Source organism: Oncorhynchus tshawytscha, linkage group LG03 (assembly GCF_018296145.1).
Source record: "Oncorhynchus tshawytscha isolate Ot180627B linkage group LG03, Otsh_v2.0, whole genome shotgun sequence".
Classification (NCBI taxonomy): Eukaryota; Metazoa; Chordata; class Actinopteri; order Salmoniformes; family Salmonidae; genus Oncorhynchus; species Oncorhynchus tshawytscha.
The window spans coordinates 60225955-60347850 of NC_056431.1; the positions used below are offsets into that span (position 1 = coordinate 60225955).

General features: G+C 42.8%; 7 protein-coding genes across 14 annotated transcripts; 5 read left to right on the forward strand and 2 right to left on the reverse strand.

Annotated features, from left to right (window-relative positions):
- Positions 1 to 15683: 15683 nt before the first annotated feature.
- Positions 15684 to 27923, forward strand: steap3 (STEAP family member 3, metalloreductase). The gene is made up of 5 exons (XM_024408600.2): positions 15684 to 15800; positions 22146 to 22652; positions 24389 to 24916; positions 25347 to 25511; positions 25643 to 27923. Exons 2-5 carry the CDS (start codon positions 22161 to 22163, stop codon positions 25934 to 25936), a joined length of 1479 nt encoding a protein of 492 aa, XP_024264368.1. The 5' UTR covers positions 15684 to 15800; positions 22146 to 22160; the 3' UTR covers positions 25937 to 27923.
- lg03h2orf76 (linkage group 03 C2orf76 homolog) lies at positions 27924 to 31535 on the reverse strand. The gene is made up of 5 exons (XM_024408611.2): positions 31165 to 31535; positions 30332 to 30382; positions 29662 to 29699; positions 29450 to 29531; positions 27924 to 28317 (listed from the first exon to the last, which is right to left on the reverse strand). The coding sequence occupies exons 1-5, from the start codon at positions 31292 to 31294 to the stop codon at positions 28238 to 28240; spliced, it is 381 nt and encodes a 126-aa protein (XP_024264379.1). The 5' UTR covers positions 31295 to 31535; the 3' UTR covers positions 27924 to 28237.
- Positions 31536 to 40713: 9178 nt separating this feature from the next.
- LOC112240306 (acyl-CoA-binding protein) lies at positions 40714 to 47114 on the forward strand. Its single transcript, XM_024408618.2, has 4 exons — positions 40714 to 40914; positions 44841 to 44958; positions 45061 to 45123; positions 46578 to 47114. Exons 1-4 carry the CDS (start codon positions 40906 to 40908, stop codon positions 46649 to 46651), a joined length of 264 nt encoding a protein of 87 aa, XP_024264386.1. The 5' UTR covers positions 40714 to 40905; the 3' UTR covers positions 46652 to 47114.
- A 6172-nt stretch (positions 47115 to 53286) lies between these two features.
- On the forward strand, positions 53287 to 55024 carry tmem37 (transmembrane protein 37). Its single transcript, XM_024387985.1, has 2 exons — positions 53287 to 53307; positions 54136 to 55024. The coding sequence occupies exons 1-2, from the start codon at positions 53287 to 53289 to the stop codon at positions 54484 to 54486; spliced, it is 372 nt and encodes a 123-aa protein (XP_024243753.1). The 3' UTR covers positions 54487 to 55024.
- Positions 55025 to 57023: 1999 nt separating this feature from the next.
- Positions 57024 to 64152, reverse strand: LOC112240316 (secretin receptor). Of its 4 annotated transcripts, none has more exons than XM_042319765.1 (14): positions 63766 to 64152; positions 63560 to 63651; positions 63151 to 63259; positions 61718 to 61813; positions 60980 to 61083; positions 59575 to 59684; positions 59205 to 59337; positions 58732 to 58885; positions 58485 to 58545; positions 58319 to 58388; positions 58139 to 58230; positions 57904 to 58030; positions 57515 to 57556; positions 57024 to 57412 (listed from the first exon to the last, which is right to left on the reverse strand). In XM_042319765.1, the coding sequence occupies exons 2-14, from the start codon at positions 63623 to 63625 to the stop codon at positions 57248 to 57250; spliced, it is 1329 nt and encodes a 442-aa protein (XP_042175699.1). In that variant the 5' UTR covers positions 63626 to 63651; positions 63766 to 64152; the 3' UTR covers positions 57024 to 57247. The 4 variants fall into 4 exon arrangements, with proteins under 4 accessions (XP_042175699.1, XP_024264401.1, XP_024264396.1 ...); XM_024408633.2 differs by having other exon boundaries at positions 63151 to 63265; XM_024408628.2 differs by having other exon boundaries at positions 63151 to 63265; positions 63560 to 64152.
- Positions 64153 to 76430: 12278 nt separating this feature from the next.
- On the forward strand, positions 76431 to 96682 carry LOC112240340 (M-phase phosphoprotein 8). Of its 5 annotated transcripts, XM_024408655.2 has the most exons (14): positions 76456 to 76761; positions 81167 to 81328; positions 81486 to 82517; positions 82652 to 82739; positions 83032 to 83280; positions 83488 to 83610; positions 83734 to 83822; positions 94431 to 94571; positions 94707 to 94793; positions 94984 to 95138; positions 95307 to 95464; positions 95550 to 95674; positions 95801 to 95884; positions 96040 to 96682. In XM_024408655.2, the coding sequence occupies exons 1-14, from the start codon at positions 76672 to 76674 to the stop codon at positions 96079 to 96081; spliced, it is 2625 nt and encodes an 874-aa protein (XP_024264423.1). In that variant the 5' UTR covers positions 76456 to 76671; the 3' UTR covers positions 96082 to 96682. The 5 variants fall into 5 exon arrangements, 1 of the variants encoding a protein (XP_024264423.1); XR_002952010.2 differs by lacking the exons at positions 95307 to 95464; positions 95550 to 95674; positions 95801 to 95884; positions 96040 to 96682 and adding exons at positions 86130 to 88431; positions 88657 to 89250 and having other exon boundaries at positions 76431 to 76761; positions 94984 to 95042; XR_002952012.2 differs by lacking the exons at positions 95307 to 95464; positions 95550 to 95674; positions 95801 to 95884; positions 96040 to 96682 and adding exons at positions 86130 to 88431; positions 88657 to 89250 and having other exon boundaries at positions 76435 to 76761; positions 83032 to 83268; positions 94984 to 95042.
- Positions 96683 to 100928: 4246 nt separating this feature from the next.
- LOC112240357 lies at positions 100929 to 117841 on the forward strand. The gene is made up of 3 exons (XM_024408668.2): positions 100929 to 101064; positions 112575 to 114675; positions 114916 to 117841. Exons 2-3 carry the CDS (start codon positions 112599 to 112601, stop codon positions 116079 to 116081), a joined length of 3243 nt encoding a protein of 1080 aa, XP_024264436.2. The 5' UTR covers positions 100929 to 101064; positions 112575 to 112598; the 3' UTR covers positions 116082 to 117841.
- The last annotated feature ends 4055 nt before the right edge of the window (positions 117842 to 121896 follow it).

Here is a 121896-nt window from a genome sequence, read left to right on the forward strand (position 1 = left end):
TTAAAGAGATGGGTGGGGCTGAGGTTTAAGATGGTGTGAATGATGCTGAATGGAGGTAGACAAAGAAGAGCTCTCCAGTAGGTGTACCAAAACATTCAAGGGCCATTTTCTCAAAAGTGGGGTTACAAGTTTATCAACCTTCAAAGCAGAATGACTTTCCCATTGTTCCTCAACTGCAGTGTATGCTATACCTTTTTCTAGCTCTGAGTATCTACTTTTATCCAATATAAAAAAAACACAATTTCAAATTTTGCTACATAAGACCGAATCGAGGTGGTCGGCAACATATGACTATGTCACCACGGTTTACTACCAATCTGATACAAAGAGAGCAATGCTATCTGATAGTGGGGGGTATATCTTTCTTTCTGTTTCTCTTGTCATTTCTACAATCTCTTACAACAGACAAAATGAACTCTCTCCACAACAGACTTCCTGTCAGGTTGAGAGACAGTCAATACTGTTTTGTGCCAATGGGCTAGGGGTTCTGGGGAAAGACAACCTCACAACATGGCGTTAAACAGCTCAAAGTGTTTTTTTTGTCTGAGCCTCTGGAGGAATGTGCGCCGCCTAGCGGGCCACTTTTGGTAAATAGAATTGACGCTGCGGGATGAATCAATGTGAAGGCTGGTTGAGTAACAAACACCCAACAAGGAAAATATACACACATAGAACCTGCAGAGGACAGTTGAAGGTGAAATTAAAGCTTGTGTGACTGACTGGGTTTGGACCTGGGCGGTCTTTGTGCCACAAGATTGTTATCCCACAGAGCTAAAGCCTTGGCATTTGCTTGGGGAGCTAATACAAGTCACGCAAACATACACACATGCAGTGTAAACAGAAATCAGCATTGCTCTAGACTTTACAACAATTCACGTCTGTACCATGACACGCAGTAAAAATATCAGTGGCCAATCCCTAAATGTAAACAGTCTCTCATTCCACTCTTGTGTAAATGTCAGTTTGCCGCTTATAGCACACAACGTGGCACAGTGCAGCACTGGACTCCAGGCAAGGGCCACACTACGGCACTACACCACCAGGCCACTTTGTGACCTCCTTGAATTCAACACACCTCCTAGCCACAAGAGAGCAAGATGCCAGCTCTGTGTGTCACACACATATCACCACACACTGCTGTGGCAGCACCACACAGTCCAGTCAAACTGTCTCCACCTATCACACTGCTCTCTCGAAGCTGCCCTGAGGGGTGATTGGTGGAAGCAGACATGGACTGTGTACTTGATGTACTGGTCAATTATTCAATTGTAGCGTTTGCTAATAAAGTTCATAAGGCTGTTCAGTTTTAGAGGCACAAACCTTTTATAATACTATATAAAAAGGAAAAAACTCCAGCCCACTGGTGATCTACAAGACGCTCTGTATAATTACTGGATCTTACAAACAACGTTTCCATTTTAATTAAATTGTTTGTGAAACATCGGAGATATTAATAAAACAAATGCATGGTCAGCCTTGCATACAGCCAGGACCATGGGGCTCTGCTGTTCTCAAACTGTGTGCTCAGCTGTGACCCTTCCCAGAAAGCCACAGGCCCTCCCCAAACGCTTTCCTAATGCTGCATGGCACAGTCAGCAACTGACAGAGGACCCATTACAGTTACCTCAAAGGCACTCAAGTGTTTTCTCCATAGACAATTCTTATGTAATGAAATATACTGTACATGAACATCTCGAAGGTTGACCAGTGTAAGACCTGATGAAGCGTTGTTTTGATAAACCTTTTATTGAACATATAATTTTATATCCAGTGTCCTCCTTAAAAACACTGGATGTGCTTGTATGTAATACTTTCAAATACATAACACGCACATCCGTCTGGTATGTCGCTCTGTATATCATCACCAGAGGCAGGCATGTTTGGAACTGCCACTGCCCAAGGTTAACACGGAACCTGCTACCAGCCAACATCTCTGCTCCATAGTATTTAGCCTGCAAGTGAACTGTGTCTGTCACTATGCTGAAGAGACTGAGACTGAGAAATGAATGTATTTTATTTCCAAGTCATGTTCAAAGAACTGACTACACACCACCACTTCAACACACCAATATAATGTAGTTTATGAAAGCTCAATAAGTAAGGCTGGTCTGAATGGCTCGTCACTTTATATTCATCTAATAAACTCATAAATTCACATCGCTTCCTATCTCACTCATCAGCATAGCAGGTATTTACACTGAGTGTACAAAACATTAGGAACGCATGCTCATTATCACTCATGCAATAATCAGTTTCCTTTCTTTCCACCCATGGGCATGAATCTAGGGGAGTATTTGTATGTCAACTCAAACCTTGTGTCTCCCACTTGCTGTTTTGCAGCAACAGTCTTCTAACGACCTTCCACCTGCCCACCACCACAAACTGAAGGCTTGTCATCGGATCCCTGTTCTCCCAGCAGGGGGGGGGGGGTTATGGCAGGTGCCCAGCATAGGGCAACCTGTCATCAGCATCTGGGTCTGAGGAGCATTCCTCGGAGATGAGGCCTACCCAAAACTATTCAATAACATTCTCTAATGTATTCTTTCTCTTTGGTCATTCAGTTCAGCTTGAACTTGATTGAACTGCCATTATACATGTGTGCAGAGACACAAGAGGAGAGGGTGAGGGAATGAGCTCAGTTACTGTTGAGTATTAAGACTATAAGACATTGTAGCTGCCATTGGGACATGGTGGAGAACACCAAGCAGTCTGTGAGCTGTGGCTGCCAAATAAACAAGACAAAGGCAAAGACATTTCAAATCAATCCTCCTCAAACACTCTTCTCGGGTTTGGCTCTTGATAGCTTTAGAACTTTGCCTGAGAAAAAGGGATTTGCAATTGTACCCTTTAATCCTGTTCCTCCCCTCACATAGGAGGATAAGATCATGAGCTTGACGGTTGAGAAGTTCAGTTTCGTCAAACATAAAGCATTTTTTGGTTCCTTCATGATAGAAGAGCTTTCAATATCAATGTGAGATGAAGAGTTATTGATATTAGATACAATACTATTATACATTTATTTATGCACTGTATGTTCTTCTCTACCTTGAAAAATAAACAAAAGCTGTAGTTCATCCCTGTCTAATCTCATTTTGGTCGAAACCATCTTCGGGTATCAGGTATATCCTTCGTAAAGTTTGAAGGACAATTTTGTGCATCCTTTCATTGCTTTGAGCCTATGTTTGTCCTGGTACATATTTGTTTTGTTCTGGGTCAGTATTTGCCTTCTCTTCATGCCTGTGGGGTTTACACTAATTGTTCTACAGCATCAGCATGTCATTATTTGGAGCTCTCTTTGTGTCAGCTCTTGTCAGAGTTGTACTCCAGTCATCTTCAGGCGAGGTACAACATTATTCTACTCTGCTCCAGTCTCCCACCCAGCATAGATTTGTCTGTAGTAGTTGTTAACTTTGGAGATAACTCTGAGGAAGGTCGATTGAAAGGAATGTAAATAAAACCCGCCTGAATCATGCCTGTCTCTCCTCTCCTCATATCAGCACTACATCATACTGGGAGCATCTACATCTGTATCTAGACAGGACAGACAAAAAAAAGAGACAGACATGGGTAAGGAGACAGTTTTGAAAGAGAGTGAGAGAAAAGGAGAGTTTGTGTGTAAGAGAGAGAGCGAGGGAGAGAAAAAGAGAGAAAGAGAAAGAGTTTGTATGTGTGAGTGTGTGTGTGTGTGTGTGTGTGTGTGTGTGTGTGTGTGTGTGTGTGTGTGTGTGTGTGTGTGTGTGTGTGTGTGTGTGTGTGTGTGTGAGTGAGAGAGAGAGAGAGAGAGAGAGAGAGACTTGTGTGATTGTAATGTTTACTGTTAATTTTTTATTGTTTATTTCACTTTTGTTTATTATTTATTTCACTTGCTTTGGCAATATTTCCCATGCCAATAAAGCCCTTTAGATTGAAGACCCATGGTTGGCTGGCTGTCTGCTGTGGAAATATGATATGTCTCTGTTGTCTGGCAATAACAAAGTTGTGGCCAGATGACTGACCAATAATCTGTTATTGGTCTGTTTCCTGATTTGGTTGCTCCAGTCTGAGCCCAATATTAACATAAATGCAGTCATGTAATTGTAGAGTTGTCTGTTTCATATGATTGTTGTTCTGTCCAGTTTGACCCACTTACAGAGTGTGTATGACTATAGGTGTGTCACATTATTATGGCTTGATCCATTGTAGGCCAGGGAGCCTGTATTATGATTCTGACCCAGTTTCAGGCTTCTGCTGTAGGTAGAATGAGATGCAGAGCCTGACTCGGATACATGTAGGATAATAATCGCACCCCCAGGTCAGAAAACCCAGTCCAAACCATGATGACCCAGTCACAGGGGTAACACAGAAAGAGACAACACCCTTGTTTGAAAACAAGTCCTTAGATGTAGAGTATGTTACTGTAGCTTTTTACAGTGGGATCATCACTTGAGTAAGTATGCAATATTCTATGCATTGAAATTAATGGCTGCCTTTTAGTCCACTTGAAAATGTCACTTTCTTATTGAATCAACTGAGGCAACAACGTTGATATGTTCAGACTTCGGGTTATGTCACTCATAGTTATGTAACTCAACAGGTGCTCCCCCTGTCACCCCCACCACCCCGGCACATTCCCCCATCTCATCACTGCATCTTGTTGTCTTTAGAGGTAACAGCAGAGTTTCTGCTGTGATATTCATGTTAATCACACAGAATCACACACAAACACACACACTGCCTATATGGGGAGCCGTGGATATTGTGCTGTGACATTCATGGACCCATCGCTCAGGGTCCTACAGACACCAGCTTTATGTAACAAAGAGACTGCAGCCAGTGGAGTCTTTTAAAGAAGTGTTTGACATTTAGCAAAGAGAGGGACACTACTACTCCATTTTACAGATATACAGTGAGTGCACAAAGCATTAGGAACATGTGGTAATACGCTATGGTGATCTGTGTGTCAGGTGCAGCACTTTTGACAGAGAATAACAGTTGACTGCACCTTTAACTCTACTCTCCTATTACTAAGGATGACCAACCTCTATTGTCTTAAAGCATTGTAATTTGGATCATCTACATGTGTTAAACCTGTCTGGGGAAGTGTTTGAACATAGCATAGAGAAGACATACATTGAGTGTTCAAAACATTAGGAACACCTGCTCTTTCCATGACATAGACTGACCAGGTGAATCCAGGTGAAAGATATGATCCCTTATTGATGGCACTTGTTAAATCCACTTCAATCAGCATAGTTGAAGGGGAGGAGACAGGTTAAAGAAGGATTTTTTTTAAAGCCTTGAGACAATTGAGACATGGATTGTGTTAATGTGCCATTCAGAGGGTGAATGGGCACGACAAAATATTTAAGTGCCTTTGAACAGGGTATGGTAGTAGGTGCCAGGCGCACCGGTTTGAGTGTGTCAACAACTGCAATGCTACTGGGTTTTTCACACTCAAATGTTTCCTGTGTGTATCAAGAATGGTCCACCACCCAAAGAACATCCAGCCAACACAACTGTGGGAAACTTTGGTGTCAACATGGGCCAGCGTCCCTGTGGAAAGCTTACGACACCTTGTAGAGTCCATGCCCTGACTAATTGTGGCTGTTCTGAGGGCAAAAGCATTAGGTGTTCCTAATGTTTTGTACACTCAGTGTAGTCTATTTCTTTAAATATTTCACCCAATCCTAAATCAACCCCTTTCCAATGGATCTCCACAAGTGTCTTTCAGGTAGGGGCTAGGTTGACAGCGATTTCAAACAGAGATACATTTGCACTCAAAATAGATTTCACTCTTACACAAAACATGTATCGGGAAATAATATTTAATAATGGTTTAGAAAGATAGCTAATGGCAATCAACCAATCATTATTCGCCATGGTAAAAGGTCTACTCATATTTTTTCAACGACATCAGAACAAAAAAATGGATAATATATCAATATACAGATAAACAGAAATTACATTTGTATGATTTTCTAAGTGCATCTTTAATCAGATCTAGAGACTCACTGTCATCTGTCTCTCTCTCATGTAATATTATTACCATTACCTGCAATGCCATCTACCTTCTTCGAGACTACAGTAGAGTTTAAGTTTTTAAAAATCTCTCTGTCTAATTAGCAGAAGAAGTTGAGCATTTCCTCACAGTCTCTGTTCTCCTAGCATCTTCCCTCCCATGACAGTGGAGGTTCCAGGCTGAACATTGGGGCCTGTCCCTGGAACCAGGCCTCGAACTCCAGGGGGTCAACCAAATCAAATGTTATTGGTCGCATACACATATTTAGCAGATGTTATTGCGGGTTTAGCGAAATGCTTATGTTCCTAGCTCCAAAAGTGCAGTAATATCTAACAAAACACAACAATACACACAAATCTAAAAGTTAAATAATGGAATTAATAAATATATACATATTAGGACGAGCAATGTCAGAGTCCATTCACTCACTGCCAGCTGCCAGCCAGGTACCGCAGGCCCGTATACAAGTGGTCTTCTGGGCCTCTGGCTGTCCTCACAGGCCAGATCCAGCTTAGTCTCAGAGAGCAATATCGTTCTCCTTACAGTACTCCAGAGCCTCCTCCCACGTCTTATTCTCCTTCACCAGACTGAACCAGGTTTTCCTCTAGGATTTTGTCTGTGCTTACATGCAACTCTATTTAGTTTATTTTTTATCAACAACAACAAAAAACTCCCTAGTCCTTGCCGATGAGAAGCATACCCATAACATGACGCAGCCACCACTATGCTTAAAAATATGAAAAGTGGTACATAGTGATGTGTTGTGTTGGATTTGTCCCAAACATAACTCTTTGTATTCAAGACAAAATGTAATTTCTTTGCCACTTTTTTTGCAGTATTACTTTAGTGCCTTATTGCTAACAGCATGTTTGTTTAGGGATATGTTTTATTCTGTACAGGCTTCCTTCTTTTCACTATCATTTAGATTAGTATTGTGGAGTAACTACAATGTTGTTGATCCATCCTCAGTTTTCTCCTATCACAGCCATTAAACTCTGTAACTGTTTAAAATCACCATTGGCCTCAAGGTGGAATCCCCGAGCAGTTTCCTTCTTCTCTGGTAACTGAGTTAGGAAAGACCCCTGTATATTTGTAGTGAGTGACTGGATGTATTACTACACCATCCAAAGCATTTTTAATTACTTCACCATGCTCAAAGGATATTCAATGTCGACTAATAGGTGCCCTTATTTTCGAAGTATTGGAAAACCTCCCTTGTCTTTGTTGTTAAATCTGTGCTTGAAATTCATTGCTTGACTGCAGAGGGACTTTACAGATAATTGTGTGTGGGGCACAGAGATTGGATAGTCATTCAAAAATCATGTTAAACACTTTTATTGCACACATAATCCATGAAAATGTATGTGACTTAAGCAACATCTTACTCCTGAACTTATTTAAGCTTGCCATAACAAAGGGCTTGAATACTTATTGACTCAAGATATTTCAGCTTTTCATTTTTAATTAATTAGTTAAAATTTCTAAAATCATAATTTCACCTTGACATTTTGGGGTATGATGTGTAGGCCAAAATCTAAATGTAATCCATTTGAAATTCAGGCAGTAACACAACAAAATGTGGAAAAAGTAAAGGGGTGTGAATACTATGCTGGCCTTCTAGGCAGAGTTCCTCTGTCTAGTGTTTGTGTTCTTTTGCCCATCTTAATCTTTTCTTTTTATTGGCCAGTCTGAGATATGGACTTTTCTTTGCAACTCTGCCTAGAAGGCCAGCATCCTAAAGTCGACTCTTTTCTGTTGACGTTGAGACTGGTGTTTTGCGGATACTATTTAATGAAGCTGCCAGTCGAGGACTTGTAAGGCGTTGTCACGCCCTGACCATATTAAGCTGTTTATTCTCTGTGTTGGTTGGGGCGTGATAGTGACTAGGGTGGGTCATCTAGGTTTTTTGTATGTCTATTTTGGCCTGATATGGTTCCCAATCAGAGACAGCTGTTTATCGTTGTCTCTGATTGGGGATCATATTTAGGTAGCCATTTCCTCATTTGTGTTTGTGGGATCTTGTCTACATTGAGTTGTCTGAGTGTACACCAGTGGCGTCACATTTCGTCTATGCGTTATTGTTTTGGTGAGTTTCAGTTTATTAAAAATATGTGGAACTCTATTCACGCTGCGCCTTGGTCTACTCATTAAGACGAACTTGACAGGCGTCTTTTTCTTAAACTAGACACTTTAAAGTACTTGTCTTCTGTGAGCAAAATTGCACGATTACGTTATAATACTTTTATTGCATGGTTGTTTTATGCAAAAGAATAGAGGGTTCTTACAACTCTATTGTGTCTGTGTGAACTGAAAGTGGGTGTAACGGTTTTCTAGTGGTGATGAAGGAGAGTCGGACCAAACTGCAGCGTGTCGATTGCGATCCATGTTTAATACAACAAAGAAAACACGAACACTACACAAAACAATAAACGAAACCGAAACAGCCTATCTGGTGCAAACTAACAGAGCGTACACATAGGACACTAAGGACAATCACCCACGACAAACTCAAAGAATATGGCTGCCTAAATATGGTTCCCAATCAGAGACAACGATAAGCACCTGCCTCTGATTGAGAACCACTCCAGACAGCCATAGACCTTGCTAGACAACCCACTAAGCTACAATCCCAATACCACCACCAAAACCCCAAGACAAACACACCACAATTACAAAAACCCCATGCCACACCCTGGCCTGACCAAATACATAAAGATAAACACAAAATACTTTGACCAGGGCGTGACAGAACCCCCCCCCCCTAAGGTGCGGACTCCCGAACGCACCTCAAAACAATAGGAAGGGTCCGGGTGGGCGTCTGTCCATGGTGGCGGCTCCGGCGCTGGACGTGGACCCCACTCCTTTAATGTCTTAGTCCCCTCTCCCTTCGTCCCTGGATAGTCCACCCTCGCTGCCGACCATGGCCTAGTAGTCCTCACCCAGAACCCCACTGGACTGAGGAGCAGATCGGGACTGAAGGACAGCTCGGGACCGAGGCAGCTCGGGACTGAGGGGAAGCTCGGGAGTGAGAGAAAGCTCAGGAGTGAGAGAAAGCTCAGGAGTGAGAGGAAGCTCAGGAGTGAGAGGAAGCTCAGGAGTGAGAGGAAGCTCAGGAGTGAGAGGAAGCTCAGGAGTGAGAGGAAGCTCAGGCAGGTAGATAGATCTACCAGCTCCTGGCTGGCTGGTGGTTTCAGCAGATCCTGGCTGACTGGCAGATCCTGGCTGACTGGCAGATCCTGGCTGACTGGCAGATCTGGAAGAGTCTGGTTGACTGGCAGATCTGGAAGAGTCTGGTTGACTGGCAGATCTGGAAGAGTCAGGTTGACTGGCAGATCTGGAAGAGTCTGGTTGACTGGCAGATCTGGAAGAGTCTGGTTGACTGGCAGATCTGGAAGAGTCTGGCTGACTGGCAGATCTGGAAGAGTCTGGTTGACTGGCAGATCTGGAAGAGTCTGGCTGACTGGCAGATCTGGAAGAGTCTGGCTGACTGGCAGATCTGGAAGAGTCTGGCTGACTGGCAGATCTGGCGGCGCTGGGCAGACTGGCGGCGCTGGGCAGACTGGCGGCGCTGGGCAGACTGGCGGCGCTGGGCAGACTGGCGGTGCTGGGCAGACTGACGACGCTGGGCAGACTGACGACGCTGGGCAGACTGGCGGTGCTGGGCAGACTGGCGGTGCTGGGCCGACTGGCGATGCTGGGCAGACTGGCGACGCTGGGCAGACTGGCGACGCTGGGCAGACTGGCGACGCTGGGCAGACTGGGGGCACTGGCGGCGCTGGGCAGACAGGCGGCACTAGCTGCTCCATATAGGCTGACAGCTCTGGCGGCTTCTTACAGACTGACCGCTCTGGCGGCTCCGTGCTGACTGGCAGCTCCTTGCAGACTGGCAGCTCCTTACAGACTGACAGCTCCGTGCAGACTGACAGCTCCGTGCAGACTGGCAGCTCCTTGCAGACTGGCAGCTCCATGCAGACTGGCAGCTCCATGCAGACTGGCAGCTCCATGCAGACTGGCAGCTCCATGCAGACTGGCTGCTCTATGCAGACTGACAGCTCTGGCTGCTTCATGCAGACTGACAGCTCTGGCTGCTCCATGTAGACTGGCTGCTTCATGCAGACTGGCAGCTCGGGCTGCTTCATGTAGACTGACAGCTCTGGCTGCTCCATGCGGACTGACAGCTCTGGCTGCTCCATGTAGACTGACTGCTTCATGCAGACTGGCAGCTCGGGCTGCTTCATGTAGACTGACAGCTCTGGCTGCTCCATGCAGACTGACAGCTCTGACTGCTCCATGCAGACTGACAGCTCTGGCTGCTTCATGCAGACTGGCAGCTCTGGCTTCTCCATGTAGACTGGCTGCTTCATGCAGACTGGCAGCTCGGGCTGCTTCATGTAGACTGACAGCTCTGGCTGCTCCATGCGGACTGACAGCTCTGGCTGCTCCATGCAGACTGACAGCTCTGGCTGCTCCATGCAGACTGACAGCTCTGGCTGCTCCATGTAGACTGGCTGCTTCATGCAGACTGGCAGCTCGGGCTGCTTTATGTAGACTGACAGCTCTGGCTGCTCCATGCAGACTGACAGCTCTGACTGCTCCATGCAGACTGACAGCTCTGGCTGCTTCATGCAGACTGGCAGCTCTGGCTGCGCTGAACAGGCGGGAGACTCCTGCAGCGCTGTGTCGGAGGAAGGCTCTGGCTGCGCTGAACAGGCGGGAGACTCCGGCAGCGCTGGAGATGAGGAAAGCTCTAACAGCGCTAGATAGGCGGGAGACTCCGGCAGCGCAGGAGAGGAGAAAGGCTCTGGCTGCGCTAAACAGGCGGGAGGCTCCGGCAGCGCTGTAGAGGAGGAAGGCTCTGGCTGCGCTGAACAGGCGGGAGGCTCCGGCAGCGCTGTAGAGGAGAAAGGCTCTGGCTGCGCAAAACAGGCGGGAGACTCCAGCAGCGCAGGAGAGGAGAAAAGCGCTGGCTGCGCTGAACAGGCGAGGCACACTGAAGGCCTGGTGCGTGGTGCTGGAACTGGTGGTACTGGATCGAGGACACGCACAGGAATCCTGGTGCGGGGAGCTGCTACCGGAGGGCTGGGGTGTGGAGGTGGTACTGGATAGACCGGACCGTGCAGGCGCACTGGAGCTCTTGAGCACCGAGCCTGCCCAACCTTACCTGGAGACACCGTGCGCTCCACAGCATAACACGCTGCCTGCCCGGTCTCTCCAGCCCCCCGGTAAGCACAGGGAGTTTGCGCAGGTCTCCTACCTGGCATAGCCATACTCCCTGTGAGCCCCCCCCCCAAGAAATTTTTGGGGCTGACTCTCGGGCTTCCATCCGCTCTGCCGTGCTAGCTCCTCATAATGCCGCCTCTCTGCTTTTGCTGCCTCCAGCTCGGCTTTGGGGCGACAATAATCTCCAGGCTCATTCCAGGGTCCTTTACCGTCCAATTCCTCCTCCCATGTCCATATCTCCAGGTGGTGCAACCTCTCCCACTGTAGCTGCTGCTGCTCCTGCTGCTGCTGCCTCTGTTGCCTCTTCTCCTGTTGCTCCTTTGGGCGGCTACACTCCCCTGGTTTAGCCCAGGGTCCTCTCCCGTCGAAGATCTCCTCCCATGACCAGAAATCCTTGTTGAGCATCTCCTTTTTCGGCTGCTCCTGCCTGTTGACACGCCGCTTGGTCCGTTGGTGGTGGGTGATTCTGTAACGGTTTTCTAGTGGTGATGAAGGAGAGTCGGACCAAACTGCAGCGTGTCGATTGCGATCCATGTTTAATACAACAAAGAAAACACGAACACTACACAAAACAATAAACGAAACCGAAACAGCCTATCTGGTGCAAACTAACAGAGCGTACACATAGGACACTAAGGACAATCACCCACGACAAACTCAAAGAATATGGCTGCCTAAATATGGTTCCCAATCAGAGACAACGATAAGCACCTGCCTCTGATTGAGAACCACTCCAGACAGCCATAGACCTTGCTAGACAACCCACTAAGCTACAATCCCAATACCACCACCAAAACCCCAAGACAAACACACCACAATTACAAAAACCCCATGCCACACCCTGGCCTGACCAAATACATAAAGATAAACACAAAATACTTTGACCAGGGCGTGACAGTGGGCCTCTGGGAGATGACTCTGACAGGAGATTTACGATGTCCTTTGGGTGTTAACCTAAAGAGACCGCATCCCAGAGCATGAGTTAATGTTTTTGTTGTATAAGGTACCAGGGAGAGATGACCCCAGGGCCAGACCTTAGTCTCTACACAAAGAGAACTGTTTTTACAGCAGATACTGTCTGCTGTGAATTATAAGTATCTTTCATACAAATCTTAAGCTTGGGGGGGCCTCCCGGGTGGTTAAGGGCACTGTACTGCAGCGCCAGCTGTGCCACCAGAGACTCTGGGTTCGCGCCCAGGCTCTGTCGAAACCGGCTGCGATCGGGAGGTCTGTAGGGCGACGCACAATTGGCCTAGCGTCGTCCAGGTGTTGCAGGAATTTAATTCCTCTGTTTTAATTCCCAATTAAAATTAAACACTGTCAATTCATAAGAATTTGTATGACCCTTATTTTATAGAGATCGACAGAGCCCGGTCTTAAAGTCAAATAGCAGCCTTTATTCACGAGAGTACTGAATACGATACAGTTAACCACAGGTTATAAACTGAAAATGACGTCATTAGTTTCAGCACCAACCCGTGCCATCTCCGTTCCAGTACAAAGGCAGTATCTCAAGCCTTCCCACATCCATCTCACTACCAATTTAATATAATTTACGAGCCAAGGTCTTCTCGTGTAGATAAGCATTGTAGCCAGTCTGAAGATATCGTTCATTCATTCCTACCAAGGAACAGACAGTCATTGCTCTAACTCTTGACCACATTCACACACATTATATTCAGTACTGGGATCATGAAAGAAAACTCATACATATACAGAATAGTATTCTGATTAGTCAGTCCTGATTGAAATGTATACATAATTAGTCATCATTGATAATAATTCCCTTAACACCGGGTTAGGGAGGGGTTGGCCGGTAGGGATATCCTTGTCTCATCGCGCACCAGCGACTCCTGTGGAGGGCCATGCGCAGTGCGCGCTAACCAAGGTTGCCAGGTGCACAGTGTTTCCTCCGACACATTGGTGCGGCTGGCTTCTGGGTTGGATGTGCGCTGTGTTAAGAAGCAGTGCGGCTTGGTTGGGTTGTGTATCGGAGGACGCGTGACTTTCAACCTTCGTCTCTCCCGAGCCCGTACGGGAGTTGTAGCGTTGAGACAAGAGAGTAGCTACTAAACTATTGGATACCATGAAAATGGGGTCAAATTAAAAAAGATACAAATCTTAACCTTGTGACCCACTCCATACATCTGTTGTTCATCATGTAGACTGAAAGTGGTGTATCTTGGCTATAAAAGACTTTAGTCTCAGGGCTCTCAATGACTCATCTGAGGGTGGTTCGTCGACCAGCCATCATCGTAGAGCACTCAATCGATGTGTGTGTTGTATTGACCTGCTCCTTTATTAGTAAGTGAATAAAGATTTTGTTTAAATATTACTCTGACGTGTGATAAGTTTGTCTCTCCTCATTTGATTGTAAAGAAATTAACCACCACACCTCTTGCTCAGTTGTGCCCTGGGGCATCCCACTCTTTCTGTTCTGGTTGAAGCTAGTTTGAACTGTTCAGTGAAGGGTGTAATACACAGTGTTGTACGAGATCTTCAGTTTCTTGGCAATTTCTCGCATGGAATAGCATTCATTTCTCAGAACAAGAATGGACTGACGAGTTTCAGAAGAAAGTTCTTTGTTTCTGGCCATTTTGAGCCTGTAATCGAACCCACAAATGCTGATGCTCCAGATACTCAACTAGTCTAAATAATTGCTTCTTTTATCAGAACAAAAGTTTCCAGCTGTGCTAACATAATTGCAAAAGGGTTTTCTAATCAATTAGCCTATTAAAATTATAAACTTGGATTAGCTAACAGAACGTGCTATTGGAACACAGGAGTGATGGTTGCTGATAATCGGCCTCTGTATGCCTATATAGATGTTCCATTACAAAATCATCTGTTTCCAGCTACAATAGTCATTTACAACATTTACAATGTCTGCACTGTATTTCTGATCATTTTGATATTTTAATGGACAAAAAAATTGCTTTTCTTTCAAAAACAAGGACATTTCTAAGTGACCCCAAACTTTTGAACGGTAGTATATCTTGGCCAGGTCTCATGTTGATCTTAGGCTTGTGTGCGGCTGCTCAGCCATGGAAACCAATTTCATGAAGCTGGCGAACCGTTCTTGTGCTGATGTTCTGATGTTCTGTGAGCTTGTGTGGCCTACCACTTTGCGGCTGATCCGTTCTTGCTCCTAGAGGTTTCCACTTCACGATGAAAGCATTTACAGTGGACTGGGGCAGCTCTAGCAGGGCAGAAATTTGATGAAGTGATTTGTTGGAAAGGTGGCATCCTATGACAGTGCCCCGTTGAAAGTCACTAAGCTCTTCAGTAAGGCCATTCTGCTGCCAATGTTTGTCATGGAGATTGCATGGCTGTGTGTTCAATGTTATACACCTGTCAGCAACGGGTGTGGCTGAAATAGCCAAATCCACTAATTTGTCCACATACTTTTGTGTATATAGTGTACCATCTGTGCATAATTGGCTATACTCTACATATAAGCATCTTATGGCGATGACTATCTCAGATGACCATGAAAGTCAGAAAGCTCCAATACAGGTAGGTAGGTTGGTGTGTGTGTGTGTGTGTGTATTGGCATGCTTAAACTGCAAAGGGATATTGTAGATGATGCCTAATTAGGTAGTTAGGTGTCAGAGCTGTGACCTGAGTTATGAGAGGGAGACTTCTCTGCCCTCCTCGGGGTGACTTTGGCACCTCTACTCCACAGAGCCCACAATGCTCAGCAGAGTGACAGGTAACCCGCCTAACCCCAACACACACCCCAGGACAGGAACCGATGTCAGCCATGTGGGAGTCTCCTTCCAGTCCCCAACACGTTTTTTTTCTGACCTTAAAGTAATAAGTTGAATTCACATCCCATGTCATTGGTATGGTATTTCTGCCTAAACCTCAAATGAATAGAAAAGATCAGAGCTGAATCAAATCCTGAATTTGCACTGCTTATCTTTACCATTCTCTTTGGATTGAATCATATGGATCTGCATAACAGGTTGCCTGGGACATGGACTTATTTCATAAGTACACTACAGTTTTGATTTAGAAAACATCTCAAAGTGAGCAGCACCTCCAACGTTTGGTAAGGCACCTCAGTCACCTCTCTCTGACTCTGTCCAAGCACAGTTCAACAGTGACACCTGTCGGGAAAAGTCTGTAATCTGTTGCACAGAAATTGTTTTTACTTTCCTGCGTTAGTAAGTGCGCACAATTGTACAAACCGCGTATGTAACAACTTTATGACATAATATTATAAATAGAAATATAATTTTATATACATATTTTTTAAATGACGAATTATGTGACTGAAAGTCCAATAAAGATACAGCAACCTTTCGTATCATATACCAGTGTGTTTTTGCATGGCACATTTTACACAACAGCTAATTTCATAATATACTATGAAACCGCTTAGCTATTATTATATTCTGTGTATATTATCTGTCTAATCGGATCACAAGGAACTGCATGTTGCACGGGTGTTCTGCACGGCCATAGTTATCTTCCGTACACAGACACAGACGGGCGGAGCGATGTGGGCAGCGTCTTGTTGTAACGCAGTTCGGCATCTGCAAGGCATATGACGGATTCTGCTTCATAAACAACACACGTAAGTGCAATGAATATGCGCCTCGAATAACAAACTATTGGCATAAAATACTTATGATATTATTCCCTTGTCGTCAGTGGCGATTTTAGAATGGAAATCTTGGTGGGGCAAAAAACAACATGTGGGATGCAATTCCAGCAAAGCCACTACACATCCCAAAACAACACTAAACAATACATGAATTGCACTATAATGGTGACAAATGTTTCCCACAAACTGTTAGAGCCTACATAAAGCTGTCCCAACAGCAGAGTCCCAAAACCTCACAACTGCTACACCTGGCTATCAACGGAGCCTTGTCTTGCAGCGAAAGAATTCATTCTGTCTCTTTTACGGCCTTTTAAAAAACATAACTGATATGTCTGACTTGGTTAATCCTCCTGTTGTGTTCGTTTCATGTTAATTAATTCTGTGTTCCCGGTCCAAATTGCCGCCCAATTATAGCTGATTATAAATCCATAATAATAAATATATGATCTTTTTATTTTTTATAAACTTAAGTTCGTGTGAACATTACAAGTTTACAAGAACATTACAACTTCTATTGGCTATTTATGGCCTGTAGGCCTCATTGACCTGAGCTCATACAACTCGTTTTTGAGTAAAAGAAACACATAATGTATGGACTATTTTGACTTTAACAAATTCTCAGATGAAACATATTGTGATATTTATCACAGACTACTTTGTGTCCAAGTTTAACAAGGACTCTCCTCTTCTCCAGTGTCATGATCAAAGATATGATCAAGAGCCTCACATACAGTATATCGTTTGGTCATTGTGTTGCCACAGAATGAATTGTGAGCAAGACCCCCAAAAAAGCTTTATATACAATAGCTGCAAGAAAAGTTCTATATATTGTTGAAACAATGTTGTGATTGCTTGTGAGAATGCCATAGGTGTGTTTCCCTGGGGGAAAGATTCTATTGGGAAAAGGTTCCCGTGGGGGTTGCCATGGAAGCCAAGAAGGGTAGTGTGTGTGTGCTCAAACACATCCATGTGGGGGCTGGGAGGAGAAGTGTGTCCATCTGATGAATGGGCATGTGCCAGAACTCAATTTTATACACTAATTGTAGTCTCACCCATCTAATGACTGGGAACACCATAGGTATACAAAGGTTAAATAAAACACCCCAAATTTTATGAAAATCATCCAAATGTGTTTTGTGTGTTCAGATGCCCTGTGTGGACAAAGTCTTGAAACCATATAACAATTAAATTAACTACATTTTTCAGAGAGAGAACTTTAAATCGTCCAATTCGACTGGAACACAGCAGGAGGGTTAAACAAGTGTGGTTTCTACTGACAATTGATGTACAAACTATGGCATAAGTGGACGATAAGCAGAAAAGAGGCAATCTGTCATTTCGATTAAGACATTAATGAGCGAGCTAGGACAGATGTAGTAAATATAACTATTGTTCAGCACTTTTGAAATGTACAACAACAGAATTCAGAACATGGGCCATTCTTACAGTGTTCTCCCTGTACACCAAGTCAGAACCATAGGATAAATAAAGGTAGCATGTAAACAATGAAAGCGCTTACAATTTTCAATGATTACATTTCTCTTAAACAGGTTATAGGCTACATGTGCACCACCAAGTCAGAACAGTAGGCAAAATTAAGAGGGGAAAATAGACCAAATTATTAGGGTGAGGCACATGGGCTACTAAAAGCTTACTACACAACATACACTTAGTATACATATCTCCCTGGCATATTACATCATTTATGCAGCAGCATACAAGACATTATACTCACCTTGTTGTGCTGTGCTCACTTGAACAGGAAGGTTGCTTGGCGGTCCTTCGTGGGCAAATTTGATCATCAAACTTTGTCATCAATGTCTGGCATTCTCTGGATTTATGGTGCTTTCAAGACAACTGGGAACTCAGGGGAAGAAATGGTAGAATCATAATGACGTCAGTAATGTTCAGGTTGTAGCTCTAGAAAGAGGCCGGTTCCGAATGTACAATTCCGAGTTGGATGAAAGTTCAAAACGTTTTTCCCCGAGTTTCCAATTGTCTTGAACTCACAAAAGTCTGATTTTCCAGTTCAGAGTTAAGTTGTTTTGAGCGCGGCACAAATCATGCTTCATTGACAGCATGGCCAATGTTGAATGTTTATCATTTTAAAACTAGGAAAAGAGCCACTCCACCGCACAGCCACTCCACTGAATAGCAGGCTAATGATTGCTTTGTAATAATTGCAGTTAGCCACTGATTCCTTCCAAACTACTCATTGTTGAATTTGAGATTTCCAACATTTCCAATGTTTATGTCCGATGGCCAATGAGCCCCAATACATTTTATCTATAATTTCTCTTCATATGACAAGGATTAAAAAGTATTTGCCAGTAGATTTTCGACTTGATTCATTGATTCATGATGATGACGGCTAGCGTTTAATGCCAAAATAACATGCAAAACAGGAAGGGCCCCCTCCCCCCAAAAACATACAAAAATGCAGGGCTCAAAACAGGTGTGACTCTGCTCTGAATGACAAGTCGCCACTGCTTGTCGTGCTGTTTGGCAGTGTTAAATAAATGCATTTCTTACACATAAGTATGTGGACACCTTCAAATAAGTGGATTCGGCTATTTCAGCCACACCCGTTGCTGACAGGCGTATAAAATCAAGCACACAGCCATGCAATCTCTATAGACAAACATTGGCAGTAGAATGGCCTTACTGAAGAGCTCCATGACTTTCAACGTGGCACCGTTGTAGGATGCCACCTTTCCAACAAGTCACTTCGTTGAATTTCTGCCCTGCAAGAGCTGCCCTGGTCAACTGTAAATGCTGTTATTGTGAAGTGGAAAAGTCTAGGAACAACAATGGCTCAGCCGCGAAGTGGTAGGCCTCACAAGCATGGTGGAGGAGGAATAATGGTCTGAGGCTGATTTTCATGGTTCGGGCGAAGCCCCTTAGTTCCAGTGAAGGGGAATTGTAATGCTACAGCACACAATGACAGTTTGGCGAAGGCCCTTTCCTGTTTCAGCATGACAATGCCCCCGTGCACAAAGCGAGTTCCATACAGAAATGGTTTGTCTAGATCGGTGTGGAAGGACTTGACTGGCCTGTGTAACAGTATAACTTTAGACCGTCCCCTCGCCCATACCCGGGCGCGAACCAGGGACCCTCTGCACACGTCAACAACAGTCACCCACGAAGCATCGTTACCCATCGCTCCACAAAAGCCGCAGCCCTTACAGAGCAAGGGGAAACACTACTTCAAGGTCTCAGAGCAAGTGACGTCACCGACTGAAATGCTATTTAGCGCGCACCACCGCTAACTAGCTAGCTATTTCACAATCGTTACACCTGCACAGAGCCCTGACCTCAACCCCATCAAACACCTTTGGAATTAATTGGAACGCCGACTGAGCCAGAACTAATCGCCCAACATCAGTGCCCAACCTCACTAATGCTCTTGTGGCTGAATGGAATAAAGTCCCCACAGCAGTGTTGCAACATATAATGGAAAGCCTTCCCAGAAGAGTGGAGGCTGTTATAGCAGCAAAGGGGAGACTAACTCCATATTAATGGTCATGATTTTGGAATGAGATGTTCGACAATCAGGTGTCCACATAGTTTTGGCCTCAGTCTATAAAAAAGTGGTCAGATGAAGCAGATGCTAAACTACAGGACTGTTTTGCTAGCACAGACTGGAACATGTTCCGGGACTCTTCCGATGGCATTGAGGAGTACACCACATCAGTTAACCAGAAGCCATGGATTACAGGCAACATTCGCACTGAGCTAAAGGGTAGAGCTGCCGCCTTCAAGGTGCGGGACTCTAACCCGGAAACTTACAAGATATCCTGCGAAGAACCATCAAACAGGCAAAGCGTCAATATGGGACTAAGATTGAATCATACTACACCGGCTCCAACGCTCGTCTTATGTGGCAGGGCTTGCAAACTATTAAAGATTACAAAGAGAAGCACAGCCGCGAGCTGACCAGTGACACGAGCCAAATCACTTCTTTGCTCGCTTCGAGGCAAGCAACACTGAGGCATGCATGAGAGTATCAGCTGTTCCGGACGACGGTGTGATCACACTCTCCGTAGCCGACGTGAGTAAGACCTTTAAACAGGTCAACATACACAAGGCTGAGGGGCCAGATGGATTACCAGGACGTGTGGTCCGGGCATGTTCTGACCAACTGGCAGGTGTCTTCACTGACATTTTCAACATGTCCCTGATTGAGTCTGTAATACCAACATGTTTCAAGCAGACCACCATATTCCCTGTGCCCAAGAACACAAAAGCAACCTGCCTAAATGACTACAGACGCGTAGCACTCACGTCCATAGCCATGAAGTGCTTTGAAAGGTTGGTAATGGCTCACATCAACACCATTATCCCAGAAACCCTAGAACCACTCCCATTTGCACACCGCCCAAACAGATCCACAGATGATACAATCTCTATTGCACTCCAGACTGTCCTTTCCCACCTGGACAAAAGGAACACTTACGTGAGAATGCTATTCATTGATTACAGCTCAGTGTTCAACACCATAGTACCCTCAAAGCTCATCACTAAGCTAAGGATCCTGGGACTAAACACCTCCCTCTGCAACTGGATCCTGGACTTCCTGACAGGCCTCCACCAGGTGGTGAGGGTAGGTAGCAACACATCTGCCACACTGATCCTCAACACTGGAGCTACCCAGGGGTGCGTGCTCAGTCCCCTCCTGTATTCCCTGTTCACCCACAACTGCATGTCCAGGCACGACTCCAACACCATCATTAAGTTTGCAGACGACACAACAGTGGTAGGCCTGATCACCGACAACGACGAGACAGCCTATAGAGAGGAGGTCAGGGACCTGGCCAGGTGGTGCCAGAATAGCAACCTATCCCTCAACGTAACCAAGACTAAGGAGATGATTGTGGACTACAGAAAACGGAGGACCGAGCACGCCCCCATTCTCATCGATGGGGCTGTAGTGGAGCAGGTCGAGAGCTTCAAGTTCCTTGGTGTCCACATCAACAACAAACTAGAATGGTCCAAACAAACCAAGACAGTCATGAAGAGGGCATGACAAAGCCTATTCCCCCTCAGGAAACTAAAAAGATTTGGCATGGGTCCTGAGATCCTCAAAAGGTTCTACAGCTGCAACATCGAGAGCATGGTTGCTGGTTGCATCACTGCCTGGTACGGCAATTGCTCGGCCTCCGACTGCAAGGCACTACAGAGGGTAGTGCGTACGGCCCAGTACATCACTGGGGCTAAGCTGCCTGCCATCCAGGACCTCTACACCAGGCGGTGTCAGAGGAAGGCCCTAAAAATTGTCAAAGAACCCAGCCACCTCAGTCATAGACTGTTCTCTCTTCTACCGCATGGCAAGCGGTACCGAAGTGCCAAGTCTAGGACAAAAAGGCTTCTCAACAGTTATTACCCCCAAGCCATAAGACTCCTGAACAGGTAATCAAATGGCTACCTGGACTATTTGCATTGTGTGCCCCTCCACCCACCCCTCTTTTTACACTGCTGCTACTCTCTGTTTATCATATATGCATAGTCACTTTAACTATATGTTCATGTACATACTACCTCAATTGGGCCGACCAACCAGTGCTCCCGCACATTGGCTAACCGGGCTATCTGCATTGTGTCCTGCCACCCACCAACCCCTCTTTTACGCTACTGCTACTCTGTTCATCATATATGCATAGTCACTTAAACCATATCTACATGTACATACTACCTCAATCAGCCTGACTAACCGGTGTCTGTATGTAGCCTCGCTACATTTATAGCCTCGCTACTGTATATAGCCTGTCTTTTTACTGTTGTTTTATTTCTTTACCTACATACCTATTGTTCACCTAATACCTTTTTTTGCACTATTGGTTAGAGCCTGTAAGTAAGCATTTCACTGTTGCATACACCTGTTGTATTCGGCGCACGTGACAAATAAACTTTGATTTGATGTTGTGTAGTTAGCAGAGGACACTACATCATTTGATATTTGGACAGGGAAAAGGGCATGTGATATTTGAATGGTTGCATGATGAAAATGTAAGGCCATTCCAGAATTTAGTGGTAGTATTACAGCAGAGATGTAGGCTACAAGTAGTACTCATATATTCAATTTGTCAAATCAAATATTATTTGTCACATACACATGGTTAGCAGATGTTAATGTGAGTGTAGCATAATGTGAAATGCTCCAAGAATGATATGGCTATTTCATGTGGATATGGCTGTTGTTTGCATTATAGTGCCATAGTTGAACTTAATATAGTTACTATGAATATATGAAAAAACTATGTAATTACAATGTGTAATATTAATAGTATGTAATAACAGCCTCAACGCCTCTTCCAGCTCTACAGGTCCAACATGCCTCTTGGCGACATGAGGACACCCCTGCTGTCCAACTCATTTGACACCCCAGAGGAATCCCTGCCCTGTGACCCGGGTAACCCCACAGTGGGCATCCTAGGCTCAGGTGATTACTCCCGCTCCCTGGCTGTGCGATTAGTTGCCTGTGGTTATAGGGTAGTGGTCGGCAGCCGTGACCCAAAGCATATAGCCACCGGACAGTTTCCTGATGGGGTTCAGCTTCTCACACAGCGGGAGGCGATGGTTGGCACAGAGAAAGTTGTCTTTGCTGCACTCTACCCTGAACACTACCACACCCTGGTGGGGTTGAGGGATGTGCTGGCTGGGAAGGTGCTGGTGGATGTGAGCAATGCCACCAAGCTTAACAGTGGAGAGCCATCTAACGCTGAGAGGCTGGCAGAGCTGTTCCCAGAGAGCAGAGTGGTGAAGGGCTTCAATGTGGTCTCAGCCTGGGCCCTACAGACTGGAGCTCATGACGGCAGCAGGCAGGTAAGAGAGTAATCATGTATATACTGTACATACAACTCCACACATTGTATAAAGTGGCAAGAAAAAGAATGTGAACCATTTGGAAATACCTGGATTTCTGCATAAATTGGTCATCAAATTTGAACAGATCTTCATCTAGGTAACAATAATAGACGAACACAGTCTGCTTAAACTAATAACACACAAACAATTATACATGTTCATGTCTTTATTGAACCCGCCATGTAAACATTCACAGTGCAGGGTGGGAAAAGTATTTGAACCCTTAATAACTGTTTGACCCTCCTTTGGCAGCAATAATCTCAACCAAACGTTTTCTGTAGTTGCGGATCAGACCTGCAAGGTCAGGAGAAGTTCCTCTTTACAAAACTGTTTCAGTTCAGCAATATTCTTGGGATGTCTGGTGTGAACTGTTCTCTTGAGGTCATGCTACAGCATCTCAATCGGGTTGAGGTCAGGACTCTGACTGGGCCACTCCAGGAGGCGTATTTTCTTCTGTTGAAGCCATTCTGTTGTTGATTTACGTCTGTGTTTTGGGTCGTTGTCCAGTTGCATCACCCAACTTCTGTTAGGCTATCCGTCTGCCAATTGAAGCTCAACATTCTCCTGCAAAATGTCTTGATAAACTTGGGAATTCATTTTTCCGTCGATGATATCAAGCTCTCCAGGCCCTCAGGCAGCAAAGCAGCCCCAAACCATGATGCTCCCTCCACCGTACTTTACAGTTGGTATGAGTTTTGATGTTGGTGTGCTCTGCCTTTTTTTCTCCACACATAGTATTGTGTGTTCCTTCCAAACAACTCAACTGTAGTTTAATCTATCCACAGAATATTTTGCAAGTAGCTCGCTGGAACATCCAGGTGTTCTTTTGCAAACTTCAGATGTGCAGCAATAGGTTTTTTGGACAGCAGTGACTTCTTCCGTAGTGACCTCCCATGAACACCATTCTTGTTTAGTGTTTTACATATTGTAGACTCGTCAACAGAAATGTTAGCATGTTCCAGAGATTTCTGTAAGTCTTTAGCTGACACTCTAGGATTATTTTTAACCTCATTGAGAATTCTGCGCTGTGCTCTTGCAGTCATCTTTGCAGGACGGCCATTCCTAGGGAGAGTAGCTACAGTGCTGAGCTTTCTCCATTTACAGACAATTTGTCCTACCGTGGACTGATGAACATCAAGGCTTTGAGAGATACTTTTGTAACCCTTTCCAGCTTTATGCAAGTCTTCTGAGATCTGTTTTGTTCGAGGCATGGTTCACATCAGGCAATGCTTCTTGTGAATAGCAATCAGGCAATGCTTTTTGTGAGTGTTTTTTTATAGGGCAAGGTAGCTCTAACAACATCTCTAATCTCGTCTCATTGGTTGGACTCCAGGTTAGCTGACCCCCGACTCCAATTAGCTTTTGGAGAAGTCATTAGCTTAGGGGTTCACATACTTTTCCCAACCTACACTGTATGAATGTTTAAAATATGTATTCAATACAGACAAGAAAAATACAATAGTGTGTGTGTTATTGGTTTAAGCACACTATGTTTGTCTATTGTTGTGACTTAGATGAAGGTCAGATCAAATGTGATGACCAATTTATGCAGAAATCCAGGTAATTCCAAAGGGTTCACATACTTCTTATTGCCACTGTATGTAGTTATAGACTTAGCACACTGACAGGCACTCACCCACACAATGTGAGCCTCCATTTCTCCTAATCAGTCCTCTCCCCCCTGCCCCTCCCAGGTCCTGATCAGCAGTGACTGTCCTGAGGCCAAGAGAACTGTGATCCAGCTGGCTCGCTGTATGAGTTTCCTGGCGGTGGACATGGGAGGCCTTGCTAGCTCTAGGCACGTTGAGGACGCCCCCCTGCGCCTCTTCCCATCCTGGGGCGGCCCCCTAATGGTCACCTTCCTCCTCATCCTTTTCTTCTACGGCTACAACTTCCTGCGTGGTGTTCTCATGCCCTATCTGTCCCGGGGGCAAAACAACTTCTACCAGCTACCCCTGGAGACGGTGAACGAGACGCTGCCAGCAGTGGCCCTGGTGATCCTGGCGCTGGTCTACCTCCCGGGACTGTGGGCTGCCGCACTGCAGCTGGTCCGGGGAACAAAGTACAGCCACTTCCCCGGCTGGCTGGACCACTGGATGGGGAGACGCAAACAGCTAGGCCTGCTGAGCTTCCTATGTGCCGGGCTGCATGCGGTCTACAGTATGTGTCTGACCCTGCGCAAGGCTTCCCAATACAGGCTGCTGGATGCAGCGTACAGACAGGTGAGTGGTTGGAGTCAGTTGAACAGGTTGAACTCGTAGTCAGTTCAACATCTATAATCCATCAGTAGGGGACTATCCAAATAAAATGTTACCAACCGTGGTTGGTGATGTCACTGCTGTGGAGCAGTAGGCCAGGGCTGCATTTTGAACTCTCTATGAGTGTGAACTAGACGTGACAGAGTGTGGCTGAGGCCTAATTAACAGACTGACTCCGTTAAGAGCTGCTTCTTGGGGGCAGGATGCTCTCACGCATCCAGCTCACCCATAGAGCGTTGTTCACAAGTGGGAGAAGGCAGTGCACGCTCATTAGTTGATCCACAGATGAAGTGTTCCTCTCACACTTTTCTCACAGTCTCCCAGTGTTTTAATGCTTTTAACTGCATCAGCGAATCATTTGGTTTTCCACTAACCGGTCTTTGTGCCCCTTCAGGTGAAGGCGGGAGTGGAGCATTCCTGGGAGGAGCCTCAGGTGTGGAGATCGGACTTTTATCTGTCCTCTGGCATTCTGGGACTTGGTGTTCTGACTCTTCTGGCCATCACATCTCTACCCTCGGTGGGTAACGCTCTCAGTTGGAGAGAGTTCACTTTTGTACAGGTGAGTAGCTAACAGCACGATACTTGACACTTTTGTACAGGTGAGTAGCTAACAGCACGATACTTGACACTTTTGTATGCACCCGTAGTTTATTGCAACATTTTGAGCGGTTTTCTGTCATCTGTCTCCAGTCAGGATTGGGGTACGCTGCCTTGACTCTCTCCATCATGCACACCCTCTTCTTCAGCTGGGACTTTGCTTTCTTCTCATATGCTTACCCTTACTACATGCCCCCCACATACCTGCTGGCACTGATCCTGCCCTGTCTGGTCCTGGTGGGTCGGCTCTTCCTGGCACTGCCCTGCCTGGCGTTCAGACTGGCAAAGATACGTCGAGGCTGGGAGAGTCCATGCCACCACCCTCCTCAGACCCAAGAGGACACCGCCAATGGCGTGCTGCCCAGGGACTTAAGTGGTGATGTGTGACGGTCCAATCAAGTAGAGACTCATTTTCTAGCTCTGATGAAAGGGATGGTTCGTTGTACGTATTTTGTCTGACACACACTATGGCACTTTTTAATGCAACTTAATTTTTAAATCCAAATAAGAAACAAACTCAAGAAAAGTGTTACTATTTTTCTAGAAACTGAAATACTGAAAGGTTACCTCACAAGTCCAATATACAACTACCTTCTGTTATGATAAATGATGTACGCGCTTTGTTTAACTGGGTTAAGAAACATGAACAGAAATATGTATCACTTTCACTGAGTCTCATAGTAAGACATTTCATATTTGACTAGACCTCTAAGCTTCTCTTGGGTAAAGTGAAGAAGGATGTGACCACTTTCTGGTCAATTTCAGGATGTTCAAATCTCCAAACTCACTATTTGACAAGATTTACCAACCAGAAGTGCCTGAATTGAGCCTCAACTGAGAAGCTGCACTTGACCCTGAAATAGGAAAAAAAATTATAGACAGAAGTCTGTATAAGGATTAGTGTTAGAGACCTAGTTAATACAGTCCGTCTTTGTTGTTCAGCTGTGTGTTACTGCGCTGTCACTTCCAGACAGACAGTCTGTGTGCAGTGTTGTGGAATATCTTGAGTCAAATATTTGCACAGATACCGGAACTTGTGAATTCAATTTAGACTTTATTACAAATGTAACAGAGTTGAGCCTTTCCATGGAAAAGACAATTCTCTAATCACAGAGTTCTGACTTTATAGTTTTTCCCGTCTTCACATTGCACATAGTCACTCCTTGTATGTACATGAACAACTCCTATTGGCCTTATAGTTCTCCCATCTTTGCATTACGTATAGAATCCCCTCCCTCTATACGAAAATAACTCCTCTTGACATTTCTCCACCATTATCTTTCCATCTCAGTTCTTGCTTGTTAACGCCCACATCTGACAGCTGAATAGGTTATAATGGTAGCAGGCCCTGTTCATTTTTGTTCCATTCGTTATATAGCCACTCTGTCTTAGCACTTCAAAGTGGACAGTCTAAACACTGCCTGCTAATATTGGAGTCATGAGTTTTGCTACCACAGCAGCTCCAGTCCTAACAACACCATTATGTAAGGAGACTGGACACATCAGTCACAAAACTACTGTCAACCTGGGAAATGAACAATTAACTGAAAGTGTCTTCAGCGCACACATAAGGTGCGATATACACTCACCACCCAGTTTATGAAAATGGAGACGGCATTGAGCCAGTCAGTTACAGTTCGATTGAATGTTAAAATGGGCAAAACGAGTAACCTAAGCAACTGAGTGTGGTATGATCGTCTGGGCCAGGTGCGCCGGATCCAATATCTCAAAAACAGCCTCACTCCTGGGATTTTCACATATGACAATGTCTAGGGTTTACTGAGAATGATGCGACAAACCAAACATACCCAGTCAGCGGCATTCCTGTGGGCGAAAACAGCTCGTTGATGAGAGGTCGAAGGAAAATGTCAAGAATCGTGCACAGGCGGACCAAAAACAGACAAATAACTGCGCAGTACAAGTGGTGTGCAGAAAGGTATCGTGGAACGCACAATTCATCGATCCTTGTCCATACTGTGTTCCACTCCGATCAGCTAAAAATAAGATGCTCCATTGGGCACGAAATCACCAACACTGGACAATTGAGTGGAAAAACATCACCTGTCCTGACAAATCCCGGTTCCTGTGGAGTCAGAACTTGGCATGAAGCAGCAGGAGTCTATGGACCCATCTTGCCTGGTACAGTGTATAGCTGTGATAAAAGGGCCTTTTTGTGATTCATTTGTGTGTGTGTGTAATGCAGTACCGTATTTACTTGTAAAAACTAGAATGAGCAAAGCCAGTGGTTTCTCCTTGGGTAAGAATACATTTCTTTTTTCTATTGAATATTAAAAGCTTATGTGCCATATTTGGACCCATCTCAGCAAGGGGAAAATACTTCACTGTACTTATGCAATAAAGCTTTTTAAATGAATCATTTCAAACCAGTGATTTAATTTGGAATCATGTTTACAGTAATAAAATAGGTCTTACAGGAAACTAATAAGTACAAAGAAAATCCATGTACAACCATAATCATATTCAACACCACCAAATAAATGGAAAGTGCATTTCAGTGGAGATGTATAAAAGAGGCAAAAACATGTTATATATATATGGCATGTTAAATTAAAAGACTCAAACTTAGGTCTGAAGGCACATGTCACCCCCCAATCTTCCATCCATGTGTATCCTCCATGTCAGATCAGAATCCCCTCTTCCGTGGGGGATGAAGGCCAGTAAACACCCTTACCACCAGGCCGGTTGGGGGTTGGCTTTAAAGAGCTTATAATCCTCTTTCCTGAAGAAGGCCAATTCTGTTTCATTTGCTGAAACAAAAAAACAGGAATAAAATAAGACCCTTCACTTTGACAATATTTAATTACCAGGATGTTGCCTGAATGCAGTTCCAACTCATAAAATACACACAAACGGTCTGAATACTTATGTAAATAAGGTATCTTTTTTATTTTTAAAACACTTGCAAAAAAAATAAGTCAAGGGGTCTGAATACTTTCCGAATACACATACAGTACCAGTCAAAAGTTTGGACACCTACTCATTCCAGGGTTTTTCTTTTTTACTATATTTTGAATAATAGTGAAGACATCAAAACTATGAGATAACACATGGAATCATGTAGTAACCAAAAAAAAAAGTGTTAAACAAATCCAAATATAATTTATATTTGAGATTCTTCAAAGTAGCCACCCTTTGCCTTTGACAGCTTTGCATTCTCTCAACCAGCTTCATGAGGGAAGGGGACTATTCCTAGAGCTCCCCGCCCGGCCAAACTGAGCAATTGGGGGAGAAGGGCCTTGGTTAGAGAGGTGACCAAGAACACGATGGTCACTGACAGAGTTATAGTTCCTCTGTGGATAATCTTGTTTCTCATGGTCTAAGAGTCCTTCAGGTGCCTTTTGGCAAACTCCAAGCAGGCTGTCATGTGCCTTTTACTGAGGAGTGTTTTCCATCTTGCCACTCTACCATAAAGATCTGATTGGTGGAGTGCTGCAGAGATGGTTGTCCTTCTGGAAGGTTCTTATATCTCCACAGAGGAACTCTGGAGCTCAGAGTGACCATGGGGTTCTTGGTCACCTCCCTAACCAAGGCCCTTCTCCCCCGATTGCTCAGTTTGGCCGGGCGGCGAGCTCTAGGAATAGTTTTGGTGGTTCCAAACTGCTGCAGAAATGTTTTGGTACCCTTCCTCAGTTCTGTGCCTCGACACAAACTTGTCTCAGAGCTCTAAGGACAATTGCTTCAACCTCATGGCTCAGATTTTATTTTTATTATTCCATTTTAGAATAAGGCTGTAATATAACAAAATGTGGAAATAGTCAAGGGGTCTGAATAATTTCCAACGGCACTGTATAGTCTCTTTATAATGTAGATGTATAGCGGTTTGCCCCAGGAAGACCCCATCTAACTCTTCCCCTGTGTACAAAAACAAGATGACTATACCAATGCCCGCATCTCTTAGGGTTAGTCCATCTTGCAGAATAAGCTTGTCATCATCCTCCAAACTCATCACCAACTCATTTGTCTGCAAACAGGACATTTATCATTTTGATTGGCTTAGTAAAACACAATTATTTAGAATAGACAATGGGAGAGATTCAACAGGCTTATTGATATAACTACTGAGTGTATATGTCAGGTGTCAAGGAGGATACCTTTGCTCCATGTGCCTGGTGGATGATCTTCATTGTGTCTTCAAATGATACATTATGTAGAAGTTAAGACATATCAATATACTGCATGTATCAAGAATGCATGCCAAATGGGTCCAACAATGTTTAGTGAAGGATAACCTTGAAATGTTGCAGGCATCATTCTCAGAACATAATTGACTCCTAAACCCTACCATCAATATTAAATGTCTATGGCACAGGTGTCAAACTCATTCCACAGAGGGCTGAGTGTCTGCAGGTTTTCACTCCTCCCTTGATTGATGCATTAAGGTCACTGGAACTCTCCACACCTGGTTGTCTCTGGCTTAATTGAAAGGAAAACCTGCAGGACACCAGCCTCTCCATGGAATGAGTTTGACACCCCTGGTCTAGGGGCAGCACCATATGGGGCAATGCCAATGGTAGGGTAGCCGATAACTCAGACGTCACAAAATTAAGTTATAAAAAATGGATTTCAGCACCCAAAGAATAGCCAGCAATTACAAATTACATTGTTCTTTGTAATTGCGTGCTATTCTTTTGATGCTGAAATAAGTCATTTTTTAAATTAAAAACGTAATTGTAACGTCGGAGCTCCAGTCTGCTCACACTAATCATAGCTATTTGGAAGTAAGCAGCAGAAGCCACTACTAAAAATGCAGCCATAACTTACCGTAGCCAAAATTCTTGAATGGGGGTGGTAAACCGGCTCTCATGCTAACTTCTAAAAAGGGACAAATCAACATATATGGAATCAGAAAGGCAGATGATGGAATGTTGAGTAATAGTTTTCATAATGTTGGGCGTTCACTCACGGCAATTCAAGAGGCAATTCCGGGCAATTCAAGAGGGTGGTAGAGGTTGGCTCTCGAAATGAATGTAAACGTAATTCTCTTTGCCCTATGTCATTATAAATGACAACTAATCAGACTTTTCTACAATATTATAACTTTAATATACTTGATAGTGTTGAAATAAGAACGTTAATTTGCTGTAACCATTGCTAGTTTAGACTGCATCGCTCTTGGATGCATCTCATATTTGGTGTTGTGATGTGATCCTTGACTTTCATTGCCTGTAACCGTAATCAATCTACGTTGAGAGGAGCCGCTTCTATGGCATTTTAATTGGAAATAACACACATATACACACACCATTTTAATAGCGGATTTCATTTAGAAAAATGCCATGTTTTCAGTCACTAGCCGGTCAGTTGAGGTTCGAAGTTAGCCGCGGAGCAGCGCCACAGAGTTATATTGAGCAGTTACCACTTTTTGATCATGCATCTAACGACATTCCATTCACTCTAAACATACTAAATTCTCAGAGTAAATCGTCGGTAACTTTTGAACCATATATGGTGGAGACATGGTGTTTGGCCTATTATTTTTCTGACTGAATGTTCTAGTGCATTCACATATTTATATAAACCTTGAATTAATAATGTTATGGGTGAACACCCTACATAATGTTTAGCTAGCTACCAAAAAGATAAATCATACTTACCATTTTTCACAAACTGGATAAATTCCTGGACCGTTTGATCTAAATTCACGCCACTAAATACAACTGGCTTGAAATTTCGGTGCTCAAAAGACCTTACCAAGCGAACAGTTAGGACTGCCTCGCTGGACATACTGTAGCTGGCAAGCTAACGTTAGGTGACTGTTTACTTCTAGCTAGCAAGGCAAATGTCTCTTTACAGTGAAATGTCGACACTGCAGCCCTTTAAGCATATATTGATGCTCATAACAATTTAGAACCCGAGCCGAACCTTTATTGCTAGATACTGGTAAAGATTTGCCTGTTCTTAATAAAGTTTCAACAAATAAACACGCGCTTCCGGGATGACGGCCCTTCCGCAAGAGAAGAGCAAACGAATTTGTGCTCAAAATGCTCAGACTCGATGTGTTGATATGTCTATAATTTCAATATATATATTTATTCACATAACCTCTGATTAAAGCTACGGTTGTGTAAAATACTTAAATATGTTCTTGATAAATATGAATACATATTTTACTTGCCAGTAAATCGTTTGTCTATGTTTTGTGTCATACTATTCAAATAGTTAAAAGATCTGAATATACTTAGTTTTCTTTATGTCCACTCTATTATAGGGTCCCGAAGGACTACTTAAATCGCCTGTAAATTGGATACAATGCTTTTCCGTTAATGCAGTTCATTATATTTTACTTCTTGTGAAAATTTATACAAAAAGTACATCTTCATCTGGTACTTATTAAGAGCAACCACATGGTGTGTACGACATCATCCTAAACCTGCAGCTGCTAGGTTACTTTCCTTGCCAACCTGACAACAACAATTCATCCCTGGTCTATCTAACGTTCCCTCGTGACTGTTATGAGACTCAATAGATAAGGAATGTTCAAATGCTATGGCAGCACCTGCTTGCCAAAAGCACATGATATGGCATATGATATAAGGCTGCCTGAGGGGGAAAGGGAAATAAAGGGGAGGAGTAGATCCAAAAATATATCTGCTTGGCTTTGATAGCGGGTAATACAGGGACAAAGGGCATACCAGTTTGTAATATAGGCCAACGTGGCAGACACCATAGTAGAGATAAATATTTAATTATGTGGCAGACACACACATCCCCATGCCCTACTTTAGTGGGACCACTCGTAACAATGAATTGAGAGCTTTGATTGGTTATCTTTACTCACCCCAACCAACGGAGATGTTGCGTGAAGTGCCAATCATTGAATCTACCAATGGAATTGAGGGGGCGGTATAGCCTCAAGCAGTAACGAAAAGCGAGCATGAACAGTCTACCACAGAGTTTCTAAACCCAGAGGACCAACATCAGGATACTTCCGGGAACGCTTCGCGAACCAGACTCGACAGACCAGACCGGGTTCTGTAAGGTCAATGAGATAAGTGCAACATTCTTCCTTAGTTGTTCATTTTCTCGATTTCTAAAAGGCACAACCTAGATTCTAGCCAATGTCTTAAGTAGCTGAACATGTTATTACTCCAACCTCGTGAATGTGACAATCTGACACGTTTTCTTTTTGTATACAAACAAAAAAGTAAAAAATTAAACACAAATAAACAGAAATGCAACATAACCACCATACTTGATACACAACACAATATGGCCACACCTGTCCACGAACACACAAAAATACACAGTAGCTTCCACTTACAATACACAAACATACTGTACATTAAATTCCCCTCACATAGAAATGTCATCCTCCTCAAGATGGTCAAAATAAGGCTTCCAGACTATCGAACACATCCATTCTCTGCACAACCTTATAAAACACTGAATCTAGTGGAATGTAACTACAACTCAGGAGGCTGCTGAGGGGAGGACATCTCATAATAATGTCTGGATACCATTTCCCCGATTCTACTCCAGCCATTAATTAAGCCTGTCCTCCCCAATTAAGGTGCCACCAACCTCCTGTGAACTACATAGTTCAGCCCTCCAGTTTGTTATTGAAGGTGAGTATGATGCTTTCCAAATTATAGCTATACATTTTGGTGCAGCAATTAGACCTAGGTTACAAAACTTTCTTTGATATTGGTCACCAATATTTACCTTTCTCAACAGACATAGTCATGGAGATTCCTAAACACAATGATGTGCTAGCACAGACATTAACCCAAAATGGTGTCAGTTTGTCACAGGTCCACAGCATATGTAATAGGGTTCCTTTTTGGGTTTTTTTGCATCTCCAACAGAGATATGACATTTCTGGGTGCATTACATGCATTCTGACAGGAATGTAGTAAATACTATGGATTATCTTTAGTTGCAATCATTTATGTCTAAATGTAACAGTGTCACATCCGTCCCTGTCCTCGCCCAACCTGGGCTTGAACCAGGGACCCTCTGAACACATCAACAACTGCCTCCCACTAAACATCATTACCTATCGCTGCACAAAAGCTGCAGCTTTTGCAGAGCAAAGGAAATGGAAGTTATGAATGTAACTATGGTTCTACGAATACCTGGAGGTCATCACTACTTCCCGCCTTGCCAGAATTGATCCGAGAGGGGCATCTGTAGTCAGGTAGGTTCTCTTCCTCCACGGCTGCAGAGTAGAGTAGCACACACTTGTCACCCAGATTTGGGTGTTTCTGTCCCGCTTGGAGTCCAAGCGGAGGTCATTGAACCACACGCGGTGGTCTTAAAGACAGCATAACAGTGTCACCATGGAGGCCGCCGCGTGCATTCCCATTAATTGTTGGAACGTTCGTACCCTCACCAACGCGTTCAACTGGAATTGTTGCAGAAGAAAAATAATGATGTCCACTCATATGCCCTCATAGTGCGGGAGTTCAGAGCCATGCCAATAAAGGTGACCTTTTGGCTTGGTGTGAAGTTACTCTTCGTTGTTCACGGTAAGACCCAGTGCGGTCAGCGCTGTGCTCTCGGCTGCACACTTGCAAGAGGGGGTGCAGATAAGCCCGTCGTCGGGGTAAGGAAGGATCTTGATCCCCTGTAAGTGGAGATAGCTCAGGGCTGCGCTCACGCATCTTGTGAAGACACGAGGAGCCTAGGGAGAGGCCGAAGGGTAATACCATGAACTGGTATGCCTGGCCTTGGAAGGCAAACCGAGGAAAATGCTGCATCCCTGTCTGGGGCTGGCAAGCACCTGAGTTAGGCTGGTGTTAGGGCCAAGGGCGTGTATAGGGCTGGGCCGAATGAGAGCGGCCAGGTTCACCCGTGTCAGGCCTCCCCATGACATGACTCTGTGATGCCTGTTTTTTGGGCTGTGGGATCCATAGCAGTGTAGCCTGACTCAGCTGTGTTCGATGGCCCGTTCATCCACAGGGCCAAAAAGCAGTCCGGGGACCACTGGTAGCTTTCTCAGCATCTGTCTGGAGTCACCGGACATTGGGGCTTTGGCGAGCCAGACCTGATAACGATAACTACGGTGGACATCCGTCTGCCTAGCTCTCTGTGTAACGCAGTTTCTTACGCTCGTAGGCCTCTTCAACAGAGTTTTCCCACGGGACTGTGAGCTCTATGATGTACACAGCCTTTCGTGTAGGGGACCAGGGTACCATGTCTGGCCTAAGGTTGGTAGAAGCAATCTCAGGTAGAAAAATGAGTTGCTGGCCAATATCGACAAGCATCTTCCAGTCCTGGGCCATGGCTAGGTGTCCAGTTTCTGGCTTCGTAGGAGGATGCTTGGGCCTTTTCTGTCCCTACCGGATGAATGTTGTTGTTTTGACGGGATTGCTTGTTTTTGGAGGTAATGAATTGGTTGCACTCCTCTTGGTCTCGAGTGCTGCAGCCAGGCTCTTGAGGACCTGATTGTGCCTCCAGGTGTAGCGGCCTTGTGAGAGGCTGGTCTTGCAACCTGTCATTATATGCCTGAGAGTCGCTGGAGCTGGGCAGAGGGGGCAGGTCGAGTCCTCACCATAATATTGATGTAGGTTTTTTGGTGATGGAAGCACATCATAAACAACTCTTATTATGAAGCTGATGTTGCTTGCCTCCATTTGCCAAAGCTCACTCCAGTTGATCTTTCTCCTCTCCAGGCCTTCCCACTGCGTCCATTGCCCTTGTTTAGCAAGAGAAACAGCCTTTGCACTTCTTGCAGTCTCCTCCTGTCTGCGCACCTCCTCGACCACCAGCTTCCTGCGTTCAGATGTTGTTGCCTTATGGAACGTTGGTTTGCTTGCTGCCAGGCCAAAGAATCCTCTTCCATGCTGGATATTCCCCACAATGTCTTGGTGTCTCAGGGCTGATGTTGCTTGCTGCACAGCCTTGGATGATGTCCATTTCCGTCCAGTTTGTAGGGGAGGTGCAGCCTTGCTAATGGTCTGGTCTTTGGAGTCCTTCAATGTCATCTGAAGTCTTAAAGTATCTATATCCACAGTAAAACGAGTCCTATATCGACATAACCTGAAAGGCCGCTCAGCTAGGAAGAAGCCACTGCTCAAAAACTGCCATGAAAAAGCCAGACTACGGGTTGCAACTGCACATGGGGACAAAGATTGTACGTTTTGGAGAAATGTCCTCTGGTCTGATGAAACAAAAATAGAACTGTTTGGCCATAATGACCGTTGTTATGTTTGGGGGAAAAAGGGGGAGGCTTGCAAACCGAAGGACACCATCCGAACCATGAAGCACGGGGGAGGAAGCATCATGTTGTGGGGGTGCTTTGCTGCAGGAGGGCCTGGTGCACTTCACAAAATAGATGGCATCATGAGGTGGAAAATTACGTGGATATATTGAAGCAACATCGCAAGACATCAGTCAGGAAGTTAAAGCTTGGTCGCAAATGGGTATTCCAAATGTACAATGACCCCAAGCATACTTCCAAAGTTGTGGCAAAATGGCTTAAGGACAACAAAGTCAAGGTATTGGAGTGGCCATCACAAAGCTTTGACCTCAATCCTATAGAAAATTTGTGGGCAGAACTGAAAAAGTGTGTGTGAGCCTCCTACAAACCTGACTCAGTTACACCAGCTCTATCAGGAGGAATAGGCCAAAATTCACCCAATTTATTGTGGGAAGCTTGTGGAAGGCTACCTGAAACATTTGACCTAAGTTAAACAATTTAAAGACAATGCTACCAAATACTAATTGAGTGTATGTGTAGTAGAGTTAAAATGGTTATTCCATCAAACTTCAAATTATTAGAATAGTACACAAAGCAGAACAGAACGACCAGGTTGAGGGTCAGTGGCCAAAGCCCGTGAACAGGAATATTCCAAGTTCAGACAGAAGGGGGGAGTCAGATCGCTATGATCGCCAGGAACTTTTATTTTGGTTTCTATTCTTAATTGTTGCGCTACTGGTGCTGCCTGTTGATGTTAGGTAGGCAGCTACAGTAGCTGAATGATGTTAACATCTTCGGGTTTTGTTTCATTAAATGTATTTTATTTAATCTGGGTGTTTGTGTCACCTACTAACACCCTGGTACTACCCGTAGCTCCCGTTCTCCTCAGTATGAGAAAACACTGAGAGAGAAAGGTATGTGTTGCAGAATACTCCTTTGTAGAAGTCCATAACGTGAAATAAATAAATCATCCCAAGGTTAGTGCTGTATATATTGTTATAAGGAAGTGTGAGACTATTGAAACATGTAACTTTCAAAGTTTTATTGTTGTTATTAATATAGTTTACAGAGTGTTAAAAGTGCTGCTGTTGCTAGCCAGCATGCCTTTCTGTGATGCAGACGGTTCGCTGAGCTGCCGACTGGTGCTGGCGTTGCATTATGGGAGATGTAGTTTTGTTCTCTACGGTCTAAATGGAATAGAGGCGATTTCACGTTGTAACTTGTTTATGTTGCAGTGTTTTTGTTCATGAGTTGTTGTATTTTGGTACTGTCAACACTGAAAGCACCTGGCAATGTATTGGGGATGTGAGACAGGATATGTGTTTTACCTTTCTTCATGCTCCTGTGTAGAACAACTTGTCAGATGGTGCATTAGAGACTGATGTGTTCCTGTCCTGTCTTTTCACAATACTATTGCAGGTATGGTTCTATTGTCTAAGAATTAAGATTATACATACTTTGTATTAAGGATTGGTTATTATTTTATAGTATACATTATGGCTTTATGTATGAGTGTGATTGTGTGAGTCTGAGAAAACACTGAAAGAGAAAGAACAACTTGTCAGATGGTGCAATGGAGACTGATGTGTTCCTGTCCTGTCTTTTCACAATACTATTGCAGATCAACATAAAAGCCTAAAAGACAGCTGTGGTGTCGCTCTTCATTTCTTGGTTTTCCTGTGGTACATAAGAAACCCGCTACATATGTAAACTCCTGACCCACTGGGAATATGATGAAAGAAATAAAAGCTGAAAGAAATAATTATCTTCGCTATTATTCTGACATTTCACATTCTTAAAATAAAGTGGTGATCCTCTGACCTAAGGCAGGGAATTTTACTGGGATTAAATGTTAGAAATTGTGAAAAACTGAGTTTAAATGTATTTGGCTAAGGTGTTTGTAAACTTCTGACTTCAACTGTAGCTAGCTTGTAGCGTGCTAGTAATACCTGGGTAGAGGGATGCCTCATGAAGGCAGTCCAAATCTCACGTCATATAGCTGGATTGGCTAACAGCCTTCCTAGACACGGTTATCTAGGGAAAGTGACCTGTTCATGCTCTGACCCACAGGTCACAGGCTGTTGCTGACAGACTGACAGTACACACAACTCACACAGAGCTTAGTTTACGCTACCGGGACCTGGGAAGATGAGATGCGAAAAATGGGAGGAATATGGCTAAGCTAACTTTGCGAGAAGAAATAAGACACAGTGCGTGGTCTGACGTATGGTTTTATATGAACCACAGGGGCACATCCTCCCACACTGTCACGTCACTAACATGACTTTATTGTTATTGTTACTCAACCTGCGTGGAGTGCGAGGGATATAATCCTTGCATTCAACCGTTCTGATGGTCTGAAAGGTATGAGTCAAAACTACTTAAAGGTCTCAGAGCAAGTGACGTCACTGATTGAAACACCACTAGCACCATTTCACACCGGTTACATAAGGATGTACGAGTAAATATGAACATTTTCCACATATCTGTGACATAGCTCTCTTCAATTTCTTCCTTGAAATCAGTTTCCCATTTTATCTTGATTGCTTCTGAGCTATCAGGTGGAGATTCAATCAACTATTGATAGAACTTGGCAATCAACTTCTTTGGTGTTGCAGCTTCTTTCAGTATTTTTTTCAATGTTACATGGTTTTTGGTTCATCCAGATTCTGTTGAAGCGATTGAATAAGATTTTTTAGTCGTAAGACATTAAGGAAATTGATATTAGATAAACCCCATTTTTACTTGTTAATGATTGAATGACAGAGCCATCATAGTACATATGCTCAACATTCAAATCCAATTTTATTGGTCACATACACATGGTAAGCAGATGTTAATGCGAGTGTAGCGAAATGCTTGTGCTTCTAAGTTCCAACCGTGCAGTAATATCTAACAAGTAACCTAACAATTTCACAACAACTACCTTATACACACAAGTGTAAAGGAATATAGAATATGTGCATATAAATATATGGAGGAGCGATGGCCGTGCAGCATAGGCAAGATGCAGTAGATGCCACTTTGGAACCAGGGCGCTTTGGAACCAGGGCACGGTTGCATAAAACATCTTACATTAAAATTTCCTTAACCTTAAGTCAGTTTTTTAAGGCAAATTCCTAATTAAATATGGAAGGTGCACAATCCATGGCTACAAAGCAAGCTAGCTGTTTTTAACCAGGCAAGTCAGTTAATTCTTATTTACAATGACTGCCTACCACGGTCAAACCCTAACACAGACGACGCTGGGCGAATTGTGTGGACTCCCATCCACGGCCAGTGGGAATCAAACCAGGGTCTGTTGTGACACCTCCAGCATTGAGATGCAGTGCCTTAGACCGCTGCACCACTCGGGAGCCCTAGCTACCTACTCTGTAAGTTAGCTTGACGTGCTAGAAAGTAATAGCAACGAGTTGAGAGAAAAAAAGTAACTAAAAGAAACGTGTTTTATTAACTGGGTTATAAACTCTGTGGTGTTACGCCTCACCTAGTAGACTGTCGTGTGTCCACCAATCGCGTTAATGTGGTCATGCTTTAAATTAAATTTAAAAAAAATCTAAATACAGGTCAACAATTTACATTCTTACATCATACAAAACAGAACGCAGGTGTTAATGAGAAAATACCGAAACAAACAAAAAAAATAAACAATTCTAGTGCAATTGTAATCACTGAAAAAAACTTATTGTAATGATTTAGGAAAATTGTATTCTTGTTATTGTTCACAAGGGTTAATGTTTTAATAAAATAGTTATTAAATTCAATAAAAAATAATTGTAATTTTGGTATAGAATTTTGTAATTTGTATTTGTATTTGGCAACAATAAAATGGTAAAAAATCACAATTCAAAATAATTTTTGTGGTCTTGTTATCATTGCAATAGTAACATATCTTTCATGCCAAAAAATATAGGTAGTGTTCATAATGGTAAATAAGTATTTTGCAAGGTTTTCCCAAAATTCGGACACAAATGTACATTTACATCATCAATTGCCACAAATTTGGATATCATAGAATTACATGGATATATCTTATGTAAAATGTTAAAGTGCACTTCCTTAATTTTGTTTGGTATACAATATTTGTTAATGTGGTGCAGCACGCGGTTGCTAAAATAATATTCACACAATACCTTCTTTCAAAGTCAGGGCATGATCAGAGTTTCAAAAAGTAGAGACGCAACATTGCGAGAATTCCCGGAACGCTTGTGAAGCAGACCAGGTTCAGGGTTTGAGAAGTCAAATGGAGAAGTGAAAAAGTATTCCTTAGTTGTTAGTTTTCTCGAAATCTAAAGGCACAACCTATATTCGAGACAGTTTCTTACGTATTTGAACATGTTCGTAGTGCAACCTCGTGAAAGTGACAAACGTTATTATTTTCTTCCAAAACTACTTAATATCGAAGGAGTGCCTTTTGATTTGACGGCTTGCACATGCGCAGTTCGGCGCAAGACGACCGTTAGACCTGAAGGCGTTTCTCTGCGCATGAGTTTAGCTAGCCAACGTAGCCATGACATGACCTTACAACCGTGATCGGGGAATTCTATTGGAGAAGCAGTTTCTACCTGTCTGCGGTATCACGGTGCTTTCAAGACAACCGGGAACTCATGAAGTCAGTGATCTTCAGTTCGGAAAGTCGGAGCTCTAGAAAGATACCCTAGTATCCGACTTGGAATTCCGAGTGGGTGACCGTTCAAAACGATTTTTCCCAGTCGGAGCTCGTTTTTTCCGAATTCCCAGTTTTTATGAACGCGGCATTAGTCAAGAAACCTGCCTATTTTCCTCGAAAATACAAAATGTAATGATTCCAAAGCTATACGATATCACTGAAAACAAGTTAATTATCTCACATCTCGGAACAAATTTGTAATGTTTCTTGTTGAGTAAATTCATGCTATTGTTTTTTTTTTCTTTAGCTAGCGCCCAATTGACTCCCATTCACTCCTTGAAGAGCGCGCGTTCCCCAAAATCGCCCAAAATGCACCGCGCGTCCCATTGACAACGACACAATATGCGTTGGAGTTTCCCATCTCCTCAAAAGTATCTCTGGCCCGATCGGGGATTTCTATTGGAGAAGCAGTTTAGACATCTTCATACTAAAGCATATTTTTTTGTCTACTCCGTTATTTCTGATCTGTGGACTCCAGTAGTGTTCTAGGACTATACGAAGGGTCTTCATAAGGAATTTTAAATCATGTCTGAGGTATGTATCGAATTTGTATTGTTTTGGGTATTATATTGTAGTTACCATAATCAATGATGACATGCATAGCTATATTATTATGTTGATTTTCAGTTTCAAGTGCAGGTTCGCTAAAACTTGGCTTTGTCGGCTAACATTACCGTTAGCACTTTTAACGTAATTGTGTTTAGGTATCTACTTAATAAGCTATAACAAAATAGTATTATTGTTTTAGCCAACCTGCTTTGAATTTAGTATAACAAATTCTAAGGAGCTGGCACTTGGCACCACTAGTTGTCCCCGTCAGTCTTGTATCAAGTTTGAATTAAACTCCGCTAACTCGGTTATTGCCTTTTTTTAAACGGAGCCATTCCCATGCTCCCACCCGATGAAACGACCCCGTTTAATTTGTTTGCCAGCTCAATGTCTGGTTTCACTCCCAAACCAGGGGATTGCGTTTGCCACAACTGTCACCCTGCTTTAAGGGTGTGGAGCGGCGTTCGACATAGCCCAAGGCGCTGATTGTGTGTGAACTAAAAACACGCTCCTGGGTTGTATATCATTGCTTGCCTATATATTATCATGGTGAGAAGAAGCATGTTAAAGTTATTATAGCAAACGTTGACTCGCGTGTCGCTTGTTTGGAGTTATAGGATGAAGGAAGAAGTGTTGGCGTTTTGCGCAATTATTTCATCATAGGATAACTCTAGGCAAGAAGCGCCCTGAACGAAGGTTTTGAGGCCAGTTTCTATGTTCTGCCATTCTGGGCTCAAGTTGCTCAATATAATATGTCATCATGACTTTGATGTGGTTTTACTGCCTGTAGGCTAAGAAAAATGGACCCAGATGAGATCAAAGTTCAATTTATGCCAGCACTGACTCTATCAATTGCTCCAGTGATTATCTGGCTCAGGGATGGGCAACTGAAGGCCCACGGACCGCCCTTCTCGATCCCCCCTCCCCTCCTCAGTCGGGGTCTTAGCTTACTGTTGCTAGGTAGAATAGTAAACTAAACAAAAATATAAACGCAACATGTGAAATAAAAGATCCCATAAATTGTTCATATGCACAAAAAGCGTATTTATCTCAAATTTTGTTAACACATTTGTTTACATTCCTGTTAGTGAGCATTTCAACTTTGCCAAGGTAGTCCATCCACCTGACTGGTTTGGCATATCAAGAAACTGATTAAACAGCATGATCATTACACAGGTGCACCTTCTTCTGGGGATAATAAAAGACCACTCTAAAATGTGCAGTTTTGTCACACAACACAATGCCACAGATGTCTCAAGTTTTGAGGGAGTATGCAATTGGCATGTAGACTGCAGGAATGTCCATCAGAGCTGTCGCCAGATAATGTAATGTTAGTTTCTCTAATCATAAGCCACCTCCAATGTTGTTTTAGAAAATTTGGCCGTAAGTCCAACTGGCCTCAACTTCAGACCACGTGTAACCACACCATCCCAGGATCTCCAAAAAACATCTTCTTTACTTGCGAGATGGTCTGAGACGAGCCAGTCGGAGGGCTGATGAAACGGGGTTTGTACAAACAAACAATTTCTGCACAAACTGTCAAACAGTCTCAGGGAAGCTCATCTGCATGCTCGTCGTCCTCACCAGAGTCTTGACCTGACTGCATTTCGGCATCGTAACCGACTTCAGTTGGCAAATGCTCACCTTCGATGTCCACAGGCACGCTGGAGAAGTGTGCTCTTCACGGATGAATCCTGGTTTCAACTTTACTGGGCAGATGGCAGACAGCGTATGGTGTCGTGTGGGTGATAGGTTTGCATCGTTGTGAACAGAGTGCCCAATGGTGGCGGTGGGGTTATAGTTTAGGCAGGCAAAAGCTACGGACAACAAACACAACTGCATTTTATCGATATCAAGTTGAATGCACAGAGATACCATGATGAGATCTCGAGGCCCATTGTCGTGCCATTCATACACCGCCATCACCTCATGTTTCAGCATGATAATGCACTGCCCCATGTCACAAGGATCTGTACACAATTCCTGGAATCTGAAAATGACCTAGTTCTTCCATGGCCTGCATACTCACCAGACATGTCACCCATTGAGCATGTTTGAGATGCTCTGGGTTGATGTGTACAATAGTGTGTTCCTGTTCTAGCCAATATCCAGTAACTTCACACAGCCATTACAGAGGATGGGACACAATTCCATAGACCACAATCAACAGTCTGATCAACTCTATGCGAAGGAGATGTGCCACACTGCATAATGCAAATGGTGGTCACACCAGATACTGATTTGTTTTCTGATCAATGCACTTACCAATGAGCAACTGTGGACCCTCATGATGACTTCAGATTTTTTGTGGCCCCACTCCCATTAAAGTTGCTTATCCCTGATCTAGCTCAATCTTTTTGGGATAGGGGGCAGCATTTTCACTTTTGGATGAATAGCGTGCACAGAGTGAACTTCCTCCTACTCTGTCCCAGATGCTAGTATATGCATATTATTATTAGTAGTAGTAGTATTGGATAGAAAACACTCTGAAGTTTCTAAAACTGTTTGAATGATGTCTGTGAGTATAACAGAACTCGTATAGCAGGCGAAAACCTGAGAAAAATCCAACCAGGAAGTGGGACATCTGAGGTTTGTAGTTTTTCAAAGCTTGGCCTACCGAATACACATTGAGATATGGATAAAGTTGCACTTCCTATGGCTGCCACTAGATGTTAACCGTCTTTAGAAACTTGAATGAGGATTCTACTATAAAGGAGGGGCTCATGAGACCTCTTTGAGTCAGTGGTCTGGCAGAATGCCTTGGTCTCATGACGCGCGCTCCCGACAGAGTTACCTCTCGTTCCAGTGCTTTTCTTCAGACAGAGGAATTCTCCGGTTGGAACATTATGGATGTTTTATGTTAAAAACATCCTAAAGATTGATTCCATACATCGCTTGACATGTTTCTAAAGGGCTGTAACGGAACTTTTCGAGTTTTTGTCTGGACGAAGTGCCTGCGCCTCATGAAGATGGATTACTGGTCTGAACACGCTAACAACAAGTGGCTATTTGGATATAAATTATGGACTTTATGGAACAAATCAGTCATTTATTGTCGAACTGGGATTCCTGGGAGTGCCTTCTGATGAAGATCATCAAAGGTAAGTTAATATTTATGGTGTCATTTCTAACTTTGTTGACTCAAAAATGGCAGATATTCCTCTGGCTGTTTTGGGTTCTGAGCGCCGTTCTCAGATTATGCTTTTTCCGTAAAGTTTTTGTGAAATCTGACACAGCGGTTGCATTAAGGAGAAGTCTCTTTAATTCGGTGAATAACACTTGTATCTTTTATCAATGTTTATTATGAGTATTTCTGCAAAATCACCAGATGTTTTGGAATCAAAACATTACTGCACGTAACGCGCCAATGTAAACTGAGATTTTTGGATATAAATATGCACATTATCGAACAAAACATACATGTATTGTGTAACATGATGTCCTATGAGTGTCACCTGATGAAGATCATGAAAGGTTAGTGATTCATTTTATCTATATTTCTGCGTTTTGTGACTCCTATCTTTGGCTGGAAAAATGGCTGTGTGTTTTTTTGACTTGGCTATGACCTAACATAATCATATGTTGAAACGATGGGTAGATTAACAAGATCTTTATCTTCATTTGCTGTATTGGACTTGTTAATGTGTGAAAGTTACATATTTCTAAAAAATATTTTTGAATTTCGCACACTGCCTTTCGCGCGCTGCCTTTCCGCTAGCGGAACCCCTGCCCTAGAAAGGTTAACCCTTTTCAGACATGGATCTGCTCATTCTACTGTAAGGTTGCTGCCATTTTCTAATGACACTGTACAGGAACCTGTCCATCATATAACTGATTTAACTTGGGAGCAGCAATTTTCATGTGCATGTTTAGCTGACTTTAACTGCATATTTTGCTTCCCCTCCATCCAGGTGGATTTTGATAAGGCTGCAGAGGAGGTGAAGCAGCTGAAGGCTAAGCCAGCAGATGTGGAGATGCTCAGGGTCTACGCTCTGTTCAAACAGGCCAAAGTGGGCGATGTCAACACCAGTAAGCCAGTCGGTGTCCTTCCAGTGCTTTGTGATAACCCTCCATTCCAGAAGTCTCATTGTATAGTCAGTTGATTGTGTGTGTTTTTCTTTGTTTCTGAAGCTTGTCCTGGGGTGCTGGATTTCACTGGGAAAGCCAAATGGGACGCCTGGGAGAAGGAAAAAGGTGTGTTTCCTGTAGCCCTTCCTCATTTAGCCTGTAGAGGGCACTGCTCAAATCAAACTTTATTTGCCACATGCGCTGAATACAACAAGTGTAGACTTTACCGTGAAACGCTTACTTACAAGCCCTTAACCAACAGTGCAGTTCAAGAAGAAGAACATATTTACAAAGTAGGCTAAAATAAAAAGTAATAATTAAAAGTAACACAATAACATTAACGAGGCTATATACAGGGGGCACCGGTACCGAGTCAGTGTGCAGGGGTACAGGCTAGTTGAGAGAATCCGTACATGTAGGTGGGGTGAAGTTACTATGCATAGGTAGCAAACAAACCGAGTAGCAGCAGCGTACAAGAGGGGGGTCAATGTAAATTGTCCGGTGGCAATTTTTATGAATTGCTTGGGGGTAGAAGCTGTTGAGGAGCCTTTTGGTCCTAGACTTGGCACTCTGGTACCTCTTGACGTACAGTAGCAGAGAAAACAGTCTATAACTTGGGGGACTGGAGTCTCTGACAATTTTATGAGCTTTCCTCTGACACTGCCTATTATATAGGTCCTGGATGGCAGGAAGCTTGGCCCCAGTGATGTACTGGTCCGTTTGCCCTACCCTCTGTAGCGCCTTACGGTCAGATGCCGAGCAGTTGCCATACCAGGCAGTGATGCAACCGGTCAGAATGCTCTCGATGTTGCAGCTGTAGAAACTTTTGAGGATATGGGGGCCCAGGCCAAGTCTTTTCAGTCTCCTGAGGGGGGAAAAGGTTTTGTCGTGCCCTCTTCACGACTGTCTTGGTATGTTTGGACCATGATAGTTCGTTGGTGATGTGGACACCAAGGAACTTGAAACTCTCAACCGGCTCCAATACAGCCCCGTCGACGTTAATGGTGGCCTGTTCGGCCCGACTTTTCCTGTAGTCCACGGTCCGCTCATTTGTCTTGCTCACATTGAGGGAAAGGTTGTTGTCCTGGCACCACACTGCCAGTTCTCTGACCTCCTTCCTATAGGCCGTCTCATTGTTGTCAGTGATCAGGCCTACCACTGTTGTGTCATCAGCAAACTTAATGATGATGTTGGAGTCGTGTTTGGCCATGCAGTCGTGAGTGAACAGGAAATACAGGAGGGGACTAAGTACACACCCCTGAGGGGCCCAAGTGCACACCCCTGAGGGGCCCCAGTGATAAGGATCAGCGTGGCAGACGTGTTGTTGCCTACTCTTACCACCTGGGGGAGGCCCGTCAGGAAGTCCAGGATCCAGTTGCAGAGGGAGGTGTTTAGTCCCAGAGTCCTTAGCTTAGTGATGAGCTTCACCTAAATTAGGGGATCAGTGTTACACAGCTGTGGATCTCCTCAGCTCAATGCATTTACACTGTCATAAAGTATACTGGTTGAGACAGACAGTTCTTAAACAGTAACTCATTGTTAACTAAATGGGTTTTCCTTTTCTTACTTGACTCCCATAGGGAAGAGCAAAGAGGATGCCAGGAAGGAGTACATTGCCTTGGTAGAGGAACTGAAAGGGAAGTACGGAGTCTAAGAAATGACTGACTGACCGGGCCGACCGCTGGCAGTGTAGAACCTTGACCTCTGTGGTCAGCCCACACCTCGTCCCTGTGAGGTGCCTTAATCCCAACGAGTATGCCCGTTTCTACAAGACCTGGGGAAAATGCATATGTCAAATCTTTTGTAATTCTAGCGGTGCACTTGGTTTAGCTGAGGTAACTGGGTTTAGCTGAGGTATGTGCAAGGGTGGTTGGAGTTTGCATTTTATGGACTATTCAAATGGTTCCATTGTACAGAACTACCTAAATCAAGCACACCTCAAATGACATATGCGTTTTACCCAGGAATGTTTGCTACTGTGCATTGCACTAAGAATACAGGACCAACAAGCCGCTACTACGTACAGAGACAAACCGTCCTCCACCATCAACTTCCTAGTTAATGTTCTCAACTGGTTGTTCAGCCCACAACCTCCATAAAGTTTACATTTGTCTGAACTTTTCTGTTGTCAAGCTTGGTTATTTTATGAGAGGAGATTATATAATTTGCCTTGCATCACATACCCAGTAAACCACAACATGTACACTTTGTCACTCACAGCTGTGCCCCTTTGCACATTCAAAACATTTGTATATTCAGAAAATGTATAAGGGTCAGACGTATAAGGTTTTCAAAGTAGCAAAAAAATAAAACCGCAATTACAATTCCTTAAAAGGCTTTTTTTAATGTTCAGTGGAGTGTCACCTATGCCGTTATATTCAAGAATAAAGCCAATAATTCATTTTTATTGTGATTCATATGAATGTACCCTAGTAAAATGTAATTCAGTAAATCACTAAGTGTTTAAAAAATTTTTTTTAAATCTTCATAATCACAAGGTTCATGCTTAGACTGGCAGGAATATAAACTACCCAGAAAAAATGACATTTTATTTTGAATACCACATATTTGATGTGTCACGGGTACAACTCAAAATTTGTTGAAGGTTTTTCACAAAATCTTCCTGCCTTGCACTGAGAAACATTCTAAATCTATGAAAATATCTTTCACTTCATCCTATGAGATTTGTTTTGTCTCTGAGTCAACAAAACAAAGTTTTTGTATTTTAATATAAAATACTGGTGTTATACTGTATGACGCTATTTTGTTACACTGAATGACACTCATAGCAACACTTTGCACAAACACGGTACATGCATTGCTTGTTCTTGAGATCACATAATGGAAGACAGTAACTCGGAAACGCTTGAGGTTTTCAGCAACCCTCTTTGGCTCAACCTGTCAACTAGGTGTTTCACATTCTCGTGATCGGAGACACGCACAGGTGTTGTGGTCATGTGCCTTCGGCTTTGTAATGTAAAATGGCCGGAGTTGTAAAAACTGTCTGTATGACAGTGAGTGTCCCATCCACCTCTGAATTGTACTCTGCATGGAGTTCTTTTAGAGATTTCATGAGTATGCGCCTCTGAACCTTCTTCATTTGCATGTCAAATCAAATCAAATCAAATCTTACACCAGATGAGAGAAATGCGAGTGTAGCGAAACTATTTTCAGTTCCACAATGCAGAAATGCAATGACCTGTGTTTTCTTATACACAGTGTAAGGGGGTAAAGATATGTATATATTTTTTCCTTTGTAGGCCTGTATATCGAGTTTTTACATTGAGATAAGTATTGGCATAGTTAAAGTTTAGTGATTTATTTGACCGATGATTGTACAGTGCCCGTTTTGTAATTTGTTACATTATTTTTGTTGTGATTTTTTTAGAAATGCATTTCCAGTTGAATTTTTTACTTGGATTGCGTTTTAATTTATTTGACCTTTGCATGAATTTTCTTCTTTAGTTTTAATTTTTTCCTTTGCAGCCGCTTTTTTGTTGTGATTGTTTTAGTTGCACAGTTGAAGCTTTAGTTTTGTTTTTCCTTTTTTCTTTTTTTTTTCTGAAATGGCGGAAGCAAGTGGTTGCTCCAGTGTTTGAGATTGAGGCTCAAGGGATTTCTCTAGTTCTGGAGTCAAGGACTCAGATGGTTGTTCTAGCTCTGGAGGTGCAAATTAATGTTGTACTTTTTTAAGTTGTTCAGGGGGCTGCTCAAAAGTGTTTCCGTCAGTGGATACAGGAGTTAAGTTCATCACCACATTAATTTGTTTTTCACTGCGCCCCCTCTTATTTAATCTAAATTTGTCCCTCTTTTTTCCAGCATCAGATTGTGTTATTGTATAGATTGGTGGATGATCAGGTTTGACATCCTTCTTTCTTCTCTGATAGCTAAAAACGAAAATGTAATAGTTATGACACTGGCACAGAGTAGAATTTGCATCCATTAAATGTTATTAGTAGTCTATTAATAGTAGGCTATACAATGATAACACTTAATCAAAGTTTAAAAGTTAAATCAACTCCCTCTCCCTTTCTCAAACATGACATGTTTTGTTACTATTTCATTGCTAATGTTAACAATCACTTTACTGTAATCTGTGGCAGCACTTGACATTGCATTAAGTTGCATTATTACACGATTATTACATGATAGTTCATATTGTAATTATGCATTGTTACACTGTAACTGCTCAATTTCTATTCAATGCAATTTACACAAATGTACACAAATGCAATTTCAAGATACCTACACAAAATAGCTACATCAAATGCCCATCAAACTACTTCAATTCAAACTTGTACAGTCTTGATTTTTCATAAAGGGCCCCAAATGTGAAGCAGCTATTAACTAATATAATTCACAATCCATTTTTAATTCATAATTATGTGTGTGTAATATTATATTAACTAATATAATCCATCAGTTATATCTTAACTGCAGTGCAATAATAAAATAACTACAGTGTAATAGTGCAACTTAATGTTGCGTTAACCACCCAGCTTTATATCCTATTCTGTTGCTGACAGTAGCGTGAAACCATGAAAACAGTACCTTGCTTTTCTTCTGGCTAGTCTTTCCTCCCAAGCAACTGGATCTGCGTTAATCTTTTGTCTGTGCCGTGCAGCCCTCTCCTTATTAGACGATGGCATCTACAGTATAAAGATAATGTGCCTTGAAATACCTTAAAATTCCATAAAATAGTTAAATGATAATATTCAGTATGCATACAACAAGTAAATATGAATTGCATGATTCAATGTTGTAAACTAGTGAAAACATGGGATAGCAATGCTACTGTCATTCAGCATAATGGGTGACGTGGTATAAACATGAAACTTTTGGACAAAAGCATGATACTGAAGGACAGATTTCATACATAAACATATTTAACAGGAAGTTCCTTGGCCACCTATATAAAGTAATGACTTTGATCTATAAGGATTATTCTTACTTTTCATATTGAATATAGCTTTTTATGAAATAATAACATTAAAATTATGTTTTGTAGTGTTGTACTGAAGGACATGCATTTTTGTTTACAAAGGTTACTAGACGGTGAAAAGGTGAAATCATCAAATATTTGAGAGATTTACTCACCTCATCACATTGATAGATGGTCTTCAATGAGTCTTTTTTGTGATGTCACACACTGTCACATGATTACCATCATGTGAAATGCTTTAAAATGGCTTTTTACCTTTGTTATACTGAATGACATTGATGAAGCACAAAAGCCCGGACAAAAGTTATTCAAGTTTTTAAATATTTTTTAGATACAGTATGTTGTCCATTATTCTATATATTGTTGCAAACACTAATACAATTATGCCATGGGTGTTCATTTATATTTTTAGGATGAATTTCTACATTTTAAAAACACTTTTGTCATTAGAATTTTAACCTGGTCAGTTACACTGAAGGACATTTTGACACTTAGAAGCTCAATAACTCCCTTAATTTAATAGTTTGCAACACAAATATTTCTGGGTCAAAAGAAGGGTAAGAGTTGAGTGAGTTAATATTATATTTATACATATTTATCGTTTTATGTTAAATGAATGGGAATTGATGGGAAATGATGTAAATATATCACTAGCCACTTTAAACAATGCTACCTTATATAATGTTACTTACCCTACATTATTCATCTCATATGCATACGTTGATACTGTACTCTATATCATCGACTGCATCCTTATGTAATACATGTATCACTAGCCACTTTAACTATGCCACTTGGTTTACATACTTATCTCATATGTATATACTGTACTCGATATCATCTACTGTATCTTGCCTATGCTGCTCTGTACCATCACTCATTCATATATCCTTATGTACATATTCTTTATCCCCTTACACTGTGTTATAAGACAGTAGTTTTTTTTGGAATTGTTAGTTAGATTACTTGTTTGTTATTACTGCATTGTCGGAACTAGAAGCACAAGCATTTCGCTACACTCGCATTAACATCTGCTAACCATGTGTATGTGACAAATAAAATTTGATTTGATTTGATTTGATTTTGATTTGAATGGCCTTCGGACACCAAATGTACACGTCTCGTCTTTGACCCATAAACTCAGAAATCAAGAAGAATACTTTCCAGGTTGTTTTTTTCCACCTCGCACCATGTGCCGGGGCCAATGGTCACTGAGAAACAACACTTGGCATTTGTAGCTTATCGTTTCTTGCATAATGCATCTGGCAGTTTCACAAGATCATTATACTTTTTGTAGCAATGATTAGCTCATATTAGTTCAGGAGGCATGTTGAGCTTTGCACAGCTTTCTCTCAGTTTGAGACAACATTTCTCAGTAGTGAAGAGGTGTTCATGCAATAATTGGGTGAGCCTACAAGTATATATTAGTAATGGTGTGGGATTAGTAATCTCAACAATGGGTAGGCCTACATGTATATACACTACTCAACAAAATAAAGGGAACACTTAAACAAGACAATGTAACTCCAAGTCAATCACACTTCTGTGAAATCAAACTGTCCATTTAGGAAGCAACACTGACAATAAATTTCACATGCTGTTGTGCAAATGGAATAGACAACAGGTGGAAATTATAGGTAATTAGCAAGACACCCCCAATAAAGGAGTGGTTCTGCAGGTGGTGACCACAGACCACTTCTCAGTTCCTATGCTTCCTGGCTGATGTTTTGGTAACTTTTGAATGCTGGCGGTGCTTTCACTCTAGTGGTAGCATGAGACGGAGTCTACAACCCACACAAGTGGCTCAGGTAGTGCAGCTCATCCAGGATGGCACATCAATGCGAGCTGTGGCAAGAAGATTTGCTGTGTCTGTCAGCGTAGTGTCCAGAGCATGGAGGCGCTACCAGGAGACAGGTCAGTACAGCAGGAGACGTGGAGGAGGCCGTAGGAGGGCAACAACCCAGCAGCAGGACCGCTACCTCCGCCTTTGTGCAAGGAGGAGCAGGAGGAGCACTGCCAGAGCCCTGTAAAATGACCTCCAGCAGGCCACAAATGTACATGTGTCTGCTCAAACGGTCAGAAACAGACTCCATGAGGGTGGTATGAAGGCCCGACGTCCACAGGTGGGGGTTGCACACTGAGCACATGTGACGGTCTGGAGACGCCGTGGAGAACGTTCTGCGGCCTGCAACATCCTCCAGCATGACCGGTTTGGCGGTGGGTCAGACATGGTGTAGGGTGGCATTTTTTGGGGGGGGCCGCACAGCCCTCCATGTGCTCGCCAGAGGTAGCCTGACTGCCATTAGGTACCGAGATGAGATCCTCAAACCCCTTGTGTGACCATATGCTGGTGCGGTTGGCCCTGGGTTCCTCCTAATGCAAGACAATGCTAGACCTCTGGAGTGGCTGGAGTGTGTCAGCAGTTCCTGCAAGAGGAAGGCATTGATGCTATGGACTGGCCCGCCTGTTCCCCAGACCTGAATCCAATTGAGCACATCTGGGACATCATGTCTCGCTCCATCCACCAGTCTGTTGCACCACAGACTGTCCAGGAGTTGGTGGATGCTTTAGTCCAGGTCTGGGAGGAGATCCCTCAGGAGACCATCCGCCACCTCATCAGGAGCATGCCCAGGCGTTGTAGGGAGGTCATACAGGCACGTGGAGGCCACACACACTACTGAGCCTCATTTTGACTTGTTTTAAGGACATTATATCAAAGTTGGATCAGCCTGTAGTGTGGTTTTCCACTTTAATTTTGAGTGTGACTCCAAATCCAGACCTCCATGGGTTGATACATTTGATTTCCATTGATAATTTTTGTGTGATTTTGTTGTCAGCACATTCAACTATGTAAAGAAAAAAGTATTTAATAAGAATATTTCATTCATTCAGATCTAGGATGTGTTATTTTAGTGTTCCCTTTATTTTTTTGAGCAGTGTATTAGTAATAGTGTGGGATTAGTAATCTCAACAATGGGTAGGCCTACATGTATATATTAGTAATAGTGTGGGATTGGGAATCTCAACAATGGCCACACTTGCAGCGTTTAAATCTCTGTGCTGTCATGGAAGAAACATTCTTCCTTCCTGTCTGCTTCTCTTGGAGATAGCGGAGTATCCCGTAACCAGACTTCTAATAACTACGGGGGGAGTCAATCAATTCTGTCTGAATAGCTAGAGGGAGGGGACAGTTGAGATTATTCTTAAAGGAGACTTGCATTGTTTTACGAATGATGGTTGTTAATCATACACAGGTATAAACTCTGAACACTGAACCTTTGATATTTGAAGTGAACACATATTTTCCGCTGCCAGTTTTGCCTCTAGGTCAAGTGGAGTACAACACCATGACCGCTATTCAGATAAAGGTAAATAGTCATGTTTTTTTATTATAATGACTGTTGTTAGATTTGCTTGTAAATCATATAGTATACATGCTTCTAAATAAGTAGGATACATCTGTTTTTGCCAGATTGTCAATGGTATCATGTCCATGATGTTTATTTCTTCATTGATATTCAGTGTTCTGTCATTACCGATGTGGTTGCTTGTGTTAGTACACAAACAACAGACTCATTGAAACAACAGACTCAGAGGCTTTCTCTCATACATTAATTTTATGATCCCCTCATTCCAACTCTCACATAGCCCACATAATCCTCTCAGGACCTCCCTGCTTTGTTTTGATGTTCCCAAACCTTTACTCTTTGTGTGATGTGTGACAGACTTATTTGAGTATTTTATTTTATAGTATTTTATTTGACTTATTTTACCTTCAATTAAGAAAAACTCAGTAGACAAATATGTCAATGAAATATAGGCAAATAGGCTATCAAGGAGCTGACGCAAGTCACACTAATCCAATAGCCTGTTATTTGTTCCCTTTTATGCTTACAGTCTTAATTCACATGAATGAATGCACCCATTGTATTCTACACAGCTGGATCTGCTACTCAAGCCCAAGTTTCTCCTTAATCTACTGATTCAAACTCTGCTGGAGAGCAGCTTTACCAAGGTTACTGGGTTCGGGACTCCAGATAGATTTACTTACAGTGGAGTTTAAGGCATGTCCCTGTGGTCGCATATTGCCCTGTGTCTTTGTCTCTGTCCAAGTCACACAGGTCGGTACTGTACTCTGTACCTGCATAGTTCTAAACCCCAAATTCACTCAATCCCCTTTCTGTAGGTCTCAGTAGGAGCACCACGACAAAGGTGTATCTGGGGTGGCGGTGGGCCTGGTCCTGTGTCGCTCTATGGTCTCCCTGGCAGTGGTGGGAGCCATCTTTGGCCTGGAGTTGCTGGTCATATCGCAAGTGATTGAGGACCGGGACTCGGGCCGGCGGTGTGGCCTGGGGTCAGCTCTGGTGCTTGTGGCGGCGGCGCTGTCGGCAGGGGGAGTGGTGATGTTGGTGTCTCTGCTCCGGCAGCAGGCCTCTCCTTTGGGCTTCACCCTTACCTTCTGGTGCCAGTTTACCGCAGTCTTCCTGCTCTTCCTCAACGGCATGGCAGCGCCACATCCATCACATGGCCCTGCAGGCACCACCTAGAGGCCACCTGGGGAAATGCTAGAGGTGAAAGAGCACAAGGAGTCCAGCAGTGTCCAGTTACAGCAGTACGGCAGAAGGCATTTTCATGTCCCGAACACGCAGACGTCACAGGAACAGTGATTTCCTGTTGGGATTAGGTTTAGGGTTACGCCCAGGGTTGAGGACTGTGGAGTATAGTGGACATCAGGACATCTCTTCATCCATGGGTGTTACAGTGCCTGAGATGTAACAGGGTCTTTTGGAATGGATCGGCTGTGTGTATGATTCCTTGTGGCATGTGCAGCTTGTTAATAGCACATACTGGGAACAGTAAACAACGACTGCTGCCTGTCTATATGCAGTCAAATCATCTTCATTGTTTTGTGGAAATACAGCTCTGGATTGTGTAGAATATATATATTTTTTTACAACATATGTTATTCTTAGTTACACTGAGCGTAGTAACTAATGTTTAACTTCCTTTTAACCCCTTGGCCTCATAGCTACATAATGTACAGTGGGGCAAAAAAGTATTTAGTCAGCCACCAATTGTGCAAGTTCTCCCACTTAAAAAGAAGAGAGAAGCCTGTAATTTTCCTCATAGGTACACTTCAACTATGACAGACAAAATGAGAGAAAAAAAATCCAGAAAATCACATTGTAGGATTTTTAATGAATTTTTTTGCAAATGATGGTGGAAAATAAGTATTTGGTCAATAACAAAAGTTTATCTCAATACTTTGTTATATACCCTTTGTTGGCAATGACAGAGATCAAACGTTTTCTGTAAGTCTTCACAAGGTTTTCACACACTGTTTCTGGTATTTTGGCCCATTCCTCCATGCAGATCTCCTCTAGAGCAGTGATGTTTTTGGGCTGTTGCTGGGCAACATGGACTTTCAACTCCCTCCAAAGATTTTCTATGGGGTTGAGATCTGGAGACTGGCTAGGCCACTCCAGGACCTTGAAATGCTTCTTACGAAGCCATTCCTTCGTTGCCCGGGCGGTGTGTTTGGGATCATTGTCATGCTGAAAGACGCAGCCACGTTTCATCTTCAATGCCCTTGCTTCACTCAAAATCTCACGATACATGGCCCCATTCATTCTTTCCTTTACACGGATCAGTCGTCCTGGTCCCTTTGCAGAAAAACAGCCCCAAAGCATGATGTTTCCACCCCCATGCTTCACAGTAGGTATGGTGTTCTTTGGATGCAACTCAGCATTCTTTGTCCTCCAAACACGACGAGTTGAGTTTTTACCAAAAAGTTATATTTTGGTTTCATCTGACCATATGACATTCTCCCAATCTTCTTCTGGATCCTCCAAATGCTCTCTAGCAAACTTCAGACGGGCCTGGACATGTACTGGCTTAAGCAGGGGCACACGTCTGGCACTGCAGGATTTGAGTCCCTGGCGGCGTAGTGTGTTACTGATGGTAGGCTTTGTTACTTTGGTCCCAGCTCTCTGCAGGTCATTCACTAGGTCCCCCCGTGTGGTTCTGGGATTTTTGCTCACCGTTCTTGTGATCATTTTGACCCCACGGGGTGAGATCTTGCGTGGAGCCCCAGATCGAGGGAGATTATCAGTGGTCTTCCATTTCCTAATAATTGCTCCCACAGTTGATTTCTTCAAACCAAGCTGCTTACCTATTGCAGATTCAGTCTTCCCAGCCTGGTGCAGGTCTACAATTTTGTTTCTGGTGTCCTTTGACAGCTCTTTGGTCTTGGCCATAGTGGAGTTTGGAGTGTGACTGTTTGAGGTTGTGGACAGGTGTCTTTTATACTGATAACAAGTTCAAACAGGTGCCATTAATACAGGTAACGAGTGGAGGACAGAGGAGCTTCTTAAAGAAGAAGTTACAGGTCTGTGAGAGCCAGAAATCTTGCTTGTTTGTAGGTGACCAAATACTTATTTTCCACCATAATTTGCAAATAAATTCATTAAAAATCCTACAATGTGATTTTCTGGATTTTTTCTTCTCATTTTGTCTGTCATAGTTGAAGTGTACCTATGATGAAAATTACAGGCCTCTCTCATCTTTTTAAGTGGGAGAACTTGCACAATTGGTGGCTGACTAAATACTTTTTTGCCCCACGGTATGCCAGTGGTAACAGATTAAACAGCCCAGTAAGAGATAGGAAGGATAATGACTTTTAAAATACATTTATGACATTTATTGTGAGAGTTGATCTTCTCATTGCCATCAAGTCGTACCATCATTGATCCTGTGTGAAGCACATGTAATATAACTAACATAGCATGGTTAAATTGATTCTAGGAACTGTCACCAACACATTCACACAAATTCCTTTAAACTTTACAACAGCTCTTGTTTTCATGGTTAAACATACACATATCATATGTAACACTTGGAATATACATGTTAGAAAGCCAATAAATAAAATTAAGCATGTCCACATGGTCCTTTAGAATACCTGGTCGTGTTGACAATTGTACAATAGGTAGGTGCATTCCTGATAGTCATGCAGTGTGTGTGCCATGTGTGCCTGCAGGTGAGGATGAGGAAAGGTCAGAATAGCAAACCCATGCACAGAAAGGTTTCAGCGTTTTGACCCCACAACCAAAGGTCCAGTCCTGTCACTAAATGCCATGCCGGTCAAAGATCATATACACTCAACAGAAAAAAAAAAAAAAGGAGGCCTCATCTTTCAAGAGTCAAACAGGAATGTCAGAATGTCACAGATAGACTGTGGAACACACATGGCACCTATCCATTGACAAAGCCTCGTAGGTACAGTATAGTGAGGAGTGACTGGATGTACTACACCAGACTAGAATGGCGTGTGGAGGGTCCCCGGGTCAGGAAGGAGACCTGGGTATGGGCCCCTACACTCTGACTCATGGAGCCATGTTGGCACCTGGCCTCCCCAGGTAGATGCTGCTTCAGCCTCCATCGCCTCCACCTCCTCCGAACCTCATACTGAACCTGGGGATAGGGTGTCAAAGGTCAACAGTCAGGGTCAGCCAATCCCCTCTCTCTGTCCTCAATAATCTACTACTGGACACTGAGCTGTGGTTGTCAACTTACCTCTCCATTCAGAAAACAGTATAGAACTGCTACTACAAACCCCTAGAATAGGACAGAGCACAGACAAAGGGTTAGGTAAACTAAACTAAATTGGCGGAAAATAGCATAGCGGTTAAAGTGTTGAGCCAGTAACCGAAAGGTCGCTGGTTCGCACACCCTAGCTGACAAGGTGAAAAATGTTGATGTAACCCTAATCTTCTCCAGGGGTGCCATACTACTATGACTGACCCTATCAAACAACACATTTCACTGCACCTATCCGGTGTGTGACAATAAAACATGTTTTTTTACTCACTGTATACCAAAGAGTAGATACACTGAAAGTTTGTAGCAGGTATGTACTGTATGTACAGTACACCCACAGAGGTGGGATAAAGGTACTACAGTACCTGAGTGGAAGCAAAAGCCAGCTCGATAAAGTTCCATATTTCACTGACTTTATGTGGGAGGAATGCAAAGAGGACGTAGTGCAAACCAAAGAGAGATACCAGAAGAACGGTGGACTTAGCAAGTCTCCTGAAAATAAAAATGTACAAGTACATAAGATATCATCAACATGACAAAAGTGTTTTGTTCTGTAGGTATTAAATAGCTTTTGGTCAAAAATATTAATATGTAACTCACCTATACTGGTTCAACTCATTTCTATGCATTTCCTGTGTCCTCAACTTGGCCACCAGGATTCTTATGATACTCAGAAAAAACAGCAAGTTAACCTGCGTAAGAGACAGATTTTGAGTGAGGTGCTGACTCACAGAAAATCACAAATTAGTTTATGGGGTCAAAGGTTATGGCAGAACTCACAACGATGAAGAGGAGAACAGGAACTCTGAGAATCCACCAGATCCCCTCGTGTCCCCTCCTCTCCCAGCACCTTTAAAACCAGGGGGAGAGAGAATACACACACAATCTATATGTGAGGAGCATGTAAGCATTATCACATAGATACTTGAATACAGACATAACCTACCCTTCATTCTCCTGGGTATATTTTGCCAAACTCCAGGCTACTATAATGACCATTGGGGAACCTGTAGAGGCAAACAGTCAGACAATGGAATAGGAAAAGACAGAAAATAGATGATGTTAGAGCTCCCCAGACAGTCCAATTGAGTGGACAGAAGTACATAGCCAAAATCAATGGTGTAATCTTTTACTTTAGCAAATTTGTCCTTCAGTCTTGCTAATTTAAGTTTGCTAAAGATAAACAGGCTTACCCCAGCCCAGGACGATGTACCACCTGAGGTGCCTCTTCTGGGAGAAGAAAGAGACACTGACCAGGCTGTACAGGTAGTGTCCCTCGGCCAGCAGCCAGCTGTAGTTGGCCATGATGCAGTAGTTGGAGAACGATGTTGCAATCTTACAGCTGACCTGTGGAGGGCGACAGAGGACCGAGACAGGCAGGAGGATAAGTCAACTCAACCGGAAGGGAAGGACGTGAGCCTTGTCTTCTTCTTCTAAGGGGTTTCTATATATAGATGAATGTTATATGATTAATGCATGTATGTAATAAAATTGAGATTGCAAGCTTGATTTGAATTTTTTGTATTGATTGACTGGCTGATTGAACATAATTATGGTCTGATTGTCTGGTTTAGTAATTGGGTGATTGACTGGCTGGCAGTCAGTGATTAGGAGTCACTGGGTAATAAATGTTATGAAGGGATTAATAGTGATTGGTAGTAGGCACCGGATAGGAGTCACAGTGGAAGTGGTCATCAGAGGAGAAGAGCACAGCATCTCTGATGAAGATGAAGGTGGCTCGGAGGATGAAGGAGAGGAACAGTTGGATGTGGACGTAGTTACGGGTGCAGTGGAGCCTCCTTGGTGGAAGACCAAGGACACAGAGAGATAGAATAAAATACATATATTCATCATTTCATCCATTGACCCTTGTACATGCAGTGGAGTGAAGACAGGAGATTAAGATAAACAGTTGACAAAGACAAGCATTTTAGACAAATGGAGAAGTGGTAAAAGTAATTCCTAATGGGATGATCAGAACAATTTATGATCTACTACAAGTATAAATCACTTGGACGGCCCCCAACTATACCCACCTGAACAGACAGAGTGTGGCAGTGGCGATGGTAAGAGACGCAGTAGAGATAGCATAGCCCACCGAGTACATGACTTGCACATAGAGGAAGTAGCCATGGGACCTGGGTGCCTGGGGATGCAGAAACAACACTGTTCATCCAAAAGGGCATATTATAAGCACTCTGAGTTTATGAATGTATGAGTTGGGACTTTTTCATTCAGAGAGAAAGATTGAAATAGAGAAAGAGAGTCACAGAGAGAGAGAAAGAAAGGGAAAGGGGGATACCTAGACAGAGTGAGAGAGAGAGAGAGAGAGAGAGAGAGAGAGAGAGAGAGAGAGAGAGAGAGAGAGAAAGAAAGAAAGATGTGTAAGGGTGGACGGAGTGTCCTGGCCTAACAGAAAAAGAGAGAGCAGAGAGCGGGGGTTTGGACCATGTCGTTACTATCTGTCTCTTAAATCACTGTAGTTAAGCACTGCTGTCCTCCCAGCAGGAAGACCACTCGGAACAGACTGGGAAGAGGAGTTTTGAGCAGAACCAGAACATTTCACACTGTGATTTACTCTTTTATTCCACCTGCAACCAGTCCAAATACAACACTGGGTCATAATCTGTTCCTAAATGACATCAAATAATAATGATAGGTTTACTTTACCCCAGGACACTGAAATGTTATAAATCAAATCAAATCATAGGTTTTATTGTGCACCCATATCCACTGACTCTCGCCCAAAAAGATATGCACCACTGTAGAAGAACTGAGTGCCAGCCTATCAAAATGCCAGGGGAGGAAAAACACGATTTGAGGTCATTAAAGAGTATTGGGACTTAGCACACCTGTGGATTCACATCATTCCCGAGGAGCATATCCCACAGAATTCCGCTTATATCACACTATACCACAATAAACATAAAGTTCAAATGCAGAGACTCCGAGATCATTGAGCGCTTTTAAAGTGACAGGTTGGCGCGAAATCCATAGCCCATCTCCTATGTGCTGTATCAGCATAAAATAATGGCCTTCTAGCAGTCATTAGGACAAAGATTCAGCAGGAAGCAGGCAGGTAGAGGTGCAAATGAGTGTTAGATTTATTTACACAGCGCTGGTATTTCAAAGATGATGGTGAAATGTACAAATAGGATAGGCTATACAGAATTCTGACTTCAAAATGGCAGCATTCTAAAGAAAAAGCCTCTCAACAGGCAAAACCTGTCTTAACCAATAAAGCACAGGTGGGGTCTACCAGGCTCAGGTACAGCCTCCCCTTGAGTTACCCAACATTTAACTAACTAGAACATGCCCAACCTGTCACTCAATAATTTGAACTGCTATTTTTTATATAGAGACATAAAACTAAAACTGAACTGAGAGGCTAAGCTGCCTTTAGCCGCCTCGTGGAACCAGGTACGAATCACATCATCCTACCTCAAAAGGGAAGGTGAGGGTCTCAAAGGCATACTCGCAGGCTATCTCATGTGGAGGAAACGGCTCAGTCCAGCCGTGCTCTGTGCAGTTCCTGTATACTCTGCCTGTGAGAGGAGAGAACACTGGTTTGCTAAAGAATAGATCTAAATAACGTTATTTTACAATCTTGACCATTACCCATCATTGTAACCGCTTTTTCCAGCTGGGATACTGTTTATCCTGTAATAATGCCTAAAGTACACAGGCATTACTTAATACCTGACATACAAAAACCATTTACAATCATCAACCTTGTACATGGATGTGTCTGATGATGTTCTAATGTGTAACTGTTAAGGTGTCTGTCACGCCCTGACCTTAGAGAGACTTTTTATTTCTCTATTTGGTTAGGTCAGGGTGTGATTTGGGTGGGCACTCTAGTTTGTCTGTTTCTTTGTTGGCCGGGTAGGGTTCCCAATCAGAGGCAACTGTCTATCGTTGTCTCTGATTGGGAATCATACTTAGGCAGCCTTTTTATCACCTGTGTTTGTGGGTAATTATTTATTTTCTGTGAGTGTTTGTGTGCACCATGGTTGCGTCACGTTCGGTTTCTGTTTACCTGTTTTTTGTGAAGGTTTCACTTCGATTAAAGATGTGGAATTACATGCACGCTGCGCCTTGGCTCATTTATGACAGGGAGTTTGAAGACAGTGAACGTGACAGTGTCCTTGGAATGCTTAGTCATGTATGTGGGCATACCTGTGGTGCGGAGGAATCTGGGACATGGCTGTGACACAGTCTCTCCCACATCAGCATGAGGCCAGCAGTTCAGGTGGTCCCACAAACCTCTGCACTCTACAGGAGACATAATGGGTGTCATCCACAGGTATTCTAAAGGTTCTCTTCATTCATTCCACAAGAGAGGCTGAACAATTCCATTGCTCTCACAGTATACCACAAATCCTGACACATTTGGCTGCCAACACAATATGTGTCTTGTTACTGTTATAGGAAGTCCCTTTCTAAAATCACCATCCTTGGCTTGTCTGGCAGCCCTTAGGCCCAGGTATCATATGTGCTGTGGAACAGTGGAAGAGATAGAGCACCTGTCCTTTTCTATCTGTCTCTCTCGGGACGGCAGGTAGCCTGGCGGGTGGGAGTGTTGGAACAGTAAACCGAAAGGTTGCTGGATCGAATCTCCGAGCTGACAAGGTCGTTCTGCCCTGAGCAAGGAAGTTAACCCACTATTCCCCGGATGCCGGCTGTCGATTAAGGCAGCCCTCTGCACCTCTCTGACTCAAATGGGTTGGATTAAACGCAGAAGACACATTTCAATTGAATGCATTCAGTTGTACAACTGACTAGGTATCGCTCTCTTAGTCTGTCTGTCCAATGTTTTATCCAATTGTTTTCTTCCTAAAGCCAATCTGAGGGCAAATCATACTCTTTCACCAAATGGAATATCAGAAATGTCAATTGTGTGATAGTGCTAACCACTTCAATCAACCACTTGCATTGTATTTCTCACAGCCTTCTCTCCTTCTCACCAGCAGGAAACCATGGTAACATGAGGTTTTCAGCATCCTAAATCCAATAAGCCAATGTATTATGCTACTAGCCTTAAAATAAAGGGCAAAATAACATTGCTTCGCCTCCCATATTAATGACCCCGGGGCTCCCAGCACAGATGTGTGTTTATCAGGGTGTAACAGTATAACTTTATACCGTCCCCTCGCCCATACCCGGGCGCGAACTAGGGACCCTCTGCACACATCAACAACAGTCACCCACGAAGCATCGTTACTCATCGCTCCACAAAAGGGGAACCACTACTTCAAAGTCTCAGTGCAAGTGACGTCACCGATTGAAACACTATTTAGCGTGCACCACCGCTAACTAGCTAGCCTTTCACATCTGTTACAAGGGCACTAAGACCACCATATAGCAGAGGAGAGAAGTGTTTGGCTGATCTGGTCACCAGAGTGGACTCACTGCTGCCTCCAAAACTCTCCATCACTCTCCATCACTGCTCCCTCTTCATTGGATGTGATTTGTGGTGTACGGATGTGGTGTTATCTAAGCTGTTATCCTGGCCCCTCCTTGAACTTTTCTTCCTCTGTGTAGATTACATTAATGGCAATGGCCCATAGCATGACTGATTACATTAATGGCCCATAGCATGACTGACTTGCCTGGTTGTTGAGAGTCAGCCTGGCTGATGTTGATCTTGAACAGATCCTTGAAGCAGCTCTCCTCATCTTGGAGTAAGATGTAGTCCGGGTCACATTCTGGAGGACTGGCCTTCACCTTCAAACATGATTTTAAACTGCATCGCATTCTGTGTTGTAGTATATTTCTTTAGATTTAGAAAGGGTATAGCCATATGCCTTTATCAAAATGTGCTGCATGCCATTCTCTCGCCCTAAACTAAACTTTAAAAAATACAATTAATAATATTTTGCAATTTCAGAGGAATTTATGTTGAGACAGCGACAATTATAGTTTAGGCTACTATCATTTTCCATTTCATGATCATGATATATACACGCATCCATTATCAAATAATTAGGAGGAATTGGAGCACATTTGAATATCACTCACATTGGAAGAGAAGTCGAGAAGAGCTGTTATAAGCACAATCCTACGCAATTGTCTGTTTATCCTCATTGCAGCTATGGTATTGCCAAGACAAACTGAGAAATAAAATAAACAAATATATTTATACGGTATCCGCTGGGAGAGACAATTCAGGTGCGCAATGTTAACCTGGACAAAAAAATATCAATAGAAAATTCCAGGAATATTACTTGACCGAAGCAGAGAGTTATTCGGTGCCTAAATCCTGAAAACAGGTGACAGTGTCTTGTCCTGGTTATCTCAACCCTGATTTACACAAAACTGTAAACTTCAGATGCAGCGTAAAATAGATATTCCCTTTTCTGTAGACCCCGCCTACTGCTCAATGCGCGCCGCTGTCACTGTCTGGTCACATCCATTTAGGATACAGATTTTATCATACCTGGAAATTGCTTAGTTCTAAATATTTGAATTTCCAAATTGTATAATTCGTTTTATTCTACCAGAGTTGTAGTTTATATACATTCTAAAGAACTGTTTCTGTCTCTAGCATATTAATTTCATCTCATGTGAACATTCAAATAAATCCTGAAAGTAAACTCTCAGTTGACTCTCGCCTGTCCACCGCACTCGAACTCGCTCAAACACACCTTATAGTACCCATACGACACCTCTGAGTGATGTTTACAAAACACAACAGTGAAGTGTACGGGTAGTAAAAGTGTTACCTGGTATCACATCTCTGCAGTGTTTGCTGTTTTACATGTATGATAAGCAGCACAAGGCTTGCCAGGGGGATAAACAAGCAGGTCAGTGTTATCTAGACTCACTGGGTCAATTAAGATCAAATCGATTTTTTTCTGGACGAATACTGGGGATGGACAGAAGGAACATGGTGCTGGGTGTTTGGTAAAGCTGTGGACCGGTATAAATCAGATCCTTTCAGGGTCTGCCTCCACTCTTAAAGACAGGTTTAGGGTTATATCTCTGGAGACAATTAACTGAAGGGCTTTGGTTTGATTTACAGATGTATGATCTTAATTTGAGCCAGTCTGCTTCAGCAAGAAAATAATCCTGCAGCAACAGGAAGTAAATTATTGTGTGGATTATGATTAATGGACATTTTTGTAGCAGTTGATACAGTTTTTGATAGGGCAAATCAAGTCTGACATTTGAAAGTGGAAATTAGAAGCCTTTTAAAAACTCAGATACACTACAAGTTTATATTTCCTGTTATGCAAGAACATTCCCAGCAGCAAGAGTGATTAAACTAAGATTCTACATCTGTAAAAGCTGTTTGGTATGTGTGAGGTGCTGAACCTTGGATCAAAAGATCAGAATTACTGAAACTTTGTGTGGTTTAGATTTAGAGGAAGAAGAAACATGGGAATATGTGTTTTAAAAAACACAAAGTCGCTTGTCCCTTTCTTCTACAGCCATATTGTGGACTTTTCCATTGTACAATATATAGATAATTTGCAGATCAGCTTTAAATCCATCTAGAGGGAGAGTACTGCTGGTATGAGGAAGTGGCAGCCTGGGTCTTCTGCACCTCCAAGTGGAGTATAGCCTGAGAGTTTGGCATTTGCTCGAAAGCACAAACACAAGGAAGAGGTAACATTAACGTATTAGAACATGAAGGACAAACAATACACCATCAAGACACTATCAAACATGTATCAGTCTCTCCGCAACAGAGCCATCCTTATGTGTGAGGGTGCATGTGCATGATAGTGATATAAAATATATGTCATAGTTTCCTTTTTCATGATCACAATCACGTGAATCCCGAACCCTCCAAGATTCCCCCACAGTTCCCCAATAGCTGTCCCTCAACCATTCGAGACCCCTCCCACAGCTCCCCCCCCCCCAGAATTAAAAAAACATAAATACAATTAATTCCATTCCCCAACCCAAAGAACCCCTCAATGCACCAACAACCAAGATAATGAACTAAAGAGAAAAAAGGAAAAGGCAGAAGAAAGCAGCAACGAACAAGGAAAAAAAGACAATTAAAAAATTCAACAGAGGACATCAAGGACAACTGAAATCACAACGGCAATGCCAACTGTAAATGTTTGTGTGCATGTCTGACACTATTACATGTATGTGTATGTTCTTGTATGTGTTTATTTGAATGAGAGTGTGTGTATATGCATGTGTACAAACACCTGCACTGCAACAGCCTCAGGCAAACCGGCATTAGTTGTAAAAACACTGCCACTTAGTGACATTCAAATGTACTTTTATTATGTTTTATTTAGACTTTTTTTACTTTATCTTTTGACCATGATTCTCTCTCTCACACAGCAACTCCACTCCCACTTGTCTCCAATTCCCCATACCAACCCTCAGCTTCCCTCAGACCATCCCATCTATCTCTGCTGGCCACCCACTTCGTGTTTAAACGCCACACATATCTTTCAACTATGCTATGATGTTTAACTTACAATTTCAATCTATCTAATCGAATAGAATCTACAGATTGCGTGTTGAAGATAAATACTTTTACTAAGAGTATATTATTATTAGTATGTTAGTAATTGACTGACCCAGTCTCTCCAGATCTCCTAACAGTACTATTTCTAGGGTCAATTTTAGATCAATGCTATGCATTTTCAGCCATTCCTGAGCCTGAGACCAGAAACAGGCTACCTGAGGGCAATACCAAAATAAATGGTCTATTTATTCTGTATCCTCACAACAAATCTGCAGAGCTTCGATGATTTTATGCCCCAAATATTCAACATTTTGTTGGTGGCAAGAATTCTATATAATAATTTTAACTGAAAAGCACAAAGTCTTGAATCTTGCGTTGTTTTATATATCAACTCATACACCCTGTACCATGGAACCGGTACATCAAACATCTCTTCACAACTATTTTGCAATCTGTATGGCACCGCTGTCAACACCCTGGTCCTCAAATGAAACTGGTATACTTTCTTATTTATGCTATTTTTATTCCTCCACCAGTTTTGATCATTTATATTGGGCAGACAGACCAGTTCCCTACCTCCTCCCGCTGCCATCCACCTCCTCCATTTTTGAGGCAATGCTGTAATCAATTGGTTGTACTCTTTGATTGAGCAGACCTTCCCGTTCAATTCTGATAACTCCATGAAGGACATAACTCTACCATTACAATATCATTTAAGAACAAAATACCCTTTTTAAATATCTTTCCCATAAATACAGGTATTTTATCAACCAGCACATTTGAGTTCAGCCATAATATTTGTTCTCTCTTTTCAGGGGGATGAAATTGAAATGACCTGTTGTTACTCACAATGCTTAGAGTCCATAGCCCACTGGCCATCCGACCATAACATCCTTTGATTGTGATCTGTGTGTTGGTTCAGTGTCCTGATGATAATCTTGAATGTTTGAGAACACGTAACAAACTTCCTGAGTGATTTCCTACAGTTGGTATAATTCACTTTCTTAAACAGGTTGTTGTTTTGCTTCTGACATTTCAGTCCAGCTGAGACCAGTTATGGGTGACTTATAGGTGACCTGTAGATGACCTGCACCAGCCTGACTGGTGAGATGAATGATAGAGGGTGAGGAAGTTGTGTAAACCTGCTACTGACTGCTGGTACCATTGGTACTGGCAAATAATCTGCCATTAAAAAGGCCTATGGCTTTTAAAAAGTATGACCATATATTCATAAAGAATAGAAATGTAAAGGGCAAATTTAGGTCTGGTAGGCCTAGTCTGTTGGCCAGTATAATTAAGATGCAGGTGTTATTGTCAGTGGCTCGTGAAGGCAGTGTGGACCCATAAACACATCATGGGGTGTGTAATGCTGCGCTCACGTGCTATCGGAGTTATCGGAAGTTCAGTGGGAAATTTCACTTGAAAGACCCTCCAACTTGGAATTACAAGTGGGAAACTCTGAGAAAATGTTGTTGCCCGAGTTGTCGAGTTGTGACGTTTCACCACTGACCTTTTACCTTTTCAACCAAAAGATGACAACAAATCCGTTTTGGACAACTACAATATTGTTTGGCTAATGTAGCTTGTTTGAACATATATTGTACATTTTAAGCAAGTTAGCTAACTTTAGCTTATTTAGCTAGCTAAAATCTTATTGGTTGAAGAATTGGTCTGACCAAAAAGCACATGAACAAAATTAAGTTGTATTTCCGACATCACTAGGAAATAGGAAGCTCAGATGAGCATGTGAATGCAGCATAAAAATAGACCAAAGGAAAATCTCAATTGCATACTCTCTGCGTCCTCTCCTCGCACTTCGTCTCCTTCTCAAAACTCATTGGATGAGAAAGCCAGAGGTCCCGCCCCTCTGACCTTCTCCTCCAATGAGTTTTGAGAAGGGAAGGGGAATAGAGGATGTGAGGAGCATGCAATTGAGATCTTCCCCATGTTGAAGTTGCAGGTTAGGAGAGCATTTTAGCTAACCCGAACCCTTTTTGGACATCAAATCAAATCAAAGTTTATTTGTCACGTGCGCCTAATACAACAGGTAGGCCTTACAATGAAATGCTGGTGTGTTTGGACCATGATAGTTTGTTGGTGATGTGGACACCAAGGAACTTGAAGCTCTCAACCTGCTCCACTACAGCCCCTTCGATGAGAATGGGGGTGTGCTCGGTCCTCCTTTTCCTGTAGTCCACAATCATCTCCTTAGTCTTGGTTACGTTGAGGGATAGGTTGTTATTCTGGCACCACCCGTCCAGGTCTCTGACCTCCTCCCTATAGGTTGTCTCGTCGTTGTCGGTGATCAGGCCTACCACTGCTGTGTTGTCTGCAAACTTAATGATGGTGTTGGAGTCGTGCCTGGCCATGCAGTCGTGGGTGAACAGGGAGTACAGGAGGGAACTGAGCACGCACCCCTGGGGAGCTCCAGTGTTAAGGATCAGCGTGGCAGATGTGTTGCTCCCTACCCTCACCATAACCATAATTATCCTAACCTGCTACGTTAATTCTCCTAACCTGCTGTGTAAGTTCTACTAAGCTGCAAGGAAAAGTTGTCTTAACCTTCCAGTTGTAGCTATATACCACCTAGGGGTTTTCTCATTTGGGAAAGATATTATTATGAGCCGTCCTCCCCTCAGCAGCCTTCACTGCACAAAACCCATTGGAGGAAGAGAAGGTCAGAGGGGAGGGACCTCTGGCTTTCTCATCCAATGGGTTTTGGGAAGGAAGCGAAGAGGTGTGAAGTATGCAATTGAGATTCTCCCCCAGTTCCAGGCAATGTGCACACATCCTACAAATGTTTAGGTGCAGGGTACATGAAACGAAAGATTGGTTATGCCACCTAGTGGATTCAGTAGTGAATAACATTACGGTAATATCAAATCATATCCAACTTTATTTGTCACATGCACTGAACAACAAGTGTAGACCTTACCGTGAAATGCATACTTACAAGGCCTTAACCAACAGTGCAGTTCAAGAAGAAGAAAATATTTACCAAGTAGACTAAAATAAAAAGTAATAATAAAAAGTAACACCATAAGAATAACATGACGAGGCTATATACAGCGGGCACTGGTACCGAGTCAGTGCAGAGGTAACAAACAGTGAGTAGCAGCAGTGTACAAAAGGGGGGTCAATGTAAAATGTCCGGTGACGATTTAATGAATTGTTCAGCATCCTTATGGCTTGCGGGTAGAAGATGTTGAGGAGCCTTTTGGTCCTAGACTTGGCGCTCCGGTACCGCTTGCCGTGTGGTAGCAGAGAAAACAGTCTATAACTTGGGTGACTGGAGTCTCTGACAATTTTATGGGCTTTCCTCTGACACTGCCTATTATATAGGTCCTGGATGGCAGGAAGCTTGGCCCCAGTGATGTACTGGGCCGTTTGCCCTACCCTCTGTAGCGCCTTAAGGTCAGATGCCAAGCAGTTGCTATACCAGGCGTTGATGCAACCGGTCAGGATGCTATCGATGGTGCAGCTGTATAACCTTTTGAGGATCTGGGGACCCATGCCAAATCTTTTCAGTCTCCTGAGGGGGAAAAGGTGTTGTCGTGCCCTCTTCACAACTGCCTTGGTGTGTTTGGACCATGATAGTTCGTTGGTGATGTGGATACCAAGGAACTTGAAACTCTCGACCCGCTCCACTACAGCCCTGTCTATGGCAATGGGGCCCTGTTCGGCCTGCCTTTTCCTGTAGTCCACGATGAGCTCCTTTGTCTTGCTAACATTGAGGGAGAGGTTGTTGTCCTGGCACCACACTGCCAGGTCTCTGACCATTTCCAGTTATCTGACCCTTACTGTAATATTTGACCATGAGAATACATTAGGTCTTTAAAAACTCTGTGATAGCAGACAGCAGCTATAGGCCTAGGTTATTATGGTCATATTTATTATGATCAATTGATTTGATGAGGATGTTGTATTCTAAAGTAAAAGGATTTCTTCTGGAAGAAAAATATTTTATATGACTGGCTGATCATTACGGCCCACTGGACAACCCTTCGCCCCATAGATTGCCCGCTAGCTAAAGCAGGCCACTGTGAGTATGCTAATGAGTTGCTAGTTAGCTAGCTAGCCAACTTTACATACTGTAAAGCTAAGTGAAATATCATCAGCTAACTAACTAACTTCATATTAGTTTGTTATTTTGATGTAAGCCTAGTCCCTGTGCCCAAGAATGCGAAGGTAACCTGCTTAAATGACTACCGCCCTGTAGCACTACTTTGAAAGGTTGGTCATGGCTCACATCAACACCATCATCCCGGAAACCCTAGACCCACTCCAATATGCATACCGCCCCAACAGATCCACAAATTACAATATCTCAAACGTACTCCACACTGCCCTTTCCCATGTGAGAATTGTGTTCATTGACTACAGCTCAGCGTTCAAAACGCCCACAAAGCTCATCACTAAGCTAAGGATCCTGGGACTAAACACCTCCCTCTGCAACTGGATCCTGGACTTCCTGACGGGCCGCCCCCAGGTGGTAAGGGTAGGCAACAACACATCTGCCACACTGATTCTCAATACCGGGGCCCCTCAGGGGTGCTTACTTAGTCCCATCCTTTACTCCCTGTTCACCCACGACTGCGTGACCAGGCACCACTCCAACACCATCATTAAGTTTGCTGATGACACAACAGCTTGATCACCGACAACGATGAGACAGTCTATAGGGAGGAGTTCAGAGACCTGGCAGTGTGGTGCCAGGACAACAACCTCTCCCTCAATGTGAGCAAGACAAAGGAGCTCATCGTGGACTACAGGAAAAGGCGGGCCGAACAGGCCCCCGTTAACATCACCTGGGCTGTAGTGGAGCGGGTCGAGAGTTTCAAGTTCCTTGGTGTCCACATCACCAACAAACTATCATGGTCCAAACACACCAAGACAGTTGCGAAGAGGGAACGACAATACCTTTTCCCCCTTAGGAGACTGAAAAGATTTGGCATGGTGCATCCTATATAATAGGCGGTCAGAGGAAAGCCTAAAAAATTGTCAGAGATTCCAGTCATTCCAGTTTTCTCTGCTACTGCACGGCAAGCAGTACTGGTGCGCCAAGTCTCGGACCAAAAGGTTCCTTAACAGCTTCTACCCCCAAGCCATAAGACTGCTGAACAACTCATCATGAATTGCACTGTTGGTTAAGGGATTGTAAGTAAGCATTTCACGGTAAGGTCTACACTTGTTGTATTCGGCACATGTGAGAAATAAAGCTTGATTTGAAGAGCACAATTCTCCAGCATAACAGTGGCCATCGAAGGTGTGCATTAGCCCACTGAAGTTGGTTACTATGCCAAACTGCAGTCAGGTCAAAACCCTGGTAAGGACGATGAGCACACAGATTAACTTCCCTGAGGCCTCCCTGCTAAATCAAATCAAATCAAATCAAAATCAAATCAAATTTTATTTGTCACATACACATGGTTAGCAGATGTTAATGCGAGTGTAGCGAAATGCTTGTGCTTCTAGTTCCGACAATGCAGTAATAAAAAGCAAGTAATCTAACTAACAATTCCAAAAAAAAACTACTGTCTTATACACAGTGTAAGGGGATAAAGAATATGTACATAAGGATATATGAATGAGTGATGGTACAGAGCAGCATAGGCAAGATACAGTAGATGATATCGAGTACAGTATATACATATGAGATAAGTATGTAAACCAAGTGGCATAGTTAAAGTGGCTAGTGATACATGTATTACATAAGGATGCAGTCGATGATATAGAGTACAGTATCAACGTATGCATATGAGATGAACAATGTAGGGTAAGTAACATTATATAAGGTAGCATTGTTTAAAGTGGCTAGTGATATATTTACATCATTTCCCATCAATTCCCATGATTAAAGTGGCTGGAGTAGAGTCAGTGTCATTGACAGTGTGTTGGCAGTAGCCACTCAATGTTAGTGGTGGCTGTTTAACAGTCTGATGGCCTTGAGATAGAAGCTGTTTTTCAGTCTCTCGGTCCCAGCTTTGATGCACCTGTACTGACCTCGCCTTCTGGATGACAGCGGGGTGAACAGGCAGTGGCTCGGGTGGTTGATGTCCTTGATGATCTTTATGGCCTTCCTGTAGCATCGGGTGGTGTAGGTGTCCTGGAGGGCAGGTAGTTTGCCCCCGGTGATGCGTTGTGCAGACCTCACTACCCTCTGGAGAGCCTTACGGTTGAGGGCGGTGCAGTTGCCATACCAGGCGGTGATACAGCCCGCCAGGATGCTCTCGATTGTGCATCTGTAGAAGTTTGTGAGTGCTTTTGGTGACAAGCCGAATTTCTTCAGCCTCCTGAGGTTGAAGAGGCGCTGCTGCGCCTTCCTCACGATGCTGTCTGTGTGAGTGGACCAATTCAGTTTGTCTGTGATGTGTATGCCGAGGAACTTAAAACTTGCTACCCTCTCCACTACTGTTCCATCGATGTGGATAGGGGGGTGTTCTCTCTGCTGTTTCCTGAAGTCCACAATCATCTCCTTAGTTTTGCTGACATTGAGTGTGAGGTTGTTTTCCTGACACCACACTCCGAGGGCCCTCACCTCCTCCCTGTAGGCCGTCTCGTCGTTGTTGGTAATCAAGCCTACCACTGTTGTATCGTCCGCAAACTTGATGATTGAGTTGGAGGCGTGCATGGCCACGCAGTCGTGGGTGAACAGGGAGTACAGGAGAGGGCTCAGAACGCACCCTTGTGGGGCCCCAGTGTTGAGGATCAGCGGGGAGGAGATGTTGTTGCCTACCCTCACCACCTGGGGGCGGCCCGTCAGGAAGTCCAGTACCCAGTTGCACAGGGCGGGGTCGAGACCCAGGGTCTCGAGCTTGATGACGAGCTTGGAGGGTACTATGGTGTTGAATGCCGAGCTGTAGTCGATGAACAGCATTCTCACATAGGTATTCCTCTTGTCCAGATGGGTTAGGGCAGTGTGCAGTGTGGTTGAGATTGCATCGTCTGTGGACCTATTTGGGCGGTAAGCAAATTGGAGTGGGTCAAGGGTGTCAGGTAGGGTGGAGGTGATATGGTCCTTGACTAGTCTCTCAAAGCACTTCATGATGACGGATGTGAGTGCTACGGGCGGTAGTCGTTTAGCTCAGTTACCTTAGCTTTCTTGGGAACAGGAACAATGGTGGCCCTCTTGAAGCATGTGGGAACAGCAGACTGGTATAGGGATTGATTGAATATGTCCGTAAACACACCGGCCAGCTGGTCTGCGCATGCTCTGAGGGCGCGGCTGGGGATGCCGTCTGGGCCTGCAGCCTTGCGAGGGTTAACACGTTTAAATGTCTTACTCACTTCGGCTGCAGTGAAGGAGAGACCGCATGTTTCCGTTGCAGGCCGTGTCAGTGGCACTGTATTGTCCTCAAAGCGGGCAAAAAGTTATTTAGTCTGCCTGGGAGCAAGACATCCTGGTCCGTGACTGGGCTGGGTTTCTTCCTGTAGTCCGTGATTGACTGTAGACCCTGCCACATACCTCTTGTGTCTGAGCCGTTGAATTGAGATTCTACTTTGTCTCTGTACTGGCGCTTAGCTTGTTTGATAGCCTTGCGGAGGGAATAGCTGCACTGTTTGTATTCAGTCATGTTACCAGACACCTTGCCCTGATTAAAAGCAGTGGTTTGTGCCTTCAGTTTCACACGAATGCTGCCATCAATCCAAGGTTTCTGGTTAGGGAATGTTTTAATCGTTGCTATGGGAATGACATCTTCAACGCACGTTCTAATGAACTCGCACACCGTATCAGCGTATTCGTCAATGTTGTTGTCTGACGCAATACGAAACATCTCCCAGTCCACGGGATGGAAGCAGTCTTGGAGTGTGGAGTCAGCTTGGTCAGACCAGCGTTGGACAGACCTCAGCGTGGGAGCTTCTTGTTTTAGTTTCTGTCTGTAGGCAGGGATCAACAAAATGGAGTCATGGTCAGCTTTTCCGAAAGGGGGGCGGGGCAGGGCCTTATATGCGTCGCGGAAGTTAGAGTAACAATGATCCAGGGTCTTTCCACCCCTGGTTGCGCAATCGATATGCTGATAAAATTTAGGGAGTCTTGTTTTCAGATTAGCCTTGTTAAAATCCCCAGCTACAATGAATGCAGCCTCCGGATAAATCGTTTCCAGTTTGCAGAGAGTTAAATAAAGTTCGTTCAGAGCCATCGATGTGTCTGCTTGGGGGGGGATATATACGGCTGTGATTATAATCGAAGAGAATTCTCTTGGTAGATAATGCGGTCTACATTTGATTGTGAGGAATTCTAAATCAGGTGAACAGAAGGATTTGAGTTCCTGAGTTCCTGGTCAGACTCCGGAGACGGGCACATCGTGCACCACTCCCTAGCATTCTTCTTGCCAATGTCCAGTCCCTTGACAACAAGGTTGATGAAATCCGAGCAAGGGTAGCATTCCAGAGGGACATCAGAGACTGTAACGTTCTCTGCTTCACGGAAACATGGCTAACTGGAGAGACGCAATCCGAAGCGGTGCAGCCAGCGGGTTTCTCCACGCATCGCGCCGACAGGAACAAACATCTTTCTGGTAAGAAGACGGGCGGGGGCGTATGCCTTATGGCCAACGTGACATGGTGTGATGAAAGAAACATAACTGTGCGGCCCGTCAGGAAGTCCAGTACCCAGCTGTGCCACTAGAGATTCTGGGTTAGAGTTCAGGCTTCGTTGCAGCCGGCCGCGACCGGGTGACCCATGGGGCGGCGCACAATTGGCCCAGCGTCTTCCGGGTTAGGTGAGGGTTTGGCCTGCAGGGATGTCCTTGTCCCATGGCGCCTTAGCGACTCCTGTGCCGGGCCGGGCGCAGTGCACGCTGACACGGTCGCCAGGTGACACGGTGTTTCCTCCGAAACACATTGGCGCGGCTGGCTTCCAGGTTAAGTGGGCATTGTGACAAGAAGCAGTGCAGCTTGGTTGGGTTGAGTTTCAGAGGACGCACGGCTCTCGATCTTCCCCTCTCCCGAGTTTGTATGGGAGTTGCAGGGATGAGACAAGACTGTAACTACCAATTAGATACCATGAAATTGGGGGTGTGGGGGGGATGGGTAAAAGTAACAAAAATTTGAACTAAATAAAATAACTTCCCTGAGACAGTTTCTGCAGAAAGTCTTTGGTTGTGTAAACCCACAGTTTCATCGGCTGTCCGGTTTCTGGTCTCAGATATTACCGCAGGTTAAGAAGCCGGATGTGGAAGTCCTGGGCTGGTGTGGTTACATGTGGTCTACGGTTGTGAGGCCGGTTGAACGTACTGCCAATTTCTCTAAAACAACGTTGGCGGCGACTTACGGTACAGAAATTAACATTAAATTCTCAGGCAATAGGTCTGGTGGACATACCTTTTTATGTTTTTTATTTCACCTTTATTTAAGCAGGTAGGCAAGTTGAGAACAAGTTATCATTTACAATTGCGACCCGACCAAGATAAAGCAAAGCAGTTCGACACATACAACAACACAGAGTTACACATGAAGTAAAACAAACATACAGTCAATAATACAGTATAAACAAGTCTATATACGATGTGAGCAAATGAGGTGAGATAAGGGAGGTAAAGGCAAAAAAAGGCCATGGTGGCAAAGTAAATACAATATAGCAAGTAAAACACTGGAATGGTAGATTTGCAGTGGAAGAATGTGCAAAGTAGAAATACAAATAATGGGGTGCAAAGGAGCAAAATAAATAAATAAATAAAATGAATACAGTAGGGAAAGAGGTAGTTGTTTGGGCTAAATTATAGGTGGGCTATGTACAGGTGCAGTAATATGTGAGCTGCTCTGAGAGTTGGTGCTTAAAGCTAGTGAGGGAGATAAGTGTTTCCAGTTTCAGAGATTTTTGTAGTTCGTTCCAGTCATTGGCAGCAGAGAACTGGAAGGAGAGGCGGCCAAAGACAGAATTGGTTTTGGGGGTGACCAGAGAGATATACCTGCAGTAAGCATTGCAAATTGCATGCTCCCTCAAAACTTGGGACATCTGTGGCATTGTGTTGTGACAAAACTGCACATTTTTAGTGGCCTTTCATTGTCCCCAGCACAAGGTGCCCCTGTGTAATGATCATGCTGTTTAATAAGCTTCTTGAAATGCCACACATGTCAGGTTGATGGATTATGTAGCAAATGAGAAATGCTCACTAACAGTGATGTAAACAATTCTGTGCAGAACATTTTTAGAGAAGTAAGCTTTATTGTGTGTATGGGACATTTCTGGGATCTTTTATTTCAGCTCATGAAACATGGGACCAACACTTTACATATTGCGTTTATTTTTGTTTTTTGTTCAGTGTAAATACCACGTTAATGAGAAAATATACCTGGCCATTACAACATATCAAAGATGTTTCACCAAACTTAGTTACTGCTCAACTTTTTCTCCCGCTCTGCTAGCAGGGTTCTCGTCGCTCATTTCCCACAATACCCTGTACATTTCTCCTTATGCCATCAAGAATGAATGGGGGCGGACCTTCTCCTGCTGACGCCACGTCTGGTGAAAATGCACTGTTAGTTTTCCCCGCCTACTCAGACAGCTCACCTAGTCTTATCAGCTCCCCGTCTGTAATGTTAACCAGCTAGCTAGTAGCAGAAAGTCACTGTGGCTAGCGAAGTAAATGAAAAAATAGACATCTTGTACTGTAGCTAGCTCCGGTCTTGGCCGTAATACCGGCTAAGGCATAATAAGAAAAGTAACGAATAATTGTTTATAACTAACGATAAAATGGCGGAAAAGCCAGAGGCTGGAGACAGCGAAGACGAGGTTGAAGATGTGTACGAAGTGGAGAGGATTATTGACATGCGAACGGAGGAGGTAACGAAACTAGCTAGCTAACGTTACTGCTAGGCAGTTTTGGTTGTTAGCCATCTAGCTGAACGGTAGCTTTATCTAGCTACACAATGTGACAACAATGAGACGGTTTAAACACTGGGAACCGTGATTAATTTATTTAAACTGTAAATAGACAACATAGCTAGCTAGAAATGCTAAAATGGCCATGCACAGTTAGCCAACCGAAAGGAAATTGAAATGGCTGCACAACTTTGCCCATACGACGCCCTCTCCTTGCGCTAGGCCAAGGTCGGACAGACTGATGTTTTTCTTTCGCGTTTCTGGACTTCAGCCATCCCCACTTGCGCAGACTTGCCAAATACAACAAACCCTCTGTACTAAGCCTTGCACAACAAAGTCGTAATTGTCTTTAATGAGCTAGCTACATGTGCTAGTTAATTAGCTATGCTAGTTGGTTAGGAAAGCGCTAACGTTAGCAAACTAGCTAATAGTCTAGACATGTTTTGTGTAAGTTAGCTAAATAACTGGACGTATTAGCTATTAAGCAAATCTTCCACGGTACCTAATAAGATGGTACAGACCAGAGCTATTAAGATATTACTAGCTGTTACAGTTTGGCGGATAAACGTTGATACTTAGGTAACGTTAACAGTTACTGTTAAGGGCATGCAGGACATTTTCGACCAGTCTTTAATTGGCAATACTTAAACAATTCCCGACTTGGAAACCACCGCTGTCTTCTACACTTCCATGGCTAGTTGCAGGTTTGAACGTTGGAATTTAGAAAATGCACCATGAAGTAATCCAACAATGTGTATACCGCCATCTTGTCTATTTCACATCTTCTCTCATTGATGGAGAGAAGATTTGAAATGGACAAGATGGCAGTTTACATACACATTAGTTTGTTGACATGGAACAACTGATTTACCTGTTATGCTAATTAGAGAAAACAGTCAACCATTTTTCTTACACCAATCCAATGCTTTTTTTTTTTTAAACGTATGAGGGTAAGTTCACACTTTGGTGTAGGGGGGGGGGCAGAGTTTGGCAAAGGTCCCTGGCTACCACATTTCAGTCTGTTGACATCACTATACTACACTATAGAGGAGAGCTGCTGAGTTGCCACACAACATGGGCCATGTGTCACAGGGATTAAGCAGTAGGCTCTTCTATTAAAGTGCAAGCAAGAATCTGTGTGTGTATAAGTAAAGGGAGAGAATGTGTTTGTGTAGGTCTGATCTGTGTGAGATGGAGCAAGTGTTAGGTGAAAGGGAGAAAAAGAGGATTTTCTGAGGCTTGTGATTGTGACTCAACAGTGATTCAGAGTTAAACACCCAGCCCCACCAAACCTCCAGAGTTCCGGAAGAAGAGGGGAGGGCAATATTGGATGAAGAGGGGTGTGTGGAGAAGTCACTTGCACAGCCAGTTCCTCTTATCTAAATTGCTTTTGAGCTGAGAGTATGAGGGCGGGAAAAAGGAAAACAAAGCCTCTGAGGGAGGCTGGTGGAGAGAAACCTGACTCTCGTTGTGTGTGCTGCAGTCACACGCGTACCTCATTTGAACCAGAACACATTAGTCACGTGTAGAGGTCGACCGATTATGATTTTTCAATGCCGATACCGATAATTGGAGGACAAAAAACCAGATACCGATTAATCGGACGATTTTTTTACATTTATTTGTAATACTGACAATTACAACAGTACTGAATGAACACTTATTTTAACTTAATATAATACATAAATAAAATAAATTTAGCCTCAAATAAATAATTAAACATGTTCAATTTGGTTTAAATAATGCAAAAACAAAGTGTTGGAGAAGAAAGTAAAAGTGCAATATGTGCCACGTAAGAAAGCTAACGTTTAAGTTCCTTGCTCAGAACATGAGAACATATGAAAGCTGGTGGTTCCTTTTAACATGAGTCTTCAATATTCCCAGGTAAGAAGTTTTAGGTTGTAGTTATTATAGGAATTATAGCACTATTTCTCTCTCTACCATTTGTATTTCATATACCTTTGACTATTGGATGTTCTTATAGGCATTTTAGTATTGCCAGTGTAACAGTATAGCTTCCGTACCTCTCCTCGCTCCTACCTGGGCTCGAACCAGGAACACATTGACAACAGCCACCCTCGAAGCAGCATTACCCATGCAGAGCAAGGGGAACAACTACTCCAAGTCTCAGAGCGAGTGACGTTTGAAACGCTATTAGTGCGTGCCCAGCTAACTAGCTAGCCATTTCACATCACATCGTTACACCAGCCTAATCTCGGGAGTTGATAGGCTTGAATTCATAAACAGCAGAGCTGCTGGCAAAATGCAAAAAAATGCTGTTTGAATAAATGCTTATGAACCTGCTGGTGCCCTCCATCGCTCAGTCAGACTGCTCTATCAAATCTTAGAGTTAATTATAACATAGTAACACAGAAATACGAGCCTTAGGTCATTAATATGGTCGAAACCGGGTAACTCATCTCGAAAACAAAACATTTATTCTTTCAGTGAAATACGGAACCGTTCTGTGTTTTATCTAACGGGTAGCATCTATCAGTCTAAATATTCCTGTTACATTGCACAACCTTCAATGTTATGTCATAATTACGTAAAATTCTGGCAAATTAGTTCGCAATGAGCCAGGCGGCCCAAACTGTTGCATATACCCCGACTCTGCTTGCAATGAATGCAAGAGAAGTGACACAATTTCACCTGGTTAATATTGCCTGCTAACCTGGATTTCTTTTAGCTAAATATGCAGGTTTAAAAATATATACTTCTGTGTATTGATTTTAAGAAAGGCGTTGATGTTTATGGTTAGGTACATGTTGGAGCAACGACAGTCCTTTTTTGCGAATGCGCACTGCATCGATTATAAGCAACGCAGGACACGCTGGATAAACTAGTAATATCATCAACCATGTGTAGTTATAACTAGTGATTATGATTGATTCAGTTTAATGCTAGCTAGCAACTTACCATGGCTTCATTCACGTAACAGGTGGGCTTCTCGTGAGGCAGGTGGTTAGAGCGTTGGACTAGTTAACCGTAAGGTTGCAAGATTGAATCCCTGAGCTGACAAGGTAAAAATCTGTCATTCTGCCCCTGAACAAGGCAGTTAACCCACCGTTCCTAGTCCGTCATTGAAAATAAGAATGTGTTCTTAACTAACTTGCCTAGTTAAATAAAGATTAAATAAAAGTGTAAAAAAAAAAAATAGGCGTCCAAAATTACCGATTTCATATTTTTTAGGCAACCTTGAAATTGGTCCTAATTAATCGGCCATTCCGATTAATCGGTCGACCTCTAGTCACATGATACAAACATGCAAAATTTACTGTCAAAGTAACCAGGTTTTCAGCCAACCTTTTTATGTGAGTAAAGGACATGTTGGATAAAGAATGTCACGACAGGAGTGATGGAAATTTGTTTAAACTTTCCAGATTATCGACAAAACAAAATACGCTAGACAAGTTGGGATCTTTTTGTGAGAAATGGCAGTGGAAGCACCTTTATGCACTAATATTAATATAATAACCATCATATTAAAATACATTTGGCATCACGTGATATGTTGTGGTCCTCCCACTACGACTCAGGAAAGCATGCAGTTTATTAGGCTACAGATTAAATAAATTACGATAAACTTCACAGGGTGGTGAAAGTGCACGATGATGAGCTTGATGATTCTTTCCAATAAATATCTAGGCTCTTATTCTGGTGACATGATGATCATGCTTGGCTGTCATTTGACAAATAGAAATTATCTCTTTTGTCCAAAATAATCTCATCACGTGGGTAGCCTACAAACACTGTATCTGAGAACTATTGGCTAGAGCCACATGCCAATAGAAGAGTGGGCACATTTGCTTTAAAACGTAAAATGTTTGTGACAAAACAATCAGTAGAGTTGAAAATGAGATGGGAATTTAACCTCAAAAGCTGTTTATGTGCAATATGATATCACACACAGCCTTTTATCCGCAACAAGTACATTTGATGGTGACATCTCTGGTGGGAAAATGCGTATATTGTTTTTATGCAAATTTTAGAATATTCGCATGAAAGTCTGTCGCCAATTGAATGGAAACCTAGATAGTGTCAGAACGGTTATCCCCTGTGACGGGTTGTCTTTGGTGTCTCAGTGCCCTGGGTGGGAAGTGGGGTACTGGGAGTACTGGCTGTGTGCCACATTGCCAGACACGGCCGCTTAACGGAATGTGTGTTTGTCTCAGATGGAGAGGTCTGATTAGGCATGTGTCAGACTTAATACAAACTCTGTCAGTTTTTTTTATACACCCAGGAGGTCTATGAGTAGGTGTAGGCCCAATACAGTCACTCAGTCAGTCTTCATATTCTGCAATGATGTGAAAGAACTGGACTGGTAATATTGCTCTCACCCACTTGTATTTGCCCTTGTCTTTAGGGGGAGGTCCTGTACCGGGTTCGCTGGAAGAACTACTCCTCTGATGATGACACGTGGGAGCCTGAGGCCCACCTGGAAGATTGCAGGGAGGTGCTCCTGGGCTACAAGAGGGCTCTGGCAGAGGCTAAGATCACGAAAGACCAAGATGCTAAGAAATGCATGGTAAGTCCCATCCAGAATGATCATAGCCATCGTAAGAAAGGCGAGTCTAATTGCTGGAATGGAAAGTGCTTTATAGGACTGACTGTTACATTAACTACCTTTCGAGTAACCAATATCACTTTCAATGGCTGATGTGAATGTCCCCTCTCCTTTGTAGAAGTTGCCCATGAAGAGTGATGTGTTCGATGCTGACTCTGACAGCGACAGTGATATTGACAAGCCCACAGACCTGCATGTTAAGAAGAAGAAAAAGAAGAAGCCCAGAGAAGAGGATGAGGAGGAGGCACCTCCCCTGAAGGAGAAGAGGAAAAAGAAGAAAGACAAGCGCAAGGAGGACTTCAGGCCTCGTCCGGCACCGGAGTCTGATGAAGAGGAGCTTTCCCCTCCCCCAACCCCTGGCCGCGGAACCAAGATGTCCGACTCCAAAAAGAGATTTGTTGACTCTGATGAAGAGGAAGAAGCCCCTGTGCCCTCCAAGAAGCACAGGAAGGACAAGACCAAGGATGGAGGGAAGCACTGGAAAAAAGAGAATGGGGAGGAAGGGAAGAAGAAAAAGAAGAAAAAGAAGGATCGAAGGGGTGATCTGGAGTCCACTGAAGATGAGGCCACCGCCCCCCTGGAAGAGGAGCTTAGCGAGGGGCCATCTGAGTCCCAGACGGATGATACCACCACAACGGAAAAGTCTCGCGCTGATGACAAGCCCAAGAATAAAAAGGGTAAGTCAGAACTGAAGCTGCAGGGCATCAAGGACTTCCTTCAGGACAAGAAAGGCAAGAAACTGGAAACTTTGTCGCCAATGCTCTCCGCAAGCGGCCTCGCAAAACTGAAGAGCCTCACTTCCTCCAAAAGCCAGGGCCGGGATGAGCCCACACCAACCTCTGACTCCAGCGACACTCCTGCCCCAGCCCAAGTCCACAAGAAGGCCAAGGGCAAGAGCCACGAGACCACTCCTGCACCGCCTAAAATTCCCTCTTCCTCATCCTCGTCTTCCTCCTCCTCCTCTGGTGCAGGGGCAAGCACTAGCAAGACTGTGGAGGAGTCTAAAGTTGTAGTGGGTGGGGATAAGGAGCCGACCGCCTCCACTAACCTGTTTGAGAAGTTCCTGCTGAACTGCGAGGCCAAGGACCGTGTTCCCCGCAAACAGATGGTCCATCAGCCCACCACCACAGAGAACACTAAACCACCAAAGGTATGCCAAGCAGTTCTGCACTAAATGTACGGGGTTAGTAAATAAATGCTGGTGATATAGCCAGCGGCAGGGCCCTCAAAGTCCATCTTAAGCTGCCTCAAGTAAAATCTTAAATGTTTATGTTCAAATTTCAGCTCATAGGGAAAATTGAGAAAAGGACCAAGCCGACAAAGGAGTCACCTGCTCGGAAGCCAGAGCCAGATAAGTCCAAACATACAGACGGTGAGAAGAATTGAAAGGGTCTGTTGTTAAGCTTTTGTTTTTGAATTGCGTATGAATGTAGTGGACGCAGCCACTACATATTGACTCAACCAAGACATAAACAAAAATGTAACTGACATTTTAGTAATTTAGCAGACACTCTTATTTAGAGTAACTTACAGTGGTGAGTGCATACATTTTCATACTTTATCGTACTAGTACCCCGTGGGAATCGAACTCAAACTACAAACTCAGCCACACAGAACCTCTTATGCCACCTTTTTATTTTTATCTATTTTCCTTTATCTAACAGCATTTCGGCCCAGTCAGAGCCCCGGTGTTATGGAGACTGGTGACAGGGCGGAGGCAGAGGAGGAACCCGCCCAGAAGTCAAAGTTCGGTGGAGAGGACCGGAGGGAGGAGGCTCAACGTTGGGAGAGGAGGACCCAAGAGGATGACAGGAGGAGGAGGAGGAGAGAGGACAGCGAGCCACGGCTCTTCATCGCCTGTGACGACAATCAAGACCCCTTGGAGAGCGCTGACAAGTCTGGTACGCAGTTTGGTACGCCACAGAACCAACAAACACACAAAGACACACACAGAAGTCAACACACACACACATCTGTTACAAAACCTACCATTATTGCTAACACCTATCCAATCCTTTCAGATCTACACAAGTGTTAAGGGGCAAATGGTTGTTTCTGGATAGACTCTCATAATGGCCATGTGAAATAATACTAAATTGGATGTGGTTTGTGACTGACAGACAAAGGGCAAGCCTCTCTTAACCTTGGAATGGACCTCAACTTGGACTGGATGACACTGGAGGACTTTCAGAAACATTTGAACGGAGAGGATGAGATTCTCTCTGCTCCACCTCTATCTCCCAGTAAGTGCATACCCTCTTTCTCTCATGTTTTCCAGCAGTCTCTCAACATCGGCTGTACATGGACCTCTCTCTTCCACACATGGATGTAGACAACTACTGATGTGAAATCTGTGTGTCCCTCAGGTGAGCTGCGGGATGCAGTGAAAAGTGGGGATTACATGTCTGTGAAACTTGCACTCAATTCCAAAGAGGACTACAATCTGGACCAGGAGGTATGTTCTGTGTTCCAAAGAGAGTACCTCTCACCTGCATTCTCCCCCCTGCTTTGCTCCCCGTCTTTGGGGAGCCCCAGCTGTTCCACATATTTATTCAGTCCCAGTACAAGCACTAACTAGTCACAACTAGTCAATTAAATATGTTTTTACCTTTTGTTAGAGTAGCCTGTGTGTGTGGTTATACTTGTGAGTTCATTCAAATGAGGACCATGTTGCGATATACATCACAGTTCTCTCATAAGCTTTAGATTTGTTCTCGGGTTTTCCAACAAAAAACTTACGTTAACCAACTTTGGGCGGCAACAGATTCGCTTTTGATACATATGTTTAGCTAATGCATATAGGTCAGCACCAAGTACCATAATTCATTACACAATTAAAGCCACAATATGTTACTTTCATTCCAGAAATGACAGCAAGCGCAGTACACAGGACTGGAAATTTAAGTTACAGATTGCCGCTTTAATTAAATGTATTGTGTAGAATGAATTTAGCCAGTCTGGTTCAAACATAGATACAACTGGATCAACTTAGCCACTCTGATCGAGTTATAAAACAGTTATAAATATTGGATATAACGTGAGAGCCAGTGATGGCATGCAGAGGTTGAATACCAGGACATTGAAAGAGAGAATCCGACTACAGTACCTGCTGACTGTATCCATTGAGGACCGCTAAGCAATCAAAGGTAAGCAGATTATGCCCTTTAACTACTGTTGTGTAATTTAGCCTAATGGAGCTACAGATTGTTTTGTAAAGATGTGTTAAGCTTGAATAGGAAAATACAGTTTGTAAAATGTAATGTTTATTGCATTGCTTTAAAAACAAGTTTTGCCTATTATCATACCTAATAAACTGTTGTGCCAACTTTGACTGGCAATGAATAAATCCAAGCATTATATTGTATGGAATGTTTGTTGTGCACAGTTGTCAGATAATTTTCATACGTTACCATGGAGACAGCTAGAGTGGTCTCAGACAGGTATTATCTTCTCATTAACAGACACAGAACATGATGAGCAAGAGGTCAAAGTTCACAAGAAGCTATAAGATACAACATTTACCTCAGGTACAGTAATGCCTTCAGAATAGTATTCTTGCACCACTGCAGAGCATGTAAAACTGCTGCGGACATAGCAGTACTGACATTTCACTCATCTTCATTATCGACAATGAATAGCCGAAAAGCTAAAATAAAAAACCTTCCTTAGTCACTCATTACAATACCAGTAACACATTTCAGCTTTTTCCATACAGTTGTCTTTGTGTACAATAATAATTTCAAATATGAATCGAACAAAACCTTCACAGTTCAACAAACTACTGCCATAAGCATGTATTCTATTAACAAAATATGTATTTACATAGGCTAATATTACTTGCCCAGTGACATTTTGTTTCGGTTGTCCAATTTAGCATTGTTTATTATTACAATTTATAAGGACTCAATAGTATTAGTGTGGACCAATCAGTGTTTTTAAGGGCCTGCTGAATATATATTATATTTCTCAAACGTTCTGCTGCAACTGTAACTGTTGGGCAAGTACCAGAATTCATTTGGACCAGAGTTTGTTTTGCATATTTATAGACTGCCAAACAGTCCAGGATCTTATTTGGGTCTATTTGTGAAAACACTTTTAAATCACCCACCAAACGCTCATCATTGCATGTAGGTCACAAAATACTGAATATAGTGAGAATTCAAAACAGTAATTGGCAAAATGAGGTTAGAAGCCTAGTTGCATGGCGTTTCATTTTCTGTACCTTCCTCGTCTCCATGCAGCATCTCATCCAACATCACATTATTTAATTCAGACATATTTACAATGTCAAAACGTTGTAGTTCGCTGATTTAATACAATAAAGCCATAAACTATTCCTTGAATGGGTCAAATGTGGTTTTTTATTATTATTGAAGAATTCAGTCTACACGCAGTTTGGTGCTGTGTAACCATTGCATTGATTCTTGCTTGACTGTGATTGAAGTTGAGAGCATTGTTGAGGTGCTCTTAGGCGATCATTTGAATGACTCACAATGTGTACTGTACATGTTTTCAAGTAGCAGTACTGAGGTTTTCACGACTATAGATTTATCTGCGTATGAAACAGGGCAGGGGACACCAGCTTTGTCTAGCATGATGGTATAGTTGACCTAATTTCTCTTTGCCACAAGTTAAACACTAACTCCCAACAGCTATGAAGCTGCTTGATATACGTCTCACTTTTCATACATTTGAAACTAAATGCATCATGAGATTACCCTTTTATAAGTTATGAATCTTCTGTTTACTTGTTCTTTTACAGGCATACACTGTTGAACAGAAGAGTTTAAGTGGCAAAGAGAAGAGTTTAAATGAGGAAGAGGATATTTTAAATGAGGAAAAGAAGACTTTATGTGATGAGAAGAGATTAAGTGATGAAGAGAAGCCTTTATGTGCAGCAGGGAATCCTCGCAGCCTGGGGAATCCTCACCGCAAAAGGAATCCTCACCGCGAAAGGAAATCTCTTTGCAAAGATGAGATTCCTCCATGCGAAGAGAATCATTTACACAAGGAAGAGAAACATTCTCTACACAATAAAGAGAAGACTTCATGCGATGTGGAGAAGACTTTATGTGACATGGAGAGAGCTTTATGTGACATAAAGAAGGGTGCTGAGGAAAGCAGTTTGAGTGGTGACGAGATTCATGAAAACAGTTCAGGTGATGAGGTAGAACGACAAAGACTTGATTCAAATGTTCCAAGTGGGTCAGATCCTCTTCCATCTAATGCAGAAAGCTCATGCGAGGATGAATATGAGCAGTACCCTCCAAAAACGGCACAAGCTAAAAAAACTTGCCGCAAAATATTTGCGCCACGGAAAGGTACACGGTCAAGCTTACGTTCCAGCACAAAAATGACAGTCAGCACATGTAGTACGATAGATGATGATGATAAGGGAAAATTGGACAAAAAGTACTTCTGCCTTTATTGCAATGAACCACACCATAACATTGCAAGACATTTAGAAAGGATGCACGCAGAAGAAGCAGCTGTTGGTCATGCTATCAGCTTCCCAAAACTCTCCAAAATCAGGTCTCTGTTGCTTGACCAACTCCGTAACAAAGGCAACGATCAACACAACTTAGAAATTCTTCAATGTGGAGATGAAGTTGTGACAAAGAAAATACCTTCTTACAGTGGTGCTTCTGTGCGTGACTACCTACCCTGCCAACACTGTGTAGCCTTTTTTAACAAAATAGATTTATGGAAGCATGAGAGCTCATGTAATGCCAGAAAAGGACAAGATGAAACGAGGGGAGGAAAAAGAGTGAGTATCCAGGCTGCGTCCTCTCAACTTGCTCCATTGCCTGTCTATTCTACTGGAGGATGTGAAGAAATAATACACAATATGAATCAAGATGACATCTCATGCCACATCAAAAATGATCCCCTCATATGTAAATATGGCAATGCACTATCTGCAAAGCATGGTCATGCCAAGTCACAGTTTACCTACATTGGTTCAAAAATGAGGGAATTGGCTAGATTTGTACTTAATGTAAATGAGATGGACTGTGATGTCCAATACTTGCATGAAGTATGTGTACCATCCAAATTCAAATTGGCCGTTCATGCTGCCAGGAAAATGAGTGGTCATGACCCTGCCTCCGACAGGTACAAGACCCCATCTCTTGCTTTAAAGATTGGCTATTCCTTGAAAAGAGCTACCGAAATAGCTTTTGGGGAGAGTCGTATGACAGAGGACCGTGAGGCAGAGGAACAAGCCAAAAGGTTCATTGAACTTCTTGAAAACGATTGGAATAACTGTTTTTCCGGTCTATCCCTCAGCGCTGTCCCTATGTGTGATGAAGTTGATGTGTCTTCACTAACTGAGGATTTGATCAAACTTCAGAAGTTTCTCAAGGTTGCAGAGGACACAGCGAAGAAAGAATTGCTGGAAAACCCCACCAACACTGTCTGGAAAAAGCTCAATGAAACTCTTCTTGCAGAAATAGCTCTCTTCAACAGAAAAAGGACAGGGGAAGTTGCGAAAATGCTGTTGGAAACATACACAAACAGAAAGAAAGCTCCAGCTAGTGCAGACATTTTCAATAACCTCTCAAGGCTGGAGCAGGAGCTTGGTGACGACAAATTAACCAGGTTGGAAATAGAAGGCAAAAATGGTAGGAAAATGCCAGTCCTACTAACGGAGAGGATGATCTCATCTCTTGAGATCCTTATTGCAAACAGAGACAAAGTTGGTGTGTCAAAGGACAACCCTTATGTCTTTGCACGTAGCCTGGATGCAGCAAGCTACATCAGAGGGTTTGACTGTCTGAGGAAGTGTGCACATGAGTGTGATGCAAAGAATCCTGAAAGTCTGATCCATGCGGCAGTGAGGAAAGAGGTTGCTATCCATTGCCAAATATTAAACTTGAATGAAAGTGAATTGGATCGGGTGGCAAAGTTATTGGGACATGACACCCAGGTCCATAAAGAGTACTACAGGCTCTCTGAAAATGCAGCACATCTAGCAGAAATCAGCAAACTGCTGCTTGCAATGGATCAGGTTCCAGTGGTAATTCCAGGGCCATCTGAGGAAAGGGTTGTTTCTCCTACATATGGTGAGTATTAGTTGCTTTACAGGGTATTTGGAGAAAGATGTCCATTGTGTTTTAAGGGGTTAAATGATAACATCTGTTTTTGTGCCATTTACATGTTCACTAGACCTACATTTTTGAGAAGCTGGCAACTTATTACTCTATAGTGTTTGCTCTGTTCCTCTTCACAATATATGATAATGGCACATGTTCATGAATCCTTTTCTTCTGTTTCTATTCATTTCATAGGGACATCTTCTGCAGGGACATACCCAGCTGGAACAGATACTGGAAGGACATATCCTACCGAGACATGTCCTACTGGGTCATCATATCCTACAGAGACATATTCAGCGAAGTCATATACTGTGGAGGCACAGCCTTCAAGGTCATATCATGCTGGGACATATCCTGAGAAGTCATATCCTTCAGGATTACAATCTGTGATGTCATATTCTGCGGGGACAGATTCTGCGAGAGCATATCCTACCGTGACACATCCTGCAGGGACCTATCCAGCAGGTTCATATGTTGCAGGGACATATACTGCAGAGACACATGATGCAAGATCATATCCTGCAAGTGCTTATACTTCGGGGACGAATCCTGTCAGGTCATATCCTGAAGGGACATATCCTGCGGGGAACCATTTTGTGGGTACACAACTTGCTAGGTCATATCCTGCCGGAACATATCCTGCACAGACACTTCCTGAACAAACACTACCAGCGCATACAGTTATTACACCAACACTTCCAGCGCATACAGTTATTACACCAACACTTCATGCCCAGACACTTCCAACGCAGACGCTTCCTGTTGTGGCAGTTCCTGAGGGGACAGGTAAGGTGGGCACAGTGTGGAAACGGAGACCGTGGAGTGATGCGGCTAAGGCTGCGGTGAAGCGTCAGTTAGGACACTTTATCTCATTGATGGAGGTTCCAGGTAAACGGGACTGTGAAGTATGCCTCCACAATGAACCAGCTGTACGAGACAGGACTTGGAGAGACATCAAAAACTATGTGCACAACACAGTAAAATCTATTAAAAGGAAGAAGGGTCTTACAAGAGTGGACCCCACCCAACAGACAAAGAAAGGAGCGGCAAAGAAAGAAAAAGAAACGGAGGCAAAGAGTGCTAAGGAAAGAGTTGGTGGAACAATGACCGTATCTGCACAGGAGAGACTAGAGGCAGGTCCTGTTGCAATACCAAGGAAACAGAAAATTTGGGGTGATGAGGCTCAGGCTGCGGTCAGGCGGCAGCTAGGAGACTTCACTAAACTGATGAAGATTCCAGGTAAAAAGGAATGTGACGCATGTATTGCAGCTGAACCAGTTCTACAAGGCAGGACTTGGAAAGATGTAAAAAACTATGTGCACAACACATTAATGACAATGTGCAGGAGGCATATTTCAGGCAAACAAAACATGGATAGTGAAAAACCAATTCCTGTGACACAGAAACCAGGGTTGCAACAGAGTCCAGTTGTGCATCAGAAACCAGGTGTGCCGTTGGGACATCCAGAAGATTGTCCTGTTTATCTGTCCTTATGATTATCTTGAACTAGTTTGAAAACCTCCCATGGTTGAAGGTATGCAAGGATGGAGAAAGGAGAAGATAGCTTTTGATTTAATCTGACTAATCTCACTTCGTAACGTAAAGCAAGAATGAAGTGTCTACTTCGTTCTACGAACGTATCCGTAGCAACTACATAGTGATATATTATGCATGCAAACTGGTTTCGCCGATGTTGAAATTGTCAACTACAAAATTCTATTGTCACAATGCATTATGTGGTGCCAAAACTCAGTATTTTGCTATGGGCTACACATTTGCAACCTTGGGAGAAAGGAGGCAAGGAAGAATGGAATCATACCTTTTTGTTATTAAAAAAATTCTAATGGCCCTTTACAAAGGCTGTCAAACTGAATCTTCTGGGTCAGCAATGGCAACAAGGCATCATGGACGTACATTTGGAATCCAAACGCACCACGTTTCGATTGAACCATGTTGCATAAAAATGGCCACAATAACTGACTGAAATACAGTATATGCTCCACATGGATAGATAACATGTACCAAGTACAGTGCATAATGTTTAGTTTGTTTTAACAACTTCGTAGATTGTTGTGCAAATCTATACAGTTAAACTGTTGACTTTAGCTTTTTGATCACAATACTGGTATACTTTCACCAAATGGTTCTGGATCCAGATGTACAAAATGTTTTGTGTATATGTCTAGGTTAGGTTTTGAGTAAAAACAACTGACCAGCAAACCTGGGAATTTAGCAGGTTATTCCTGGTTGAAGTGCGGTGTGAATGGGTTTCAGGGCTCCATCTGTGCTAGCTGCACATTCTACATGGTCACCTCACTCAAACCTTCCTATTTTTTTGGGGTGGCTAATATCATATGGTCAAACAGTAAAGTTCATTATCCTCATTCCTGTAATATTAGTGTCTGCCCACCTGCCCCTGTTTCGCTGGGGCCTGCTGATGTGATAAGTGAGCCATTCTCCTCTCTGGTAGAAAAACACATGTTCTGGTTGTACAACAATGAGGTCTCAGCTTTCTATAGGTATACTTTTCTAAACTCAATATTGAGCTCAGTAGCAACTATTTTACAAACAATTTTATATGGCTTTCAGATACGGAGTGGGGAGTGAAATATGCATCGAATATTGTGAGGGCATATAGGTCTCATTGGAGTTTTCAGGACATTGCATTTACTGATTTAATACATGGCTACTAGTAGTGGGTATCATATTTAGAGTTAGCAATCTAATGTGTTTTGAATTTCCACTTCTACAGATGTTGAATTAGCCCCAAATGTATGTTTTAGATGAAGGCAAATTCATCTTTATTGAAAAAGTAAAACATTCATATATAACAATTACCATATTGTCAACCCAAAATCCATGCCAATCATGGGATTAGGTTGCACATCAAAATATCTTCTATTACAAAAAATAACTATGACTGACTTTATAAGATGAGTACAAACATTTTATATTGCATGACGCTGCAATTTTTGTGGGTTGTGACTAAATCATGGGCTGGTGCCACCAACTGAAAAAGTTACGCACAGTTCAGATGCCAAATGTATGGCGAGTCGAACTGAATAGAAATGAAAAGCAGGCTGTCATGGTTGAGAGCTTTTCTTGACTTACCAACAGTGCAGACTTTCTTGTTGGTTTTGGGTTGAATTCAGGCATACCAGTGACCTTGTGTTGAAGAAACCACAAGGTTTTATTGCACTAAAAGGGCAATGTCCGACGAGGCGCACTGCGTGGTTTCACACGGCACTCTATCCCTGCTCCTCCAAAGAGAAAGCTACATATTGTTTTGTTCGGTGCGGCGATGGAGCGGTGTTTGAACTAGGGCCAAGTGCCACCAAGGGAAAATGCTAGTCTGGAGCCACGGGTTTATGTATGAAATATGTGCCCAGCTAAGAGAGTATGGCTTGATGTTTGAGCCGCTTAAAATCCAATCATGTCAAGAAGAAGGTTTAGATGAAGACTGCTCCATTGTAAATGGTTACTTATTATAAATACATGGTATACTTACACAATTCATACTTGATTGCTTTTGAAGCATGGTTGAGTTTTATCATGGATATTGTATTTCTGTTATTAACGTTAGCGAACTAGCTATCTAGTAGTCCTAGCTACCGGTATGTATCAGTAGTTTTTTTATATTAGTTTTTATGTGTGTGTGTGTATATATATATATATATATATATATTATTTTTTCTCCCCAATTTCGATCTCATCAGTGACACGTTCAGATCCTATCAAAGGGCCCATTTATGGATGCATCCCGATTTTCCAAGTAAACTCTTTGAAAGAAGTGTGGAATCTGCACTCGGCGTGAGTGATAACTGATGGGTTTGGCAAGAACGGGTGCACTTTTATTAGCAATCCCTTTACATCGCAAGTTTGTGAAGGCTAGTTTATGGTTCCTAAACCAAAGCCTTGTTTATGGTCACTAGTAACTTTACAGTAATGGTCACTAAAGTTGGATGACTTCCCATCCAATTTGGGTCAGTTTTTGGTTCTCCTATCCACTCCTTTGGTCAAAGTTTACTATTGATAAGAAACTGAAATCTGCCTTAACAATTGGAAACAGATCCTTTGTTCTGCATGTGGAATTGGTTTCAGATTCACACACACAACCTAGGCTATTTCTCTTATACATGTGTTTTCTACTAAATATTATGGGAATTATTAGGCATTAGCTGAACATGTACTTTGTTGCTTGTCAAACGATAAACATTTCAACTTTTTAAATTAATGTTGCTATTATTCACTACGGTCTTAACCATATTGATTCACAGTAGCTGTTTAAGTTCCTCAACACTAATTTAGACTGACTAACTTGTATAGGGTTTGACGGCTGTTGCTTCTTTGTATTATTTGATCCGCTTGCCTACTAGATAATGTTACTATTGCAAGTAAACCTTTGTTGCTTCTAATTGGATCAAGGAGGAATAATGTAAATAAATTAGTTCATAGTTGTCAGTTCATGTTGTAACTGCATAAGGTCTACCAGTGTTGGGTGTTAACTGAGAACAATTGTCGGGGGTTTAAACCACACCCCACTATTTACTGTCTGAAGACATGGACATCATTGCTTAAATAGTTTTTTTCACCAACATGTATTTGTTATCAAGCTGCCTTTTGTTACCACCTGGTGCTTATTGTGTTTATTGTAAGATACTATATTTGCGACATTAATAAATTGTTACTTGACGTAAACTTTCTAAGCCGCAAGACATGCTCTTTCAGTTCTGAGAATATTCATACAGCTTACTTGATGTCCATCATTAGTGTTCCAACAGGGATTTGGAATTGTAACGGTTATGGAAAACCGCTTTGAGATTTCATGATGTTGTAATACTAGGAATCTACACTACATGACAAAAGTATGTGGACACGTGCTTGTTGAACATCTCATTCTAAAATCATAGGCATTAATGTGGAGTCCCCCCTGCTGGGAAGGCTTTCCACTACATGTTGGAATATTGCTGCGGGGATTTGCTTCCATTCAGCCAGAAGAGCATTAGTGAGGCCGGGCACTGATATTGGGCAACTATTCCAGACCATTATTACTCCAACAAACTTTATAATTGGCACTATGCATTCGGGCAGGTAGCATTCTCCTGGCATGCGCCAAACCCAGATTCGTCCGTTGGACTGCCAGATGGTGAAAGCGTGATTCATCACAGAGAACACATTTCCACTGCTCCGAAGTCCAATGGCGGCGAGCTTTACACAACAAGCCCACGCTTGGCATTGCGCATGGTGTAGCTGTTCGACCATGGAAACCCATTTCATTAAGCTCTCGACAAACAGTTATTGCGCTGATGTTGCCTCTAGAGGCAGTTTGGAACTCTAGTGAGTGTTGCAACAGAGGACAGAATTTTTACGCACTTCAGCACTCGGCGGTCCAGTTCTGTGAGCTTATGTGGCCTACCACTTTGCAGCTGAGCCGTTGTTGCTCCTAGACGTTTCCAGTTCACAAAAAAAAACACTTACAGTTGACTGGGTCAGCTCTAGCAGGGCAGAAATTCGACAAACTGACTTGTTTGAGGCATCCTATGACTGCGATGTTGAAAGTCACTGAGCTCTTCAGGAAGGCCATTCTACTGCCAATGTTTGTGTATGGAGATTGCATGGCGGTGTGCTCGATTTTATACACTTCTGCCACATCCGTTGCTGACATGGCTGAATCCACTAATGAAGTGGAGTCCACATACTTTTGTAAATATAGTATATCGCCATTGCTCAGTGCTTTATGCTTTTACATACTTAACCTTTTGGATGAAAAGACAACACCCTAGCTAAGTCGATAATAGTTCACTTTTTTGAAAGCTTAACTTTTTTTTTTTTTTTTTTTTGTTCTATAAACAATTAGCTGTACAGATACATTTTGATTCCTTCCCCTCTCCCCATAGTGTTTGCTACCAGAGGCTATGGAAAGCTCTGGTCCTCAGTAATGAAGGAGTTTGTGTTGCCTCCTGCAGGACTCCAGTGGTATGTCCCTGAGTATGTTGGCAGCAGCAGGGGGACAGGATGACATCCTGAGGCTCCTGATAAAGAAGGGGGTGAAGGTGAACGGACGGCAGAAGAATGGAACCACTGCCCTAATGCACGCTGCAGAGAAGGTAACACATGATGGACTGGTTTAAACCGCCTTATTACAAACAGTCTAGTCTACACACATGTATACACTACTCTTGTTTGTGTGTAAATGTCTTATGCAAGGTTTACTTACTTAACACCTTTTTTTTTCATTTCAGAACTTCCTGACCACAGTTGCTATCCTCCTGGAGGCAGGGTCCTATGTCAACGCTCCGACACTGGGAGGAGAGACGGCCCTGATGAAGGTACGGCGGAGGAAGGAAAAAAACGGGGGCGATGAAGACAAATACTGTGTTTAATTAGAAATCAACATATCACCCCTGAAGCACAGAGATTGTTAATCAATGACTCCTATTTGTAAATATCCTAATTTCTGCTAAAGTCCTGTGTTAGACTTATCGCAATAGTTCCTTACCAGTAGCCTCTGTTCTTCAGGCTTGTAAGAGAGGGAATGCTGACGTGGTGCGCCTCCTACTGGAGTACGGGGCCGACTGTAACATCCTGTCCAAACACAAGAATACGGCCATGTACTTTGCCAAGGTTAGCAACAACCTGCTTGTGTGCGACCTCATCAAGGACCACATCAACATGTGAGTGTTGCTGCCATGTCTCTCTCACTCTTGCTCTGTAAACTTATGAGTTAGTATAAATAAAGGTACATATATATATATATATATGTAAGAGTTAAGATGGTATACTGTAACCCCACATACTGTTAGCAGCAAAGTGATATCTTATTCTCCCTCACACACACACAGGTTATCAAGTGTGGCAGAGGACACTATCCGGGCATTCTTTGAGACTCGGCTGGCCCTGTTGGAGCCGGTGTTCCCTCTGGCCTGTCACAGACTGTGTGAGGGACCAGACTTCTCTCTGGAGTTCGGCTACAAACAATCGCCTCACACACCTGGAGAGGGTAGGATTCACCTACAAACAGTGCTAATCACCTGCACACACTGTATTGGGGGGTTAGATAAAACATTTAATCTCTCTCCTTCCAGGCTCAGGTATCCTGCTCTTCATCTTCCATGCTAACTTCCTGAGTGAGATCACAGCCAGGCTGTGTGGGCCCTGCAGTGTCCACGCCGTGGTGCTCAACGACAAGTTCCAGCTGCCCATCTTCCTGGTGAGTCTCATTCTAGATCACGAGTACTCCTGATCTGGAGAACGGTAGATTTCTTTTGGTTCTACCTCATAGTTAGTTGATTGATTCATGTCACTGATCTTTTCCTCTTTCAATTACACCCCACAGGATAGTCACTTCATCTACTCATTCAGCCCAGTGCCAGGCATCAACAAACTGTTCATTCGCCTGGCAGAGTCACCTACAGCCAAGGTACACATACACACACACACACACACACACAGCAGAGTAACTCATGGCCATGGTGAGAGGGAGTCTAGGCCCAGTTACTGTAAAAGACTGACAAGTTGTTGATAAATTAAATTTGACCAATACATTTGATTGATGGAATCTTTCTTTCTCCCCAGGTGAAGCTTCTCATCTGTGCATACCGTGTTCAGCTACAGTGATGCGTAGCACCTGCCAAGTTCAGAGTTTCCAAGCTGCCTGGACCCCAAGCACAGCATGGAAGATTCACACACATACCAAGATTCACCCACGTGCAATCACACAACATAAAGAACACTTTGACACACACCAGTCTACCTTCATATAAAGTTGTTGGACATTAAGCATCCACCCAGAGTTTGAGAGACTGTTTCTCTGGCAGAGGATTAAAGGACAAGAACAGCATATCAACCCTGTCCATTGACCAATCATGTATATTTCTGTGTGAATGATTAATACTCTAACTGAAGTCTTTGAGTTCTGCTTTTGTGTATGCGTAGGGGGACAAAAACCTCATGTTTTGTTTGTGCTCTTGATGGCATCATAGGCAAGGAGTTAATGTCAGATTCTTTCGACCAAGTTAATGCTTTTCCTAATTATACCATTTTAGAAATGAAAATATGTTGCCTTTCTGGAGTTGTCTATATTTTATTGTCTGTACATACAGGTGTGGAATGTCAAGTTTGAAGGATGTTTGTTGATTTAGGCACATTTGCCACTGTTGGAGTAAAGTATAGCATGATGCTTCAGATGTAATTTTACTAAAGGGCTAATGTGTCACTCCTTGCGAGTGCAGAATCGTGTTTCTTGGGATTGGAGGAAAACACAAAAGATGAATAGTCTAGGACTACATGAGAGCATGATTTTAACTACTTTATCAAAATAGACATCCAGATCGCTTGTAAAGGTAGTTTTTGCGATGATAATGCAGATCATATCCTGGCAATGATCTGCCTTGCTGACATACAACAGATATGGGATAAACATTTAATGATAATCTACCGTAATATGAACAGGAATTGCCATCCTTATTTTATAAGATGTAGGAATTCATTTGATATGATTCCTTCCGCCTTAATAGCCACATCGTTAAAATAATTTCCCCATTTGTGAACTGCTGTGAACTGGCAACTTAGTAAAACAGTGAAATTCAAAGGATACCCATGTCTGTAGTTTATTCTGAAGATCTGTCAAATGTAGGCACAGAGGCACAAGCGTATCCTATCAGTCCTTCCCGGAAGAGTTTTGAAATCTGCCACACACCCCTTGAATCAGGCATTGTTTTCTCAAAGGAGAAAAGAATGCAAACATTTTAAAAAATTGCATCTACACAAAGTCTTGCACAACTAGCTAAGTTTATTTTTATCACTTGATACATTTATTTTGGCATTCCACCTTTTGTGTTTGGAGGAGAGTCATTTCATATGCTTTGTGTTATCTGGAATCCTTTGGATGCCCTTACCCAATTTGAAGTTGAAATGTATAATGGTAAGGGTTATGTTAAGTGGCGATTTTAGCATGTAGCTTGGTGGGGAAAACAAAACAAAAAACATAGATGCAAAGCCACAAGACTAATCAATACATGAATTGCACTGTAATGGTGACAAACGGTGACCACAAACTGTTAAGCCCTACATAAAGCTGTTCCAACAGCAGAGCTTTCATTTCAGCACCATGGAGTGAATCCTTACCACCTCTACATCTGGCTATCAGTGGGGCCTTGTCTGGCAACAAAACAGTTCACTCAGACTCATTTACTGCCTTTTAAAAAACCATAGCTGATATGACTGACTTGTTTAAACAAATCTGGTTTCTTCTAACAATTGAGATGTACAAACTATAGCATAAGGGAACGACGAGGCACTAATTTTGATTAAGACATATTACATTTATGCAGCAGCATACAATACATTTTTGGACCCACCTTGGTGTGCTGTGCTCAGATCCTTTTTGTGGGCAAATTTTGTCATCCAAGTCTCGCATTCTCTGGCTTTATGGTGCTTTCAAGACAACTGGGAACTCTGAAAAAAAGTAGGTTGAATCATGACGTCAGTGATCTTCAGGTCGGAGCTCTAGAAAGAGGCCAGAGTTTCCGACTTGGAATTCTGAGTTGGATGACTGTTCAATACGTATTTTCCCAGATGGAGCTTGTTTTCCAAGTTCCCAACTGGAACTCACTGAAGTCTGAGATTCCCAGTTCTATGTTTCCAGTTGTTTTGAATGTGGCAGAAATCATGCTGGATTGACAGCATGGCCAATGTATTCAACATTTTCTGACCTATGGTGTTGGATGTGAATGTTTAGCGTTTTAAGCTTGGAAAAGAGACCCTTAAACCCAGACTTGGACCCCACACCCGCTCCACTGAATAGCAGGCTAGTGATAGCTTTGCAACGCTTGCAGTTAGCCACGGACTCCTTCCAAACCACTCATTGTTGAATTTGCGATTTACAACTTGTGTAATGTTTATGTCCAATGGCCGATGAGCACCAATACGTTTTTATCTATAATTGCTCTTCATATGACAAGGATTTGCCAGTAGATTGTTGTATTGATTCATGATGACTGCTTGTCTAGCTTACTAGCTAAGATTTTGAAAGTATGATGTTGACATGATCAGCCCAATCAAAGCTACAGTAGATATAACGTGATTTGTCATTTTATCTGTGGCCAATAACCTTGAGCCTTCTTGGATTGGCACTCTAATGTAAATCTATGGCAGCACCCAAGGGGCTTGATTTTCGAGCTCTCCTCGTAGATTTTGCGGTGAGGTAATTGTCCCCATGAGTGACAGAACACTGAGCCAATCACGTCGCAACTAGAGAACATTACCAACTCCTACGCTTCTTATTTTCTGCTGGCTGCCCTACCACCACAGAAAGCACTGAGCTTGGCTGAATCACCTGCATTTTGGAGCTGCCTTACTCAAGAAATTAGAAAAGAGACCATGTTGTATGCGGCTTTATTAACTAAATTATTTAAAAAATTACATTTGCAAACTGATATGTGACGCGTATTAATGCCAAAATAACATGCAAAGCAGGGAACTAGAAACACAAATAAGATATACCGTTTATTTTTGCTAAATAGGTGGGGCCCACATGACGGGTCGCCACTGATGATTTTTTACCTTTATTTAACGAGACAAGTTAGTTAAGAACAAATTCTTATTTTCAATAACGGCCTAGGAACAGTGGGTTAACTACCTTGTTCAAGGGGCCGAACGGCAGATGTTTACCTTGTCAGCTCGGAGATTCGATCTTGGCATCCAACGTCAATGGTGCATTACTGCCTTCTACTGTGCTGGAGTGTGGGCCAGAGACCGTGGTGTTTTCTCAATTAAAAACACCACGGTCTCTGGCCCACACTCCAGCACAGTAGGAGGCACTAATGCACCATTGACGTTGGATGCCAACCCCTGGTAAATCCCATCTAAGACAACGTCTCTACTTTGGGGCGCATGCAGCGTTGCCACGTTCGTGGTTTTCCTGCATTTGGCTACTTTGACAACGATGTTGCGGTTGAAAAAGTATTGGCCGCGGGGTTTGGGGCTATTGATAAATTGTACCGCGGCTGCCATGGCATTTCTCTTAAAAAATATACATGGCACTGACCGCTAACTGAGGCAGGCTGTTGCTGAGGGAGGGAGTGAGTGAGCGAGCGGTGGGGAAGGCCGGAGGGGGGGTGGGGGTGTGTTGAGAGAACACAACAGTTCTTGGCTGAGTCACGTGAGCAAGAGGAGACCTGCACGTGTTCACGTTGTGACAACTTCTTACCAGTTGTTGGTAGACTATTTAGATTGTCATTATGGAGACACCTATTTCCAACTCTTTTTCCATAAAACATAGCAATACGCTAGAACTGAGACACATCAAGAAGTAATGGAAACAAAACACTGGAAAACGACTTTGGGCGCATTATATAAATTCGGGGGTGGTTTAAAGTGCATTATCTATGACTGCTTAAAGAAAACGGTATCAAGCAAAGTGCTTTATGCATGCTCAGTTCTTGGTTCTAGGGGGTTTCCCGAGTGAATTTGTAATGGAAGTTATGGAACACTTGCCTCTGTTAGCCATCAAGTAGACTATTAATGAATATGCCATTGTAGGCAACCATTAGATACAATAAATATGTTGAAATTAAGAATCAAATTGTGCCACTTGTGTATCCTACCTGGAGCTGGTGAACTTGTTGCCTTATGTTATTATGAACAAATTAAATTGACGGTAACAGTAGTCAGATTAGGCTACGGGTAGACTACAACAAAACATTTTTTTTTTAAATAACCACTGACTGTTGATGACAAGCATATTCAGTTCATTTACATATTATTAATATTCAGTGATTTAAATTATGACCCCGGTTGCAGCAGACTATTTGGGAAACAAGCATTTCTTATTGCAAAATTCATTAATAAATGTGTCTGTTAATTTGAACTAAGCAAGCTGCTAAATCGTTCACTTTATATCTTGCCTACATCTTGTCTAGGCTACTGTAAACTATCTGAATTTACATGTAGGCCTATCAGGGGCTATAGGCTACCTCTAGCTACCAGTCAATCTCGAAAATGGGCCATTTATAACGGTTTGTAGGCTTAACATCTGAGACATGGCAGCACAATTGCCAGAAAATAGACTAACATTAGTTTTTTATGTTCATCCAGGTGTTTCTTGCTCAGAGATTGAGATCCTCAGTCCAACTTTCATCACTCAAACTTTACATTTATAAACCTGGTTTGAGCCCTGAATGCTGATTGGCTGAAAGCCTTGGTATACCTATTACTGTTCTAATTACAGTGGTAACCAGTTTATAATAGCAATAAGGCCCCTGGGGATGTGTGGTATATGGCCAATATACCATGACTAACGGCTGAATCCAGGCACTCCACATTGCACGTGAGTAAAAAACAGCCCTCAGCCGTGGTATATTGGCCATATACCATACCCCTTGTGCCTTATAACGTTATGGGGAAAGTTTTTATTGTATAGATATGGCAACTCCCCTCTTGCTGTTTTGGGGCTAGTTTTATGCCTTTTATGTGGGTTTTGAGTTTTCATTGGGCTAGAAAATGTGCCTTGATCTGGCAACCCTGGGCGCATGCTATCCTCGATTTATCTCAGGGCAGAACAGTGGCGCTAGCTATATCGTTTCAAGCTCTACTCCTCCGGTAAGAACGTCATAGATGTTTATTCCAATTTTACGGTTAATTAGTCAACGTTACAACACGTGCTTAGGTGTTAGCTCCCTCGAGTCGCTGTATTATGAAGTCAACATTTGTTTATCTCCTTTTCTGGTGGTGGGGGTGTTATTTTAGCCCTTTTTTGAAATGGTTCATTTACCCCCTCAGGTTTGTATTAGCGTTGTAAAAAATACTTATACTGAGAATAAATATTCGTTTTTTTGGTCTGTCAGCTATTTTATTGACACAAACCACTGACTCAAACAGGTCAGGTGGTAGATATGTAGCTAACAGTATAGCCGAAGTGGGAACGCCAAGCAGATGCGTCACATTTATACATCCAGTAAAGATCTGTCTCATTGTTTTATCTGTGGTATAGCACCCCCCACTTCTCTTCAGAAAATGGGCGTGACTTCACATCGTTTTCAGATTTTAAGAAAATGGCGGAAAATATGCTGATGAAATCCGACGAGAGCGGATACAAATTCAATGCTTAAACAAACTAATTATGACAAATGTTAAGAACATGTTGTGCAATGTAATGACTTTTCATATAGGTTACGTTACACGTTATGTTGGCTGACAATTTGTTAGCTACACTATCCTTACGAACTGATTAGCATTACATCAGTATGTACCGGTGTTTAGCTCGTTACCTAACGTTAGTTGACTACTAATACATCGAACTTGCCAGGCAGTATATTAACTATAATGTAACTGCCCAACGTTTATTGACTTGATTATTCACGTCATTCTTAGCTAAGTGGTGTAGTCGAGGTACGTTCTCAAAGGACATAGTTAATTCTGGCTATCTACTCCGATTTCAGAGCACTCTCCTCTGAGTGCCAGAGCGCAGAATGACTGATGCATTTACGAGGGCGAGTAAAATGGTCAGAGTGGGGTGTTCTCTCAATTGTGTCTGGAAATAGCTAGCAAGCTAGCCAACATTAGCTAGTTAGCTTGGGTGCTTTTATTTTATTTCACCTTTATTTAACCAGGTCGGCCAGTTGAGAACAAGTTCTAATTTACAACTGCGACCTGGCCAAGTTAAAGCAAAGCAGTGCGACAAAACGACAACACAGAGTTACACATGGAATAAACAAACATAGTAAATAACAATAGAAAATCTGTATAGAGTGCGTGCAAATGATGTAAGGCAATAAATAGGCCATAGTGGCAAAATAATTACAATTTAGCAATTTGGAGTGATAATGTGTGGATGAGGATATGCAAGTAGGAATACTGGTGTGCAAAAGAGCAGAAAAAAACAACAAATATGGGGATGAGGTAGGCAGTTGGTTGGGCTATTTACAGCTGCAGCGATGGTAAACTGCTGACAGCTGATGCTTGAAGTTTAGTGAGGGAGATATAAGTCTCCAACTTCAGTGATTTTTGCAATTCGTTCCAGTCATTGGCAGCAGAGAACTGGAAGGAAAGGCGGCCAAAGAAGGTGTTGGCTTTGGGGATGACCAGTGAAATATATCTGCTGGAGCGCGTGCTACGAGTGGGTGCTGCTATGGTGAACAGTGAGCTGAGATAAGGCGGGACTTTACCTAGCAGAGACTTGTAGATAACCTGTAGCCAGTGGGTTTGGCGACGAGTATGAAGCGAGGGCCAGCCAACGAGAGCGTACATGTCGCAATGGTGTGTAGTGTATGGGGCTTTGGTGACAAAGCGGATGGCACTGTGATAGACTGCATCCAGTTTGTTGAGTAGAGTGTTGGAGGCTATTTTATAGATGACATCACCGAAGTCGAGGATCGGTAGGATGGTCAGTTTTACGAGGGTATGTTTGGCAGGATGCTCTGTTGCGATACAGGAAGCCGATTCTAGAATTCATTTTGGATTGGAGATGCTTGATATGGGTCTGGAAGGAGAGTTTACAGTCTAACCAGACACCCAGGTATTTGTAGTTGTCCACGTATTCTAAGTCAGAGCCGTCCAGAGTAGTGATGCTGGACGGGCGAGCAAGTGCGGGCAGTGATTGATTGAATAGCATGCATTTAGTTTTACTTGCAGTTGTACTCCACGGAAGGAGAGTTGTATGGCATTGAAGCTCATCTGGAGGTTAGTTAACATTAACAGTGTCCAAAGAGGTGCCCGAAGTAGACAGAATGGTGTCGTCTGCGTAGAGGTGGATCAGAGAATCACCAGCAGCAAGAGCAACATCATTGATGTATACAGAAAAGAGAGTCGGCCTGTGAATTGAACCCTGTGGCACACCCATAGAGACTGCCAGAGGTCCGGACAACAGGCCCTCCGATTTGACACACTGAACTCTATCAGAGAAGTAGTTGGTAAACCAGGCTAGGCAATCATTTGAGAAACCAAGGCTGTCGAGTCTGCCAATAAGAATGTTGTGATTGACAGAGTCAAAAGCCTTGGCCAGGTCGATGAATACGGCTGCACAGTAATGTCTCTTATCGATGGCGGTTATGATGTCGTTTAGGACCTTGAGCGTGGCTGAGGTGCACCCTTGGCCAGCTCTGAAACCAGATTGCATAGCAGAGAAGGTACGGTGGGATTCGAAATGGTCGGTAATCTGTTTGTTAACTTGGCTTTCGAAGACCTTAGAAAGACAGGGTAGGATAGATATAGGTCTGTAGCAGTTTGGGTCTAGAGTGTCACCCCCTTTGAAGAGGGGGATGACCGCAGCAGCTTTCCAATCTTTGGGAATCTCAGAATACGAAAGAGAGGTTGGAAAGGCTAGTAATAGGGGTTGCAACAATTTCGGCAGATAATTTTAGAAAGAGAGAGTCCAGATTGTCTAGCCCGGCTGATTTGTATGGGTCCAGATTATGCAGCTCTTTCAGAACAGCTATCTGGATTTGGGTGAAGGAGAAATGGTGGGGGCTTTGGCGGGTTGCTGCGGAGGGTGCCTGGGTAGGGGTAGCCAGGTGGAAAGCATGGCCAGCCGTAGAGAAATGCTTATTGAAATTCTCAATTATAGTGGATTTATCAGTGGTAACAGTTTCCTAGCCTCAGTGCAGTGGGCAGCTGGGAGGAGGTGCTCTTATTCTCCATGGACTTTACAGTGTCCCAGAACTTTATTGAGTTAGTACTACAGGATGCAAATTTCTGTTTGATAAAGCTAGCCTTAGCTTTTCTAACTGCCTGTGTATATTTGTTCCTAACTTCCCTTAACATTTGCATATCACGGGGGCTATTTGATGCTAATGCAGAACGCCACAGGATGTTTTTGTGCTGATAAAGGGCAGACAGTTCAGGAGTGAACCAAGGACTATATCTATTCCTAGTTCTAAAATCTTTGAGTGGGGCATGCTTATTTAAGATGGTGAGGAAGGCACTTTTAAAGAATAGCCAGGCATCACCTACTGATCGGATGAGGTCAATGTCATTCCAGGATACCCCGGCCAGGTTGATTTGAAAGGCCTGCTCGCAGAAGTGTTTTAGGGAGCGTTTGACAGTGATGAGGGGTGGTCGTTTGGTCGCAGACTCATTACGGATGCAGGCAATGAGGCAGTGATCGCTGAGATCTTGATTGAAAACAGCAGAGGTGTATTTGGAGGGCGAGTTAGTTGGGATGACATCTATGAGGGTGCCTGTGTTTACTGATTTGGGGTTGTACCTGCTAGGTTCATTGATAATTTGTGTGAGATTGAAGGCATCAAGCTTGGATTGTAGGATGGCCGGGGTGTTAAGCATGTCCCAGTTTAGGTCACCTAGTAGCACAAGCTCAGAAGATAGATGGGTGGCAATCAATTCACATATGGTATCGAGGGCACAGCTGGGGGCAGAGGGAGGTCTATAGCAAGAAGCAACAGTGAGAGACTTTTTTTGAATTTTTAGAAGTAGAAGCTCGAATTGTTTGGGTACAGACTTGGATAGTAATACAGAACTCTGCAGGCTATCTTTGCAGTAGATTGCAACACTTCCCCCTTTGGCAGGTCTATCTTGGCGAAAAATGTTATAGTTAGCGATGGAGATTTCAGGGTTTTTGGTGGTTTTCTTAAGCCAGGATTCAGACACTGCTAAGATATCTGGGTTGGCAGAGTTTGCTTAAGCAGTGAGTAAAACAAACTTAGGGAGTAGGCTTCTAATGTTAACGTGCATGAAACCAAGGCTTTTAACGTTACAGAAGTCAACAAATGAGAGCACCTGGGGAGTGGGAGTGGAGCTAGGCACTGCAGGACCTGGATTAATCTCCACACCACCAGAGGAGAAGTAGGATAAGGGTGATATGAACTGGCCGTCTAGCATGTTCGGAACAGAGAGTAAAAGGACCAGGTTTCTGGACACGATAGCATAGATTCAAGGCATAGTGTACAGACAAAGGTAAGGTAGGATGTGAGTACATTGGAGGTAAACCTAGGCATTGAGTAATGCTGAGAGAGATATAGTCTCTAGAGAAGTTTAAACCAGGTGATGTCATCACATATGTAGGAGGTGGAACAACACGGTTGGTTAAGGCATATTGAGCAGGGCTAGAGGCTCTACCGTGAAATAAGACAGTAAACACTAACCAGGACAGTAATGGACGAGGCATATTGACATTAGAGAGAGGCATTCGTAGCCAAGTGAACATATGGGTCCAGTGAGTGGTTGGGCTGACTGGGGGACACAGCGATTCAGACAGTTAGCAGGCCGATGCTAACAAGCTAACAGTTAGTTGGCCAGGGCTAAACAAGCTAGCAGTTAGTAGACCGGGGCAAGCTAGCAGTTAGTAGACCGGGTTAGCAAGCAAGCAGTTAGCAGACCGGCCAGGCAAGCTAGCAGTTAGCAAACCGGGGCAGGCAAGCTAGCAGTTAGTAGACTGGGCAGGCAAGCTAGCAGTTAGCAGACCGGGTTAGCAAGCAAGCAGTTAGCAGGGGCTAGCAAGTTAGCCTTTGGGGGATGTCGCAATGGGGGTAAGTCTGTTTTTGCCTCTTCGTGCGGTGACGTCGATAGACCAGTCGTGGAATTAGTAGGGTTCCAAGTAGCTCTAGGTAGCTAGCAGGCCTAGCTGGTTAGCAGAATGGGCCTTCAGCGGGCGTCGCGCCTGAGGGGCCTGGTGGAGTCCTCAGGCAGATTATGTTGGTATTCCAGTCGTAGAGGATCGGCGGGGTTCCGTGCCCCTTACCGGCAGTAGAAGGGGTCCAGATATTGTACCCCAGGAGTAGGCTTCGGTGGTAGCACAGGAGCCCTGGCCGGGCTAGCTTCAGGTTAATTGGTGCTTGCCCCGGGATGGAAACGCTAGCCAAGAGTAGTCACCCGGGATTGCGGTTAGCTAGTAGCGAAGATCCAGATGAAAATGTTCAGTTTGCGGTAGGAATCCGGGGATATGGGGGGGATAAAATAAATAAATAAATAATAGGTCCGTTATGCTCTGGTTAGAGTCACGTTGTTCGAACTGGCGAGAGCTTTCTGAGCTAGTTAGTTGGGTAGCTGATGACCGCTAGCAATGGTTTGCTGACTGATAGCTGGTAGTTTGCTGGCTAGCTTCACTTCAGGGATTCCAGATCCGAAGAAAATATAAATACTTTTGGGAGAAAAACAACAACAACAAAAAACAGGTGAGGCAGGTTGCAGGAGAGTATTTAGAAGTTGAGGTTTTGTAAAATATTTTTAAAAGATATGCGAAGAAAAAGATGTAAACGATATATACAAGGAACACGACAGGACAAAGACGTCTGACTGCTACACCATCTTGGATCAAAGTAACGGAATTACATTTGCTTCCCTACAGGCCTGAGGGCACACACTTTCTAGTAGGCTTTGATGGAACATAGGGCAAATAGGAGTGGCAATATCATCTGCTATTATCGTCCAAGTCGGAGGATTTTCCATCCAAGTTGTCAGACCCCGTGGCTTGTCATTGTTTGTTGATAGACAACAATCATTTTTTTCAATTATTTCACTCACTTTATGAAATTCAAAATTACAATGCTTTGTCTTTCATTGTTTGGTCAGTTATACTTGGGATGTGTAGTAGAGGTCGACCGATTATGATTTTTCAATACCGATACCGATTATTGGAGGACAAAAAAAGCCGATAGCGATTAATTGGCCGATTTAAAAAAATCTATATATATATATATATTCTTAATGTATTTGTAATAATGACAATTACAACAATACTGAATGAACACTTATTTTAACTTAATATAATACATCAATAAAATCAATTTAGCCTCAAATAAATAATGAAACATGTTTCAAATAATGCAAAAATAAAGTGTTGTAGAAGAAAGTAAAAGTGCAATATGTGCCATGAAAGAAAGCTAACGTTTAAGTTCCTTGCTCAGAACATGAGAACATATGAAAGCTGGTGGTTCCTTTTAACATGAGTCTTCAATATTCCCAGGTAAGAAGTTTTAGGTTGTAGTTATTATAGAAATTATAGGACTATTTCTCTCTATACCATTTGTATTCCATGTACCTTTGGCTATTGGATGTTCTTATAGGCACTTTAGTATTGCCAGTGTAACAGTATAGCTTCCGATCCTCTCCTCGCTCCTCCCTAGGTTCGAACCAGGAACACAACGACAACAGCTACACTCGAAGCAGCTTTACCCATGCAGAGCAAGGGGAACAACCACTCCAAGTCTCAGAGCGAGTGACTTTTGAAACGCTATTAGCGCGCACCCTGCTAACTAGCTAGCCATTTCACATCGGTTACACAAGCCTAATCTCGGGAGTTGATAGGCTTGATGTCATAAATAGCGCAATGCTTGACGCACAACGAAGAGCTGCTGGCAAAACGCACAAAGGTGCTGTTTGAATGCTTATGAGCCTGCTGGTGCCAACCACCGCTAAGTCAGACTACTCTATCAAATCATAGACTTAATTATAACATAATAACACACAGAAATACGAGCCTTAGGTCATTAATATGGTCGAATCCGGAAACTATCATCTCAAAAACAAGACGTTTATTCTTTCAGTGAAATACGGAAATGTTCCGTATTTTATCTAAGGGGTGGCACCCATTAGTCTAAATATTCCTGTTACATTGCACAACCTTCAATGTTATGTCATAATTACGTAAAATTCTGGCAAATTAGGCGGCCCAAGCTGTTGCATATACCCTGAAGGGACACAATTTCACCTGGTTAATATTGCCTGCTAACCTGGATTTCAGCTAGCTAAATATGCAGGTTTAAAAATATACACTTCTGTGTATTGATTTTAAGAAAGGCATTGATGTTCATGGTTAGGTACACACTGGAGCAACGATACGCACCCCATCGATTATATGCAACGCAGGACACGCTAGATAAACTACTTATATCATCAACCATGTGTAGTTAACTAGGGATTATTATTCATTGTTTTTTATAAGATAAATTTAATGCTAGCTAGCAACTTACCGAGCTGACAAGGTGAAAATCTGTCGTTCTGACCCTGAACGAGGCAGTTAACCCACCGTTCCTAGGCCGTCATTGAAAATAAGAATGTGTTCTTAACTGACTTGCCTAGTTAAATAAATATTAAATAAAAGGTGTAAAAATAAAAAAAATAATTAAAAAAAATCGGCCAAATCGGTGTCCAAAAATACCGATTTCCGATTGTTATGAAAACTTGAAATCAGCCCTAATTAATCAACCATTCAGATTAATCGGTCGACCTCTAATGTGTAGTGTCAGCATTTGTTGCTGGAATGTCATGCCTAAGTTTGCTAATCTTGCCAGTGAAACAATCATTAAAGTAATTGCCAATATTAGTGCGTTTTTTTGATGAATGAGCTATCTGATTCAATGAATGATGTAACCAAGTTTGCCTTTTCCCCCAAAATTTCATTTAAGGTGCTCCAAAGCTTTCATAGTGCAGTTTCTTCTTTTTATTCAGTTTACTCGCATGATTTCTCAATTTGCAGTGCGTTTGCCAATCGGTTGTGCAGCCATACTTATTAGCCATTCCTTTTGCCTCATTCCTCTCAATCATACAATTTTTCAATTCCTCATCAATCCACAGGGATTAACAGTTTTTACAGTTATTTTCCTAATGGGTGCATGCTTATTATTAACTGGAATAAGCAATTTCATAAATGTTTCGAGTGCAGCATCTGGTTGCTCCTCATTACACCATAGACCAACAAATATTATTTACATCAACAACATAGGAATCACTACAAAACTTATTGTATGACCTCTTATATACTATATTAGGCCCAGACTTTGGAACTTTGGTTTTCCTAGATATGGCTACTATATTGTGATCACTACATCTGATTGATTTGGATACTGCTTTAAAGCATATTTCTGCAGTATTTGTAAAGATGTGATCAATGCATGTTGATGATTTTATTCCTGTGCTGTTTGCAACTACCCTGGTAGGTTGACTGAACCTGAACCAGGTTGCAGGCACTAGTTACAGTTTGAAACTTTCTCTTGAGTGGGCAGCCTGATGAAAGCCAGTCACTATTTAAATCACCCAGAGTATATACCTCTCTGTTGACCTCACATACAGTGCATTCGGAAAGTATTCAGACCCCTTGACTTTTTCCACATTTGGTTACGTTACAGCCTTATTCTACAATGGATTTAATACATGTGTTGCCTCATCAATCTACACACAATACCCAATAATGACAAAGCGAAATCAGGTTTTTAGAAAATTGTGAAAATATCTTAGAAAACAAAATAGAAATACCTTATTTACATTCAGAACCAGTCAAAAGTTTGGACACACCTAGTCATTCCAGGGTTTTTCTATATTTGGACTATTTTCTACATTATAGAATAACAGTGATGACATCAAAACTATGAAATAAAACATATGGAATCATCAAGAGTTTTGGTTCCATCCGCCGTGTCTTTGTGAGACACAGAGTAGGTGAACGGATGATCTCTGCATGTGCGGTTCCCACTGTGAAGTAGTGAAGTATGGAGGAGGAGGTGTGATGGTGCTTTGCTGTTTTGATGTCTTCACTATTATTCTACAATGTAGAAAATAGTAAAAATAAAGAAAAACCCTTGAATAAGTAGGTGTGTCCAAACTTTTGACAACTTGTTTGGAGTCCACCGTTGGTAAATTCAATTAATTGGAAAAGATTTGCAAAGGCACACACCTGTCTATAAAAGGTCCAACAGTTGACTGTGCATGTCAGAGCAGAAACCAAGACATGAGGTCGAAGGAATTGTACGTAGAGCGCCGAGACAGGATTGTGTCGAGGCACAGATCTGAGGAAGGGTACCAAAACATTTCTGCAGCATCGAAGTACCGCAAGAACACAGTGGCCTCCATCATTCTTAAATGGAAGACGTTTGGAACCACAAAGACTTCCTAGAGCAATCGGGGGAGACAGGCCTTGGTCAGGGAGGTGACCAAGAATCCGATGGTCACTCTGACAGAGCTCCAGAGTTCCTCTTCCAGAAGGACACCCATCTCTGCCGCACTCCACCAATTAGGCCTTTATGGTAGAGTGGCCAGATGGAAGCCACTCCTCAGTAAAAAGCACATGACAGCCCACTTGGTGGCACTTAAAGGACTCTCAGACCTTGAGAAACAAGGTTTTCTGATCTGATGAAACTCAGATTGAACTCTGGCTTGAATAGGAAACCTGGCACCATCCCTATATTGAAGCATGGTGGTGGCAGCATCGTGCTGTGGGGATGTTTTTCAGCGGCAGGGACTGGGTGACTAGACAGGATCGAGGGGAATTGGAACAGAGCAAAGTACAGAGAGATCTTTGATGAAAACCTGCTCCAGAGCGCTCAGGACCTCACTGGGGCGAAGGTTCACCCTCCAACAGGATAACGACCCTAAGCACACAGCCAAGACAACACAGAAGTGGCTTTGGGTCAAGTCTCTGAATGTCCTTGAGTGGCCAGCCAGAGCCTGGACTTGAACCCGATCGAACATCTCTGGAGAGACCTGAAAATAGCTGTGCAGCGACGCTCCCCATCCAACCTGACAGAGCTTGAGAGGATCTGCAGAGAAGAATGGGCGAAACTCCCCAAATACAGGTGTGTCAAGCTTGTAGCGTCATACCCAAGGGTATGAAAGGGTCTGAATACTTATGTAAATGTAATTTTGAAGTTTTATTTTTAATATATTTGCAAAAACCTGTTTGTGCTTTGTCATTATGGGGTATTGTGTATAGATTGATGAGTGGAGAAAACAATTTAATCAGTTTTAGAGTAAGGCTGTAACGTAACAGTATGTGGAAAAAGTCAAGGTTTCTGAATACTTTCCGATGCACTGTATATGTGATCGTATACAAATGTAAGCAAGGTGTAAAATTATTGTTTTAGTCAAATATTATATCTGTTTGGGCTGATTGCAGTCAATTTGCAGTCTACAAATTATTTGTAATTATGATCTGGCACCCTGACTATCCGCCAGAAATTACATTATGGTTCAATTTTCTGGCAACAGCTCTGATGGACATTCCTGCAGTCTACATGCCAATTGCACACTCCCTCAAAACTTGAGACATCTGTGGCATTGTGTTGTGTGATGATAAAACTGCACATTTTAAAGTGGCCTTTTAATGTCCTCCAACACAAGATGCACCTGTGTAATGATCATGCTGTTTAATCAGCTTCTTGATCTGCTACACCTGTCTGGTGGATGGATTAGTTTGGCATAGGAGAAATGCTCACTAACAGGGATGTAAAAAAAATTGTGTACAGAATTTGAGCGATATAAGATTTTTGTGCGTATGGAAAATTTCAGGGATTTTTTTATTTCAGCTCATGAAACATGGGACATACACTTTACATGTTGTGTACATATTTTGTTCAGTACATGACTAGGATTGTGCCTTTTGGCTTCTGGACAATGAAAGAAAGTTGATATGAAAACCAATAGAACAGGAGAGAAATGCATGATTTCAAATGGCATATGAGGAAGTTTATATGAAATCATTGCCTCCATGTTTCTATGGTCAGATTTTGCCTAGGCTACATTGAAGCAATGTAAGACATGCCTCATAAGTAAAACGTTCAGGTTTCATCAGTTAAGTATATGTTTCCAAAATGCATACTGTCTCCAGCTCACATTGCAAAGTGGTTGGTGACATGCTGGTAGCCTACCGTTGCCTCTGCATGGCAAATGGGAATAATACAAATAGTAGCTCTTTTTAATCGTGGCCATCAAAACTGTTTTAAAATGCTATCGTATTGTTGCACTATTATAAAAGCACATATTTCACTCCAGCAACAATGAGCTGGTGAGCTGCAGCTCAAGCGCTGTCTGACAAGTGGTATTCCGCAAAAAATAGATACACATGCCCCAATTTAATTCCACAATATTTAGCAAATTGACCAATAAGCATGACTGTCAAATGTATTTACGATTATCATATTTGTCCATCAATTAATAAAAAGAATTATTTTGCAAAGGGATTTTTTTTTTCTTTTTTCGGTCGGAAACCCTGAGCAGAGCTCACTTATGATTACTTTGTAATCAACCTGCTCGCCTAAACAGTGGTTGGCTATATTCCTATTTCTTCACATACGCACAGCTTGTACCTGAGATACTTCCATTCAACATTATTACCATGTACTAGGCTTATGATGGGTTTCTCCTGACCTATGCTGTGTTTTGTGTAGGTGCAGATGGTAGCAGCCTAAACGATGGATGGGGAACACCAGGAAGATAATCCTTTACACGAGAAAGGAAATCCTCTACACAATGAAGAGAAGACTTCAAGTGATGTGGAGAAGACTTTATATGACATGGAGAGAGCTTTATGTGACATAAAAAATAGTGCTGAAGAGAGCAGTTCAAGTGATGATAACAGTTCAGGTGATGAGGTAGAAGAACAAAGACTGGATTCAAACCTCCCAAGTGGTTCAGATCCTCTTCCATCTAATGCAGAAAGCCCCTGCGATAATAGTGAATCTGAGCCGTCCCCCCAAAAAGCAGCACAAGCTAAAAAAACTCGCCTCAAGAAGTTTGCGCCACGGAAAGGCACAAGGTCAAGCCTACGTTCCAGCACAAAATTGACAGTCAGTGCATGTGATACGACAGATGGTAAAAGAAAATTGGACAAAAAGCACTTCTGCCTTTATTGCAATGAACCACACCACAACATTGCAAGACATTTAGAAAGGATGCATGCAGAAGAAGCAGCTGTTGGTCATGCTATCAGCTTCCCAAAACTCTCCAAAATCAGGTCTCTGTTGCTTGACCAACTCCGTAACAAAGGCAACTATCAACACAACTTTGAAGTTCTTCAAAGTGGAGATGGGGAAATTGTGAGAAAGTGTAGACCATCTAACGATGGCGTTTCTGTGCGTGACTGCCTGCCCTGCCAACACTGCTTAGCTTTTTTCTCCAAAATTGATTTATGGAAGCATGAGAGCTCATGTAATGCCAGAAAAGGACAAGATGAAACGACAGGAGGAAAAAGAGTGAGGGTCCAGGCTGCGTCCTCTCAACTTGCTCCATTGTCTGTCTATTCTACTGGAGGATGTGAAGAAATAATACACAATATGAATCAAGATGACATCTCATGCCACATCAAAAATGATCCCCTCATATGTAAATATGGCAATGCACTATCTGGAAAGCATGGTCATGCCAAGTCACAGTTTACTTACATTGGTTCAAAAATGAGGGAATTGGCTAGATTTGTACTTGCTGTAAATGAGATGGACTGTGGTGTTCAATATCTGCATGAAGTATGTGTACCATCCAAATTCAAATTGGCCGTTCATGCTGCCAGGAAAATGAGTGGTCATGACCCTGCCTCCGACAGGTACAAGACCCCATCTCTTGCTTTAAAGATAGGCTATTCCTTGAAAAGAGCTACCGAAATAGCTTTTGGGGAGAGTCGTATGACAGAGGACCGTGAGGCAGAGGAACAAGCCAAAAGGTTCATTGAACTTCTTGAAAACGATTGGAATAACTCTTTTTCCGGTCTATCCCTCAGCGCTGTCCCTCAGTGTGATGAAGTTGATGTGTCTTCACTAACTGAGGATTTGATCAAACTTCAGAAGTTTCTCAAGGTTGCAGAGGACACAGCGAAGAAAGAATTGCTGGAGAACCCCACCAACACTGTCTGGAAAAAGCTCAATGAAACTCTTCTTGCAGAAATAGCTCTCTTCAACAGAAAAAGGACAGGGGAGGTTGCAAAAATGCTGTTGGAAACGTACACAAACAGGAAGAAAGCTCCAGCTAGTGCAGACATTTTCAATAACCTCTCAAGGCTGGAGCAGGAGCTTGGAGACAACAAATTAACCAGGTTGGAAATAGAAGGCAAAAATGGTAGGAAAATGCCAGTCCTACTAACGGAGAGGATGATCTCATCTCTTGAGATCCTTATTGCAAACAGAGACAAAGTTGGTGTGTCAAAGGACAACCCTTATGTCTTTGCACGTAGCCTGGATGCAGCAACCTACATCAGAGGGTTTGACTGTCTGAGGAAGTGTGCACATGAGTGTGATGCAAAGAATCCTGAAAGTCTGATCCATGCGACAATGAGGAAAGAGGTTGCTATCCATTGCCAACTACTAAACTTGAATGAAAGTGAATTGGATCAGGTGGCAAAGTTATTGGGACATGACACCCAGGTCCATAAAGAGTACTACAGGCTCTCTGAAAATGCAGCACATCTAGCAGAAATCAGCAAACTGCTGCTTGCAATGGATCAGGTTCCAGTGGTAATTCCAGGGCCATCTGAGGAAAGGGTTGTTTATCCTACATATGGTGAGTATTAGTTGCTTTACAGGGTATTTGGAGAAAGATGTCCATTGTGTTTTAAGGGGTTAAATGATAAATTCAGTGGAAAAATCTGTTGTTTTTGTGCCAATTACATGTTCATGAGACCTACATTTTTGAGAAGCTGGCAACTTACTACTCTATAGTGTTTGCTCTGTTCCTCTTCACAATATATGATAATGGCACATGTTCATGAATCCTTTTCATCTGTTTCTATTCATTTCATAGGGACATCTTCTGCAGGGACATACCCAGCTGGGACAGATACTGGAAGGACATATCCTACCGAGACATGTCCTACTGGGTCATCATATCCTACAGAGACATATTCAGCGAAGTCATATACTGTGGAGGCACAGCCTTCAAGGTCATATCATGCTGGGACATATCCTGAGAAGTCATATCCTTCAGGATCACATTCTGCGAGGTCATATTCTGTGGGGACAGATTCTGCGAGAGCATATCCTACCGTGACACATCCTGCAGGGACCGATCCAGCAGGTTCATATGTTGCAGGGACAAATACTGCAGGGACTTATCATGCAAGACTATATCCTGCAAGTCCTTATGGCCTTTCATCTCCTGCAACATCATATGCTTCGGGTACTAATCCTGCAAGGTCATATCCTGCACAAACACTTCCAGCGCGTACAGTTATTACGCCAACACTTCATGCACAGACACTTCCAACGCAGAAACTTCCTGTCAGGACAGTTCCTGTGAGGACAAGTCCTGTGAGGCCGTGGAGTGATGCGGCTAAGGCTGCGGTAAAGCGTCAGTTGGGACACTTCATCTCAACGATGAAGGTTCCAGGTAAACGGGACTGTGAAGTATGCCTCCACAATGAACCAGCTGTACGAGACAGGACTTGGAGAGACATCAAAAACTATGTGCACAACACAGTAAAATCTATTAAAAGGAAGAAGGGCCTTACAGGAGTGGACCCCAGAAAATGGACAAAGAAAGAATCAGCAAAGATTGCTAAGGAAGAGGTTGGTGGAACAAGGACTGTACCTGTACAGGGTGAAGACGAGAGACTAGAGGCAGGTCCTGTTGCTGTGACAACACAAAGGAAGCAGAAGATATGGAGTGATGAGGCTCAGGCTGCGGTCAGGCGGCAGCTAGGAGACTTCACTAAACTGATGAAGATTCCAGGTAAAACGGAATGTGATGCATGTATTGCAGCTGAACCAGTTCTACAAGGCAGGACTTGGAAAGATGTAAAAAACTATGTGCATAACACATTAATGACAATGTGCAGGAGACATATTTCAGGCAAACAAAACATGGACCATGAAAAACAAAGTCCAGGGACACAGAAACCAGGGATGCAACAGAAACCAAAGGTGCCGTTGGGACTTCCAGAAGATCTTCCTGTTTATCTGTACTTATGATTTCTTTGAACTAGTTTCAACACTTTTGATGTAATCTGACCATCTTTGCTCTCTCTGATCTGACATTGTAAAGCAATAATTATGTAGCATTTTTATAATGTCACAACCTACCTTTTTCTACCTATGTATCCGTTAGGCCTGGGAATTGCTAGGGACCTAACAATATGATTTTATCACAATACTTTGGTGCCAATACTATATATATATATATATATATATATGTGTATATATATTGCGATTCTAACGATTCTATAAGGACTGCGATTCGATACTTTGATTTTATTGCGATTTGATGTTTCAAACCTATTGCTCACCATGTCTGCTGCAGAGGGACAGGAGAGAGACATGAGAAAACGAGTTTTGTTCAGTCATGGAAGTAAGTGCTGAAAACATGTTGGCTCCCCATCTAAAAAGAAGTTGGTGAACAAGGTAGAGAATAAAAAATACTGGACCTTTTGGCGCAGGTACAGCCAACTAGCGCTAGCTAACTTTAACTTCCTAGCAAAATAAATTGAGAATCAATACTTGGAGTCATAGAAATTATAAAATATAATTGAAAATAATATTGCGTTACTCTAATGTATTGAGAGAAACAAATCCACTAGTGGGCCTATCTGTAGCATCTAGGCTACATAGTGAAATATTATGCATGAGCACTAAATATATGTTCAACATTAATAGATTACATGTACCAATTACAGTGAATAGTTTTTAAAAACTTTGTAGATGAAAGTTGTGCAAACCTAGACCGTTAAACCGTTAAAACGACCTTTTAGATCACACTAATGGTATACTTCACCAAATGGATCTGGATCCAGATGTACAAAATGTTTTGTGTATTCTTGCCTGTACCATTGTATGTGTAGCTAATGTATATGTGTAGGTTAGGTTTTGAGTTTAACAACTGACTAGCAAACTTGTGAATTTAGCGGGTTATTCCATTTGAAATTTGTGTGACTTTTAATGGATTATAAATACATGGCATCACAGGAAGTTGGTGGCATCTTAATTGGGGAGGTCGGGCTCGTCGTAACGGCTGAAGTGGAATCAGTGAAATGGTATCAAATACATCAAACATATGGTTTCCATGTGTTGGCCATTCCATTCACTCCGTTCCGACTATTATTATGAGCCGTCTTCCCCTCAGCAGCCTCCAATGCATGGCCTACATGCATACACTATCTACATCCATGCATTTTGAAGCATGGTTGAATTTATTATCATGGATATTTTACTTATGTTATTAACGATAGCTAGTATTCCTAGCTACTGGTGTATCAGTAGTTGTTTTTATATGTTTTTCAAAAATACTGTTTTTATCATTCCTTTCAATCAATGCTAGTTTTTGTGGATATTTGCATTTAGAGCTGACATTCATTTTCATTACTAAGCCAGATTCCCACAGCTCCATGACCCAGTGAGCCATCTCAGTCCTGGTGAGTTGCTTTAGTCAAAAGGTGCTGTAGATTAGGCTTGCCAAGTGGGCAGAGTGCGCGCTTTAGGACCATTGGAAGGTTCTGAAAGGGAAAAATCTGTCCACCTATTGCACCGGGCAAAGTCAGTGACACTTTCAGATCATAGCAAAGGGCCCACTTATGGCTGCATTTCTGATTTTCCACCCTTCTCCCAAATTGACTGGGAGTATTTTTTTTTAAAGAAGAAGATATATTTCACCTTTATTTAACCAGGTAGGCCAGTTGAGAACAATTTCTCATTTACAACTGCGACCTGGCCAAGATAAAGCAAGGCAGTGCGACAAAAACAACAGCAGAGTTACACATGGGATAAACAAATGTACAGTCAATAACACAATAGAAAAACTATATACAGTGTGTGCAAATGTAGTAAGATTAGGGAGGTAAGGCAATAATTAGGCCATAGTAGCGAAATAATTTAAATTTAGCATTAACACTGGAGTGATCGATGTGCAGATGATGATGTGCAAGTAGAGATACTGGGGTGCAAAAGAGCAAACAAATAACAATATGGGGATGAGGTAGTTGGGTGGGCTATTTACAGATGGACTGTGTACAGGTGCATGCTTATAGTTAGTGAGGGATATATAAGTCTCCAGCTTCAGTGACTTTTGCAGTTCATTCCAGTCATTGGCAGTATTCAAGTAAACTCTTTGAAAGAAGTGTGGAGAATCTCGAAGCAGCGTGAGTTATGGCTGATGGGTTTGGCTTCAAACCAATGTCTACTTCTCACTTACACTAAGTGTAAAAAACATTAGGAACACCTTCCTAATATTGAGTTGCACCCCCTTTTGCCCTCAGAACAGCCTCAATTCGTCGGGGCATGGACTCTACAAGGTGTCAATTGTTTCACAGGGATGCTAGCCCATGTTGTCTCCAATGCTTCCCACAGTTGTGTCAAGTTGGCTGGATGTCCTTTGGGTGGTGGACAATTTGTGAAAAACCCAGCAGTCTTGCAGTTCTTGAAACACTTAAAACGGTGCGCCTGGTACCTACTACCATACTCTGTTCAAAGGCACAAATCCTTTGTCTTGCCCATTCACCCTCTGAATGGCACACATGCATAATCCATGTCTCCAATTGTCTCCAGGCTTAAAAATCCTTTTAACTGGTCTCCTCCCCTTCCTCTACACTGATTGAAGTGGATTTAACAAGTGACTTTGCATTTATTGATTAACAGCTTGAATACCACCATATAGCTATCTATCTACAGTAGCCTAGATTTGTTTGCATACATTTCTTATGACAACCGATCTGGTGTTAGAACTTGTACAAATGCTACAAAAACGGTAGCACATTGTTTGCTGGTAGTTATTGTAAAGAAATGAGCACGTGAGAGCTGTCTCACAACGGCAGTTTGTTAGCTTGCTAGCTACTTCCAGACACAAATGAGCGAACTCACTCTGACCATTTAACTCGCCCTAGCAGAGCTAGTTATCTAGAGCGTTAGTGACTGTAACTGTGTTGCTAGCAACAATTTAATTACGTTTTTTGCCCACCTTTACTGACAACTGTCATATTCGACGGGTTGTGCGTGTTCGTAAATTCATCAGTTATTCAACAGTTGTAACAATGAAAAAAATCGTGGGTTATTGTGCGCTCTGACACACAAGGGATAGTGCTCTGAAATCGTAAATTATCAAAATGAATTTACGAACAGACCCTCAATCAATGCATACTATATTGTGGAGGCTATCGCCCCACAATCATTTATGGTCACTAGTAACTTTTACTATAATGTTGGTTGACTTCCCATTTCAGGACGCTTTTGGTTCTCCAATCCACGTCTTTGACCAAAAGTTGCTATTGTAAATGTGATTTTGCCAATTGGAATTGGTTCCTTTGTTCTACGTGTGTAATTAGTTTCAGAGAATCACACAAAACCTATTCCTATTGTACCTGTCTTTCCTGCTAAATATGTAGATCATAAGGCTCTAGCGTTCCATGTAATTGTTTTATTGCTTGTCTAATATTAACATTTACACTTTTTATATTCATATTTATTCACTACTGTCTTAACCATATTGATTTCACAACAGCTGTTTAAGTTCAACATTAAGGCTGACTTGTATAGGGTCTGTTGTTACACACCCCACTATTTACTGTCTAAAGACATGGACATCATTAATAGTGTTTTTTCTTCATTATGTATTTCTTATTACGCTGCCTTTTGTTGCCCCCTGGTGCTCATTGTGTACTGTATATGTAAGATACTATATTTGCTTGGTTAATAAATTGTTACTTGATCTAAACTTTCAAATGTTATTTCAGTTCTGAGAATATTCATACAGCTTACTTGATGTTCCAACAGGGATTTAGAATTGTACCAATAACAATTATGGAAAACAACAGTTTTGAGATTTAAAGGGATACTTCAGGATTTTGGCAATGAGGCCTTTTATCTACTTCCCCAGAGTCAGATGAACTCGTGGATATGATTTTTATGTATCTGTTTCCAGTATGAAGGAAGTTAAGAGGTAGTTTTGTGAGCCAATGCTAACTAGCATTAGCACTATGACTGGAAGTCTATGGGTATCTAGTAGGATGCTAGCAGATACCCATAGACTTCCAGACTTCCACAACACCCTAGGTAAGTTGAAAATAAGCTAAACCTTCAAAAAAGTGATCTGTCCCTTTAATACTTTAAACAATTATACAGATGCAGTACATTTGGATTGCTGCACTTGTTTGGGGGAAAGCTTTTCATCATAATCTCGGTCTCCCTCTCCTTCCTTTCTCCTTCCAGGCTCCGGTATCTTGCTCTTACTTTTCCTTGCTAACTTCCTGAGGTGAGATCACAGCCAGTCTGTGCAGGCACTACAGTGTTCATGCCATGGTGCTGAACGACATGTTCCAGCTGCCCATCTTCCTGGTGAGTCTCACTCTATCAGGAGTACTCCTGGCCTGGACGTCTGGAGAACGGTTTATTTTTTTGTTTGTTCTACCTCATAGTTAGTTGATTCATGTCACTGATCTTTTCCTCTTTCAATTACACCCCACAGGATAGTCACTTCATCTACTCATTCAGCCCAGTGCCAGGCATCAACAAACTGTTCATTCGCCTGGCAGAGTCACCTACAACCAAGGTACACATACATACATATATACACACGCACACACACACACACACACACACACACACACACACACACACACACACAGCGTAACTCATAGCCATGGTGAGAGGGGCTCTAGTCCAAGTTACTGTAAAAGACTGACAAGTTGTTAAAAGGGCTATATAAATAACATTTGATTGATGGACTCCTCTCTCCCCAGGTGAAGCTTCTCGTCTGTGCATACCATGTTCAGCTACAGTGAGTTCAGAGTTCACAAGTTGTGTGGACCCCAAGCACAGAATGGGAGATAAAACACACACAAACACTGAGTTTACATAACGTAAACTGACTAGGTGAATCCAGGTGAAAGCTATGATCCCTCGAGGCAATTGAGACATGGATTGTGTATGTGTGGCATTCAGAGGGTGAATGGGTAAGACACAAAAATATAAGTGCTTTGAGCAGGGTCAATAACTGCAACGTTGCTGGGTTGTTCACACTCAACCGTTTCCAGTGTGTATGAAAAATGACCAGCAGCCTGGTGCATAACTGTGGGAAGCATTGGAGTCACCATGGGCCAGTATCCCTGTGAAACACTTTCGACACCTTGTGAAGTCCATGCCCCCGATGAATTGATTCTCTTCTGAAAGTAAAAGGGGTTGCAACTCAATATTAGGAAGGTGTTCCTAATGTTTTGTGCACTGTGTAGATTCATGCATAATCACAAAACATGAAGAACAGTTTGAGCCACACTCCAGGCTACCTTCAGATAAAGTTGTTGGACATTCAGCATCCACACAGAGTTTGAGACACTGTTTCTGTGGCAGAGGATTAAAGGACAAGAACAGAAACAACACATCTCAACCCTATCCAATCATGTCTATGTCTATGTGTATGATTCGTATGTGTGTGTGTAATGGGACAATAGCCTGATGTTTTGTTTGTGGAAGCTGGGTGCTCTTGATAGCATCACAGGCAGGGAGATGCCATCAACTATTACAGATTACAAAGGGTAACCCAGCTGTGAGCTGCCTAGTAATGCAAGCCTACCAGATGAGCTAAATGCCGTCTACACTCGCTTCGAGGCAAGCAACACTGAACCATGTGTGAAAACACCAGCTATTCCGTACGACTGTGTGATCACTCTGTAGCCGATGTGAGTAAGACCTTGAAACAGGTTGCAGGGCCAGATCGATTACCAGGACGTGTACTCTGAGCATGCGCTGACCAACTGGCAAGTCACTGACATTTTCAACCTCTCCCTGACCCAGTCTGTAATACCTA

What these genes read in the sequence shown, in the direction of transcription:
- steap3 (XM_024408600.2), top strand. Translation starts at nt 22,161, where the DNA reads ATGCCTCTTGGCGACATGAGGACACCCCTGCTGTCCAACTCATTTGAC. An exon ending in CTCATGACGGCAGCAGGCAG is followed by an intron (nt 22,653 to 24,388) that starts GTAAGAGAGTAA and finishes TGCCCCTCCCAG; the next exon opens with GTCCTGATCAGCAGTGACTG. An exon ending in GAGAGTTCACTTTTGTACAG is followed by an intron (nt 25,512 to 25,642) that starts GTGAGTAGCTAA and finishes ATCTGTCTCCAG; the next exon opens with TCAGGATTGGGGTACGCTGC.
- lg03h2orf76 (XM_024408611.2), bottom strand. Translation starts at nt 31,294, where the DNA reads ATGTCCAGCGAGGCAGTCCTAACTGTTCGCTTGGTAAGGTCTTTTGAG. An exon ending in ATTCAAGAATTTTGGCTACG is followed by an intron (nt 29,700 to 30,331) that starts GTAAGTTATGGC and finishes TATCATTTGAAG; the next exon opens with ACACAATGAAGATCATCCAC. An exon ending in ACCAGGCACATGGAGCAAAG is followed by an intron (nt 29,532 to 29,661) that starts GTATCCTCCTTG and finishes TCCTGTTTGCAG; the next exon opens with ACAAATGAGTTGGTGATGAG.
- LOC112240306 (XM_024408618.2), top strand. An exon ending in AGTGGGCGATGTCAACACCA is followed by an intron (nt 44,959 to 45,060) that starts GTAAGCCAGTCG and finishes TTGTTTCTGAAG; the next exon opens with CTTGTCCTGGGGTGCTGGAT. An exon ending in CGCCTGGGAGAAGGAAAAAG is followed by an intron (nt 45,124 to 46,577) that starts GTGTGTTTCCTG and finishes TGACTCCCATAG; the next exon opens with GGAAGAGCAAAGAGGATGCC.
- tmem37 (XM_024387985.1), top strand. Translation starts at nt 53,287, where the DNA reads ATGACCGCTATTCAGATAAAG. An exon ending in TGACCGCTATTCAGATAAAG is followed by an intron (nt 53,308 to 54,135) that starts GTAAATAGTCAT and finishes AGGTCTCAGTAG; the next exon opens with GAGCACCACGACAAAGGTGT.
- LOC112240316 (XM_024408633.2), bottom strand. Translation starts at nt 63,625, where the DNA reads ATGAGGATAAACAGACAATTGCGTAGGATTGTGCTTATAACAGCTCTT. An exon ending in GGCTGACTCTCAACAACCAG is followed by an intron (nt 61,814 to 63,150) that starts GCAAGTCAGTCA and finishes TGTCTCCTGTAG; the next exon opens with AGTGCAGAGGTTTGTGGGAC. An exon ending in CCCTCACCTTCCCTTTTGAG is followed by an intron (nt 59,685 to 60,979) that starts GTAGGATGATGT and finishes CTGCATCCCCAG; the next exon opens with GCACCCAGGTCCCATGGCTA.
- LOC112240340 (XM_024408655.2), top strand. Translation starts at nt 76,672, where the DNA reads ATGGCGGAAAAGCCAGAGGCTGGAGACAGCGAAGACGAGGTTGAAGAT. An exon ending in TTGACATGCGAACGGAGGAG is followed by an intron (nt 76,762 to 81,166) that starts GTAACGAAACTA and finishes CCTTGTCTTTAG; the next exon opens with GGGGAGGTCCTGTACCGGGT. An exon ending in CAGAGTCACCTACAGCCAAG is followed by an intron (nt 95,885 to 96,039) that starts GTACACATACAC and finishes CTTTCTCCCCAG; the next exon opens with GTGAAGCTTCTCATCTGTGC.
- LOC112240357 (XM_024408668.2), top strand. Translation starts at nt 112,599, where the DNA reads ATGGATGGGGAACACCAGGAAGATAATCCTTTACACGAGAAAGGAAAT. An exon ending in GGTTGTTTATCCTACATATG is followed by an intron (nt 114,676 to 114,915) that starts GTGAGTATTAGT and finishes TTCATTTCATAG; the next exon opens with GGACATCTTCTGCAGGGACA.